This window comes from Microtus oregoni, unplaced genomic scaffold, assembly GCF_018167655.1.
Source record: "Microtus oregoni isolate MIOR12 unplaced genomic scaffold, Mior012 000001F_ref0000356, whole genome shotgun sequence".
Lineage (NCBI taxonomy): Eukaryota > Metazoa > Chordata > Mammalia > Rodentia > Cricetidae > Microtus > Microtus oregoni.
Window position 1 is genome coordinate 50,975,226 of NW_024543060.1, and position 112,407 is coordinate 51,087,632.

A 112,407-nucleotide genomic window follows, 5' to 3' on the forward strand; every position below is an offset into this window, starting at 1 on the left:
GCGGTCACACAACACGCATCAGCAGCTCAACCACAGTGGCTCGTGTTGAAGACAGGTGGAAGGCATTACAAGGTAAGCCCTCACCCAACACATAGCAAGCCCTGGCTCATGTCCCAGTGCTACAAAGGAAGAAGAAACTGGCTTCACTATCAATATTTATATTGCTACCCATTTGTAAGACTGCAGGGCTCCAGACAGTAGAAATGTCCGCTGCCCTCAGGATGCTCCTCCGCAGAAAAGACTGACCCTCTGAGTGAGTCCTGCAACAGCCTCATACAGGAAAGGAGTACTCTAGAAAACATCAAATAGTCTCAGACTTCATGGTTCAGGGTAACATTCTTGGTACAAAATAACAGTACTGGGGCCAAAGCAATGGCTCAGAGGTTAAGAGCACTGGCTGCTCTTGCAGAGGACATGGATTCTGTTCCCAGCACCCACATGGCAGCTCACAACTCTAGTCCCAAGGGATCCAACATCCTCGTCTGGCCTCCAAGGGCACTGCACACATGTGATGTACAGACATACATACAGGCAAAACACCCATAGACTCAAAAACAAAACAAAAAATCCGAAAACTAACAATTGTGGTTCTATTTCCCCTACCCAAAATGTATTGATTGAAATTATTAATCCAACCCAAATGTACTTTTAGACTATCACAATTTAATAGTCTAAAAACCTAGACCCTACCCCCACTTATTCTAAGCAATAGTCTCACAGCCAACACCTCTAGCACTGGCCTGCCCTTCCTGTAACGTTGAGGCCACCATACACCAGGCACAAGGCCACGCAGATGTCCCAAAGGTCCTGCTCCAAAACCTGACTATCTTCCTCGAGACCTAGTGCTCCAACAAGAGGACAAGAATTAGCATCAAAGCAAAAACACTACAGCGGTCTGAGTAAGACTAGCAAGAACTGCTCTGAGAACTCAAGAATTCCCACCTTGCCAAGCAATGCTTTGTAGCACATGAAGAAACAGGGAGCCTGGCAGACATCACCAGCAGACCCAGCTCCTTGAAGAGAACTGAAACCACCATTCACGTCCCCAGCAAGAGCTTCAGCAGTTCCACAAACCCACAGCACTGGCCACACCTCAGTGACCAACACACAATTGCATAGGGCACTAACCTGGACATTTGGCTTTTGGACATCTGGGCACTTTTCCCTGGGGTCTCTATACACACACAACCACAAACGTGCAGAGCAGGTGCCCCGTCTGCTCTGCGGTGCCATGTTTCAAGAATGGTATGCAAAATGAGTGAGTTATAAAATTTATTTGTGTGAGCATTCAGACACTTCCAGGTGGGGTGGATGATGTGCAGATTCTACGACAAGGCCCCACGGAAAGGAGCGGACAGGACGGTGCATCTGGCGCAGACACAGTGGCACAACCCAACAAAGATTAGACGAGAGCACTTCATCCGGGAGAAATCAGAATGATTTAAAGCTCTGAGAGACAAGATGTGTTCCAACTGCAACACTAAGAAACAGTACCATTGATGAGAAAGAAAAACTTCCAAGTGTACCAAAGGGGGCACAGGGAAACCCAGGGGGAAGTTTGCATCTGCTGAGGTACAATCAGGAGTGTTCCATGGGGGAGGGTAATTATTATTAATGACAGACCCTGCAAATACAAAATAAAGTCCAAATCACTGGTCACGAAATTCAAAATTTACATGTAATAAAGGCAAGGCAATAGACTCAAGTTCTGGCCTGTCAAATATTTACTCCACAGACATTATCTACAGAAGCACTTGGCCAATGTGTACACAGTGATTCCTTATGCACGCCAAAAGTTTTTCCGTAAAAATGATGCTATATACAAATCTGTACACTGATCCACCAGAGCAACTTGTCTCCCGGGGGAGGCGCAAGCAACATAAAGCAGGTACCTGAGGTTGCAAGTCTTCAACCGCCTTGTCACAACCCAAATATACATTTCAGGGTTTGTTAAAGATACTTTCTTTGAATATGTGCACTATGATTAAAATTAAAAACAATAAAAAAATAAAATAATTGCTTGAAGGAGTAGCCCCCCACCCCATCGGAAGGACTCCACCTGGTGTGGCACGGTGAGGGCTGTGTCCCTGGGCAGGTGCTAGCGGCCACAGGAGGGCGGGCCTCCATGACACCTCTTCGCAGAGTCAGCAAAGGCTCTTACTGACTTTTAAAAAGAAGGAAGATGAAGAAGAAAGGAAAGAGCAAACCCAGATGCAAAAGGCATTTCAGTGAGCTGACGTTCCTCCGCCACTCAAGGAGTATCTAAGGGAAAGCAAAGAGAGACATCAGTAAACATCAGTTTTGACACCAGGGCAAAATGTCCAAGAACCAAGCACAAGAATCAACAGGTTAACAGATCTATCATTCAAGAAAGTTCTGGTTCTAACACGAAAACTCGTAATACATAAAAAGAGGCTGTGTTCAGCCTCTGTGGAAAAGGGCAGTCACTAGGGCACCAAATGACACCAAGGGCCCACTCACAGGCTCTCCCTCTACCATCCTCCAGGCAGCCTGTCCGACTGGTTAGAGCTTGCCCTTCTGGTTGCGAGCTGGCCAGCAAGCTGCCAGAATCCACCTGTGTCTCTATGGCCAACTCCCCATCCCATGCTGGAGTTACAGCCACACAGCAGCATGAGAAGCCAGTGTATGGTGTTGGCCTACACTCCTGTTTGTAGAATGCACCTAACGTGCTATGCCGAGCCTGCTCCAGCCCAGGATCTATTTCTGAAAACTGGTGCTACCAAGGACAGAGAACTCAGGCTAGTTTGAGTCTAAACTCAGCAATTTACAAATGCAGGCCAGGTGAGCCACATCCTAGGCGCATTCGAAATCATGGCCCAGAAGGGTCTGTGTGTCTGCATGAACACCTTGCATATAACATCAGAAGAGATAGTAATAACTGGGTTATAACCATAGGATCCATGCCATTTGTTTAAAAAAATAAGAAAAAGTCTGTGTTGTCTTGCTTCTAAATGCTAAATGGTATAAGTGCCATGGTCAAGATAATGTCATTCCAAACTGACATCACATCACAGGAGACTCCCAGAGTCCCTTTATAATACACTGAACATACTCCAACGGGTCCACAGGATGCTCTTAGCAGCACACTTGAGCCATATCTAAGACTCAAACATCAAGAACTACAGATGCCCCGCTATGGTTGAGCCGCTCCTCCTGTGGTGGACGCAGTGCTCTCACTGAAGACACTTCATACAGAAGTCACTCTGGGGAGACTATCTGAAACAAGTCATGAGGGAACGATGATGGCACCGGTGAGCACCACCCTGTGGCTGGTTGGCCTTCAGGAACACCAAGGAGAAAAATGGAAAGCCATAGCCATGTTCACAGAGACAAGATCAGGACCCCACCACTCATCTGATGACTTAGGAGGGCCCACTTACTACAAAGGCCATGGGTGTCTACTTGAAATCTGAGTTTGGACTGAGAAAGATGTAGCCATATAGAATTCACATCAGATTTCAAAGGTTTGATTCCAAAGAAAACAATGCAAAATATCTCACTAGATAATTGTTTATAATGATTATAAGTTGGCAAAGGAAATTATCAAATATAGTTAAGAACTTACAACGACCTGTTGAATGAGGATACAGCTGGTTTTAAGCTGTATTTTCATTTATTTTTGTGATGAGCTGTTGTTACCTTCAGACGCAAACCAGGGGCAGTCTGAAAAAACACCTCTCTCTCCTTCAATGGCCTCAAGACTGGGAGCCACCAAGCAAGTTATTGTTATATTTTAGCCCTAACAGTAAGATCTATTCAACATGAAGGCTATGTGCCCAAAGCCACCGAACAGGGATGGGAACTCGCTGAGGCCAGAGCACAGACCTACAGGCAAGACTCCAGGCCTGGCTCGGAGTCCGCTGCACTGAATCCGCTGGTATCTGAACAAAGCAGTGTGGCTGGGCTTTACCTCTCTGCTCCCTAGACCACTGCAGAGGTGTGCCTTTCTCTGGTAAGAACTATAAAGGCAAGGCTCTGGGATCCTTTCCGGAGTAACCTCTTTCCTGTGTGCAGTTCAGAACAAGCCTTTCCCCAGAGGTTTTGCTGTAAGCCCTGGTCTGGGGTGACAACAGGAACAGACAAGGATGAAGCATCCAGGAGACACCCAGCTGCAGCCTGTGGCAGCTGTCTAGTCCCAGAAGCCATGCCAGCACCACCAGGCTCTCCTACAGCCCAGCTCTAGCCCAGAGCCCGTTACCTCTGCAGCCGCTGCACGAGCTGAGCCACCATGGTGTCAGAGATCCCAGGGCAGGCCTCTTCCGCCAAGTAGATGGCTCCCCGCAGCTCTTCTATCGACCCCAAGTTTCCTCCGCATGCCTGGCTCTTCTCTTTCAGCTGAAAACGCACACAAACAGTGAGACGCATGTGCACAGACCAGGCAGCAACCCTGACGCCAATCCCCCACCGCCGAGCCAGGCTGATAAGGAATCAGGCCTGAGCTCTGTGGCTGCTGAGTCACTTGGGGCCATCTTGGGTCTCTGTGAACATCGTGTCTACAGAGCAAAAGAAGGCCCTCGCCTGACTCCTCCAGGCGAGAATGCAGGCAAGCAACTCTACACAACTCTTCACACACGAGCCTGACCGTGCACAGCCCCCCATACACGATTCTGATGGAGCACACCTCCACACACGACTCAGACGGTGAACCCAGTTTCATCTCCTTGTGCAGCCCTCACCTTACCCCAGAAAGTGCTATCAATGCCGACCACACGCAACCCTGGTTCACTCCTTAAGGGTTACTGTGGGTCAGGGCAGAACTCAGACACACAGCCTTTGGGGTCAAGAGCGCTGTCAGGTGGTAACCCTGAGTCCTGGGACTCGGGCAACACTGTCCTGTGCTCCTTGAGAGTCACAACTGTGTGCTTAGACACACCTCCCAGCATGAAGACCAACTCCAAGTCCTTATCCTGGAGGTGCTCACAGCAAGGAACACAAGAGCCCCTCACATCAAGGCTGAGCTCAGCTCAGGATTACAGACCTCCCAGCACTGACATTAGCAGCTCAGTCCCCAGTCTCCCTCATCCACGTCTGTAAACACGCCTGAAAACACAGCTTTGACTCTGAGGATGCTGAGAACAACCAGACCACTGTCACACTAAGAGCATGGGATTCCTTACATTGTCTCTAAGGGGCCACACTGGGGAGGCCCACAGAAGCAGGGCCCATTGTGGCGTTGTGTTAGCTAACAGTCCCTGCCACTCACCTGCCTCTGATCTGTGTCTCAAAGCAGAAGCAAAGAAAGATAGGAGAACCAGAGCCCTGGCCCCTTCACCACAACAGTGCTGGATGCAATGGCTGCATCACTAATGTGTACGATCGTCCTGACATAGGCAGAGTAGCAGCGATGGGAACATTCCACTGTGGATTGTGCTCATGTGTTGAACAGGCTATGTTTACTGAGCTTCGATGACTATTACAAGCACTGAATCCTCACCTCTAGTTATGGCCGACTACCCCTAATGACACTGACTTCCTGAATATTACCTCATTCTGGTGGATTTGAGATTGTCCCTGAGGAATAATTCAGCAGCTTGAGTCCAGTAAAACCTGCACAGCCCCTGACAGATCAGAAAATCCACACAGCCTTCCCTGCTCATCAGCCTGGCTTACGGAAGGCAGGGCCCATTGCCAGTGGTCAGCATGGATGCCAAGGCAGAAGCTGAGCCTGCCTCTGCCCCCAATTCGTACTGGCAGCCACCTACAAAGGACAGCCCTGGTCCCCTGTTCTTCCCTCCTAACCTTAGCCCCACCCCCAAGAAAGGCAGCCAGGGATCTTACCTCAGCAAAGAGAGGGGAAATAATGGTGGATAAACACTGAGAGAAAGGCCTCTTTGGGATGTCCTTCACCTTGGGGAAGAAGAGGGCATCATTAGAAACAGGACCAGGTAAGGATTCTGCAGTCTCCTCCTGGAAACCCTTTGGGCTCACTATGTGAGTGAGATGGTCAAGGGGCCACCTGTGAAGCTGGGCACCCACGGGAAATCACTCCAGAAGGCTAGTGCCAGGAACTCCATGCAGTCCCTGTACAAGAGGCCCAGTTCCCACCACCCCATCAGGAGACCTGTGGGACCCCAGAGGTGGCTACTGGTCCACACGGCCTGACAAACTGAACCTCTGTGCTCCACAAGATCTTTAAGATACAGCTTCTTGTAGATTTAAGTGGGCTGAAAACCACCCCATCAAAATTAAATCTCTAAACACAACACTCATTTTTAGGGGTCCAAAATTAAAACGCCAGCATAAAATCAGAGTTCGCTGAAGTCCGGCAGGAGCTTTCTTTCATGTGTGAGCTTCACCCCACATCCTACTCCACCATGCGGCTGAGGGTCAGGAGGAGACGGGGCACAGCTCAGCACCTACACTCCCAGTCCCACACCTCACTCCCGCAGCAGGCTCGCTGTGCCGCTGGCTGGCAAGTGCGGACACAGGAGCAGGCATGAGCCACTATCATACCTTATTTCTTTCCAAGTCTGATGACTGAAGAGTTCCATTCTCTAGATTCTTGGGATCTTTCTCCCGGATTGTGAAGATCCAGTCCCCAGAGTCGCTGCCTCCAGATGCCTGGCCATCTGTTTCCCTTGACACAGAAATCCCACCAAGTTCACCAATGTGGGCTGGGCTTCGAACGAAACTGCCCAGCCCACTGACACAGCCCATTCACACCAAGTCACCTGCAGCCGCGCCACACAGCACAGCAGACAGGAAGGAACATGGCTTCTGGGATTGCCCTACTAGCAGACAGTGCCACTATTCTGGGGCCACCTCCTTCTCTACTTCTCTGTCAGTCTCTCTTGAACCTTGGTTTCTTTCCAAGAACCTCTTTCTGGCCATGGCTCAAAATGTCCCCTTTTGCCCTACTGCAGCCACACAGCTTTATGGTGGAGAAGTGGCCTCCTCTCGCTATCTCTGTCACTGTCCCCAAGTCCACAGCCCGGTTCTGCCCTGTGTGCCACCACCAAGGCTCTACTGCTCTACAGACTGCCAGACAAGGTGCCCACTCCCTGCTCAGTCAGGGCCTTCTCAGTCCTTATGGCGATGACCGGGCCTGCCTGCTGCCCCCATCCTTTCCCACCCACAGAGCCGGCCTGCTCAGTCTGGCTTCCATGTCCCAGCTTTACTCTGACCCAGGGGCTGGCCCCTTCCCTAAGGCCTACACCCCGAGTGACACCATTTGCTCTCATGGCTCCAAGTGTACACAGGTCTGTGTCTTCTGCCTGCTCTCCATGGTGCAACAGCGCTTTAAGCTATGCGTCTTCTACACACTCCATAAGCAGCTCAAACTGTTTCCAACCCCTTACCGCTGTGACACCACTCCCTGTGCTGCGGAAACCTGGACAACATCCCTGCCTCCTGCACCAAACCCTTCACTGGGGCTGAAACCCGGGGCCGCTAACATGCCAGCCAGGTACTGAGCAACAATCCCGCCACTCTGTGTATTTTATTTTCAGACGGTTTCATTAACTTGCTTGTAAGTCTGGAAGTCCCTGGCACCTGAGATGCGCTGGGATGACGCCTCCGCCCAGACCCCTGCCGCAGCCTGGCCCACCCTGCAGCTGACACTAGTCTCCCAGCAACAGCATCCCAATGACCTCCCCGTCAGTGGTCTCAACCGCTTCACACCCCAGTCAACAAATGTGGGTGCTGAGTGGGGAACCCACACTCAGTGATACAAAGCTTGGCAACACCGAGAGTCCCCAAAGCAATCTTTCTTTTCTCTTCAGAACTGTACACAAGGACATTGTCTGTCGGGACCTTAATGGCAGGGGGTAATGAAGAGCAGAAGCCTCGCCACGGTCCTGTGCAAGCTCCTACTAATACAGATGTCACTCAAACTCCATGGCAGTGCACTGGATCAAAGAACCCCAAACAAGGCCATGGGTACAACATGGAACTCAGCATCAGTCCAGAGGGCCGGGATACAGCTCCATGCACAGGGCCGGCCTCGCATGCATGAGGAACTAAACTACCCGCACACAGGCATGCATACCCCCGCAGAGAAGCATGGAGACCTCAAGGGGACAACTTACACATCCGAGTCCTCTGAGCTGGAGTCGTCATGGCTCTGTTCCGCCTTCCACCTCTTGTACCGGTCGATGAGTTCCGTCAAGTAGGACGTCTTCTTCGCATTGCGGATTATGAACTTGTGCTTCAACAGCTCCTTAGCAGTGGGTCTCTGGAAAACACACGTGCCCAAATATTCTACTCTGTTCCACCTGAACAGCCAGGCTTCTGGACTAAAATGTCGGACCGCTGCACCACACAGCACTGGGTTCTACTGAGTCTGCTTCCTCTGCAGGCTTATTCCAAAGGAGTTGCACCACTCCCGAGCCTGAGCCTACCCACACAAGGTAGACCTGACAGGGAGTTCCAACAAGGACAAAAACAGTCCACCAGAACCATTCAACCAAAGAAAGAACACGCCTACCTGTAACATCACAAAAGAACTCTGGTTTACGTGGTACTGCCCGAGAGAGCGCATCTCCTGGTTTGCGTGGTACTGCCCAGGAGCGTGCATCTCCTGGTTTACGTGGTACTGCCCGAGAGCGCGCATCTCCTGGTTTACGTGGTACTGCCCTGGAGCGCGCATCTCCTGGTTTACGTGGTACTGCCTGGGAGCACGCATCTCCTGGTTTACATGGTACTGCCTGGGAGTGCACATCTCCTGGTTTACGTGGTACTGCTCTGGAGCGCGCATCTTCTGGTTTACGTGGTACTGCCCTGGAGCGCGCATCTCCTGGTTTACGTGGTACTGCCCGAGAGCGCGCATCTCCTGGTTTATGTGGTACTGCCCTGGAGCGCGCATCTCCTGGTTTACGTGGTACTGCCCGAGAGCACGCATCTCCTGGTTTACGTGGTACTGCCCTGGAGCGCGCATCTCCTGGTTTACGTGGTACTGCCCTGGAGCGCGCATCTCCTGGTTTACGTGGTACTGCCCTGGAGCGCGCATCTCCTGGCTTACGTGGTACTGCCCGAGAGAGCGCATCTCCTGGTTTACGTGGTACTGTCCCAAGAGCGTGCATCTCCTGGTTTACAGTGTACCTCATGACAGATACTGAGTAAGGAAACACATACTCTTCATGACTTCCTATAGGGCTGGGCTAATACCACAAATTAAAATGAAGTCGATGACTCGACTCATCTACAACAGGTTAGGGCAGAGTCAGGAGAGACCCAGCCAGGTTCCCGTGGTCACCAGCACTTCCAGTTTAGAAAAGCAGACATGTGAACCTACGATCCCCACCCCGTGACTGGGGCCAACAGCTAGATAACCACCTGGACATGGCACGGCTCCAACCTAACAGCTCACCCAGCTTAGCCATGGCTTCCCCACCTGCCGGCACAAAGCTCCCTCAACATGCAGAGTGGCCCAAGCAGGGGCAGCAGACACAGAGGCCCGCCCGGTACACCACAGTCCCCCTGCTCCAGGAATCTATGTTTTTTCTTAACAAGAACAGCATGTACTCTACCATGATCCCTGAGAACCGGGTGGCCTCAGCAATCCCTCCCCCTCCACCCACTGCCCGTGACACTCCAAGGACAACCAAGTGCCATGTTTTCAGTTTCGAGGCTTCTCAAGCCGAAGCGGAGGGTGTACCCCAGGAATAAATGAGGACTGGACCAGCTTTAGAAGAATATACTACACACTTGGGTCTCTCCCCGAGTGCCACTGTACTACCCTGATATAAACAAACAACTGGACTGCACGAAGACCACACTCGCCATGCCCTGACCAACCCAGTAACCAAATGTTGATCTGCTGCCCTCAACCCGCAGCCCCCATGGTGCTTTAGAGCCTGATGAATTCCTTTGCCAGAACTGGTACCCTATGGGGGAATTACATGATGCTATTGTGAAACTTATTTTTCTCGTCACTTTTAGACAAGGGTTTACGGGCCCCCTCATGAATATTCTTGAGGTCCAGATAACTCTGCTCACAGAAACCCACATACGATGCTACCTGGGACACAGGTACACAGGCTACTTTAGGAAATGAGGCAGAGCTCCCAGCAGCTTATTCCCGGGCTTTGTCACTACAGTAAACTCGGAGGGAAAGAGAGAAGAAGCAGAGACGGTGGGTGACGAGCACCCTGTCTGTCTCCTAGCACAACCTTCAGGTCAGCCTCTGCTCTTGCTGAAGCAGATTCCCAGTTCCCATCCTGACTTTTGTCTGTAAACACTGAAAACCAGGATCCCACCCCCACACCAAGGAGAAAACCCCTCAGGGGCAACAGGATACGAGATGCTAGAAAATTTTTAACAAAATAATTACAACTTAAATCCCTAACAAGTAAAATGACAACAACAACAAAGTCTCCGTAATTTAAAGAAATCAAACTCATCTGCAAAGTTGTGTGAGATCAGGGAGACAGCCAGCGATGACTGAAACAATCCCCACAGAGCAAATTCACCCCGGCTTGAGACCACAGAAAGGGGTACACTCACAAAGCTTGGCTCCTTATTCAAACAGGCCTCCACAAACTCCTTGAGGGGTTTGCTGTAGTTTCCTTCCAGTGTGGGAGGGTTGTTCTTTGGGATGAGGAATAACACCTTCATGGGGTGCAGCTCGGAATGTGGGGGCTCTCCTTTGGCCAGTTCTATTGCTGTGATGCCGAGGGACCAGATGTCTGCCTGTAAGGACCAGAGAGAACAAGAGTATATTCAGACAAGTGTGGTGGGTGTATGTTTTAATCTCAGGTTCTGAAAAAGACAATCATTTTAAATGATAAGAAATATAAGCCCAGAAAACGAGTGGACAGATTTACCGACATACCCCTACCCTACAGAGCAATCCTGACTGTCATCTCTATGGTCGTCAACCCTTGAGCAGCACCTGGTGCACGGCTGTGCAGATCCAGTGGGCACCTTGGTCCCCACACCAGCTCTGCAATCAAGGTCTCGTGGGACTGGACAACTGCCTTTTCAGGAGGGAGGCAACTAGAGGAGGGTGTGTAAAGGGCTGACCCCTGTGCCCTGAACTTAACATAGACTGGACAGCTGCCTCTTCAGGAGGGAGGCAGTTACAGGAGGGTGTGTAAAGGGCTGACCACTGTGCCTGGAACTTAACATAGTTTGTTCTGTTTGCTTTTGCAGTGCTGGGAACCGAACCTAGGACCTCATGTACACTAGGTGATGGGGGAGAGTCTTCTGTTTTGTGTTAATTTCATTGGTTAAATAAAGAGACTGCCTTGGCCCTTTAATAGGACATAAAATTAGGTAGGCGGAGTAAACAGAACAGAATGCTGGGAGAAAGAAGCTGAGTCAAGGAGTCGCCATGATTCTCCTACCGGATACAGACGCAGGTTAAGATCTTCCCTGGTAAGACACCTCGTGGTGTTACAGGGATATTAGAAATGGGTTAGATCGATATGTAAGAGCTAGCCAATAAGAGGCTGGAACTAATGGGCCAGGCAGTGTTTAAAAGAATACAGATTCCGTGTAATTATTTCGGGGCATAAGCTAGCCATGTGGGCGGCCGGGTCTGGGGATGCAGCCCCGCTGCTCCTATTTCAACAGCTAGGCAAACGCTCTACCAACCCAACAGAATGTTTACTATTAAAAATGGTCAAACACACAGACATGGAAAACATTAATACGATGCCTTCCATACGGCTGCATATCTGCATCGTATAAGCCACTGTGCCTCGTGGCCTGTCATCCCAGCACTCAGAAGACGGAGGCAGGGACACTGTACAAGCTACACACACAAGTGACTGTGAAACCTAGCACTACACAGCAGGGTCTCGAGGAGGAGCAGACACGGAAAACTGTCTTGACACCCCCCCCACCCCCCCCCACCCCCGCTTCAATCTGCCAACCACACAAGGCTCGCTTACACACTGACACTAAAATTAGCAACACTGGTAGTTCTCAACTAGTGAGTCCACAACACCAACATGCAATCAGCAAATGCAGCTTACTGCACTGGAGCTCTCTCAGGCAGTGTGCAGGGCAATTCTCTTTTGTGGCCTGGGCAACAACAGCCACCAGACTGGACAAGAGGAAAACGGGGGGGGGGGGGGGGGGGGCACACACGACCAATGCGGCCTCAACTCAGTACTTCCAACTTGCAGTGAGTGAGTTTATCTAGAAGCGTCTATAAGTCGTCCTCACCCACACACACCCCATCCCACCCCCACGCTACAGACAGGATTTGTCTATGTAACAGTTGTAGACCAGGTTGGCCTCAAACTCGCTGAGATCCACCTGCCTCTGCCTCAAATGCAGGGATTAAAGATGTGTGCCAACACTGCCTGGCACGTCTAAGTCTATCAGGTAGTAACTAAGCTTTTCCAACTGCTTATTTAAAAAAAAAAAAAAAGGAACAGAAAACCTTCCACGGTTGCTTTATCTGAATTAGGATCCGGAGGGTGTCCACATGTCCCAGGGGACGGCTAGGCTACCCAAGGTTCTTTCCCCTCTAACAGTCTCCACTGCCAATTTCCCTGGTGCTGTTAACAAAAAGGTCAAGTCCTTCTCTGTTTGTAGTTTCTGTACTGGTTGGATTTCTATCAACTTGGCAAACCAGAGTCATCTGGGAAGGAGACCCTTAATTCAGAACATGCCCCCATCAGACTGGCCAATAGGCAAAGCCTATGAGGCTTTTTATTTCCCTGATTAATGACTGACGTGGAAGGGCCCAGACCACTGTGGGCAGTGCCATTACCCCTGGACTGGTGGCCCAGGGGTATATGAGAAAGAAAGTAAGCCGTCATGAGGAGCAAGCCAATCAACAGTGCCCGTGGCCTCTGCGTCAGCTCCTGCCTCTGTGACATCTATTCCCAGCCTAAGGTCTTGTGGACCCTGCAGTGAGACTCAGCAGCCCTGGGGTGGCCCTGCTGCCCAAGCCCACGTACAATCATGTCAGTGCGTACTGTAGTGAACGGAGCACAGCAGTCTCAGGGCACTCTATGGTGAGCAGGACATGGGGACTGTGCTAGAGGCCCCTCTGCTCATCACTGCCTCATAAAACATCACCAGTGCAGGCCCTAAAGGGACAGCTACCATGGCTCCTCCAGGGGGCAAGACAAGGCCAGTTCAGGTGGTCACAGGACTAGGACAATCCCTGACCCTTAGCCCCTTGGAGTGGACTCACCTGCCATTCTGCAACCAGAAACCCTCACCGCCGCGCCCCAGTCGAGCCTGAAGGTAGCAAGAAGCAGTGACAAAGCCTCACAAAGAGGAAAGGGAGCTACATCCCAGCAGGCCAGTCTCTCGCCTGTCCCGTGAAGTGTGTGTGACTGCTGTCACCGACTCCCATACTCTGAGGCACAACATGACACCACCGTGTATCCACCACCGTGTGTCCACAGGGCCTGTGGCAATGGGTCTCCACCCAGACCTCTGGGCACCACACAATCAGCTCAGCTGAACCCATTACAAGACCTGGCAGAGATGGGTCTCTGCTTCAGGTGAGCTGTGCCCTGGCGGCACCCAGAGGCCTGAGAACTTTGAAAGTGAGGGCAAGGCAGAAAGGTGCTGGCCCTGCTTCCTCAGGCTCCCACACATGGGGTGACCTAAACCTAACCAAGAACAACCCGGCATGACTCTGGACCTCCAGCACCAGCCAGACCTGCGCAGGGTCCTGTGCAGCCCCCCTGCCTGCATCGGGCACCCACTGACAAACACGGACTGAGCTGGCATGTCCATTTAGTATCAAGTCATCTGGCATATAACCAAAGACCACAATAAAGATCCATGTTTAAACCCAATCTACCCTGGAGGAGGAGGCCACTAGTTAGTTCCTGGCTGCTTAGCCCCGAAATAATCACACAGAAACTGCATTAATTAAATCATTGCTTGGCCCATTAGATCTAGCTTTTTATTGGCTGACTCTTACATATTAATTTAACCCGTCTCCATTCATCTGTATACTGTCCCGTGGCTGTGGCTTACTGGGTAAAGTTCCCTCCGGTGTCTGTCTCTGATGGGCTCCATGGCTTCTCCCTAAACTCTGCCTCCTTTCTCCCAGCATTCATTTTAGTCCTCCGCCATTCCCTGCGCAGGCCCAACGCAGTTTCTTTATTAACCAATGGTAATCGTAGCATACAGAGGGGCATCCCACATCACCACCCTAATAAATAGGAGCAGGAAGACAGAAGAGGCCTTCCCAAACACTCCGCCAGCAGCGCTACTTAGTCCAGCTCAGAACAACCAATTAACTTAATGAAGTTTTCAAAATAAAGAACCACAGCAAGTCCCAGCCAACATAACCGCATGTCTACCGCTGTATTTAGGACATGCGCACCTGGGGATTCAAGTGAAAATCAGGGGAGGGGAGGACAGCCTATCCAAAACAACCAGAGTGGACTGCACCAAGGAGCCACGGCAGAGACGCACCGAGGCGAGAAGACCAGGAAAGATCTGGGAAACAAGAAGGGAGTGGCCATGGCTACAACAGAAATGGGTGACTTGGGTCCCAAGTCATAAGGGCCAAGGTTGAAAAGCTAATTTACTACAACTGAAAAAGAATGACCACGGTAGTTATTCTAGTCTCTCTTCTACCAAAATTCAGACATGAACACTGACAGTGAACAGCGGACAATACACCTACCTTCCTACATGACAGAACTCGGGGAAAAGGACAAGACGGGACTTCAGAGAAGTAGTCATGAGGTCATCTACTTCCCAGAAGACTCGGGACCAGCAAGCAGCAAATGCAGAGACAGAACTGAGAAACCTGATCACGTCTGCTGCTTGCTGGGTCCGGGGCCTGAGCATCTACCTGAGCTACGGTATCACCACAGTTCACCAAGCCAGAGCAAGAGATACCTCTACGTTACGGCATGCTGTAATGTCATATACCTTACAAGAGTCCCAAAGGCAAGTTATCCTATGCTTCAAGCATCATTTAATGAGGCAGGAAATCTGCTACACACGGAGGAGGGTCCTATTAAAAAAAAAGGAAGAAAGAAAAACAAAGGCAGGGGTCTGGCATGCTAACACATACTTGCAATCCCAAAGCGGGTAGGTGACCAGTTTGTCAGGCTTAGCTCTCAGAGCAAAACTGTCTCCAAAGGGGAGGGGGAATGAATTAATCTTTTTTCTTTTTTTGAGGGGCTGGAAAGACAGCTCCGCATTTAAGAGCACATACTGTTCTCACAAGAATCCTAGCTGTGTCCCAGCATCCGTGCCGTCTCGGGGATCTCATGCCTTCCAGAGCGCCAGCACCGTACGTGCAAACCCACACAGACAAGATGTAAACACATGGAAGACAAAGAGCAATGTCCAACCTATGCTCGTCTCTGGGTTAAATTTGTTTTTGTGTAGAAGTCTGGGGCTTAGGAAGGCCAATTCTCTGCCATGACCATGTTTACTGCACACGGGCCGCTGACCGGAGGAAACGGAATGAGCTATCACAAGGTTTTAGAGAATTAAAGGACAAAAGCAAGAAAACACAGGAACAAGCAGGCAGCCTGACGAGCAACACCTCCAGTCTCCAGCGGTCCGAGAGCCTCTGGGAATAAAGGTCCCGAGACCCAAAACAGAACAAATGGTGGCAGTCACTAAAGAACCATGCTTGCTCCATCCTGCTGTGGGATTGTTTGTGGGCTCGCTGATTCCCTCCAGATGCCCTACGTAGAGCAGCTGAGCTCTGTCCAGGCCCTGGCCCCCATCTACTGTCTTCCTGTGCACAGCACTGCCTGCCCTAAGCTATCGATATCTACGGTCTGCAGTCTCAGAAGGCCACCTGCGCCCACTCTCATACCCACGCCTTCCTGGTCCCCACCACATCAAACAGTCACAGAGACCAGAAGGACAAGGTCGCCAATGGCACACCGGGAGGTGGAGAAGGAAGCTGATGTGAATCAAGGTCACAAAATTACCTCTGTGGCCTACCAGCTACCACAAAGGAACGCTACATATGCAAACCAAAGGGACAAATATCTGGGTGTGGTCCGGGCTCTCACCTTTGAGTCATAGGCTGACTGCTTAATGACCTCAGGCGCCATCCAGAAGGGAGTACCCACGAAGGTGTTCCTTTTTATCTGGGTATCGGTCAGCTGGCCAGCTACTCCAAAGTCAGCCAGCTTCACCTCTCCATGTTCAGAGAGCAGAACATTGGCCGCTGCAAGACAACCAAGCAGGAGGACATTATTATATACAATTATATTCAGGGTCACCTTGGGAGTCCACGCATGCTCTCCCCATTGGGCACGAGGGCCCATGACAGCAAGGTGCCCTGGGGTTTACAATAGCCTGCCTGACCCCGACAGACAGAGTGGTCAGGACAGACGTACAGAGAGTTTGACCACTTTGGTGTTTCAAAAAAATAAATAAATAAAAACAAGAGTAGGTCCCACCTTTAATATCTCTGTGGATTTTCTTCTCCGAGTGTAGATAATCAAGTCCTTTCAGAATTTCTCGTAATATGGTAGCGATCTGAATTTCATCTAAAGGGCCAGGTTCTAACTAACAAGAAAAAAGATAGTCATTTAGAAGCTATCGTACACACGGTTTAAGAAACAAAATCCATGCTAAATAGACAACATAATTAAAATGAAAGACATCTTCACATAAAGCAGATATTTTGCCTCAACAATTGAAATCTATTAAAGGGCCAGGCGTCATGGTGCACTTGGGATTCAGAAACAGATCTCTGCAAGTTCAAGGTCAGCTGGGTCTACATAATGAAACCCTGTTGCTAAAAACCAAAAAGTTAACAATTAATTCTACTTAAATTTGAGGCGGGGACGACTATAGAAAATGTTTGCTAGTCTGCGAATCAGTTAAGCGCAGAGCACTGGCCAAGACTCAGAGGAGGATGCTGGACGGGCACCTTGTGAGGCGAGTGTGAGCCACTCCTTCCTCAAGCTACCCCTCACCAGAACTTCAATCCCCAAGACTTTCAGAACATGCTATAGAATGCGCACATAAAACATTATTAGCTTTAATTGGGAGAGTCATTGCTTTAATTCTGAGAAACTCAAAGGAGCTGTTTCTCTTGACTCCTTGGTATCAATTCGTAAGAAGTTGTAAGGAAGCAATGTAATGTGTACAATCCCTGTTTAAAAACAGACAGAACCTTGACTTGAAAAACTAAAGAAAAAGGAAAATCAGAAAAAGCAGCAGACAGCAAGGGGGCTCCATTCGTAAGACAAAGTGCATCCATTCTCACTTGTGGGAAAGGTCACTGAACTCATGGCACTGAGACAGTCTACAGACACAGAAGCCCTAACAGCAGCTCTTACAGAGCAGGTCCCCTAAGCCAGGAGAAGACACAGACCTGTGTGGCCAGCTAGCCCTTTAAAAGGCGGTCCTAACAGCAGGACTGCCCCAAGTTCCAGGCCAGCCTGGGCTCTGATGTCCCAGGATTCTGGGAAGGAGGAAATCCATTCCTTCCCAGTCCTGTCCCAACCACAGAAAAAGGAAGATGTGATTGCCCCGCTGAAAAAGGTACCAAGCCATGTGGCTAACATACATAAGAATAATGGGTTAATATAAGTTATAAGAGTTAATAAGAAGCCTGAACTAATGGGCCAATCAGTTTATAATTAATATAGACCTCTGTGTGGTTTCTTTAGGACCTGGTGGGAGGAAAGAAACCAGGCAGAACAGAAAAGAGTCAACAGTAAGGCACTGTTTTCTCCAGAAGGAGAATACTAGGTTAGGCCTGCTCCATCCTGGTGCACTATGGGCAAGATCAAAGGTGGCCGTGTGTGCGACATCTTGCCTGATGCCAAACCTCAATAATCAGATTCTGCCCCGATTCTGGGAATGAAAATGTGATGAGCTTAGGCTGAGAGCTGTTCCCATCTGAAACATAAGAACCATGGCAGCAGGCTGGAGAGAAGGTCCAGCAATTAAGAGCTCTTACAGCTCTTCTAGAACACAGAGGTTCCCTCCCCAGCACCTCCACAGAGATTCACAAGTGCCTGTTACTTCAGTTCCCGGGGATCCAAAGCCCTCTCTGGACCCTTCATGCACTAGGCATGGAAGAGGCATACTGACATACATGCAGGCACAACACCCATACACAGAAAACTTTAAAAAACAGAACCAAAAACCCATGGTGGCTATTACAGTAGTAATAGCTACTCTACCAGAGGGTGATGATTTTGATAAGAAAAATACACTAGCCCTAATATAAAATAATTCAACCACAGACAAAAGTCTTCATTGCTCTGCAGATTAATTTACTGATTTATCACAAAGCAACCCTCTCCCCCAGTGTGATGGAGGAAGGTCACTGGTTAATAAAGAAACTTCCTTGGCCCATTTTATTGGTTAGAACATAGGTGGGTGGAGTAAACAGAACAGAATGCTGGGAGGAAGAGGAAGTGAGCTCAGACTCAACAGCTCTGCTCTCTGGACCAGAGACGCCATGCTCCCCTCTCCCGGCAGACGCGATAGCTCTGCTCTCTGAGGCAGACGCAATCAAGCTCCAGCCCAGGATGGACGTGGGCTACAATCTTCCCGGTAAGCGCACCTCGGTGCTACACACTTCATTAGAAATGGGCTAGTCCAGGTGCGAGAGTTAGCCGAGAAGAGGCTAGATATAATGGGCCAAGCAGTGTTTAAAAGAATACAGTGTCCGTGTAATTATTTCGGGGCATAAGCTAGCAGGCGGTCGGGACGCAGCCCCGCCGCTCCTACTACTACACCAGTGCTTTCAAAACAGCACTGTAATTTTAAATTCTGTGTAAGAAACAAAACAGGTTAGGAATAGTTTTATGTTTCCTTAAAAGAAGTGAAATGGATAAAGAATTCCTGATCAAACCAACAATGAGTAAGAACAGGCTGAGGTGTGATGTATGGCCACGGGGAACAGGCTGAGGTGTGTTGTATGGCCACGGGGAACAGGCTGAGGGTGTGTTGTATGGCCACGGGGAACAGGCTGAGGGTGTGTTGTATGGCCACGGGGAACAGGCTGAGGGTGTGATGTATGGCCACGGGGAACAGGCTGAGGTGTGTTGCATAGCCACAGGGGAACAGGCTGAGGTGTGTTGTATGGCCACGGGGAACAGGCTGAGGCGTGTTGTATGGCCACGGGGAACAGGCTGAGGTGTGTTGTATGGCCATGGGGAACAGGCTGAGGCGTGTTGCACAGCCACAGGGGAACAGGCTGAGGTGTGTTGCATAGCCACAGGGGAACAGGCTGAGGTGTGTTGCATAGCCACAGGGGAACAGGCTGAGGTATGTTGCATAGCCACAGGGGAACAGGCTGAGGTGTGTTGCATAGCCACAGGGGAACAGGCTGAGGTGTGTTGCATAGCCAGGGGGAACAGGCTGAGGTGTGTTGCATAGCCACAGGGGAACAGGCTGAGGTGTGTTGCATAGCCAGGGGGAACAGGGTGCTGCAGAGCTACAGTGATACTTACCAGATCCAGGGCAGAGCCTCCGCCAAGATATTCCATTATTATCCATAATTTAGTGTCCTACAGAAGCAGAACAAAGAGGGGGGAGTTAGTTTTAAAACAAAACTAGAAAAAGTATTTAAGCAATTGGAAAGAAGACATTGTTATTATGTTGGACTCACACATTTCTATAAACACCAAAGCAAGTGTGCAAATGACAATCGGACACAGACCCTCCTGCACTATGACCTTGAGCACAGCACTGGCCTGGATCCCTGCTGGAGAAGAGGACTGAGGGCACTTCTGTCTTGAAATGACCCCACTGGGCACCCTCACACAGCCCAGTTTGAGGAACTGGAACTAAGTCAGGGTTTGTATGCAGCAGTCAGGAACAGGACACTTCTGGTCCACCATCACCACAGCAGCTCAAGACACCCAACTTCTCAAGCCCCCGTGAGCAAAGGGAAGAGCATGCGCTCGGCCCATAAACCCTAAGGTGGCTTCGGATCCAACACACCCAGAATCACCATATGACCCACATGTCACCTCCCTGACACTCACATACGACCCACATGTCACCTGACACTCACATACGACCCACATGTCACCTCTCTGACACTCACATACGACCCACATGTCACCTCCCTGACACTCACATACGACCCACGTCACCTCCCTGACAGTCACATACGACCCACATGTCACCTCCCTGACAGTCACATACGACCCACATGTCACCTCCCTGACACTCACATACGACCCACGTCACCTCCCTGACACTCACATACGACCCACATGTCACCTCCCTGACTGTCACATACGACCCACGTCACCTCCCTGACACTCACATACAACCCACGTCACCTCCCTGACACTCACATACAACCCACATCACCTCCCTGACACTCACATACGACCCACATGTCACCTCCCTGACACTCACATACGACCCACATGTCACCTCCCTGACACTCACATACGACCCACATGTCACCTCCCTGACACTCACATACGACCCACATGTCACCTCTGCCATCTGAAGTCAGTGCATGAAGAGTATTTTCCTAAGCCTTTAAGGTGCTGGATTATTAATATACAAAGGCAAGGACAGGCTGGAGAGCAGCACCACGCCCTGGATGGCGTGCTGGGTTCCACACTGTGTCACACACACGGTGTTTATTTAAGTCTTCCTGTCGGGCTATATGAAGAAGGATCTTAAGAAACTTAAGTAGAAGGATGGGCAAGGACAAGCGAGATGCTGTGTGGAAATGCCAGTGTGTGCGCTGACTCGGGAGAGGAGGGGAGAGGAAAGGACAGCAGCATGGTGGCTCTGGGCACACAGCTTGGCAACCAGAGGCAGGGAGTTCAAGGATAGTCTTGGCTACTGAGTAAATTATAGGCCATCAAGGCAAAAGTGCGAAACTGTCCTCAAATGAACAAAAATAATCCCCCAACACATTCAAGAAAACCCGAACCTCCTCCCACAAACAAGATTGTGGGCAGGCGTCCCTCAGCTCACTCACTCTTCCTGGAGGGAAGCTGCTTTCTGAACGAGGGATGAGTGGAGCGGCCCTGGGTCTCTTCCTTCATGGCTTCATGACTGGACTGGTTTGACTGAGCTCCCATCTCTCTTGTTCCCACCCCCTCCTCCACCCTACCCAGTGTCCGCCCCCTCCTCCACTCCCTCCTCCACCCCCTCCTCCACCCTCTCCTCCACCCAGTGTCCGCCCCCTCCTCCACCCTCTCCTCCACCCAGTGTCCACCCCCTCCTCCACCCTCTCCTCCACCCAGTGTCCGCCCCCTCCTCCACCCTACCCAGTGTCCGTCCCCTCCTCCACCCCCTCCTCCACCCAGTGTCCGCCCCCTCCTCCACCCTAGTGTCCGTCCCCTCCTCCACCCCCTCCTCCACCCAGTGTCCGCCCCCTCCTCCACCCTACCCAGTGTCTGTCCCCTCCTCCACCCTACCCAGTGTCCGTCCCTTCCTCCACCCCCTCCTCCACCCAGTGTCCGCCCCCTCCTCCACCCTAGTGTCCGCCCCCTCCTCCACCCTAGTGTCCGTCCCCTCCTCCACCCCCTCCTCCACCCAGTGTCCACCCCCTCCTCCACCCAGTGTCCACCCCCTCCTCCACCCTACCCAGTGTCCGCCCCCTCCTCCACCCTACCCAGTGTCCATCCCCTCCTCCACCCCCTCCTCCACCCAGTGTCCGCCCCCTCCTCCACCCAGTGTCCACCCCCTCCTCCACCCAGTGTCCGCCCCCTCCTCCACCCTACCCAGTGTCCGCCCCCTCCTCCACCCTACCCAGTGTCCGTCCCCTCCTCCACCCCCTCCTCCACCCAGTGTCCACCCCCTCCTCCACCCAGTGTCCGCCCCCTCCTCCACCCTACCCAGTGTCCGCCCCCCTCCTCCACCCTACCCAGTGTCCGCCCCCCCCTCCTCCACCCTACCCAGTGTCTGCCCCCTCCTCCACCCCACCCAGGGTCCACCCCACTGTGCAATGGTGCCCAGGGAAGCAACCTTTCTGCTGCCACCCCAATTCTTCCTGAAAAACAAAACCCAGTGACGGTGTCCTTGCCCCTCAGACCTCTCAAAGGGCCACCTCCCACAGCTGCCCACAGCTGCCCACAGCTCCCGCTTTCCTCCTGAACCTGCCCACCAAGGAAACCAAATACTCTCCTGATACACAGGGGCACTGGGACAGTTTCTGTCATCCCAAGACTACCAGGGACTTAACAGCCGAGCGGTTAAAGGCCAAGAAGATACAGAAAGATGAGCACCCCATTTCTGTCCAGCTTCCTCCTGGACCAGGCAGGGCACTGCCCAGGCACAGGGCCTAGCAGAGCAGCTGCACCTGAGAACACCAAGGGTCCAAAGCACCAGCGTCTCCTCGCCCCAGTCTCGCCCCACACCAGGAAGAGGGCTAACCTGTCTCGGCAATCAGAAGGTGAGCAAGCAGAGTGGCCACTCGGTTGCCCTGAAAGCTGGCAGCGTCCTCTCCACAGCCGCACTCACTACCTCTCAATCCCCCAACGCCGCACAAGGGCCACCCTGCCAAACTGAGCTGGAAGGTAGCCTGGGCCTGGAACAGGGACTCACCCCATAGTGCCAGCACCTGGGGGACCGGGCACACAGACCACCATGAGTTCAACGCCAGCCTGTGCTGCAAGGGTTCCAGGCAGGAGATAGGAGATGTGTTCTCTCTCTGTCTCTCTCTCACACACACACACCCCTCCCTCAGTAACTCAAACCTCACAGTTCGTGTGACCCAGAGATAATGAAATGGAAGCATTCTGAAGTTCACTAAGCAAACACCAGTCACGCCAGCACCCACAAACGCCTGGAAATAACCTGGTGAAACCAAACTGGCCCAATTAACCAGATCAAACGGTTGAAAGCAAAACGAAACCTGAAAATGACTCATCATCACCAGAGGCCTCAGTAGGGGTGAGTAAGTCTGCAGAGCCTGTGTTGGACTACTCAGGAGGACTACTGACCTCAGACCTCATAAAAAATGTTCCTAGTGGGACGTGAACACCAGAAAACACACAAGCAGGTCAATAGTGACGACAACAAAGTTTACAGAATTTTTACGGTAACTTCCATGTAAACCATCAGTGACCCTCTTCTCATGGAAATAAGATCACTACTCAATAATCTGCTTACTAAGTCAACTTAGGAGTCAAAAATTATTCTTAAAGTACCAAAGTATATATACAGTGAGGAGCTTCCCTGCCACCCACAGCCCCCAAGCTGCCAACCACAGGACTGTCAAAATTACCGTGGTGTCTTGCATCCCTCAGAGAAATGGTCCACGCATGTACAGGTGTGTGCACACACACTGTAAAAATCCCCTGTTAACAAAATGCTAACACCCTACTCACAGGGGCATACTTTCTTTTCCACTGAAACTTTGCTAGAAAGGATCTCTAGAAACCATGAAGGGTTTGTGTCCCTTGCCATAACTAGTCCTAGCCCTACAGACACCATCAGAGGGTTTGTGTCCCTTGCCATAACTAGTCCTAGCCCTACAGACACCATCAGAGGGTTTGTGTCTTTTGTCATAACTAGTCCTAGCCCTACAGACAGCATAGATTAGTCTGAGACCAATCAGGAGTCACTGAAGAACTCACATAACCATCATTCTCCCATAAGAACTGATCAGAAAAATCCAGCTCAATTTTAACAGGTAGCTGACCAATGACTACACTTGTAGACACTGTAAACCACAGCCTCCAGCAATGTCCAAATGCTCACCCTGCCTACACCACACAGGGCATTCGCATTGCTGCTGTTTGGGTTCGGTTAGCTGGCAGGTTGATGTTTTAAGGTGAAGTCACAGCTCACTAATACTGTTCTGGAACTTAGAGCCCTCCTACCTTAGCTCCCCCAAAGTGTTAACTTCACGCCCCTGGGGTGGTTTGAAAGTGCTCAAAGGGAGGGGCACCATCAGGAGATGTGGCCTTGTTAGAGAGGATATGGCCTTGTTGGAAGTATGTCACTGTGGGGGCGGGCTTTGAGGTCTTGCCTATGCTCAAGCTACTCCCAGAGAGACAGACCACTTCCTGTTGCCCGTGCAAGATGCAGAACTCTCAGCTCCCTCTCCACCACCATGATGATAATGGACTAACTCCTGAAACTGTAAAACACCCCAGTTACATGTTTTTCCTTTATAAGAGTGCCTCCTCACAGCAACAGAAACCCTAATACATGCCCCCACCTCACCCTCTGAAATCCTAATATGACAGGCACTTAGAAGCTATTTATGTTTAAAAAAAATAAAAACAAAAAATTACCTCACTGTCTACAAGGTAATTAGAAGCAGATGACCTGGCATTTCTTCCTCCATTTTATGTGTGTCTGTGACAGTGTGGAACAGGAGAAGGTATCTTAGAATAGATACCCCTCCCCACACACACACACACACACTCCATGCTCACGAGGAGGAGCCTATCTGACAGGAAGAGATCCACAGACTATTCATCAGGCCGCCTTGCAGGACACCATGGAGTTAAGACAGTGGCAGAGCCTGTGACGGATGAGACCACACCTCTGACAAGACTGCTCAGTTGTGTGTGCCTCTCGCCTTCCCTTAAATCTAAACACATCAGTTCCCAGGTTCAAAGGCAGACATGAGGCAACGGGGCTGGGAGTCACTGCCCTTTCTCCACCTCTCACTACTCGGTCTTTAGTTGGTTCATGGGACCAGGGTATGAAACCCAGACATCTGGGGCTGACACAGCCCAGGCTTTGACCTGAAAACCCAGGAAACTCAGCCTATTTTGTCATATTTCTGCTTGATTCAATTCAAGGAAATCACTCATCTCAAAGCCAGTGACACCTGTCCTACCCCACCTCCCTGTCTGTCCAGAAGCAGAAAAGACTGCCTGCCCGCTGACCTGTGACAGGAGTCTGTACTCTAGAACGAAGTCCGTTCTTCCTTAGGACAAGGCTGCTCCCCTCAGAGACAACATGATAACTTCTGGACTATTTTGCAGAACTAGATCTGAGGTGAAGATCAACCAGACTTCTTAATCACACATCCTCCTTGCCCTTGGCCCCAGTTCTTCCTTCTTTTAAACCTAAAACCCAGGACAGAACCCCAAAGGTTAACTTTGGGTCACTGGACCTCTTTATCTGGCAGTCACTGTTACTTTCTTGTTCGGGTTCAGTGGGGGGGGGGGGGGGGAGCTGAGACTGGGCCCACTGAACAGAGCGAGCTGGGCCTTTCGCCCTAAAACTCCAGCTACACTAACCCCCTCGCCCCCGTACCCCAGAACATGGCTGTATTTGGAAACAGCATCTTTGAAAGGGGAGGATGAAGTAACAATGAGAGTATCAGGGTGGCAGTGATTCAGTCTGCACGGTGTCACTAGAAAAGTCCATGAGGACACAGCACAAAGTGCAGATCTCACGAGGACAGGAGGAGAAGCAAACAAACCTACCGAGCCATGGTCCCCCACATCCAGCCTCCAAAACTATGGTGGTGTGGGATTTCTTCTGTACATGTGCTGCTGTTGTTATGAATAAAACTGTTTTGGCCAGTTGCTCAGCAGAGTAAAGCTATACAGAAATCCAAACAGAGACACACAGAGAGAGTGGGCGGGGTTGAGGAGATGCCATGTAGCCACCGAAGGAGAAAGATGTCAAACATTACCAGTAGGCCACAGTGATACACAGATTAACAGAAATGGGCTAATTTACGATGTAAGAGCTATCTAGGAACATGTCTGAGCCATGGCCAAACAGTGTTGTAATTACTAGTTTCTGTGTGATTATTTGGATCTGGGCGGCTGGGAAACAAGACACGGTCTCCGTTTACACCATGGGGTGATGTTTGTGGAACACGCTGACCATCCATTACTGGAAAGGGCTTGAGGTCAGATGTGTGTGGGATTTGTGGAGTAGATCTTACAGAAGAGGCCCAGCCTGAACACACTTCATCTAATGTTGTGCACACATCGCACACACAATCTGACGGGGTTTTCATTGTACTTTGGATGCGCCTGTATTCTGACTGACACTCATCAGAATTGCAGGCAGCACTCTGTGGTGTCTACATTCCCAACTGTGAAGCACCTCCGATTTCCAATTTTGACAATTAGGACTGCTCACTGTGTACTCTGATGTGGCAGCCCACAAACTAAGATGAGGATTAATCACTGATCACTCTGTGGGGGGGGGGGGGTGGGGGCAGCTCAGAAATGTTTGTGCTCTCTTAATGTACAGTTGAACTTCTTACACAAAACAATTAAGTCTATACCGGCTCCAGGGATGAGCCTGATGGGGAAAACAAGAGAATGCAAAAAAGACAGATACACGGACTGAGAAAAGCTGAGGTCAAGTGGACTGAGCTCTCGGACAGAGAAACCTCAGCACCCTTGTTTGTTATATACAGTTGAACAGGAAGACAATTATCACACACAGTTAAACAAGGAGGTGGGGTTATAACACACAGTTAAATAAGGAAGTGGGGTTATCACACAAGTTAAACAAGGAGGTGGGGTTATCACACACAGTTAAACAAGGAGGTGGGGTTATCACACACAGTTAAACAAGGAGGCGGGGTTATCACACACAGTTAAACAAGGAGGCGGGGTTATCACACACAGTTAAACAAGGAGGCGGGGTTATCACACACAGTTAAACAAGGAGGCGGGGTTATCACACAGTTAAACAAGGAGGCGGGATTATCAAACACAGTTAAACAAGGAGGCGGGGTTACCACACACAGTTAAACAAGGAAGTGGGGTTATCACACACAGTTAAACAAGGAAGTGGGGTTATCACACACAGTTAAACAAGGAGGTGGGGTTATCACACACAGTTAAACAAGGAGGTGGGGTTATCACACACAGTTAAACAAGGAGGCGGGGTTATCACAGATTAAACAAGGAGGTGGGGTTATCACACACAGTTAAACAAGGAGGCGGGGTTATCACACACAGTTAAACAAGGAGGCGGGGTTATCACACACAGTTAAACAAGGAGGCGGGGTTATCACACAGTTAAACAAGGAGGCGGGGTCATCACACACAAACAGGGGATAAGGTTATTACATACTGATAAACAAACACTCTTAACCACTGAGCCACCTCCTACCTCTCAAGTTTGGCTTAGCTTGTTTTAGAATTGAGAGTTTTGTCTGTTTCTCCAGATGCTTTTGTGTTTTTGAAAGAAAGGCTCACCTTGCCTAGGAAGACCTCAAACTGTGTGGCTGGTGATGACCCTGAACTCCTGGGATTACAGTCTAGTACTGCCTGCTTAACACATTGCCCAGGGACCACTAGGGCATTGAAAACCTAGCAGGGAGCCTCTGGGGAGTCTTAGGCAAAGGGCCTTGTCCTGCCATCCACTCGGTATATTCCTAACAGATGTCGTCCAGCCTCCAGCCTGAGCACGGCGTGGGACCCCCTAGAACTAAGCCTTCTCTTCAGCAGGCAGCCACTGTATAATAGTTAATATTCGACTCCCTACCACACACCATGTCTCAGGAGCACAGCAGCTGTGGAACAGAGAGCGTGTGGCATCACTGCTCAGCACAGTGTTTAGATCCCACACTGAGGTTTACATATGCAAAACATGAATGTGTTGGAACAAAAAGAACTACAAAGTTCATTAATATTTAAGTTATAGGTAATATCACCCTGAAAACAGCTGCATTTCTGTAAAATATTTAGCCTAAGTGGGGTTTTATTTCGATTCAGTCTTTTAGATAAAAACTCCAAGCAGAACTGCCACATGTCTCCAGGGACCTTCTTCAATTACACTAGCACAGTGTGTTCAGGAGAGAAATAATTCTGGGCCCAGCCTCAGAGACAGCACAGTTTATAAACTCCTTGGCACTGAGCCTGCCCCATAGCTGACAGTGAAGTAAGCATTCCCTCGTGATCTCAAAGCAAGATCCCCATGCTGCTGTTAGTCCATCAGGAGCAAGTGAGGGTCTCTGCTTTGTGACATCACGGATTCCACAAGCCGTTCTGATTTTGTCCAGGACGAGGGTAACTGCTTTCGTCTGAAATTTACTACGCAGAAAACAACCATGTTTGCACAACCATGGCAGCTGTGCCAGACAAACTGGAATGCAGCTTATGGTGGAGAAGACTGACTGCCGCACAGGGAGGACGGGGTCCCCTGGTCGCCCACACAGAGGAGGGGCCCTGACTGCCGCACAGGGAGGGCGGGGTCCCCTGGTCGCCCACATAGAGGAGGGGCCCTGACTGCTGCACAGGGAGGACAGGGGTCCCCTGGTCGCCCAAACAGAGGAGGGGCCCTGACTGCTGCACAGGGAGGGCGGGGTCCCCTGGTCGCCCACACAGAGGAGGGGCCCTGACTGCTGCACAGGGAGGACGGGGTCCCCTGGTCGCCCACACAGAGGAGGGGCCCTGACTGCTGCACAGGGAGGGGGGGGTCCCCTGGTCAGTTTTAAGCAGCTGAGTGCACAGTAACACAGGGGGAGCCAGCTCATTTCCTCTCCAGGCCACACAGCCCATGTGCAAGAGAGAACCGCTCTGATGCTCACTGCAGGCACAGGATGTGTTCCTCTGGCGGCTGGCTCCCATCTCTTGACTCCGCCCTTTGCTCTCCCTGATCTCCATTTAGCTTTCCCGCCTAGCCTTATTCTGCCTGGCTATAGGTAAATTCAGTTTTATTATAACCACTAAGAGGAATATATATTCACAGTCTACAGAAGGACTATGTGCATACAAGTGTACTTGCTCAACAGCAGACAGGTCAGAGAACAACAGACAAGAACTGGGCCTACTTAGCAGAAAGTGCTGCCTGCTGCGCTATCTGGCTGGCCTTCTCCTTATCTCTGAGGCAGGGTGTCTCACTGAAGCTGGAGCTCAACTGGCCTAAGCTGACAGATGCTCAAGGATGCTCAAAGATCCACCTCGCCCAGCACACAGCACCGCCCAGCACACAGCCTCCACACAGCCAGCTTCTCAGAGGTTAGCCCTCTGGACTCGGGTATCAATTATTAGATACTCTCTTAAGCTACTTCCTAAGAGAGAAGGGGACAAATGACCATCAGTTTACTGCCACTGCTGTGGTTAAAGCCTGAACAAAAGAACAGAGGAGCAAATGATCAAAGCAAGCCCTGCCTATCAGAACCAGCCTGTACTGCTGTAAGGTGTGCCTGGGGGACAGTATGCCCTGCAGCCTCACGAATCAAGGCAAGAGCAGTCTTGTGACGTGCTGGACTGCAGCACAAGGCAAGCTCTCAACCTTGAAGACTGTGGGGCTACGTGAGGTCACCGACTAGGAGAGTGGCATCCTATGAGCTGGAATGGAGACACGAGAACATGCTGATGAAGGTCAGCATGCAAACCCTGCGCAGTTCCAGTGGGAGTGAGGAGGCCTACCAGAGGAGACCTGAGACGGGGAAGAGTATTCGGTCAGCGCACCCCTCCAGCTGTCTCCCCTCGGCAGGGGTATCCACTACCCGACACGTCCTATGAGCTCACTGAGAGGACAGGACTGGGAGAGAGGGAGAAGCCGCCAGGAATGCGGAGAGGTCCTGTGGCTGTGGCCAGTTTCCCTTCTATCTCCTTTGGGAGACGTTCCTAGCAGTTTCCCTGAAAGCAGCTACAAGTAAGGACCTCGCATCCTCGACCTGTTCATCCCCGCAAAGTCTTTATTACTTTCCTTGACGCGTCATAACTGCACGCATTCACGGAGCAGTGTGGCATCTCAAGGCACATGCAGGGCAAACTGGTGACACCGAGGTAACTGGTATTTCACCTCACTCTGCATCACTCCCTCAGGTTGGGAAAAGGTTCAAAATCTTCTCCGCGAGCAAGGCAGAAAACACCAACTAACTGTGGCCAACCACAGTTCCCCCCTACACTGAGACACCGGGAGTTTCTCCTCCACCCACCCCTCACCAAGCTCCGGCAGTCACTGCTCTTCAGCCTGCCCTTTAAGGTCTGCTCTGTGAAGCAGGTCCCTGTGGACTGATGTGTGGACCCAATGTTCGCAGCCTCCTGTTTGCAGGCTCCACGTGTGTTCTCAGTTAAAGTGATCACCCTGTTCTCACCAATCTTTGGACGTAAGACCAGCTGGTTCACTGAGGCCTAGCTCATTCACACCTGCAGTGCCAGCTCTGGAGAGACTGAGGCAGAAAACCCGAGGTCCAAAATGAAGATTTAAAAATAAAACGAAAGCACGGGTAAGGCAGACCAAATGTGAGGCTCCGCGAGCTGCTGCAGAAGCTGTCTCCCTCCCCAGGACCTGAGGCCAAGCGAGGTGCTGAACCTGTGAGCCTGCCAAGAGGTAGTAGAGCCAGGGAAGGCAATAAGTAGGACTAGGTGGGTGTGAGAGGTCACCCTGCCAGACCTAAGGGCAAAGGTCATGACCACTCTGAAAGGACTGTATCACATGACTCCCTAATTCCAAGCTAACGGCAGGGAAAGTAAGCCACCACACCCAAGGTCAGAGAAACCTCAGAAATGTCTGCACACAGATTCAACACAAGTCTGACAGAAAAGCTTCACAGTGACAGACACCCAGATGTCAGTCAGCGTTCACCTCCTGGGGTTTCTCAAGTGCTAGACTGCTCTACCTCCCCTGTGTAGAATATACACAAACCTCACAGCATCCCCACCCTGGAAACAACTAACTATATTTTACCCTAAGAAAATTTCAGTAGCTGTCTTAGTAATGTTTCATGGCTCTTTGTCCTGTCAGCAACATTTTAAACCATTTTCCAGAGGTGGGTGGCAATAGGCACCTGTCACCCCAACGTTTGAAAGCAAGCGGAACCTAGAGTTCAAGACCCTGTCTCCAATGGCAGACAAACCATACATTCAAGGAACCTCTTCAAACTACCACAAAGCTCCAAGAGCAAGCCATCCCGGAGAGTAGCGGGGAGAGCTCAAGCCCCTTAGATTATACGACACAATATGACATAATAGACAGTCTCTCATATGCGCTAAAACCATAGCTAGACAACCTGACAGGCATCAATGTAAACACTACACACGTGTATCGTTGAAGGGTCTGTAAAATGTGTACACTCCCACACTGTTAGCTACCACCCAAGATTGAAAAGATGGATCCGGGGGTTGGGAGCAGACAGACAGGAGAGAGACACCTGTTGGTGCTAAGTTGGCCTCACCAAACTGGGCTCCTACCCAGGCTTCCAGTCTCCCCGACGGCTCAAGTGCTCAGGCTAGAGACCACTTTAAGAGTGATCCAGAACCTGGACGTTGACATCTCCAGGGAGAAGGGAGTGACACATTACATCCTTCAGGAATGCAGCACACCGAGCCTTCCTTAGAGCCTGGCAAGCTCTCGAGAACATGCTATCAAGCCTGCTAGCCCAGACACGCCAAACTTACTTCATCGGGCAGCACCTACTGCTTCTCCTCTGAAGCACTGCAGCTCCAAAGGCAGCCCACAGCTTCCAGCCAGCGCCCACTCCAGGCCAGAGCCAGCTGCCTGGCCTAGCTCAGTACAGCGATGTACATAAGCCACACGCCACGTCACTCCAGGAACTCCACAGGACAACACACCCAGAGTGACTTTGTACAGGGTCTTTCTCAAGAGTCCAGTCTGGATTCACACACGTGATCTTCCTGCCCATCTCCAGTCTCCAGAGTCTTGGAATACCACCAGCACCGCCACATACAACGCACACACCGCGCACGCACCTAGACCTCTCAAGTTCATCCTGATGTCCTCCAGTGGCCACCCTTCCTCTCTGCACACAGTGACATCACATCAGATTCGCCCACAGTCTTCCTAAGACCAACCTGGTCAGTCACACTGTGCTCCAACTCTGAAAGGAAGGGGAGGACGCTGCCACTGTTAGATCCCGTCCCTCACACCCCATGCGATTTCAAACTCAAGTCTCTAACTTTCAGGACCTGGAGATGCGGCTAGCTGAGCTCACTGTGGCCCTGATGCACTGAGCAGCAGCAGCCAGAGAACCTTGACTTCGCGCCTACAACACAGCCCTGGGAAACTAGCATTACCTCCCCACCCCCACCCGGTAGAGTCAGTTCAGTTTCCTTCTTTTTTGTTTCTGTTTTTCGAGACAAGGTCTCTCTGGCGCAACAGTCCTGGCGTCCTGGAACTCTCTCTGCAGACCAGGAAACTAGCCCTGACCTTTCCCCTCCTGCCCCAGATGTGACCTTTTGCGGTGTTCACCAAGCACAACTGACCGCCCTTGCCCCCACAAGCATTCAGAGCCCAGACTGAGGTGGCCTGTCTTTGCTTCACTATATCTAAGAGGTTCTGGGAGCAAGGCCACTTCATGTTCTCTCTGCATGGTAGCCACATGTAACCCTGAGGCAGGGCCCGACAGCCATCCAAGGGCCAAGGGTCACAGAGGACCGCCTCAGGATCCAAACACACCGACACCGGACATCGTGCACAGCTCTAACTACCAGGAGGGAGCTTTCTTCACACAGGAAATTCTCCTGGCTGTTTTCAGAAAGCAAATGCCTAGAAGGACTGCCTGTGGGACAGGGCCACAAGCTACACCCACGGTTCACGCACACCCTCCACACGGGCGAGCTGTGACTTCCCCTGGCCCTTTAAACCTGGAGCAGTGACTCCAGTCCCAAAATGTCAAATCATTTCTCGTGTACCAATATTAAAACAGTATCTTATTTCTTCCACTCCAGTAAAACATGGTGGGATTCTGTCTTTAGAAATAAGAGTAAGAAAGCCTGTGCTTTGATGAGACTTACTAGGTGTAGATTTCTGTATCTGAACCAAGACGTACACATTAGTGAGCAGCCATCAGGATCCCTAAATGTGCTGGAATTGGGACAAAACCAGGGGTCAGACAGCTAGAAGAAGGTCCGAATGAAGGGAAATATCTGTCCGGTTCTAACAGGACCTAATGTTCCTCTGATTGTAACACAGTACAGGCAAGGCAAAGAGCCACAGTGTGTGCTATGGGTGTCTCCCTAGAGAGTGTCTTAGGGTTTGTTTGTATTGCTGTGATAAAACCATGACCAAAAGCAACTTTGTGTGTTGGGGGGGGGGGGGTCATCTCATCTTACAGCTGGCAGTCCAGCATTCAGGGAAGTCAGGGCAGGAGCCTGGAAGCAGGGACTGAAGCAGAAGCGTTGAAGGAGTGCCACTTACTGGCTTGCTCCTCATGGCTTCCTCAGCCTGCTTTCTTACAGCATTCAAGACCAAGGGCACAGAGGTGGCGCTGTCTGTAGTGAGCTGGACCCTCCCACACCAATCAAATGCCCAACTGCCATGGACCAATGTGACAGAGGCATTTCCTCAAACTGAAGCTACCTCTTCCAAAATGGCTCTACTATGTGCCAAGCTGACATAAGACTAGCCAGCACACAGGCTACACACAGAAGCTAAGTGTATTCTGTTGTGCTAATTCAGAATATCTAAGGTCAAGAAAGTGGCCATGTACTATGCTGGAGGAGATAGTCCAGACCTGGACAGACAGACACTAGCCACTCACACCAACGTCTTTCTGTCTCTTTCCTGGGCAGTAAGTATAAAGACTGGTTTCTCATTTCCTCTAGGGCAGGCAGTGAGGGAGGAAACCTGGGAGCTGGCACACCTCTTTTCCTCTCCTGCCGGGAAGATGATGGGCATTCAGATCGAGCATGCTTACCAAAAGCAATCCTCAATCTTTCAAACCAAGAAGTGTGTTCTGCTGGGAGAAGCTCCCTCAGTACTACAAAAACATTGGTCTCGGCTCTATAAGACACCCAAGGAGGCCATGGAGGACAGCTATATAGAGAAGAACTGTCCTTTAAATGGTAACGTCTCCATCCGAGGTCGAACCCCATCTGGTGCCGTAACCCAGACGAAGATACAGACGCCCACTGTCATCGGCTGGGACTATCTTACATCTACAAGTACAATGGCTTTGAGAAGTACCACAAGAACATGTCTGTGCACCTGTTCCCATTTCAGGGATGAAGATACAGATGCCCACTGTCATCGGCTGGGACTACCTTACATCCACAAGTACAATGGCTTTGAGAAGTACCACAAGAACATGTCTGTGCACCTGTTCCCATTTCAGGGATGAAGATACAGACGCCCACTGTCATGGGCTGGGACTATCTTACATCCACAAGTACAATGGCTTTGAGAAGTACCACAAGAACATGTCTGTGCACCTGTTCCCATTTCAGGGATGTGCAGATGGCAACACTGTCACCATGGGAGCGTGCAGGCCCCTGCGCTTTGATGTGATCAAGGCCACCAAGGAGCAGTTTCACAAGTTCTGAGAGGACTCTGGCCAACTTTCATAAATAAAGTTGTTTCTCAACTTTTTTTTTTAAAGAGAGAATATGGCAGAGAAATGCCACTCTAAAGCAAGGTGTGGAATGCACCCAGCACACTGACCCTTCACCAGAATAGGTCCTTCCCAGAAGTCCTCGGGGACCTTTTCAGTATTAACTTCAGTGAATCTTGTGGGTAAAACACCTTAACTTTTAGGAAATGATTTTCAAAAAAAAAAAAAATTAAAACCCTCACTGTAAACTCAGGATCTGAACCCAAAATGAGATAATGACCCCATGTGGGAAGTGTCCTTAATAGTGACACTCTGACAAGAAAACACAGCCAGTGAAAATGACCAGGGTCTCACATGTGACCTGCTTTAGAACTGGGATGATGGCAGAGACCAGGGAAATGTTTCTAAAAGAGCCAGACAACCCACTCTAACACACTAACAATGAGCTCTTAGACATGAATTCCGAGTCGTGTGGCTGAGGTAAGCCCAATCCTCTAGCAGTGGTCAGCGGAGAGGCCGCCTGTCGGTGGAGCACCTGCAGAGGATCGGAGCAGAGACCCTCAACACAGAGATCTGGTAGGCTAGCCAACACCACCAAATACAGCAGCAGGATCCTCTGTACCCCACCCACACCGACCATCCACAACTCCACAGCAGCCCGTGGCCCTGCCTCCGCCCACCCGTCCCATTAGTCCTCGTGCACTGTGGTACAAAGGTCAGTACAGTGGCCCGGGGAGGAGGAGGCAGAGGCACCTGGTTAATATCTGAGCTGATTTACTTTTCCCCAAATTAAATACCTGAACAGCAGTGAATTCTGTTGAAATGGTATGTCGTCACTTTTCAGACCTTCCCGTGCCTTACGTATTCACCTAAGGGGAGAGCTTGGATGCCGTGCTGTCTTTCCCCTTATGCTACTGTGCTGCTTTGCCTAACAAAGAGCTGAATGGCCAACAGCTCGGCAGAAAGGAAGGATGTATGGGGTTGCGGGCAGAGAGAATAAACAGGAGGAGAAATCTGGGAGGAGAGGGAGAGAGGACATCAAGGGTACAGAGCCCAGGGGAAGGTAGACGGGATAACTTAAGACAAGCTGGCTAGGAAGAAGCTAAAGCTGGACATTCGTAAGTTAAGAATAAACCTGTGTATTTATCTGGGAGCTTGGTGGCAGCTCTCCTCACCCCCACCCCCCAAAAGAGAGTAAAAGAAACCAACTCCACAGGTCTTCTGTCTAGGGAATGTATTGCTCACAGTGGGGTGCGTCTTTCCGCGTCAGTTATTCTAAGACCGTCCCACTGAGCCCATGTCTGCGGGCCAACCTGATGTAGAGGAGCCTCAGTGAGGATCTCTGGGGTGAACCGTGTCAAGCTGACAATTAAAACCAACAGTCCCAATGGTCATAATTTTAACCTTGGAAGGAAAAAAAATATTCTACAGTTCTATGACATAAGTATAGATTATCTGGTGTACGAGAAGCCCTAGATTCAATCCCCAGGAAAAAGAAGAGAAGGGAGATTGGTTCACTCTAAGCAAAAATTCCACTTTTTCCTGACCCTATCTCCAAAATTTCCTAACTTCAGATAAGTATTTGCTAAAATATAAGCTAACTGGATTAGCAGTAAAGAATGGAAAAAAAAAAACAAAACAAACCAAGGTTTTACAGCCACCCATAACCATCCAGCTGCAAATATCCAAATTCTGTAAGACTCTTCCACACCTCACAGCAACCTCCGTGAAATCAACCAGGGCCGTCTAAGGCTGCACAGGCCTGGGCATCCCCAGAGCTGAGCTGGGTCCCCCACAGCACGCCTCTTGCGGTGGCACCATTGTTTGCCCTCACTGGATACACACGCGCAGGAGTGAGGCAGGGTGATTCTGATGAGGAAGCGGAGGGATGGACAGCTTTCACTTACTAATCCCCATTTCGTCTTTGCAGCCTCCGCGTGCTTACCATGGTTTGGTTTTTTCCCATTTCACAAACGAGGAAGCAGGGATCAGAAAGAGAACAAGCTCCAGCAGCCCCACACCAAAACGAATGCTGACGAGGTTCAAACCCTGCGCCACCTAACCCTACAAGTCACCGTTTTCAGTTCAAAAGCTGATTGCCATTCTCTCTCACAGCAACAAGGGAATAGCATTACCTCCTCGTTCTCATTTCCTAATACTCAAAATTTTCAACCTCAGACTGATAACCGTCACATTTCCATAAGAACCAAACCCTCTTCTCTCCCTTCACACCAGAGTAGATGTGTCCAGCAGACAGCCAGGAGGGACAGACTCACCTCTGCCATCTTCCTTAGCAAACACTCGCTTCTACATAGGATAGGAGGTTCTGGCTTCCACAGAAATCAAGAGATGTTTTTGCACCAGTTCGTAAGTGTTCTAAATACATCTCCATTTTAAGGACTCCACTTCTGTGAGCCCGCCCTGGGCTCTCTCAGTGATGGATGGATGACCCCAGGAGATCCACCATCAGAGTTTCTATTCAGGGTCAAACCACATGAATGCAGCAGTTCCCAACCCTAAGGCTGCAGCCCTAAACACAGTTCCTCATGCTGCGGTGACCCCAACCATACGATTATTTCCAATGCTACTTCACAATTGTAATTTTGCTGTAGTGATCCTAATGTAAATATCTGTGTTTTCTGACGGTCACAGGCGACCAAAGGGGCTGAGACCCACATTGTATTACTACTAATACAACTTCACCACTCAAAGAATGGGGGAAGGCCAGGGACCCTCCGTAGTGTTCCACTACTGTCCCTTCTGCTTGACCTGATTATTGATTCACCTGGCTTCTTACAAGCTGAGGGTAGACACATTAGTTACTCCGCTACCTCATCAACACCATCAACTCTCTGCAGCATAAAAACAGCACCGCTGCCGTAGGGCACAGCCGACAACTTAACTATGAAGACACACGGGCTAGGGTGGCAGGAGGTTCTGTGGCCACTCGCAGCCACCCTATGAGTGATCAGTGGCTGCTGTTATAAATTAATCAACAGTTTCAACAAAGCCCCCTCAGCTTCTTCTCTGAAACAGAATGTCAACACCAGCTGCTTTCACCAAAAATAAAATCTGGTGAGTGGCATTTTCAATGATAATGGTGCCATCAAAGCCGCGTCTTGAACGCAAAGGTCAAAGACTCTCTCCTTGCTCTGGAAACCTGCTGTGTTATCAGAGTCCTCCACGTCCACCTCCACTCCCCCACTCAGCCCAGTGCGGCACAAGGGGAAGCAGCGTTATTTTTAAGCCTTACCTTCAGATAGGATCCATAGTATTTGGTTACATATGGGCTGTCGCACTGACTCAGCACTGTGATCTCTTGTTGAATGTCCTCTATCTCATCTTCAGCTTCTTCCAGATCAATGATCTTTATGGCAACCACTTTCTGAGTCCGATTGTCAATGCCTTTGAACACCTCACCGAAAGAGCCCTTTCCAATTTTCTCCAGCTTGGTAAAAAGCTCCTCTGGATCCGCTTTGAGGTTCTGCGGAAGAGAAGGAAGGAGATGTCAGAATTCCCAGAGTCACAGTGGGTCCCTACAATGGTGTGTGTTCCCAGGGCCACAGCTGAACCCCCACTCTACCCTGAACGGTGTGAACAGGGCCTGGAGGGACGAGGAGGACCAGGCTGCTGCAACTACGCTCTCCAGGGTCAGGATCTCTCCTGGGTCGTGTCTACCCGTGCGGGTTAAACAAACACTGCAAGTGTGGGACAAGAACAACGCAAACTTTGAATAAAGAAGGCAAAGCCGGAAATCTATACTGAAATGTACCAGGGCAAATATCTAGCTACTTTAAAAACATGATCCTGGGCTGGCACTGATCTGCAGTAGAAGGCTGCGTAGTATTGTGAATCCCTGGGTTCAGGAGGCAAGAGGTGAGAAGTTAGTCTTTTCCAAGCAAAAAAGATCCATTTTTTTTCTCAACCCATCTCCAGCATGTCCTAACACAGATGAACATTCGCTGAACTACAAGTGGATCAGCTCTCACCTAACGGGGGGGAGCGGGGGGGGGACACGGACCACAGTCTAATTCTAACAGACTCTTTCCACCCCAAATAGATACAGCCCTACTTGTCCCTTACAGCTATTCTCTTCACCAGAACTACAGCCAGAACCCACTGCCCACAGGACGTAACCACTAAAATACATTGAGAGCACTTGAGCATGAATCAGCCTGAAGGTGCCACTACATGCAGCACCCATGTCCTAACAATAATCTGGATGCTGGGTCCCAACACCCACACAGCCCTGTCCCAGGGCTCTCAGCAGGGGCAGTCGTTCTGTGTCAAACAGGGAACAAGACACAGTCCTGCCCAGAGCAAAATACCAGTGACACCCAAAACCTGTAACTCCCAAGGACATGAGAAGCCCCAAAGCCAGTCTGGTAAACACATTTTCCTACTGAAAGAAGAGGATGCCGGCTGATCCTTAAAAGTCTATTATTAATCCTTCAAAGAAATCGCATGGGTGGGGCAAGAAAGAGAGCAAGGAGGGGGGCTGAGAGGGAGGCACGAAAGAAGGGTTATCACTGAGCAGTGACAAGGTAGGTCAAAGGCACAGGACATGCCAACACCAGCAACACAATGACAATGACCTTGCTGTCACTGGGTGCCAGCCACTCACACGCTTTCAGAGCTGAAGTTCCAAACATCTGGCTTACAACAGTGTGTAACTTGGGAGCCTCGCTGAGCTACACCGTTTAACAAGAACCAGGCACTGATAATCACATGGAGGCAGAGGGTGTCTACATGCTGGACACGGCACACGCGAAGTGAAACGTGCTGTGGAGTTCCACACAACACATGGAAAAAGGCTGTCACTCAGCACAATGGAAGGGGCTGCCCTGTCACACACAGGCTCACAGGAAGCTAAATGCACTCAACCCCATTCACCTTCCTTTGCACTTGAAACTCAGCACTCTGTGGCTTAGCGGGGGTGACAGACAGAGCAGCCCTGACCTGAACAGCTGCCGTTTCCAGTCCTGCCACTCACGACTTTCTCCAAGATAGTCTGAGAAAGTGCTCGGACCTGAGGGTAGGCTCCCGAAGTGGGGGCTGTTTTGAAAGCTGGTAGGAAAACTTTAAATTTTCCTCCATTTTTAAACTTGCCAGGTTTACTAGGCAAGCACTCTTCAAAATCATTTCTGGAAATATCCCCAAAGGAGGCTGGAGAACATGGGTGGGGCAGCATGTTGCATCAACTCAGCTGGTACCCACATCACACAGGGAGCCAGGACCAAAGACCTGGGTGGGGGCATCCATGTCCCTCCTCCAACAGCCTGGCAGCCCCAAGCCTCTTACCTCCTTTCCTCCAGGGTGCAGTGGAGTGGCCTTCCTTTTCTTCAAGGCTGACACTAATCTCGGGACTTTGGAATCCATCTCTGTACAAAGGTTCACCAGCAGCCCTTCGGGCAGCTCTCCTTCCCACTATTCCTGTCTACTGGCTCCTTGCCCCGGGCAGCACGCTCAGGTTCCTCCCACTTCGGACAGACAAGAAGCACCCCATTTGGCCTCATCAGTTCCCCCACTTCACGTGCTTCTCTGCTGAAGGTTCCTGACCGCCCTCTGCGCCCGCCTGCCCTGGCCACGCAGTCTGGCAAGCTGGTCACCAATGATGCAGCAACCTTCTTGGAGCTTCATCAGCCACTCCCTCTGCCCCTTGTAACCTGGCCTCCATGGCCTGCCCTCAGTCCAGGAAACCACCGAGACCTAACCCCATCCTTCCATTCTTTCTCTATTCCTTCTCCCAGGGATGTCAGCCAGTTCTGGGGCCCAGCGTGTGGGTTGAAGATTCCCCCACCCAGATGAACAGAATCACCTGGGATACTAATCACTCAACCTAGTGAGTGTTGGGGGAGCTGCATCCAATCCACTTTTTTAAGCACTCCAGAAGGTTCTGAGAACTCCTTTCCACCGCCGTAGATGACAGGCCAACACCACACTGTCCGCTCCCACTCCTGCTACCAGTCTGAATGGGACGCTTCCTAGGTCTGAGCTCTTCCCAGACACTGTCACTCACCCTACTGAACTGTCTTCCCACGACCCTCCTCTTCCGCACTGTCTTATGTTCTAGAATAAGCTGAGGAAGTTTGAGGGCCAGGCCTCATTCACCTCTATATCCCAGTAGCCACACCAAGGGCGGCATGAAAATGAGAGTAAATGGTCCCTGAGCAGTAAGAAAACCTGGTTCCCGTAGACACCAACCAGACCCACATCAGAAATCACAGAATAACCTCTCTCTGAGACCGTCCCCTGACACACTTAGAGAAGGGCTCCTGAGAAGGGCAAGCCAGCCTGGGCACACCAACTGCTGGCCTGCTGACTGCTCAATCCTCATGTGTAAACGCTGGTACTTCCTTTGCAGAGTTTTTTTTTTAAAAAAAATAATAATAATTTACAGAAAACCCTTCCAACACCGAAGAGGCCAGTGGAAGCCACTGTTACTAGGTTCCCTGCCTGAGAAGCCAGCCTGCCCTACACACATGGCGGTGAATGCAGCGCCAGTGTCCTTGTAGTCGGTGGTGCGACCTGGAGCCCTGGCACGTGCATGAGCTCATTCCTGCCCAGCACCCACAGACGCAGAAACTGGAAGCTGCCTGGCTTGTCTGTTACTCCACAAAACAGTTAATACAGAGTGAGGATGGAAGCTGTAGAGGGACCATTTCTCACACCCGTGCAGACCTTCCTGTCTGGCCACCGAGGGCTGAGATGACGGCACCTCAGGTCACAGACCCCCGAAGAGACAGAAGTTGCAGCCTGATGCAGTTTGGTGCTGAACCACAAGGGCACACTGTGTGTGTGTGTGTGTGTGTGTGTGTGTGTGGAACACAGTCCTTAGCAGCAGGAGGTACGCTAGCAGAGTGCCCCAAGAAGTCACCGACCCCAGGCCTTCAACCTCATGCACCTGTGTCTGCTATTCTAGCAAACACTAAACCATCACCCCAGAACCTGTGTCTGCCTGGGATTTCTCCAAACCCTGAACAGCTGACAAGGCCAAGTCTTACAGGACCACACAGTTCTCAACTGAAGCCTCTTGAGCACCTGCATCAACACAAAGAAGCCTGTTCTGGCCCCTGGAGCAGCTGCACAGGCACTCCAGCTAACCACAGCCACTAGCCACAGGGTACACAGGCGCATGCATACACCCACACCCACCACTCACACACACCCACACTGAGAGACGGGGTGGGAGAATGGTGTGGCAGCTTGAGTAAGTATGGTCCCCATAGGTTTGCATATGGCTGAATACTAGATCTCCAGCTAGTGGAAGGGTTTGGGAAGGTTCAAGAGGTGTGGTCTAGTTGGAGGAGGTGTGTCAGATGCAGGCGGGCTTTAACTCCTGCCACTCCCTGTGAGCTGTCCCTGCCACCATAGACTTTAGTCTCCTGGAGCTGTAAACCCAAATAAGCATGTGTGTGAGCTGCTTTATCACAGCGACAGAGAAGAACTAGTGTACGAGGCACACAAAACCACACTGTGAACGTCACCCAGTCCGGGATGGCTTGTGGCTCAACAAAGCAGTGTTAAGAGATAAACTGTAGTGTAAAGAGAACACTGTAGGGGAAATGTACTGGGGAGGGAGTTTCCTAAACGGAGAGGGGTTTGGTTGTAATCTATCCCCCATTTTCCTTTCACCCGGTCTATGATGGTTTGGAAAGCAGATGTTTGTCCAATGTGACACCTCATATCTGCTCAAATGTGCCACTGAACACTGCCCTTGGCAAGGAGGGGGTCACCTACGGTGAACAGAGCAGAGCTCCACAGACCGCCTTTCCCACAAGGTCAAGGCCCCGTACCCGGGCAATTCTTGAATAAGCTCATCACATGGCTGGTGTCGTCCCCGGCCAGGAAAAAAGCAATGAGAAAGGTAACCCATCTGAAAAGGGAAGCTCAGGGTTTTACTGGCAGAATTTGTTCTCTGAGAAAAACACACCTCCTTGACAGGAGTGGGGGGGGGGACAAGAAATGCCCAACCACCCTGAGAGTTTCCTTCGTAGAAAAGACTGGGCTGAGCTGAGAAGTCACATCCTCCAACCAGAAAATCTGCAGCTTCTCTGTGTCCCTGAAGGGAAGCAGAACCTGGCTGCAGGAGGCCCACTGGTCCCCAGGGCAGGCGTCAGGGGCCAGGAGGCTCAGCCTTCTCTAACATAGAGGAAGGTCAAGAGATACATACCCGGACACACGCATGGCCCCTCGAGGGGAAAACGACTAGTCATGGTACCCAAGGTTCAGTCATCAGCACGGCTGCAGGCGGGAATCCCCAGTCCACGAGACATAAGGAACCAATGCTCTGAAAGGCAATGATGGTCCCACGGGCAAGTGCACCTAGTCCTGACTGAGACCCTCACAGGCCTCAATCGCCTCCTGTAAGAAGGAGCTGGGATGTTGAAACAGGAGCAGAATGTTCCTCTGCCCCACCTCTCTCTCATACAACTAAGAGTGTGGACTGTGTGTCCCCCAGTCAGGAAGCCTGGCATAACTGAGGGCAATGTCTGCAGACCAGAGGCATGTGCTATGGCTGGCGTGTGGCCCCCAAACCTCACACTGAAATGTGACTGACACTTAACAGTCGTAAGAGGTGGGAACCCCGAGAGACGGTGTGGATGCTGCGCTCTTGACGGGTTAGAGTCATGAAGAAAACATGAACCGGGCAGACTCTTCTGTCTCTCCAGCATGCTCCTTTGGCCTTTCTGTCACGGGACACACAGCAGGCGCCCTGCCACTCTGGAAATGACAGCACGTCTATATTTCACGAATCTGAGGTAATCAGTTAAAGTAACTAAAAATGGATGACGACACTAAAACACTGATTTCTCTAAATCACAAAACCTTTGCCAGCTAAGAAGTCTGGGCCTCGGGAGTCAGATGGAAGCGCAAAGGGCACGTGCCTTGCGGCTCTGGTGGCTGTGTCGTCCTAACTTCCCACCCTTCTCGTCCGAGACCAGGCCGTGTCTCTAGCTCTCAGTCTAACTTTCCAGCCTCCACACACGCAAACCTTATCTTGTTTCTTTCTAATCTGGACAGATTTAGAAAAGCTCCAGTCATTTATAATATTTAATCACATAAAGAGTTAATAACTAAACAAAATAATCAGTTTGAGCCTGGGCTCTGAGAATACGCCAAACTTTTCCCCACCATGCCCAGCTTCTCGAACCCTAAGAAGCCAGTGAAGGCACCCAGAAGAGCCTGGAGTCAACACCTTCACAGAAGCTCTTCAGTGGGTGCGGACAGCCTGGGCTCTCCCTAGAAAAGCTGGTATGGACAACGGTCACGTACACAGAATGACTATACCGGGCTGTCGAGCTGGATCGGTGCCCTCACTGCAGAGAAGGCACAACAGGCTCCCCAACAAAGGCCCGCATCACCATGGACGTCTAAGGGAAAGACCTGAGCCACCATGGAAGTCTAACGGAAAGACCTGCACCACCATGGAAGTCTAAGGGAAAGACCTGCACCACCATGGATGTCTAACGGAAAGGCCTGAGCCACCATGGACATCTAAGGCCTCTCTAAATCCAGATGCTCAGAAATGAGCCTTGAAGGAAAGATAAGTGGCCAACTCCCACATAAAATGTTTGCCACCTACGTCTCCTTTACTCTCAACTCTGCTTTTTGCACACACAAAGAACCTTTTACTTTTTCACTGTGAAAAGCTGTAAGTTCCATCCAGACGAGATGGTAATGAGCCTGTCTAGTTACTGTTCTATCTCTGTAGAGACACCATGACCAAGACACCCATTAAGGCAGGCACAGTTTCCTTGGGTCAGTCCACAACATCATGGGGGGGGGGGGAAGACAGGCACTGGAGCAACAGCTGAGAGTTCACATCTTACTGGAAAGTTCAAGGCACAGCAAGGGAGACTGGGCCTGGCACGGGCTTTTAGAACCTGAGAGCCCACTGGGGTCCCAATGACACCTCTCCTCCAATAAGGCCACATCTCCTAAGCCTTCATGAACAGCCCATCTCAGACCACACCAAAGCCTAGAGGGACGTTAGGACAACTCATAAAGACCAGGCTACGCTGGCTGTTATCCAGGCAAAAGGCCCCCTGAAGAGCAAGGTGGCGGCAGAGGGCCTCGAGCAGCCATTCCTAAAGGAAAGCTGGCTTCAGACTCACCTGGCTTGCCGAGCGTGTCATGGAAATGGCCTGCCGGGACACAGATGTGGTCCAGCACATACCTAGCGCACACAAGGCCCGGCAGCTAGTACATGTCCTAGTATCCGCTCTCGGAGCAGACAGTACAGCTGGCGATCAATCTCTGGTCAACAGCAAACAGCTGGTGCTCTCTGGAAGCCCTGCTGCCTGACTATGGTGCCCTGTAGGTTAGACAGCGTCTAGCTACAGTCTCAAAAGAACAATTTGTGCATCCAAGTCCAGGAGCAGCTGAACATCGACCCAGGATGGTGACCGGATTTCAAGTAAATGAGAAAGACCATCTGAGAGCATTTCTCTACTGTATATTCACCCTGTGCACAGTGGGTACTTCAGCGCGTGCGCGCTCGCACTCTCTCTCTCACCCCTAATAGGAAGCAGAGCCTGACCTCTCCGTGCAGGCTGGTGGACAAGCTCACCAGCCACATAGGGCTTCTAGGGCTTCTGGGGCCTCTGAGAAAACGCGGTGTGCAGTGCTCTACCACGCTGGGCCCAGGCTTCCGCTGCACTTACTATACTTCAGACCCCTGGAGAGAATTCATTACAATAGTTCTATGATGACTTAAGTACTTTGTGCTTTAAACCTGAATAGCTATTACCATTTTCTTTCAAGCCATCCTGGTAGTGAAAGATGAAGTCCTCACAAGCCCTGCGGTGCTCGGTGCTCGGTGCTCGGCTCTAAGAGCCCACTCTGCTCAGGGCAAGCACACACTCCCACCACAGCTGAAGCTAAGCATCCCCTAGTCTCTCCATGAAAGCAAAGCCCCTGCCTAGGTCTATGTCAATCACCATCCCTGACACTACAATTTGCTTCACGGGTCTGGACCAGGGAAGTAAGTTGGTAGCAGGCATGGCAACCTACTCCTCTGAACCTGGCAGACAACCCTCAGCCTAGAGCTCATTCTCCTGAAGGTGAACTGGGTCACAGAATCCCCGCCTTTCACTGCTGCTGTTTTTTACTCTTTTGGATCTTTCCTCTTGGGGCCACAACCCAGCTCCCAAGCAACTCACACATGGAGGCTATTCTTAGGTATGAATGCTCAGACTTGGCTTAGCTTGTTTCTTGCCAGCTTTTCTTAAATAATCCCCAACTACCTTTTGTCTCTGGGCTTTTATCTTTCTTAATTCTGTAAACCTTACTTTCCTTCTTTCCCTGTGGCTGGCTGGGTGACTGGGTGGCTGGCCCCTGATGCTCTCCTTGCTCTTGGTTCCCCTTCTATTTATTCTCTCTGCCCACCGGCCCCGCCCATCCTTGCTCCTGCCTCACTATTGGCCATTCAGCTCTTTATTAGGACCATCAGGTGTTTTAGACAAGAAAAGAATCCCAGCTTCACAGAGTTAAACAAATGCAGCATAAACAAAAGTCACACAACTGACAATAATATTCCAACACTTCTCCCTAACTAGATTCCATAGTTACTCAGAAATTTTGTCTCCCCCACCAAAAAAAATTTGGGGGGGGGGTATTTCTGTGTCCCTGGCTCTCCCACACAAGATTGCCAATGACATTCATGACTACCTACCAGAAACCCTGTTCCCAATTCCTTTCTTACCCTTACACCTAAAACTATGACCACCGTTCTTCTAAATGATTTCTCCAAACCCTCCATCTTTACAGCGGCCTCCTCCACCTACTTCAAAGGTCTGATGATCAACAAGAGGACACAGGCAACAAACAACACAATGAGCACACCATGCACACACATGTACACGTATGCACGCACACTGCACAGACTCAACACAACTGGGCTATTTCTTTAGGCTGAACTTTTTCCAGGTGAACTTCATACTATGTTTCTAATTTTTAATACAATGATTTTCCTCGTGGGTAAAAAACCTTCAAGATAACTGGCAAGCAAAAGACATTCCTGAGCCCCACTCTGCGGGCTAAGCTGCACATCAGTCTCCATCAGCTCTCGGTGGGGACGGTAGTCCTGGCAGCCTGCACGCGTGGGGTCTGCCAACCGGAAGCTCCCACACTCTGCCAGGGTTAAAGTTCAAACACAGTTCCCCCACAGCTGTTCTTTTTATGAACTCAGACATATACACACAGAAGTCAACATAAAGCTTATACATCAAAAGACCTAATAAAAGCCAAGTGTCCTCTTATAGGGAGTTATCCAGGGAAACCTGCAGCCAACAGAGGTCTCTGCAGCTCCCAACACACAGCTAACAAAGACAGTCACAGCCTCCTGGCTGCCCCAGAAAGCTTCACGAGAGCTGCCCCACTTTACAGGGACCCTCACCTGAGTGCCTGTGCCCAGACCCACGTCAGGTCATTCTGTCACGAACACAGGACTGGAAGCTCCTGGCTGCAGCCACCCTCTCTGACCCTGGCCACCGTGGGTTCCTGGTGTGGTTCCTCCGACCTGGACCTCGTCCTCAAACGTGCTAATGCGTGAGTGGGCTTGGGTGGACATCACCACCAGCACCCCACAGGGCCTGCCACTCCTCCACAGTTCTCAGTCTTGGTGAGAGGTACTGAGACCAACAGCCACAGGCCCTCACAGGGCTGTGGGGCTCCCTGCTCTGAACAGAGATGCCCTGACAAGCAGGCCTCCCACCTAGGGAGAGGTTCTCCACCTGGGCCGCCTTCGTGTCTCGGCCTGGTCAGCTGAATCTGAACCTTTGGGGAGATGAACACAGCATCGCCGTGAGGTTATGCTCTTGCAAGATTGCAGGGTATGGCCAAAGAGCACCCAGTGGCCTAGCTCAGCAGGCTGACTTGACCTCAGCAGGCAGCCTACACCAGTAAGACACATACAGCTTCCAGCCCAGCTCCAGGGGCATCTGGAAAAGGCCCACGTGAGTGACAGCAGGAAGGGAAGGTGCCTGGCAGCTCAGTTCTCATCTTGCAGTCTCTAGACTCACCTGCGGTTTCAGCTCATCCCATAGCCAGGGTTGTGATTTGAATGAGAATCCCCCAAGGGTAACATCACCCACGCTGGCTGGGCCCTCCCACCTCAATCACTAATCATGATTGCCCTCTGACTTCCCTAGAGCTCAGCCTAATGGAGGCACCTTCTCAGTGGACAGCCTCTCTTCCCAGGTGACTCTAGTTTATGTCTGGTTGACAAAAAATGGGCCAACACAATCTCATCTTTAGCAAACGGCTCAAAGAGGCTCACAGTCAGCTGCGGTCCTCAACATTCTCTCAAAGTCATCGGCGCTGTTACTAGCTGGCCAAGGACCACTATGAGGTGAGCTCTATTCTAGTCAGCAGCGGCTCTCCACCTAAACCGCCTTGGGCTGTCTCACATTATTCTGCTTAATAAACTCAGTCCCACACCCCAGCATCGACCACAACCACGTAGGCTAGAAAGAAACCTGAATAATCATTCCACTGAATCGGCAGATAATAAAGTGAGACAGAGAGACTTTAAATGCCAGCCTGCATGTCCAGACAACTAGGAGACTGTTGGAGATGTTACAATGTTTACACTGTGGAACATTTGTTGTTACTCTGCTTGTCTTTAACACCTGATTGGACTAATAAAGAGTAGAACGGCCAATAGCTAGGCAGGAGAGAGACGGGAGGGGCTGGCATTCAGAGATGATAAACACAAGGAAAAGGAGAGGAGGACTTGAGGGCCAGTCACCCAGCTACACGGCAAGAAAGGTCTATACGGAGGTAAGAGACCAGAGGCAGGAGATAGATGGGATAACTTAAGAAATGCTGACTGGGAACAAGACAAACTCAGGCCCAGTAAACTAAGGGGGACTGGGTATGGTGATGCTTGTCTTAAATCCCAGCATCTGACAGCAGAAGGTACCAGACCTGTCTTCATTGGAGAGTTCCAACTTCGAGGCCAGCCTGAGCTTCATTAGGGTCCCAAACTAGCCAGGGAATCCAAATGAGACCCAAAGCTCTGGCCTTCAACTAGCCTGTGGTCACAATTCTCCAACAAAATCCCCACCCAGAGGACACTGCCACCCAAGTCCCAACGATGAACCTTCTGCAGCTTCCTAGCTCCCCTAGTGGTCATCAGTGGGAGCTCTGGAGAACCCCTAGCTCAAGTCACCAGGGAGTAAGACAGAGGGTGACAGCACAGGCTACAACATTCTCCTCTAGCCTCTGTACATACTGCACACATGGGCGTGTGTGCGCACACACAACAGTCAGAGACAGAGAAAGAGAGAATAGAGGTCAGGGTTTTTGCCTAGGCACTGAGCAGGCCCAGAGATGAAGTCAGGGCTAGTACGTTGGGCAAACGTTTGAAAAACCATACGGACTTCCAAATAAATTAGATAGTTCACTGGGAACTGAATATTGGAATTTTTAATAAAGACCCACGTTCATGCATATGCAGTCCGGGCACATAATTCCTACGAACATCAGCTCTGCTGCCTCATGAAGGCAACGTGTCAGACGGTGGTGGTGGCGCACGCCTTTAATCCCAGCACTCGGGAGGCAGAGGCAGGCGGATCTCTGTGAGTTCCAGACCAGCCTGGTCTACAGAGCAAGTTTCAGGACAGGCTCCGAAGCTACAGAGAAACCCTGTCAGGGGGTGGGGGGGCAACATGCTACACAACTTTGGGACCCTACTTCTCATATTGGGTCGCTTTGTCCAGCCTTAATACACAGGAGATCTTATGGTAACTTGGTATGCCATGCTTTGTTGATATCATTGGGGAACCTCCTCTTTCCTGAACAAAAGCAGAGAAGTGGATGGGGAGCGGACAGAAGAGGCAGGGGGAGACTGGAAGGAGAGGAGGGAGGTGAAACAGCAGCCAGATGTAAAATAAGTTTTTTAATTTTTTTAAAAAATGCAACATGCTGGGCTGACTTAAAAGCACTCCTATCTAGACTCCATTAACAATCCCGTGAGAAAGGGAACACGGACTTCACAGCAGGCCCCAGAAAAGTCGAGGTCAAATCTTGCACAACCTCAGGCTCAAGGAAGCAGGATAGAAGCCGCGTCTCCTGTACCTGGGAGCAGAATTCAGCAAAGCGCAGTAAGCCACACAGCACACTTCACGGGGTGCCTGCCTGGCAAAGCACACGCATGTCACACTAGAACACCACCAGGAGTAAACCCGATGCGGCCTCCACACCCTCACAGGCCAGCTCACCTGCCCACATGAATATTTTACAAAAGCACAGACAGTCAGTGAGTGTCAAGAAACCAAGCAGTCTAGGAATCAGACCAAACAGTTGGGGATATGCAGACTTCAATCAATGAGGAATTTCCTTTACCTAAGGGGGCGTGGCTTTTAAAGGCAGCTAAGAAGCTCACCTGACTCAAAAGCCCGACCAGGACTGCACAATTCCTGCTGAGGGGCCTCCCAGCTCCGGGAGAGGGGAAGAGACAGACAACAGGGACTGCGAGGGCGGCACTGATCATGAGGCATTCAGGTTAACCAAGCCCTGCTTCCCACTGAAACCCTGAGGCTCTCTGTGGAGCTCTTGGGCAACTGGCACCAAGCCAGCTGTCCGGTGCAACCCTGGGAGGAATGAGACCTCTGTGGTGACACGCCAGGCTGACTGGGTCAGGACACTTCTGTAAGAGGTTCAGTGTGCATTTCAGAGAATTCAGGACGTCTGGTGCAGCACTGGTCCATCTCCTGACCAGGATCGTGCCGGCTTATACTTCAGATCAGAGACAGGACAACCAGGAACTGCCACGATCTCCAGAGCATTTTGTGCATTTTTGTGCACTGAGAAACACATCTGTCATAAGACTACCAGTGTTCCAGCTGCCCAATGAAAGGAGAGAAACACAGTGGGGAGCACACTGTAACTCCACCTAGGAGTCCCTAAGTCCCCAGAGACTCAGCTCTAGTGAGTTCTTCCTGTCCCACGTCACCATGGCTCCCCAGGACACGCACACACAGACAGCTGTCCGTGCTCAGCTGGTCCTCTCAGACTGCTCATCCTCACGTCTCTAACAGCACATATAACCCATCTGAGGCAGGAACCCCACCTGGAATAAATGGACTCTCACCTCTGGGCCACTGCACCATTTACTTTGAATTGTCTCTTACATTGAGCTCAAAAAAGAGGAGAGAGTCTGACAGACAGAAGACAGTCCACAAGGCCGGCTGATGTGACAGAAGGATGACCCGGGAGCTCCCTGCAGAACAGGGACCCTGGAAGGGCCAGTAGGCAGGGGAACGGCAGTGCTCGGTAGAGGCAAGGAGCAGGGAAGGCATTAAGTCTTTCTTACCTGGAACATCCTACAGCCTCTTAGATACACACTAAGGAACCAACCGCGGGCTCCCTACGATGAGGGGACCCTGGCCAGGCCATGCACTTTCTGTGCCTCCATCCCTCTTCTGTGAGGACAATCACCAACAACAGCTGGGGCTGCTGAGCAAGGGCCATTGCTGCTAATCTACTCAGCTCCAGCTGGGCCCAGACCTGCAGGCCCTCCTGGGAAGCCTCAAGTTCTGTGTCCAGCTGAGCCTGGCTCTGCTCTTCTGGCAAACAGGGAAGCCATTCCTGCAAAAGCCCACTGTTTAAGACGCTGCCCACCAGGTGGTCAGGGCAGAGAAACAGGACCACCCAAACTGCTGCTGTTCAAAGACAAAGCAAGGTCAGAAAGCAGTTTGGCCATTTCTCAAAACCTAAACATTGGTCATGGTAGTGTGAGGCAGGGGTAGGCTTATCTTTGTTGAGTTTGCAACCCCAGCTCTACAGGAGGCTAAAGCAGATGAATCAAGGCCTGCCTTGGCTGTAGACTACTGAGAACCTCTCTCAAAATAAGAAGAGGCTGGGGCACAGGCTACGTGCTAAGTGGAGAACCTATGTAGTTAAGCACACGGCTCAGTTCCCAGAAGACCATCACCACACGGTATAAAAAGAGCCAATGGCGTGTGTCTCAACTCATATATGGAGACAGGAAAGGCAAAGTTACAGGTCCACAGTAGACAAAGTAGACTTGCTGTCACCTTGGCTGGGATGTGAAGAGAGTGTGAAGGGACTGTCAGAGAGTTAAGACAAGGACGCCATTTGGTGAAGTTCTGGGGACACACGCTGAACTGCACACCTGAAAAGAGCATGCAGATACACACACATCTCAGCAAAGCTGCGACTACACTTGACCCATCTTTACACAGACCGCAGCATCCCTAAGATCAAACGCCTCTGGGAAAACACAGGGTAACAGCGGACAACTCCAGTGAACGGAGGAACTTTTGAAACAAAACAAAAAACTGCTGTGCTGGTTCGTAGCTTGCTGACTTAAACACACTTCACATCTGGTCTTCCCTAGGCAGCCAACAGGCAGCAGAGGTGCTAAAGCTGGAACTGACCAAAACCGGGAGGCCCGGTATTCATGGAGTACTCTGAGACTGGCAATGGCGCACAACTGGAGCTGCCCCCCACCATGACGCCACGAGGATCTCAAGTTCAAGGCTGGCCTACACACAAGATCCCGCCTCCAAATGAATGAAACGCCCTGAAGCACGGTGGGGAAGTTCGGTGGTTGCCCCCCCCCCCACGTTAACACCCTTCCCTAAAGTTTTCCCTTGAGTGGTCTGAGGAAGTTTTGATAAGGAGAAACAAAGCTCATGATGTAGAAGGGTCAGGCCAGGATGCAGAGGCTTAAGGGAAAATTTAAAATTACTTCCTTTCAGATATTTGTTACTTCTTACTTATTAATAGCGAATTTATTATTTACCTCTCTAGAGATATGCCCTATGCCAAAAGGTAAATTGCCTAATCCTCACCACTTCAAAGACTTGCCAAGGTCATGAAGTAAGCTCTGGCTGAGACAAGATTTGAGGCCACACCTCGGGGACGTAAGTCTTCCTGAAAGCCGCTGACTCTCAGTGTGTGCAGTGTATCCCATGTTCACGCCCACTGTAGGTGCCTTGGTGCTGTTGCAGCAGAGAAATAAAGTCTTGCATTTGAAAACGAGAATGACTCAGTTCCCTCTAAGCACGGCCTTTGAAACACACTCACTCTCCAGAGACTGCCCAGAAACAGCAGCAGGAGTCACGGCTTCTGTTTCTCTCCACTGTTCCCCAGCATCCCCATGGTGAGCAGCCACAGCCTGTTTATAACTTTATATTTCTACCCACTCGAAGATGGAAGGCCACGCTTGACTGCACTGCACTCTGGACACGGGAATGCTTTAGGGAGGCACAATCCTAAATAAACACTGCGGAACAAGCACTGTCCCCAGGCTACTTCCTCTTTAGGAAAAGGACAAAGGACCAACTAAACCCATGCGGTCCTTCAAACAACCGCACCAGAAAAAACCCTCTGCTAGTTCCAGCTCCAGTCCCAGTTTATCCATGTTATCCATGTTAACCGCAACACAGGTGAACTCCATCAACTATGTAAGCCCGTCTTCTGTGCCTACAACAAAATGCCTGAGGTTGGATCAGAAAGTAAAGATGTTTATTTAGTTCACAGTTTTGAAGGTCAAAGGCATAGTGCTGGCTCCTGAACTGTGTCACACGGGCGTGTGGGCCACACAGAAAGCACACGCGGAAAGAGGTGAAGCCGGAACACTTTAGGGATGGGCTCTTCGTTCTTCTCTAACTGCCTTCTCTTCCCAGGGCAATCAATTCCCACCTCGTTTTAACACAGTCACACTGGGGACCAACCTTCCAACACAAGCCCTGGGGCACACACTCGAACTTCATCCAAACACAGCACAGATTTGGGGTTCAAGTCCACTGATGCTTGTCAGCGGACGGTCATTTAAGTAGCTTTGCAAGACCCAAGAAACTGTTTTCAGGGTGATTCACTAATACCAGATTAAGAAATCAAACATTAAACCACATGGCAAAGAAGTGGATTTCCTGGGTCCTCCGCCCCACACAGCTCTCTGCTAAGCCCCTCTCCCTGGAGGTCAAGAGTGAGGCCTGAAAGCAGAGCCTCCTCCCCACTTCTTCATTACACTTCCTGTCTACGCACCAACCGTGAAGACTTAACCATGTATGGCCACCACAACTCAACTCAACCTCTCAGCCCAACTCCAAATATGCAGCCCAGTAACAGCAGGTGGATTTGTGGGCAAAATCTAAGAACCTCCAGCCAGCACGCACAGGAGCCTGCCCTGCCTTCAGCTCCTCTGGGCCTAAAAATGCCAGCGAGGGGGAGGGCAGGCGTGACCCTGCTCTCCAGCTAAGAAAAAATAGCTACGTACACCACCCTCCAACAAAACCCCTCTACCCATCCCTGCGAAAGAAGACCTAAGTCCCTGAAGGCCAAACCCAATGAATAAAACAAATTTGTTCCCTAGGCCGGCCCATAGGCACAGGTGTATTGAACTGTAGCTCTCGGTCAGGTATAGTAACTCGACTCTGACAAACCTCAGCCCTTCAGAAGGACACCGTTCTAAAAATGGCCTCCCGACACAAAACCACCGCCTGAAACCCAATTGAGGTCTCACGTTCAGCACTGCACAGGGGACCTTGGCCCCTTCTCGTGTTCTGGTCCTTAAGGAACACAGGAGAAACTGCCAGATGAGAAGCAGCAGACCAGGGTGCCAACCCCAAGCAATGGCTTCAGGCCACAGAGAAGAAAAAAGAACGGGGGGGGGGGGGGGGGGGGACCGCAGCCATTCCGGCAGGGAAGCCCGAAAGCACTGTACTAAATGCTTAACGCGGACGTATGCTCACAGGTGAACCCTCAGCCCACCCTGCACCAGCACCCACCTAGCTAAGTCCGTCCGCTCTCTGTCTTGAACAATCTGACAGAGGTCCTATCAGGCCTGCAGTGAAGACACAGGACAGCCACTGTCAGGGAGACTTTGCTTTTGACATATGACAATGAGGTGTCTACAGCCTTCTAGAAGAGCGACCCGGGCAGTAGACTGACTTCTAGACTATATGATGTTATCTTTAGTAGATCCGTGCATTCTTTATAGACGCCTCAGAAAGTTAACTTCTGGGTCAAGTGTCCCTGGAAACACTGGCCAGGAATTCAGGAAATGGATTTAATTTTCCATGAAGACAGGGCTCACAACATTCTTGCAAAAATGGCAACCAACATTCAACACGGATGAAGCACAGACAGGAAAAAGCAGAGACTGGCAGGAGGGAGCCCATGAGAAAGAGATGAACCAGCTACACAGAACATCAACATTCCAGGGAGCCTAAAGGACAGACAGGTGACAAGTCTGTTCTCTACATCAAATAAGTCAGAAAAGTCAGTCCACCTTACAGGGCTGGGGGCTCCATCTGAGTTTACCACGGAGTTTTCACCAAAGTACCAGAGGGGTGTGTTAGCTTCAGTGTTTGGAGCTAAGCTAAACGCTGTACAGAGGTTGTTTTTAAAAAAAAAAAAACAATCCCATGCTCCTTTCCTTGATATATGGATTTTGTTCCTTTGAGGGGTTTGCTGTGGTTTCTCCCGCCTCTCTGGCCTGTCTCCGAAGGCCCAGCCAGGGCCGACCTTCCTTGTGAGCTGCCTGCTGTTCCTTCAGTTACTACAGCCCTTCAGTCAGGCTTGGGATGGACCGAAAATGCTGCCTTCTCCAACTTCTCTATTTGCCACGTCAATCAAAGTGCCAGGTGCAACTTGTCTGATCCCATTATGGCCTTTTTCTCTTTGTTTAAATAAACTCCAGGGCACGGAGGCTCTGAAGCACCTGTCTGCAGTACAGCCCTGGCTCAGCCTTCCCAACAGACCTCATCACCAGGGACAAAACACAGCTCCCCAAAAGTCTCCTCAGTGTCTTCAGTTCTGCAAACACATCAAGGAAGTCGCCTGTGCTGCAGAATGGGACAAGCCGGGCCAGTCAGACCAGAACAGCCATTCCCTGCCACCAATGAGAAACCAGGGAACACGACTCTAACCTGGATGCCCATCTTCAAAAGTCCCGGCATCAAAATAACATTTACTACCTGGGATCTGGTCGAGTCATCGCCCACACAGACTGGTCCACACTGGTGGTCCACCCTCACTGCCAGCCAGACTCCACTGGAACCACCAGGGCATACACCTCTGTCAGTGTTTCCAGAGAGGTTTAGCCAAACAGACAAGACTCAAGAATGCAGGCAGCTCCATCCTGCAGACTGGAGTAGCAGAGCAAAGAACAGGCTGAGTGTCAGTACAGTTCATCTCTCTCCACATCCTGACTGCAGACACACGTGACCCCCACTCCTGCCATTTGTTCCCTACCGCGATGGACCATAACCTCCAAATGAACAAAACCAAGCCTTCCTCCCTTCTGTGGAAGGAAAGCAACTAATGTGTAGAGTAAACCATGTACCATACACAAGCCATAAGAGAATAACGTCCCTAACGTGGACTCGGTGACACTGAAGAACCTGAGTCTAAAGAGACTTCCAGCAGAAAGCATTGGCTTCATGCAACTTTCCTCTGAAACCAGACAATGAAGAGGAGGTGTGGGGGGAGGGGAGGCACCCAAGACCTGCCCCACGCAGGGAGGAAGTGAGACCAGGTGGGCAGGTCTCCAGACCCCTACAAGGCAGCGGTTTGCACGTCCTTTTATAGGGATGCAGGACCAAAGTCACCAACAGGATTCCTGGTGGAGGGGACAGTCGTGCCATGACCCAGAGTCACCCAGGAGGGCATCTCACGCTGCCAAGAGAAGTAGAGAAGCGTTTCCAGGCGAGTAAAGAAGAAAAGGGATCACAAGAGGCACAGACACACAAACACGCACACGCACACACACGTGCCTTTATCACACTTGTAAATGAATGGAAGTGAAGGCAAAAATCCCCACTCCCAGAGAGTAAGAATTAGACAAGTGGGAGGAAAATGGGTGTTGGCAGGAGGACCACTAAAACAAGGTCAGCCTTGACTGAGACGAGAGCTAGAACATCAGCCTCAGAGGACAAGACTGAGGGGAAGAGGAGGAAGGAAGGGAGAGAAGGAACTAGACACAAGGGGTCACTCAAATGTTTCATCTTTTTTTTTGTAACCTTTAAACTATTTGCATCAGTTACTCTCATGTAGAACCCATCTAAGAACATAAAGGGAAAGTTTGCTCTGGCTCAGATTTTACCCCCACTTCTCAGATCCATGAACTTCAGCAAAATATCACTGAGTGGGAACATGTGGAGGAGAACGGACAGAACACAGACAGGTCGGACCAGACATCTGCATCAAAGGCACACCCCTGGGGCCTACTTCTTCCGGGTAGGTTTGTCAACCTCTGATTTCCACAATTTCCATCAGCCATAATCCAGAGATAGGTATTCAACACACAGGCCTGACAATAGCCAGAGATAGGCTTTCAACACACAGGCCTGCCACCAGAGATAGGTATTCACCACACAAGCCTGAGAGGGACAGATAGCATTAATTACAGGGATTGATTCTGTCTCATATTATACACACTTACGGAAGTCTAGAAAGACGGACACTAAAATGCTAACAGTGGTTATCGACTCTCCTTGTCCCAATAGTTAACACTAAACTTACTGTTTCTTATTCATTTATTGTGAGGAAAGCAGGGCTTCAACACGTCTGCTCTGGAGGAGAGGAGCTTATGAGAGATCGAAAGGCCAGGCCAGGGCTGGAGACGGCTCCAGTCAAGGCCACACGCTGGCTCCCAGCTGCCTGGGACTCCTGTTCCCGAGATTCAACATCTGGCCTCGGCCAGCCTCACACGTGTGTGTGCACATCCACACACCTCCACCAGCACTGCCCTCACACGTGTGTGTGCACACATCCACACACCTCCGCCAGCACTGCCTCACACGTGTGTGTGCACATCCACACACCTCCACCAGCACTGCCCTCACACGTGTGTGTGCACACATCCACACACCTCCGCCAGCACTGCCCTTACACGTGTGTGCACACATCCACACACCTCCGCCAGCATTGCCCTCACACGTGTGTGCACATCCACACACCTCCGCCAGCACTGCCTCACACGTGTGTGTGCACACATCCACACACCTCCGCCAGCACTGCCTCACACGTGTGTGTGCACACATCCACACACCTCCGCCAGCACTGTCTCACACGTGTGTGCACACATCCACACACCTCCGCCAGCACTGTCTCACACGTGTGTGCACACATCCACACACCTCCGCCAGCACTGCCTCACACGTGTGTGCACACATCCACACACCTCCGCCAGCACTGCCTCACACGTGTGTGCGCACATCCACACACCTCCACCAGCATTGCCCTCACACGTGTGTGCGCACATCCACACACCTCCGCCAGCATTGCCCTCACACGTGTGTGCACACATCCACACACCTCCGCCAGCACTGCCTCACACGTGTGTGCACACATCCACACACCTCCGCCAGCACTGCCCTCACATGTGTGCACACATCCACACACCTCCGCCAGCACTGCCCTCACACGTGTGTGTGCACACATCCACACAGAGAAAATGGAAGATATAACAGGCCAGAGTTGAGTTCAGAAACACTGTTTATTCCTGGATCAAATCCTGCTGCTGCGGAGGTCAGCGAGCAGACAGATTCACCACCCTAAACCAGGCTGGCTGAGTGATCTTATACAGAACATTAGATGTTTTGAATTGTGTGACATCAAGTACTGTGCTTGTATTGTTCTCAAACAATTCTTTCCATGAGGAAAATAAACAAATAAGATAAAAATGCTCAAAAAATAAACAAACCCACTAAATATCTGTTTAGGTTTCACTGCTGACTTTCTGAAGTTGAGATGGGAGTCTAGAGAGATGTGGCAATGGGACCAAGAGTGTTGTGAGGCCAGACCAGGCCAGCCGTGAACTCACCTCCTAAGTGCCGGGATTAAAGGCCTGTGCACCACATCCAGCAATTTAATTCGATGTTTATAAGCGTTCGCCTGCATGTAAATGTATGTGCCACATGTGTGCAGTGCCCGTGGAGACCAGACAGAGTATCAGATCCAGGAACTGTGGGCACAGATGGTGGACTGCCAAACAGGCACCAGACGCAGGTCTTCTGCAAGAGCAACAAGTGCTCTTAACCACTGAGCATCTCTGGCCCTTTGACGTCACTCACCGCCCCTCCTGAAGCCTTCTGTCTCTCCACAAAAGGCCTAAGACTGCAGAAGTTGTGTCTTGGAATGTCACCGACATTCACTATGGTGAAGGCAGAGGAGGCAGGCATGCACACAGGTCCCCTGCAGCCATGCACAGACGGAGGGGTTGCATCACATTCACGCAGCATGGGAGCTGCAGCAGAGCTCAAATGAGGAAAGCTTTCTCATTTTCAAAGGTCTGCTCTTCCGGGGCCACCAAGAGCTGCAAAGGCAAACTGACATTCCCAGAGTCATTTTTTTTTTTTTTTGATTTTTCGAGACAGGGTTTCTCCGTAGCTTTTGGTTCCTGTCCTGGAACTAGCTCTTGTAGACCAGGCTGGCCTCGAACTCACAGAGATCCGCCTGCCTCTGCCTCCCGAGTGCTGGGATTAAAGGCGTGCGCCACCACCGCCCGGCTCCCAGAGTCATTTTAAAGGGCTGCTAGTAACTTTGCTTTTCTTTCTTAAATGATGAAATCAGACCAGGGGAACAGCTTACCAGAAGGGAAGAGCTATGATGAGTTGGGGCTTTCTTCAGTCTCCAGACCAGCCCTAGGACCCAGCACTTATCACCCTCACAGACCAGACCTACTTGGTCTGTGGTTCAACAACCCAAAGATAAACAAGTCAGCGTATCTGTCTACAGTCTCCCACAATGGGCCTTATCCCACAAGCGCAGGCGGGGCAACCTCCATCAGAGAAATGTCCGCTTCTCTCCTGCTCTGGTGTGCCAAAAGCAAGCAGCACCAAACGCGGGTGTTCTCAACTACAGACAGACAGAACACACTGACCCTTCCTGCTGCCCCTGCTGAGGCATTCACACCCTATCTCCAAGATCTCCAACGTCTGGATTCCCCCTTTCTCCCTAAAGGTTTGTAAAGGCAACTTTTATGATGGAGATGGGGAACTCAATGACTTAGCAGAGGAGGGGTAAGGCTGGTTTTCCAGTCCATGATTCGTGTTCTGGCATGCCATGGGTAAAGAGGCTCAGCCTATGAACCCCTATGAACTACTTGATGGGTGCATCAAGTAGTATGGCCTTGCTGCCAACTCTCTCTAATCAACCAACCAGGTGAACAGTGCGGCTCACGTCTTCCTACACCCCAGGACCACAGCCTCCACCGCACACACACCGCACACTCCAGTAAACCCAGCCCAAGCTGTAGTTCTCAGCTATACGCCACCATGCCGAGGCTCACAACTCTCTCCTCTCCAGTGGGCAAACCCCTCTGGAGAACTTGACATGTGTGAGACAGAACGCGTGCGTCAAGTGCATGGCCCCCTCCTCCTGGCCATCTGCCTCTCCACCTTCCTCTTCCCGTGTGTTAACCAGACACAAACTACACACACAGTAATAAAATAGGAAGAACTTTCGTTTTTTGTTTGTTCGAGATAGGGTTTTCTCTGTGTAGCCCTGGCTGGCCTGCCTCTGCCTCCCTCCCGAGTGCTGGCATTAAAGGCGTGCACCACCACCCCTCAAGAGATTTCATTCTGTTGTGATAGTGGTGGTTTACCCCCTCCCCAAGAGACAGGGTCTCATTATTTAGCCCTGGCTGGCCTGGAACTCACTATATAGACCAGGCTGGCCTCAAACAGAGAGATCCTCTTGTCTCTGACCCTTTAGTGCTGGAATTAAAGGTGTGAGTCACCACACCCAGCACAAAGGCTTTGAATTCATATCTTATGAGTGTGTAAGTATTATATAAATATGCAATTGGACGTTCAAGGGCACGGATGGAGAGGTCAGACGGAAGGCAACCTTTCTGAGACTTTCCCTCCTTCTACCATGTGGGTCCTGAGGACTGAACTCAGTTGTCGGAGTCAATAGAAGCACTATCCTGAGCCATCTCACTGGACCCAACATGCTTTGTGGGTTTTTTTTCTTTACTGGTAATAACAAATGTTCCCATTGTACTTTATTTCAAAGCTTTAAATGCATTTTTTTTTCCTGAGCTACATCTGCAATAGCAGAGAATCACAGACAACTCTGGACATTTTCACTGGTGGCTGCATATGGGACAATAACTCATGCAAGGGACAAAAGGATGACCATCTCCAGAGTTTACCCCAGATCACACACGTGACCGTGCACGCGCTTCATTAGCCCCTCATGCCACCAAGCAGACATAAGCTCTCCCAGGCACTCTCTCCAGTAACCAGCAGCTCTGAATAGCTAGCACACACAGCTGATGGACACAGTTGGATTCACAGTGTCCGCCATGGCCCCGATGCCATCTTAGTCTAATCCATCTGCTAGAACCAAGTGCCATAGACTAGGCAACTTACAAACAACACAAACACACTGCTTACAGCTCTGGAAGATGGAAACCTTCAACACAAGGTCCCAGCAGATCTGAGAGGCAAGGGTCTGTTTGTTCCTCAGAGTTGGCACATGGCAGAAGGGACTAGCAAGCCCCTCTTTTATACACAGATACTAACCACATCTGTGAGGTCTCTATCCTCACCAATACATCCCAAATGTTCTCTTCCCCACTCAATGTATAGCTCAAGCTGACCTAAAACTAGCATGGATCTGCTCAGATAACAAACAGCCCCACCTTCACTATCACCTGGGGATTCGGTTCCAGTCGTGGAGACTGATATGTAATCTGGGGACAAACAGACCACAGTGCTGCCTACCTATTCCTTTCCTGACTCCACCGTCACCGCACCTCCACGTCCTTCCTCAGGCATGTTGCTAACGCGTTAATGGCTTATTTATAGCACCTAAAGGTGAGACACTGTTGGACTACGCACTACACTATAGACCACCTACGTCCTGCAGACGCTAGGACTACGCACTACACTATAGACCACCTACGTCCTGCAGACGCCAGGACAACACACTACACTATAGACCACCTACGTCCTGCAGACGCTAGGACTACACACTACACTATAGACCACCTACGTCCTGCAGACGCTAGGACTACGCACTACACTATAGACCACCTACGTCCTGCAGACGCTAGGACTACGCACTACACTATAGACCACCTACATCCTGTAGACGCTCCAAAGGTCTACATTCTAGGTTTGGACATCAATCCGACTGCTAGTCACCCAAAACTGAAAGAATTCTTGACATGAGGTCAAAGTCTGTGGCTCCACTTCCTGTTTTAAGCAGAAACAGCTCTGTCCCTCTGCAGGTTCATCTTCCTGCACACAACACAGCAACAAGACCACACCAACCTTGAGCCAACACTGGTATCCCATGAACCACCAGTCTTTCTCAGGGGCATTGTGACTGGCTCAGAGTTGAAATTATATTTTTAATATTATTTTTGCATTAAATGCTCATTTCAGAGGCTACACTCTGGCCAAGTACAACTGAGCCATTTAAGCAGTCTTCTGTCAGTCACATTCAACTGACATCTCACCAATAAGTGACATCATCAGTCACTCAATTTCCTACTTACAATAAGGACTAAGTTCAATTTAGAATAGATCAGCAGGGCTGGAGACGGCCCCACAGTGAAGAGCAGCACTGACTGCTCTCCCAGGGACCTGGGTTTGATTTCCAGCCCCCATATGGCAGCTCACAACCACCCTGGAACTCCAATGCCCAAGAACCCAAGGCCCTCTTCTAGCTTCCCTGGATACTAGGCATGCACAGACACACATGCAGGCATAACACCCACACCCACACATATAAATGGAGACCTACCAAGGCTTCCTCTCTGCCCCTTAAGCAAATCAGAAATAAGCAAAGTAGCCACCATAGCCACATCAGGGATGATCTGAACCAAATCACCATATCGACCAAGGAGGTGACACCCCATCCCATATTTACTTTGTACAACTTCTACCCCTTTCTGACACCTGTTCTTTCCCAGGTCACGGGGGGAGGGGGGTCCTTCTCTTTTGTGCCTGCCACCCAAGTCCATACTCCACCCACACATTCTATGCTCCCCAGCAAGGGCGGCTTGCCAAGTGTCAGTCACAGCACTGGGTGTGGCCTGTGAGCATTCTCCAGCTCCAGCACTTGTGTCAGTCACAGCACTGGGTGTGGCCTGTGAGCATTCTCCGGCTCCAGCACATGTGTTATACAAAGCAGACAAGCAATAAATCTTAGTGGTCCAAGAACCATATCTCAAGATGGAGAAAGCACTTTAAGTACTGACAGAGGTTTAAGTACGGGTCAGAGGTCGGTGAATCTCAAATGGAAACTGTCAGGAAAGGAAAATAAAGTCACATGACCTTCCCCGTAGCTCTTGGACTTTCTTCCTTAGAGCAAAGACAGACAGCTCAACGGTTTCACTTTACTACTGACCATACATTACACACGCACACACACAAAGAAAGAGCTGAAGAGTAGATGGAAGGCCTAGCCACCCTAAGCAAGAGCTGTACACCATCATCCTTGTTCTGAAACATTGTTTGTAGCCCAGGCTGACCACCAACTCATCCTCCAGCTCCAGCCTCTGGAGCTAAAGGTTCACTAAAAAAGAGCCCATACTCTTTGGGGAGAAGACATCATGTAGACCAACAGCCACCCACAGGAACCAGGACAGGACAGGGACCTGAACACCAAATTTAGTGCCTTGGGAAATTTGTTTAGATATCAAACTGAGAGGTGAAGGCAGGCCATGTACAGAAGCCCTGGGGAACCAGTCCCCTGCCTTACTCACTCTGGAGAGGGCTCACCCTAAGACTTAACTGGGAAGGTCCTATGAGGAAAACCAAAGCAAAGAGGCCTGGCTGAGAGGAGCCCCGATCTCCATGAGCAAACCTAGATAAGGAGACAGTCCCATCTCCACGGGAACACATGGACAGAAAGGAGACAGAAGGTATTGCAGAAGCACCCCACTGACTCTCCTGGTCTGGCTCAGCTGTCTGGGGAGGGCACATGGCACCTCGCTTCCTGGAGAGAGGTGACCAGTGTTGGCCCTCATCTTCTAAGGCTCCTACAACAAACCCAACTTCACCCTGGGGAACAACGTGTTCACTGACTTCACATTCTTGGGCGACCCCTCAGCAGCTGCAGCAAGTCTCCACCCAGCATGAAGCATGGTTTCCCCAGAGCCACACAGACGGAGACCCCCTCCTGTTAACCTTCTCAGCCTCCAGACCCCATGTGTGAGTGGCTTTGAGCAGTGTCTGGAATCGCCCCCTCCCCCCCCGCCCTGCCTCTGAGAGCATAGTAACAGTCCGCAGGCTGGCCTCTCACAAGATGGCCTTCTCTGCGGCACACTGAGCGAAGGGGCCAGGATCACCCCATACCAAGATGAGTTTCTGGCCCTGGTATAAAACAAGGCCAGGGCAGTAAACGCTGCCACGATCCAAACCCCGGAGAGCTCAGCTTCCCACGCGCTCGCTGCCCTTTGCCTGAGACAGTAGCACGGCCGTGTCTGAAGAGCAGCAGGTTCTGTCCACTGTCATCTCATCATCGTCAGCACAGTGCCTCTTGCAGGACAAAGAAAACAAGAAATCAACTTCAGAGATGCCCCAAATCTCTTTCCCACTAAAACCGGCATATGCAGGGAGTTGTTATTTGGAGAAAACGGCACAGGGGTTTGCTGCTGGAGGCAGTTTCCAGCCCAGCATCCCGTGCTAGAGTTGTGTGTGTATCCTGAGCACAGGTGCCAGCTGTGACTGAGGAGGACCCTGGGTCCACCATGTGGCTGTTGAAGATGGCAGCCAGGGCCACAGTCGTGGGCGTAGTCCCAGGAGAGGAAGGATGAATGGTAAGAGCAGTGTTAGAATGAGTGTATTCTGGATGTTTTTCATATTAAATTATTTTTTGTCACTTCTGTTTAAAGGAACTCCCTGCATATGCCGGCCTTGCTCTGCTACAGACGGAGCTCTTCAGTGAGGCTCTTTCCAGCATACCCTGGCAATGTATGAGGAAGGAAGCCACCCCGAGAAGATGCAACCTGAGGGAGAGAGAACTCTCCGTTGGGACTTCTCTGCCCTACCTTGGGGGACAGTTGGTAACCTGGCTTCAAGGGTGTAAGGAAGAAACTGGCCAGGGTCCCAACCTTGTCAGAGGGTTTGCTCTGGGTTAGGGACACTGTGTGGCCAACAAGCACTTTCCTAAGACCCTGTCCCAGCAGTACTGGCAGAGTGTTCCTTGTCCCCAGGATCCCCTCAGAAAAGGTACAAGAACCATCTGACACATGGGAGAGCCACAGGGTCCCTGTGAGCAGGAATAGGACACAGGAAATCAAATCTGGCCTTTCAGGGGTGTGTTCAAGTTAGTCTCCTCTTTGCACAAACTGGGTAAGAAAAACTACCACAGCAAACCACAATCACCAGTAATGAGTATCCACCACCAGAAAACCCCATGTGCTCTGGGCAACACCAAACCCAGCTACAAGCAGCAGCTCTGGGACCACAGACTCACACACTCCACTCACAATGGAAGCCTATGTGACAGTCTGTAAGAGACGCCAGCAGAGTTCTGATGACGAACCCAAGACCCAGACTTTAAACAGCCTCCCTGCTAAGGGTTGCCGCCAACTCGCCGTGACCTCCTCCATGAGTGACACTCACTAAACTATCTGCCGAGGAGATTCAGAGCCAAACGAAACAGACATAATTGGTATGAGGGGCTCTGACATAGGATTTTCTTCAGTACACCTCTCAAAGGGGGCTGGAGCGATGGCTCTCCAGTTAAGAGCACTGGCTGGATTCCCACCTCCAACATGGCAGTTCATTACAGTCTGTAACTCCAATTCTGAGGGATCCCATGCCCTCTTCTGGCCTCCAAGGGCACTGCATGCAAATAAAACACTCCCAACATAAAAACCAATTTTTAAGCTTTCAAAATTTCTGATGTGGGAATTCCTTCTATATATGTGTTGCTTTTATTAGTTAATGAATAAAACTGTTTTGGCCAATAGCTCCAAAGTAAAAATCCGAACAGAGACAGAGAGGAGACGGAGTCAAGGAGTCACCACGTAGCCACCAAAGGAGAAAGAAGCCTGAACATCGTCGGTAAGCCACAGCCTCAACGCGATACACAGATCAATAGAAATGGGTTAATTTAGGATGTAAGAGCTAGGATTATGCCTAAGCCACTGATCAAATATTAGCACAGTTTGTGTGATTATTCGGGTCTGGGAGGCCAGGAAATGAAAGTGCAGCCTCCGTTTACAGGATCCACCTGGGCACCTGTGGTCAGCAGGGGCAGCAGGGCTCGGCCTAGAGGTCTTAGTGCAGAACTCCAGGATGGGGAGGTAAAGCCTGGTGACCAACCCCAAGGGCTCCTCCCTCTTAGTCACTCAGGGGGTCACACCCATTCCTCCGTTGCTTGTAGCCACTGACCTACTTAGCAAGTCACTCCCTGGCCTGGACTCTTCCCCACGTCCACACCCTCTGCTTCAGTCCACCACAGGTTCTTCACCTTCCACGCTCTGTGCCAGTGAGTGGGGCCCGTATCTGCTAACCCACAAATGCACACTCCATCACCATGCCTGCCCTTCCTGCACATGCCTCCTCCCACCAGCCTCCCTACTTCAAGACAGGAACAGCACAGCTCACTCTTCCTGCCCAGTCCACCACACGGTACCAATCCACAGCTGCTCATCAATTCAAACACCTCAAAATTCAAGGAGTAAAAAAAAAAAAAAAACCCAAGAATTTCCCACCATCGCAGGCTACAGACCAAGAATTTCCCACCATCGCAGGCTACAGACCAAGCCACACAACAGGACAACCTGTGACTTCACATCGTTCCCTCCTTCCTTCCAGTCCAAGTTCTGGAAAATCCAGCTCCTTGTTTGTATCCGGGCACTTAATTCCACTTCAAGTCTCTATGCTTTTGTACAACCTGCTTGGACTCGCTCTTAAAGTAGGAAGAAAGTCTTTCTTTATGGAGGGGGAGGGGGACCCCAGCATGCATGGTAGGCTCAGAGAACAACTCAAGGGAAATGATTCTCTTTCTTCTATATGGATCCCAGAGACAGAACTCAGGTCACCAGGCTTGGTGGCAAATGCCTTCAATAAACTCTGAGAAACTCTCTGCAGCCAGGTACGGTGGCTCACACATGTCATCTCAGCCACCAGGACACTAAGACAGACAAACCGCTGTGAGCAGAAGGCTCTCCTGTACCAGGACAAATTCTGAGCCATCCTGGACTACAGATCCAACTCAAAGAAAACAACATGCTCCGTGCAGACCTCTGGCTTCCTACTCCCAAAGACCCAGGACTGGGACACTAGCAGCCGCCCTCCACCTCCCTCAGGAGACTGCAAAGTTTTCATTTGTGATACTTAGACCAACACATGCCCTTTCCTCTAATAACCAAGGACTGCAGCTTACTTGAACTACCAATCTCAAAAGGAGAACTCAAGCTAGGGAAAGAGATAGTGCAGCCCAGAGCTATGGACACAGGAGGCCAAAGAAGAGGAGAGGAGAAGAGACAGGTCCCGCAAGTCAAGCTCACACTTCTCCTGACCAATCGGAACTAACATCCACACACCACAGTGCCATCCTGAACCAAAGTGTTCTTTAAAAAACAAACAAAAAAAATAAAATAATAAAATAAAATAACTTGGTCCTCCTAACTCTTATTGGGACTGCCTTCCTGGCTTCAGGTTCAGCTGGACTAGCCCATTCTCAGAAAACCAGAGGGAAAAGATGCTTCTTTCTGAAAACTCAAGAAGCAATCACAAAAGCTGGGCAGCGGTAGTGCACACCTTTAACCCCAGCACTGTGGAGGTGGAGGCAGTTCAAGACCAAACCATCCTGCACTACACAGTAAGATCATGTCGGAAAGGAAGAGAAAGAAACAAACCGGAGCAAAATTTGGAAAACAAAAACCAGGGACTGGAAAGAGAACTCAGTGGGGGTGGGGGGGTCCAGGATCGATTCTCAGCACCCACATGCAGCTTACAACCGTCTGTTAACTCCAGCTCCAGGGACCCCAATGCCTTCTTTTGATCTCCACAGGCACTGGACATGCATGGATATGGTCCACAGACACACACAAGCAAAAGAACCATACACACAAAAGAGAAGTCTGTTTTTTTTAAAGGCTATTTAAAAACAAGAATGTTAATCACCAAATGGTCGTATGACAGACAATTCAAACACAATTCTAACACTGGGTGTGCACACACTTGGCACACACTGCTCTAAGTCCAGCATCTGGGAGATGAAAGCAGACACTTGAGCTCTTTGTCTCCAGCTACAGAGAGTTCAAGGCCTGCCTGGACTAGTATAAATAAAGCCCTGTCCAAAGAGGGAGGGAGGGGGCTGGGGAGACGGTCCAGTCAGGAAAAGCGTTTGCCATGCAAACAGAAAGATACCCAGCACCATGCTCCCAGTACCAGAGAGGTCAGAGAGGTCACGGTGAAAGGCAGCTCCCTCCCCTGTGCTGGCTAGTTCATTTTAAAGAAATCCACCTCTCCAAGAGAAGTGAGATTGTCTCAAAGAACAAGATGGAATGTGACTGAGGAAGACATTCACAGCCCCAAATGCTCACGTGCACCGAACCACACTGTACCGAACCATAACCTCTGCAAGTCTGTTGTGGATAAACCACCCCATACAACCACACAGACATATAGACATACACACACGTATACATACATACATACACATACACACACACACACACACACACACACACACACACACGAGTAAGCAAGCGAGAGAGAAAGATTCTTTAAAAAAAAAAATCTGGCCGGGCAGTGGTGGCGCACGCCTTTAATCCCAGCACTTGGGAGGCAGAGGCAGGCGGATCTTTGTGAGTTCGAGACCAGCCTGGTCTACAAGAGCGAGTTCCAGGACAGGCTCCAAAACCACAGAGAAACCCTGTCTCGAAAAACCAAAAAAAAAAAAAAAAAAAAAAAAAAAAAAATCTGCCCTGAAGACGAGGTAGGTCTTGCATTACAGGTGGACGGAAGCCTGTTAAGACCTGAACTACTCCACCCTGAGTCTATAGAAATTCAGGACAGTGTTTATGGTCTCATGGATGGGTGTTGATGTTATGAGTGCCACTACATAAAGTTTCACGTACACGGGGAAATGGGCAAAGGGAAACCTGCTATATTCAGAGCAGGAACACACAGGCTGAAGGTTGCGTGTTTCCTGGGGGAAGGGAGTGCCCAGGCCTCTCCCAGGCCCCACACCCAGTTCACATTGCTCAAACAGACTATGCCCAGACTGCAAGGCCTGTGCAGGAAAGGGGCCGGCAGACCGGGTAGATAAGGAACAGCAGAGCAGGCCCTTCCACCAGGTCTCAAAGGCCTCGACATCACAGTGGCCCAGCAGAGACGGGCTGACCCATGCTCCGCTGTACACAGATGGAGGACCAGACCTGCTCCCAGACAGCTACCACTGAAAAACTATCTGTGCAACAGGCCACACATAATAAAAGAGAGGGAAGTGAGCTGGGTGTGTGCCACCCACATTTGGTCTGTCTACACACAAGCTCCAGGACACCAAGAGTTACACACCTGAGAGACCCAGTCTCAACCAAAAGCTTGCCATTCCTACATCATCTTGACTTCTCACACCAGTCGCTCTGAGATGCCGAGGGTGAACTGGAGACACATTTTCTGAGCAGGACGGCTACCACAGCAAAGACCTCCCACGGGACAGTAGAACCGGCACATCCCACACTGTGTAAGAACACAACAGACCGAACTTACACAAGTGGGAGGGCCATCTCAATCCTGTACACAAACAGGATTGTGTGCTCTGTCTAAACAGTCGCACGCCCAACAGGCGGGGATCAAATACAGGGAAGGGAAAACTGTTTCCAGCCGGTGAGCACAAAGAGGCCTCGGCTCCACGCCTCAGGGAATGAACTGGCACCAGGCACACCTGCTGCAGCCCAGGCCAATCTGGAGGACGCTGACTGCGTCCACTCTGTCCACACACCCACGCCTCCACCTCTGCCAGCTCACTGCTGAGAAACGTGCAGCTTCATGTCATGTGAGCTCTTCATCTTTGCCCAGATACGCGACGGAAGACAGCATTCCCGACTCTGTGTAACGAGGGTGCTCGTCCAGCTTCCGGGTAGCAGGCATTCACTGACTAGACCCTGTGCTGTCTGCCCTGGAGCTCAAACACACACACATAATGAACAACTCGAACAAATTTCACAACTGTCACACTGCAATTAAAATTAAAAAAATATCAAGTTCCAAATCCTCCAAGTTTGGAAGTATAATCTAACGAGCTCAGAAGAGTTAATACAAGCATAGCTGTCACTTCTGGACTAAACAGCCATTCAATCAGTTACTTCAGTCACTTGTACATGAACTACTCTTAACAGTGCAAACAGTTAAAAAAATAAGAGTTCCAGGACAGCCAAGACTCTTACACAGAGAAACCCAATTTCAAAAAAAACAAAGTTAAAAATAAAAGTTAAAAAAATTAAAAAAAAAAACACTGGACTGTTTTGTTTTTTCTTTCTCAGTTCAGAAATATATTTAATGCTGGGAAAAACAGCAGATCCCAGCTTAGGCAAAAGGGTATTAAGTTCAAGGTCAGACTGGGGCACAGAGCAGACACTGACTAAAATACAGATGGAGCCAAGGAAAGTGCTCAGACCTGACCTCGCTCCCCAGAACCCAGGTGCTGCTGCTGCTGGCAGGCAAGGAAGCGGTGCGTGGATCCTGGCACCAGGTGGTGTAGACAGGGACCTGGGGCTCAGCTGGCCAGTCAGCGAGCCTGCTCAGTGTGAGTTCAGGCCAGGAGAAACTCCAGCTCAATAAACAAACTAGAGGGTACTGAGGAACAACACACACACACACACACACGCACGCACGCACGCACGCAGGGAAGGGGGTCCTGCAGGCACAACACGTGCTCTGTTCAGTGTTAAACATGAACTTCAAGAGAAGTGTCAAAGCTGATGGCAGAGAACCCTCGATCCCAGACAGAGAAAAGTGCCTGCGAGCCACTGTCCTGGGCATCACCACAAGGCAGAACACAGGTGGTTACAAGGCCAGGGATCTGGCGTGTGCAGCTGTGTGATCTGGAGCTACCAGCTAAGAGGCACAGCCATGGACTCAAAGGGACAGATCCAAACTCAGGAAACCAAAGGCTTCCTTTTGGTATGGGGAGACCGAGATGGCCCAACACAGAGGCAAAACAGCCCATGAGAAGCGGGTTATCACAGATCTAGAAGAACCAGAAAGTGGCTTCAGTGGAAATCACACGAAAGTCTACACAAGGGATAAGCTATCCAGGCAATTTCCAAACAACGTGCTCCTTAAACAAGAAGTTTCCAGGGTCAAAAAGAAATGAACACATTGCAGCAGCCCACAGTTTGGAAGTGCACGCTACGAGAGGAAAAGGCCAAGCTCTGCAGCTTAAAGGTATCTTTGCCCCAAATCTACAACAGAGGTTCCAAAGTCAGTTTTCCCAGATAAAATGCAAGCCTCCGCTCGCAGGCACTGATCTTAACTCAGCGACCAGGTGACCTGGTTGTCCTGTGACACACGGGCCGGCCTGGAACCACACAGATCACACACAGGAGCCACAACAGCGGGGGCAGCGACACACCTGGGACCTGCAACCCCACCTCAGAATCAAAGCGGTAGGGAGAGAGCAGCCCAGCAACCTCCGCCAGGGCTTCTTCCCTGTCCGCAACAACTCATTCTGGACAATACCTGACAGGCAGTGTAGGGAGCCAGCTTTGGCAGTGCTCTCCACCTTCCTAATGCTGTGACCCTTTAATACAGCTCCTCATGCTGTGGAACCCCACCCCCAACAACCATAAAATTATATTCGTTGCTACTTCATAAGTGTTCATTTATTGCTACTGTTATGAATCATAATGTAAATATCAGTTTCCTGATGGTCTTAGGTGACCCCCTGTGAAAGTTACTCAACGCCCCCAAAAAGAGTTGAGACCTACAGGGCTCAGCAGAAAGGAGATGAGCGGCCTAGGGAACCACACCCTCAATCCATAATTCCAAGAAACTAACTGGAGCTCAACTCCTAACCAGGAGGAACAAGGCCACTGTCTGAGGGCCTGAAGATCCTCAGTCAGCCTGGGCACTCACTCACTCACAGGCTGGAGGGTGGCAGCAGAGAGCAAGCTCCCCGCTATCCCTGCACTGTTCCAGGAAGGCTGGACACCCTTGGCAGGCTCCCGTCATTAACAATCAGGCAAACAGTCACAAGAACAACTACTACCACCAAGTTTGCAGCAGCCCAGACAGAAGACCACCACGCGAGGGACGGCCCTATCACTACTGGGGAGGACTTTTTCTCAAAAGTAATGAAAACAGTGATGACCACGTGTGAAACTCCTCCTCTTCTTTAAAAGTATTCGCATACTGACGCTAGGGTGTGGCTCTGATGCAGAACGCTCCCAAAAGGCCCTGGGTCCCCATCACTAAAAACTCTAAAAATGAAAGTATATACATATTGAAAAAAGAGCCCAGCTCTGCACTGGGCACCCTGGGAAGCACAGCAAGAGGAATCAAACGCCTGGAAGAGGAAAACACAACACTGGACCCAAAGCCAGGGCTCTCCTCACAGCAGAGCCAAGGAGTCCTCCATGCTAGAACCTACTGAATGGTGCCACCAGCCCTTCCCGCTGCGGCCCTGCTGACCACCCCAGGTCTCACCAGCACAGCACTCAAGGAGATCAGACCCCTCAGGCTGGGCCTCCCTTCCCTTCCTCTCTCCATCCCCACCCCCATGGCCAGGTTCAGTGTGGACCCTTCAACCAGGTCCTCATTATCATCCAGCCAAAGGCAAGACCTGGCTGTTCCACCTGCCCGGGCCAGGAGACTGCTCCTGCTAGGGAGCGCAGAGAGAGCGCTGAAGCCTGTCCTGATACCGGAAGGGAACACTGCAGACTAGTCATTTACAGGACAAGCTAACTCTCATAGCCCAGGATGGCAAGTCCAAGGGCCAGGGGCCACAAAGCAATAATGGGGACATGCCAGCCCAGGAGTCTCCTCCCCACAGATCCACCCCATTCTAACGGCTGTACTATGATCTCGTCAACCCCTGCTTCCCAGAAGCTACACATCCTAACCATGAAAACGCGCATCTGAGATTTCCCAGCTTGTGAAAGTGCTAACCCAGAGCAGAAGAGCAGCAGGAGCTCCAGTGGAAAAAGCACTGACCCCAACAACCAGAAACTGGCGGAGGGGGTTTCTCGGAGGTACCCCATTCGGTGGGCAGACATGATCGCCTAAGAGCACATCCTGGTGTATCTGAGGGAGTTTGCATAGACGTTTAACTGAAGGCCGGCCCACACAGAACCTTCTGGCACCATCGGGGCCCAGAACTGATTAGAAACCGGAAGGAAAAAGCCAGCTGAACACCAACATCCCTTTGCTTCTTGTCTGGAGACACAGGTGGCCAGCTGGTTCTCACCTCCCACCAGTTTCCAGTCCAGGACGGGCGCTCTCCTCAAGTATAACCCCTTCCTTCCTTACACTGCTGCTTCTGTCAAGGACTGTGTCCTAGTCTCTCCGCAGAGACTCCCCAGAAATATCTCCAGAGACTCCCCACAGAGATATCTCGGCAGAGACATCCCCACAGAGGTGCCTGGAGTCAGTGACCCAGCAAGGGAAGTCTGATGTAGAAGGCCTCAAACAGCTCAATGGCCCCTCTTCCCAGACCTCCAGGAACAACTGCAGACACTGTGTCTATCCCTGTACCCCAAGCAGCTCCACTAAAGTGAAGACGGTGGGGCTCCCAGCAGAGGGAGAGAGAGGTGAGTGGGGGAAAAGAACAGGCCGGAGGTTCAGAAGGCTGCCTCGAAAAGGTCAAGACACCGGTCTTGTCCAGCAGGAGTGACTGACAGAAAATACTACGGTCAACTCCCCACAGCCAGTGTGGTGAAGCACTCAGATGAAGGTAAGAAGATGTGAGTTCAAGCACAGCCTGGGCAACATTTCCTACTTTAAGGATACAAAATGAGACCCTAAAGGGGAAAGGGGAGGGAGGAAGAGAAAAATAAAGGAAAAAAGTAGACATTTGGAAAGAATTATGCCCAGGACAGAAAACATACTTCAAACAAAAAGGAAAATCAACTATGATGAGGAACACTGAGAATCACAAAAGTTGTCAGAGTCTAGGAAAACAGGTAAACACAGCCCAGTTTACAGAATGGGGGAAGAGCTTCACCAACCCCACATGTGACAGAGGACTGCTCTCCAAATATATAAAGAACTCAAGAAACTAGACATCAAAATACCAACAATCCAATTTAAAAATGGGGTATAGACCTAAACAGAGAACTCTCAACAGAATAATCTCAAATGGCCAAAAGACATTTAAGAAATTGCTCAACATCCTTCATCATCAGGGAAATGCAAATCAAAACAACTCTGAGATTCCATCTTATACCTGTCAGAGCGGCTAAGATCAAATACACTGATGACGGTTTATGCTGGAGAGTACGTGGGGTAAGGGGAACACTCCTTCATTGCTGGTGGGAGTACAAATTTGTACAGTCACTTGAAATCAGTACGGCGATTTCTCAGAAAATTGGAACTCAATCTACCTCAGGACCCAGCATTAGTATGGATGCTCAACCATACTACAAGGACACTTGCTCAACTATGTTCATAGCAGCATTATTCATAATAGCCAGAACCTGGTAACAACCTAGATGCCCTCAACCAAAGAATAGATAAAGAAAATGTGATACATTTACACAATGGAGCAATGGAGTATTACTCGGGTGTAAAAAATAATGACATCATAACATTTGCAGGCAAATGGAACTAGAAAAAAAAAATCATCTTGAGTGAAGTATCCCAGAACCAGAAAGACAAATACGGGATGTACTCACTCATGAGTGGGTATTAGATGTAAAGCAAAGGATAACCAGGCTACCATCCACAGCCCCAGAGAAGCTAGGTAACAAGGAGGATCACCCTGGGAAGGTGAAACAGATGAGATCCTGGGTAAACTAGGAGCATGGGAGGTGGTGCACGGGTGGAGGAGATGGGGGATGAAAACATGAGGGAAAAGAATGGTGGAGTTGGGGAAGAGAAAAAGGAGAGCAATGAAAAAGATATCTTGATAGAGGGAACCATTACTGGGTTAGGGGAAAACCTGGTGCTAGGGAAATTCCCAGGGATCCACAAGGATGACCTCAGCTGAGACTCAGCAATGGTGGAGAGGGTGCCTGAACCGACCTTCTGTAATCAGATTGATGACACCCTAATTGTCAACATAGAACCTTCATCCAGTCACTGATGGAAGCAGATGCAGAGATCCACAGCTAAGCACTGGGCGGAGCTCCAGGAGACCAGTCAAAGTGAGGAAGGGGGACTATATGAGCAAGTGGGAGAGGTCAAGATCATGGCTGGGTGAGGAAACACAGAGACAGCTGACCCAAGCTCGTGGGAACTCACAACTCTAGACTGACAGCTGTGGAGCTGCCATGGGACCACACTAGGCCCCTGCAGATAGGAGACAGTTGTGTAGCTTGGTCTATTTGAGGGGCCCCTGGCAGTGGGACCAGAATCTATCCCTGGTGCTTGAGCTGGCTTTTTGGAAGCCCATTCCCTATGGTGGGATGGATGCCTTGCTCAGCCTTGATGCAGGGGGAAAGGACTTGGTCCTGTCTTAACTTGATGTGCCAGGCTTTGTTGACTCCCCATGGGAGGAAGGGAGGGGAGGAGTGGAAGAAGGGGATGGAGGGGGAACTGTGGTTGGTATGTAAAACAATAAAAGGAAGAAAGAAAGGAAGGGAAGGAAAGGGAAGGGAAGGGAAGGGAAGGGAAGGAAAGGAAAGGAAAGGAAAGAAAGCAGTTGAGACAATGGCCCAGAAAGCCAGTGACAAAGACAAGGGACAGAAAATAGCTCTAACAGGGTAAGATCACAGGGTAAGGACCAGATGAGAAGGTACAGCATCCAAATGGTGGTTTCAAAAAGGGAGGAAAAAAAAACTCATCACAAGACACCAGCTGCCTGACTAAAGGCCTCCTGAGTGCCTGCAAAAAAAATAAATAAATAAAAATAAAAAAAGACAACACTCACACCAAGACAAGGCCGTGGACCTTCACAGCACAAAGGAGCTGTTCCTGACTCAAGGGCAGGAGGGCTTGTGTGGGTGGAACCAGTCCTGGTGCACACTGCACTCCAACAGAACACAGCTAGAACACAGCAATCTTCAAATTCCCTAGAGGAGGCCGCAGGACACTGGCATACACGCTTGTATCACCAGGTTCAGAAGAGTGGGCTGGAGGTCAGTCTGGGCTACAGATCATCACCCTGTCTCAAAACAAACAAAAAAATAACTACAAGGAGATATAGCTCAGTAGCTAAGTGTTTGCCTAGAACATGAGACGCTGTCTTATCCCTTGGGACTGAAAACACAATTCTGCAAGAAAACCTACAACTTCACACTACGCCACACCACCGACCGACAGGTAAACACAAAGAGCTCACGCCCTAATTCACTAGGGGAGCGCATGCTGCACTACCCCACCACCCCACCCAAGGGTGCCAGCTAAGACAGGGTACACATAGATGTCCACCAGGAAACAGCAGCGAAGGAACCTAGGGAACACGGCCAAGAGACCAGAGGGGAGCAGTGGACCACGCTGGAGGGCCCCAGCCCAGCAGAGCTCAGGATACTTGGTGAGGTAGACGCTGCTGGCAGAGCTGACCAAGGTCACAAAAGGAGCTCTGCCAGGACCGAGGTGCTGTGAGGAGAAGGTGACAGACCCAGACCTAAATCCTCATCTGCAGAATCCTGGGTCCAGGGAGCACTCTGAGAACTAGAAACAAGCAGCAACTTGAGTCCACACCAGCCGAGGAATGATGGCACAGGTCACACAGGGCTCAGAGGGAGGCCTTTGGGGAGTAAGAACTGGCAGCAGGGACAGGCAAGCGCCATGTTTCCCAGCAAAACCATGTGCATCCAATCTATGTTTTCAATAAAGACTAAGCAAAGAAAAAACCTGAGTAAAAACAAAAAGGGCAGGGAACCCCACCAGACCTTCAAACCTCAGAGTCTAAAATTCCTCTGTACAAACAGGAAGAGATGTAAACTACCAGGATAAGACCTAGCTACACTTTGGTAGGCGTTTGCATAAAACTTACCATGTCAGGCCACTCACTAAGACACCCGGGTAGCTTTCAACACTAGTTTCTTTTGCTGACCATAAGCCTTGAGAAAACATGAGAGAAAGTCTCTGAATCCATCACACATCTTTAGGCCTCTGCAGAGGCTCCAGTATTCTCTGCAGCAAGCTAGGTCACATCTTGATTTGCCCAGAGTAAAGTCTTAACACTCCAGTCCAGGCTGGCCTGGAAATGACCATCAAGTCCGGACTTGAACTCACAGCACACCTCTCGCCTAGCTTTCCAAACGCTACAACAGTAGGCATGAGCCAATGCCCAGTTCCAAGAGCAATTTAGGATTGGGCACAGTCCCCTACCGGTAGGATGTTCCAATGGCCTCATTTTCTTATCCGAAGCCATTTGACACCAAGACACGTTGGTAGATTGCACTGTAAAAATCAGTTATGAGAGTGACTATGACCACCGGACACCAGGCCGGCGCAGGCTCTCCACAGCAGGAGTAACGCATGCAGGTCTACTTCCCGCACACACTCCAGCCACAGGATTCCATTAGTGGTAATCACCCCAGCTAGGGCAGCACAGAGAGCATTAGCAGGGAGACCGGGCGGGGCCCACTTCCTGCAGGTACCCGTTTCCAAGCAGGCAAGTCTGAATCACGAGGAAAAATCACCCAAACACAGTTGTGTGGCAAGAGACCAGACTCCTGGACCAGGGCCTGGAGGGTGTGCCCCATAAAACCACAGGAAGACGGAACAGGCTCACCCCTTACTAGCTGCTCATACCGCATCTTGCCATGGACCAACAGAAGAACTCCACCAACTTGCACCAGACCAGAGAGGCAGCTCAGCTCCACAGTGGGCACAGCAGCGCCAAGAGGACAAAACGCGCCCAAATCAGGACACCAGGAGACCGCCACGCCCAGAAACACTACTTTCAGAGACATTAGCTCTTCAATCTTGAAGGTAACTAGGTGCCTTCCCTGAGTCAGCACCTGGGAGACTGGGTGAGGTAGGCTGCTCCGAGCTGGAGGCTCCCCTGTTCCAGGACAGCAGGGATACACAGAGAAACCCTGTCTCAAAAGAAAAAATAAAGTACATTCCCTGGTCTGGGACTAGAACCAAAAGCTATTAATGTTTAAAAAACATGAAGATGGGTCCACCATGCCTGACACCCTGAGTTCATCCTGGATCTCGCACACGGTAGGAAAGAACCAACTCCAGAAACTGGGTCTCTGACCTCCACACAGGCCACGGCACGAGGACATGCACATCTGCACACACACACAGAACTGTTTTAGTCTCGGAGCTGGAGGGATGGGTCAGCAGTAAAGAGCACTTGCTGCTCTTGCAGAGGACCAGGGTTCGGTCCCCAACACACATAGGGAACTACTCACAACTGCCTGTTAACTCCAGCTCCAGGGATCTGAGGATATAACCGCAGAGCAAACACACGGTGCACATGCAGACAGACACATGCACATAAAATAAATATTAAAAAATAATTTACAGCCTTGCCCATTCCCTACAGGGGGGTAGGGAGGACATTTCAGGGATGGGAACAGTATGTGGCTCAGCGGAATAACATAGACAAAGGGGTCAAGCAAAACAATTCCTTAGCGATGAGGGAGCGTTAAAAATGGACATAGGTACAGAAAGACTGAGAGGTGCAAGGGCTGGGGTCAAGCATCGGCCAAGCACTGTATAAACTGTAAGTCATCCAACCAACGGGGAGGGAAGCAGGAGGCTGAGTTCAAGGCAAACCTGGACAACATGAAGAACTCGTCTTGGGGAGAAAAAGACGTAAGTAACAGGAAGATTATGTACCTGACTTTCCTCAGTTATTCTGCGATCACACAAGACCGCAGAGTAAGGCAAAGTGTGTGACAGAAGTCACCAAATTCAAGTCACCAAGGTCTGTGAGAATCCTACAGGGCATCAGTTAGCTGTTCAGGAACACCAAAGTTCCCACCGTCCCTGGGCATCCTCACACCGGGCACACACCCAGAACCCACTCTCCTCATCACCTACGCCCGAGAACACGGACAACACAAAGAACCCCGGGCCTCAGCTCCAGGCCCCTAGACACCCTGTCTCTGCATTTGGGGAAGCCTGACGCTTTCCAAGCCTGTGCCTGGTCTCCTGGGCCCCAGTCACCGGAACCTTCTTAGGGCTCATCCTGCAAGGGTTGCTGACCATCTGAGGCCAGGGACCTGCATATCTGGAGCCCTTGTATGGTTGGTTCCCTGTGACTCATCGACAGGAGGGCCAGAAAGTGCTAAACCTCCTTCTGTGTGCAGCCTCACCCATGAAGCTCTTGGAACCTAGGCCTCGCCACTTCACTGAAAGTCCCTAAGGCACCCAACCACCCCCAGGGTGCAGTTCCGAGCAGGGCAACAAGAGCAGGTATCTCCAGGAGGGCAGTTAGGGGAGAAGGCGAGAGCACAGCCCTGTAAAATACACCACACGAGGGGATGGGGAGGCCAGAGGCAGAATTAACTGCAATGGTCTTGATGTCTTATTTTCCAGACTTCCAACGTACTAGTGAACACCCTTCCTGGCTAGCCAGTGCACAGGTCTCCTCACAGCAAGGGCTTGCTGCCCAGGAGCTCCAGAAGGGACACAGGATAACATCAGCAAGTAGATAGTTAAGATTCCTTAACTATCCCTTTAAATCACCTATACTTGCAAACACAAGGTCTCTTAACTCAAAACCTCAAAGCATGCTGACTTCACGCCAGCCCTCTTATTCACATCACTTCCCTAATTCAGTACATTTTAAACTTGGGGTCATGAACCTGTAGTCTGTGCAATCAATTCACCGTTAAAACCAGCTTTTTCTTAACGTGCCAGACTGCATGTTAACACAAGGAGTAAGGAAACAGAGCTAGGATCTGAAGCTTTAGCTTCCAGCCTCTCTTACAAGGGTCACAGCCCAGGAAAGCCTTAAAAGTGCTACAGAATCCCATACACAAATACACAGTACCGCAGAAACGGACCCCTGCCAAGTCTGGTTCTCAGCACCCTTCACACGCCTAGTGCACGTTACATACACATAAATTTCATTTCTTGAGACAGGGTTTCTCTGTGTAGCCCTGGCTGTTCTGGAACTCACTCTGTAGACCAGCCTAGCCTCAAACTCACAGGGATCCGCCTGAGTGCTGGGATTAAAGGTGTGTGCCACCATCCCCACCCCCACCCCACCCCACCCCCGGCACAAATATCTTTTACCAAAGAATTTTATAAGCAAAAAGCTAATTTTTTGCACCATAACTTAATGCAAACTCTAGCATGAAATGGGTGCTCCCACCTCCAGCTTAGGTCTTTATGTTCACTGGAACTCAAACGCATAAAGCAAGGGCTGCTGGCTACAATGACGGCAGGGGTACTTACAGCCACCCTCAGCTTGTAATCTAATTATCCTCCATCACAAAACCAAAAAAATCCCCTAAAGTTTCATCAAAACAGTCAGGTTGGGGCTGGAGAGATGGCTCAGTGCTTATGAGCACTGGCTGCTCTTTCAGAGGACCCAGGTTCAATTCCCACACCCCACATAGCAGTTTATAACTGGCTGTAACTCCAATTCCAGGGGATCTGCCGCCCTCCCATGGACACACATGCAGGCAACAAAAGCCAATGCATGTAAATAAACAAAAAACCAGCCAGGTGTGCCACCACCCACCCCCTCACCAAGGACCACGGAAAAGCTGTCAATCAACCACTCAACCTAAAATAAAATGATGTGTAACAGTCGCCAAAGGAACAATAGGCAGAGCATGGGGAAGGAGTGCTGTCTGGAGGGCAATGAAGAGCCACCCACCTACACCAGTTTACCTTGGTCCATACAACTCCTACCTCATGATTCACAGAGCTATAAAAAGGTAGAGATAATATCTTTCTTCATCTGTAATAATCAACAGATGCCATAAAAATAGTCCTTATACTAAAGCATTCCTGAATTCAGGTGAATTTTCTTAACATCTTCCTTGGGCTGTCTGAAGCTGCTCCCTGGTCTTGCCAAACTTTGTCTTGTTTGTTTGATCAAGGGTCTCAAATTCGAAGCCTTAGCTGGCCTGGAACTCAGTAACGTAAACAAGGCCAGCCTTCAACTGACAAGAGTCACCTGCCTCTGCCTTCTGAGGGCTGGGATTATAGACAGCCAATACTGAACCCAGCTTGACAAAGAATTTAACCCATCTCCTAAGTCCTAGCCCAGAGGTGAGATCGCGGTTCCTCATAAGAATCATGGCAAAGGGGGTGCCTATTTCTCCCCAGTCTTATTCTGGCTAGAGTCAAGGCCAGGTGTGCCTTTAATATAATCCTCCAAAGAGCTCCTAGGGAGGCCTCAGCTGCTGACTCCAGGATGCAAACAAACGTTCTCATTTGACTTTCCTGGGGGGGGGGGGTGCTCTTTCTCCAATAGGAGGCCAAAAAATTATCATGTGGTTTGAAGATGTATACAAGGGCAGGAATGACTGTGGGAAGCCACTTTCCCTCCTCTATGGAACCAAAACCGACAAAAAAAAAAAATTAATCTACTGAAAAGTTACTATCTTTATACTGAAAAACAAAAAAACAAGACCACTGAGAAAATACACGGAGGGGGGGCGGGGGGAGTTAGTTACTTTTTTCTTTTCCTAGGATGAAGAATTTTGGCCCATTCTTTAAAAACAAAAGGGAGGGAGCCGGCTTCGCAGCACTGTGCCAGGATTAAGCATCTTCGCAAACACTTTCTTTTACAAAGGCTGAGGTTAGTGGGTGCCAATGGTGGGTCCCCATTAAGACACTGTGGTAGCCAGGAAAAGGAAGCACTGAAGAAACGGTTAATGTCCCAAGAGGTCCTTGCTCTACTGGTTAAGAAAGTGTTTCTCATTCAGTCCACCCTCATCTCTTGCCTCTAAATTCAAACCAAAGCAAAGCTGTAGGAGGCCGCAGCTGACTTGTAACTAATGGCCGGCAACATCAGGATTTTACAAGCACAAGGTGAGGCTCCACGACCATCTTTTTCCAGTCGCTCTTAACTCCAACTTTATTATCCCTAAAAAAATTAAAATGACTAGGGTTCTAGTGGTCACTAAAGTGCTGACTTTAAGTTTCTATTTTTCTAGAGTTCAAACCTGGTCAATGAAATCCAGTTTTCTTCTCGAGGTATGAATAAAAAAAATTTTAAAAAGGAAGGAGGATAAGAAATAACCTCAGAAGAGGCGGGCAGAAGCGGTAAGGGCCAAGGCCTGGGACACTGCAACTCAATCCTGAACCAGAGAAAACGCGCCTGTTGCATCTATAAAACGATAGTCGTCAATATTCGGGGTTTTAGCAAAAGTCTTCCGTTGACTCGCTTGGGAAAGCAAAACTCTGACTGGTCCTGCGGTCTCCGTCGCAATCATTCTGTCAGCATGTGTGCGCTTACAAACTTCACAAGTTAAGAACAGACTAGTGATTGTTTTTCAAAGAACCGAAAACAGTCCTCAATGACGAAAAAAAAAATGTCCGTGCATTCATGTAAATTTGAAATTCAACTCCCTCACGCTCCCCCCCCCCCCCATCCCCTCCACAGAAAAGTCACGGGGCAGGCAAAGAAGACACAAAGTATGGGCTGGGACAAGCCGGGGAGCAAACGGGTCTCAGAGTGAAAACTCCAGCCGCGGGGCGAACCTGGGCTCTGCACACCAGGGCGCACGCGGAGGTGTGGATTCCGCCTCCCTGCTTCGCAGCCTCGCACTTTTCCGCACCAGGCTCCCCAGCGAGGTTACACCTTCCTGCACCCCGCCCTGCGGCCCGCCCGGCCTGGGAGCAGCCGGGGCGCGCTCCCCGCCCTGCGCTCGGGTCTCCAGTCGGGGGGGGGGGGGGGGGGTGAGTCCGGGGAGGGAGACTCTTGGGGACCTCGGAGTCGCGCTGCCTCCGTCCCAGGCCCACACAGGGCCCGGGCACCCAAGCGGGGCCTCCAAGGGCACTAGTTCACACTCCTGCCCCGGATGGGCCGTCTGCCTGAGCGTCGGAGTTGGGGAGCGCAAAGCTCCCTCCCGCACTCCGCCTCGGCCCCAGGCCGCGGACCCCACGGCCCCTCCACGTGCACACACACCGGAGAGCCCCACCGCCCGAGCCTCTGGCGAAGATCCCGGGGGAAACGGGCCCGCCGCGTGGGGGGGGGGGGGAGTAGGCGGCCGTGTTGACACCGCCAAGTTGCCAGCTTCCGCCCCGGCCGCAGCTCGCCCGCCCCGGCCGCCCCAGCCTACCTGCATGCCCGGAAGGCCCGACTGCACCGGGGAGTGGGCCATGGCGCTCAGCGCCGCCACTTCCTGGCCCGGGACGCGCGGAGCCGCGCAGCGAGCAGGCCCGGGGCCGCGCGCAGCCCTCGGGTGGCGGGGCGGGCTCTGGAGCCCGAGGCCACCGTACCCGGGGGACGGTCTCAACGGAGGCTGGCGAGCCGCGTCCCCATACACGGAGCCCGGGGCGGGCGGCGAGGGGCGCGCGCGGGGGTGGAGGAGGAGCCTCGCGCGACTGCGGCTGCTTCTCCCGGGGCTCCCGCCGCTGCTCCGCCGCGGTGCTCGGGTAGAGGCCGGCGGCCTGGGCCCGCGAACGCTGGCCGCCCGGAGCCGAGTGGGCGCGCACAGCCCGCCGCGCCCCGCCCCGGCCCGGCCCCCGCGCCCGCCCCCGCGGCCCGGCCGGGGACCCCGCCCCGCGCTTCCGGGAGGGGGAGGGGGAGAGGAGGAGCCGCCGGGCGCCCTAGGCCGCAGTCGCACCTCCCTGCGGGCGGGTGAGCGAGCGGCCGGGAGGGCGGAGATCCACGGGGGCTCCGCGGGTCGCGCGCGGGGCAGTGCGCGCAGGGGGTGGTCTTCGGGACCCAGAAGCGGGCGGGCCTCGCTAGCGGAGTGGGGGAGCGGAGAGCACTGCCCCCTCCTGCTCTTCCCTCTGCACCCTCCCAGGCCCTCCAGAGGCCGGAGTCTGCACTCGGGGTGTCCCCGGAGTGGCCTAGCCACGGGCCTGTTCCCAAAGACCCGGGCGGATGCGTCTTCTCTATCTGGGCGAAGTTTCCATCCTGACCAAGAAGGAAACCCCAAGGGTAGATAGAGAGGGTTGGTGTTCGGTGTCTTGGCTACTGAACTCAGCCTCGCCTGGGCCGCCGGGTGTGGAAACTTAACCAGACGGAGGAAGGGCTGCTCCCCGCACTCCCCTCCACCCCTGCCATCTCTAACAGCGCACAAGAAGGGGAAAGTGGGGTGCGGAGGGGTGACGGAGGAAGGGTAGACAATAGAAGGAAACCGCGTCTAGACTCTAACCCAGCCCTCCCCTCGCTTCGCTGCTCCTGAAGCCGCCAGGCCCACTCTGGGCACCAGTTCTGCCCGCCTTCTAGCCTGCCTCTTCTGCAGCCAACAAGGAAGGATGGACTGGGTCCGTGCGCCTCCAGGAAGTACTTTATTTACAAGTGGCAAATAGGAAGTGGTCGAAGAGTCTTCCAGAGTCGCTGCGTCTCACACTCTAGGAGCCCTGAGGCCTCCTTCATGAATGGCCATTCTGCACCACGGCTGTGCAAGGTTAGGCATGCAAAATGAGTTCCCAAGGGTCAGAAATAGGAGGCCAGGCGTAAATCCACGACTGAGGTGGGGAAGAGCTTATTCGCTGAGGTGTCCTTGTATTCCAAGGTGTTCCAAGAGCAGGGGCTCCCTCCGGGCCCTGCATCAGGAGAGAATGTCAACCCGATTCTGTTTGGAAACCCGGGCAACTGCCTACGCATCCTCCAGTATCCTTCCAAAAGTCTTCATGATTGATGATGCTGGGTCACCTGAGAAGCTTTGCTACCTTTCAAGAGTAAACTAAAAAGCATTGAAAGTATGAACCCCGATACCCAAGAGTTTATGTGTTACACAAACAGTCCGAACCTAAAAACAAAACAAAAAAGCACATAAAGAATATGGGGGGGGGCAGGGTGTGGGTCCTGCCCAGAGAAACTCGAAGGAAAATACAGGAGAGTCTCTGCTAAGAGACTTCAGCCTTGGGGAAAGTACCTTGTGATGTGTTTCAAGGGTGTAGTGAGTAGTTCGCGCCTTCAAACCTAGCAATTGGGCGGCAGAGGCAGGCAGATCTCCACAAGTACAAGGCCAGCATGGTCTACAAAGAGAGTTCCAGGTGTGGTGGCGCACACCTTTAATCCCAACTTGGGAGGCAGAGGCAGGCAGAGCTCTGTGAGTTCAGGGACAACCTGGTCTAGTGTCAAGACAGCCAGGGCTAGTCAGATTTCATTAGGTTCCATGTTTGGTAATTGTGGTGGCTGAATGATAATGTCCCTTACAGGCTCGTCTGTTTGTACACTTGATCCCCAGGTGGTGGGTACTGGTTAGGGGAGGTATAGGTGGCTCAGCCTTGCTGAAGGAAGTAGTCACTGGCAGTGGGATTTCATGTGTCAGAGTCTGGTGCCCTTCCCAAATGTGAGCTCTCAACTTCCTGCCCTCAGCTGCCATGACAGACTCGAGTCCCTCTGGAACAACAAGCCCCAACAGACACTTTCTTATAAAAGTTGCCTAAGTCATGGTGTCTTGTCACAGCAACGAAACTGTAACTAATACAATAATATAGATATTTTCCTTACATATTGTCAGGAAAGATACAGGACACAGAAAAACATGTATGTAACTCGAGCACTGGGAGGTAGAAACAGGAAATCGGGAGTCCAAGGCCAGTCTCTCCAACATACTGAGCTACAGACCAGCCTGGGCTATGTGAGACCAGAATAATAAATAGGTAAATAAAAAAATAAAAAGGTAATATTTACACACACACATACACAGAGAGAGAGAAAGAGAGAGAAGCCCAATTATACACCCAATTTTCCTTGTACTTGGAAATGATTTCTTCAGTCACTGCTAACCCCAGCCTATGAAGACGTCGTACTAAAATAAATATTTGCCAAGGGTCAGCACACTCAGGCAGGCCTATAGCATGGCGGTGATGGGAAGAAGGGAGACAGTTGGAACGCTACAGAGCTCTGACCGATGACTGTAGAGAACTTAGAAACGCCTTTGCTGGGCTAAGTTTCAGCAGAGAGGCCACAAGAGACTGGAGGTGCAATGCGACATAATTTACAGAACATGATCAGCATCTCCTTTTGTACCCCATCACGGGTGAACTTGTCACTCACAATGGGATCTGACTGACCTGGGCACAGTGACCGGCGTTCAGTGGCTGTGACTCCCTTACTGGCTGATCTTGGGCCTCATTGCACTACTGAGTACCACGTTCCTGGAAAGAGAAGCAGTCAGTCATGTGGGAGTTGCCGGTTCGCATACAACCTTTGCAGGTGTTACTCAGTGTCCACAGGACAGTGGATGGCTCCTTCCCTTCTTTGCCCAGAGCAGAGAAGGTTGACAGGACCCCCGTATAGAATCAGATCCTGCCCAACGGCGAATTGCTTGCATATATTCATTCATTCATTCACCCCACCTGTTGTGAATGAGAACTACCTGTCAAGCCTACAGTCCAGGGCTGGGCATGCAAACCCTGGAACCTGGGCACTTCCCTGATGCCATCCTAGAAACCGAGTCTCCCCAGTTCCTAACTTTGGAAGTATACAATACCATAACTCGGTTATAATAGCTGCTTTTGCGGCTAAGTGGGGGAGCGATCATCCTCTCTGCCTCCTATCATTTTCTCTGCACCTCCAATACATAATTATGACAGATTGTACACTTCCCTAATTCCAAAAAGAGACTGTGAGGGGCTCCATAAAGATTATGCATGGCTCTGGTCTCCATGGAGATACTAATACATCAAATTATTTTAATCCCTTTCTTTGCCTTTCATGTTCACTTAAAGACATGAACTGAGCATGAATTGTGCTCTTGACATGTATTCTGGGCCACACAGAACACTTCCACATGCCTACATGGAACCTTTTCCACATAAGGGGCTCCCCGTTTATCAGTCTCCCCTAAACCAATTCTAGTCTCTACCAAACTTGAAGAGCAAGGCAAAAAACAAGAGTTCAACAATAAGTCTCACTCTTGACTTTCTGAGTCGGAAAGATAAACACCCCCAAATGTCCCTTTAAAAAGAACAGCTAGGCAACCCAGTCATTAGCAATTTAAATGCACAGATTAAAGAAAGGGGCTTACACAGTGAACTTTAAGAGAGAAATGTGAGCTGGGCAGTGGTGGCACTTGCCTTTAATCTCAGCACTTGGGAAGCAGAGGCAGGCGGATCTCTGTGAGTTCGAGGCCAGCCAGATCTACAGAGCGAGTTCCAGGACAGGCTCCAAAAATCTATACAGAGAAACCCCCAAAAGAGAGAGGGAGAGAGAGAGAAGATGTGGGATTCCCCACTGTATGCTGTGAATACCATTGGTTAATAATGAAGCTGGTTTGGCCTCATAAGGTAGAATACAAATATGAGTAGATGAGCAGATTGATAAACACTTGTCTAGGACCTGGAGACAGATGATTAGCATCTATGTGAAGAACACAAGCCATTGTTGTCCCATGACATATAGCAAGGACACCAGCTACACGGGAGCAGGCACGAGTAAAGCATCATACAGCGGCCAAGGAGGCTCCCACAGGAAACAACTCCCAGATCACCTTTTCATTGCAGCCTGCATTAATCTGCTGGGATCTGAGGTCGGGGTGCTGGCAGAGGTGGTTTCTTCTGAGGCTCCAGGCTGGCTCCCCTCCCCCGTCTTCTGAGTGTGTTTTGTCCTGATCTCTTTTTAAGGACAGCAATCAGAACAGATTAGATAAGGGGTACCCTAATCTACCCTGTCTCCAAGAACAGACACATTTCTGCTCGCTTTTGGTTGGTGAGGGTTAGGACTTCTGAATTGCAAGGAAGGACAAACGTAACCCCGTTTGCACAAGCTGTCACTTGGAGTTTGTTCCAGGGTTTTCCCAGTCTCAGCTGGTGGAATGAGCTAGCCTCCACTCTCCTTTCCCATGCCTGTGGGCAGGTATTGCTTCATCTTTCCTAGGGTGTAGTCCAGTGGTTTTATCACGCAGGGAAGCTGGGACACCACCCCTCTGTCCTGGAACTTAGAAAGTTTCTCTGATGAGTGCCCCCAAGGCAAAGAAATCACTTGGAATGCGCAACAGGAACTCCCAGGGAAGAGTTTAATGGATCCAGGGGACACATAAGCACTGATTTCAGGCCACCTTGTCCAAATAAGAGCTTTCCCCTCAGCTCCAGCTCTGTCCCTGTGTGTGACTACAGTTTGGAAATGTCCCAGAAGAGCAGAATCTCAAAACCTTATCCAGGCAGGGAAGCTCTTGGTTGTATCGGGGGTCAGCCCCTACGGAACTGTAGGCAGTTTAGACGCGCCTACTAGAACAGGCTCACTAGAAAAATTCTCGTGTGAGATTTTTCTCAGCAAAGAGCCAATTAACAAGGCTTGTCACACTCTGAACAGTGGCCACTTGACCCTGCCAATCAACTTCTAAAGGCTTCAGTACACAAAGCCTCATGGAGTGCTGTGTGTGAGGGTTTCCCTCCCTCTCGAGGCTGGGTGTGGGTTTCCCTCCAATAGGCTGGGTTTGCTCTCCAGTAGACTCAGAAAAGACACAAACAAAATCATCCCCCAAAGCGTGATGTCATTCATTCTACAAGAACAGGCTGCCACTCCGCTGCTCAAAACCTCCTGTCCCTGGCTCCTGACAAGGGAAATACATTGTGGAAGATGATTTTAATTAATGACATCTTGAATTTTGCAGGCAAATGGATGGAGCTAGAAAACATCATTTTGAGTGAGGTAACCCAGACCCAGAAAGACAAATATCACATGTACTCACTTATAAGTGGTTTTTAAACATAAAACAAAGAAAACCAGCCTACAAATCACAATCCCAGAGAACCTAGACAACAATGAGGACCCTAAGAGAGACACACATGGATCTAACCTACGTGGATAGTAGAAAAGGACAAGATCTCCTGAGTAAATTAGGGACATGGGGACCTTGGGAAGAGGGTTGAAGGAGAGGGGCGAGTCAAGGAGGGGAGCAGAGAGAAATGTATATAGCTCAATAAAAATCAATTTTAAAAAAGATGATTTTAATTTTCACTTTAATCAGGTCTGCAGAATTATGAGCCCAAAGAACGCTGTATAGTTGCACAAAGTAAAATGTGCCAAGGAGTCAAAGTTTCAGAGTCAGAATACAAATGATTTCAGTAAGCCTGATGTCATTGCAGAAATGACCCTGCCTTCAAGGATTCTCCTGCGAAAAAGACATATATAGCATATATAGACTTTCCAGCCCTTTTTTTTTTTTTTTTTTTTTTTGGTTTCCTAGTTAGGTTAATGATGCTATTGAGGCCCTTTGCATAACAAGTACCAAGAACTTCCCACCAACCTCAGCAAGTACAAGGGAGAATTTTTCACTTGAGTAAAACAAAGCCAAACTTGAAGTGATGTTATGGTTTCAATCTGAAATGTTTCCATCAGGCGCATTTGTCATTGTTTTATGGTTAGTTGGTTTGGGGGCCTATTTTGTTTTGGGTTGTTTTTGGTATTTTGGGGTTGTTTTTGGTGTGTGTGTGTGTGTGTGTGTGTTATGCCTGTGCAAAGTTGACATTAGGTTTCTTTTTTTATTTTTAAAGATTTATTTATTTATTACGTATACAATATTCTGCCTGCATGTATCCCTGTGGGCCAGAAGAGGGCACCATATGTCATTACAGATGGTTGTGAGACGCCATGTGGGTTCTGGGAACTGAACTCAGGTCCTCTGAAAGGGCAGCCAGGGCTCTTAACCACTGAGCCATCTCTCCAGCCCCATTAGGTTTCTTTTTTAGATCAAAGTTGACAACGGGGGAGGAGGCAGAAATCTTTTTTTTTTTTTTTTTTTTTTTTTTTTTTGGTTTTTTCGAGACAGGGTTTCTCTGTAGTTTTTGGAGCCTGTCCTGGAACTAGCTCTTGTAGACCAGGCTGGTCTCGAACTCACAGAGATCCACCTGCCTCTGCCTCCCGAGTGCTGGGATTAAAGGCGTGCGCCACCACCGCCCGGCCAGAAATCTTAAATAAATAAATAAATAACCAAAGTTGACAACAGGCATCTTTTGCAATTGCTCTCACCTTACTGAAGAAGGGTCTCTCACTAAACCTGGAGCTCACTGATTCCAGTAAGTTTAGCTAGTCAGTTTGCTCCAGGAATCCCCTTTTCTCAGCCTCTGGAATTCTGGAATTACATATGTCCACTATGCTTGCCTGGCTTTTCCGTAGGTTCTGGGGATCTGCATGCCAGTCCTTTTACTTATTTATTTAGGAGCGGTTTTTGTTTTCTTTTGAAACAGGGTCTTACTATATAGACCAGACTGGCCTTGAACTCACAGAGATCTGCCCTTTTGAGTGTTGGAATTAAAGGTGTGTACTACCACGGCCAATCAACCAGTCCTTATTCTTGCACTGAAAACACTTTACCCAAAGACTCATCTTCCTGGTGCCCCCCCCCCAATCTTTTCAACTATTTTTTTTTTTTTTTTTTTTTTGGTTTTTCGAGACAGGGTTTCTCTGTGGCTTTGGAGCCTGTCCTGGAACTAGCTCTGTAGACCAGGCTGGTCTCGAACTCACAGAGATCCGCCTACCTCTGCCTCCCGAGTGCTGGGATTAAAGGCGTGCGCCACCATCGCCCGGCTTCAACTATTTTTATACTGAATTAAAAGCAACACAAAATAGAGAGGAATCATCAACAAATCTTCTTAAAGGTCATCCAGTCTCAGAGTCACAGCCAGAGAAGCAACACACCTCACCACTCAGAGTGCAGTTAGCGTGGGGTCTCTAGAGGGGATGCTAGCTCTTAAAATCAAATTGCTGGGCCAGATCCAAGATCCTGAATTTAACGGAACTTTAGAAACACACTTTTACCGCCCATCTACCAAAATACCTCCCATTCAGATCAACGACTTGCTGATTCGACTCTTTCAAATTCTAAAAATACCCATCCTGACTCAACGGACGGAACACCAGGAACCTCAGAGATAACACAGTTCCCAACCCTACTGTATTGTTCACATTCTCCCTCGGCTTCATCCTCCAAGTCTTCCCCAGCTTCCCTGCACCTTACCGAGGTCCTCAGCTGGGCCGCACTAGTAGGTCACTTAAGTATTTCAGCTCGTGATTGCAACATGACTTCTTGGATGTACCCTGACACCCCTCCTTCTCTGTCCTGTCACCCACAAGAATCTTGCCTTCCTCTTGCTGGTCTTCTCCACTGACAATGCAATTTTCAAACCCTGCTCCTGTTTCCCCAGCCTCTGACCTTGCAAGAAGCCACACTTCTGACTTCTGCAGGAGCGTACGTACTACTGTGCCGCCCGTGTTAGCAAAGAAGGAGTTGCCTGGACCCACCTTTTTTGGTTTTGTTTTTATGAGTGTAATATCTCTCTAAAATAAGATCTCACATAGCTCAGGCTGGCCTAGAACTCATGTAACTGAACTACTTATCCTCCTGCTTCTATCCCCAAGTGTTAGCTTTATAGACAAGGACCACAGAGAAAGCAGGCTCATGTTTTCAGTACCTCTCCCCAATCTGGTGACTATTGTGAGGTTTGAAGCACCTTTAGGAAGCTGCAAGGTCACTGGGGTCACTTATAGGTCATCCCCACCGGATTCCAGTAGCTCTGTGCCTCCTGTGTGTGGACGTGGACAGCCATTAGCACACACTCCTACTGCCACATGCTGAGCCTCCCTGCCTTCATGCCTTTTGTCTGTAAAGGACTGAAATCCACTGAGAAAGAAAGAAATCTTTCTCCAGTTGTTGCTACTGGGTGTTTTGGTTTCAGTAGCACAGACATAACTAGTACGGGTGGACTCGGGGGCAAGGGCAGAGCCCTTTCTCTTCTCTCCTTTCATGTTCTCATCAGGTACAACCCTCATCTGCTCTCTGCGTATGACGTCAAGAGCTACTCTGTGGGGTCCTCATAGTTCCAGAGAGAAGAGTATCTTTGCGGGGGAGGGGGGAGCGTATATGAAATCTCACTGGATAAAGCTAAGTTTGTGGGGACATACTCTTAGCACCAGTGACAGAAGAACCCCATCCAGATGGCCTGCCATGCTGCAAGGTGGGGGGCCATTCTGCAGAGGGAAAAGATTCTAGGCATGATATGACCTGCCCTGAGGCTGCCCAGCACATGTATGGACACAGGACACACATACACGTCTGCTCATACAATGTGCCTTTACACACGTACAGCTCGTATGATTTTCCTGGGGAAGTGTAAGACATGTCTATTCACTTCGAGTAGAGACCACACTGAGAGCCCACCGTGAAAGAATCCAGCCTGGTGACACCACACGTTTATTGGGTTCGCTAACAAGAACACGGAGATTCAAACGCTGTTGCGCCACCCCTGGGCTACACTGTTGGAGAGGTCCCAGTCCAGTGTTCGCCCCTTCCGCAGCTCAGGAGGGGCGGGCCTCCTGAGGAACTCCAGGATGGTGGGCCGTGGGCCTGGGACCCCAGTAAGCCTCTCTGATGCCCACACAGGGGAATGCTAATGACTGGAGAGTCACCTGCCGGCCATGACAGCTGCTCTGAATCAGAGATGGCCATGGTCTGCAGCTGGTGAGGTGGGTAAAGGAGGTGCCCCCGAGCCTGGCAACTTGAGTTCGATCCCGGAGGGTAAGGAGAGGACAGACTCCAACAGGCTGTCCTCTGATCTCCATACACTGGAACAGACATGCACAATGAGTGATTGAATGAATGAATGAATGAATGAATAAATGTAAAAACATTAAGATAGCAATGGCCATATCCAACCCGGAAGAAACTTCCACATACACTATAGTAACTCCATGTGTGTGCCTCCATCCCATAATAGTGCAGCCGACTCTTGCCAACCCTTTGAGTAGTCAAGTTCAATGCCAGTGCTTCTACAGAATTTCCCATCTCCTGGGTCTCTGAACAGCAGGCATCTCTGTTACTCAGGTGTCAGTGGGCCCTTCCCAGGGCAGCAGTTGATCGCCCAAGGGAAGCAGAATCCCCTCCTTTGGGGGAGAACGCTGTGATAACCACTTTAAAGGCTGTCATTTGGAAGGGAAAAGGGAGATGAGCAGGTGTCGCTGCCAGCCCAGTCTCCTTGAGGGACACCCTCTGTTCTGTAGCCCCACAGCCTCCTGGGAGGGGATCAAAGCACAAGAGCCTTTCTGGCTCTGGTTAGGGAGGATGTGGGGTCATTATTCTAGGACAGAGGTCGCATAGTTTTCTCTTATATATCCTCCTTATAATGCCTTGATTTTTTTTTCATAACACCTCTTAGCCCAAAGAAATACCTAACAGACAAATTAAGAAACCATGTATAGCCAGGCAGATTTCTGAGTTCAAGGCCAACCTGGTCTACAGAGATTTCCAGAACAGCCAGATAGCCAGATAGAGAATCCCTGTCTCAAGAAACCAAATGGGAAGGGAGGGAGGGACGGAGGGAAGAAAAAACATGTATAAATAACTTAACAATACTTCTACCTTAATAATGTAGGGGGAGACGGCTTAGTTCACTTTTGCTGCAAAATCATGGAGCCCTGAGTTCAATCCTCAGGGTTTATATAAAAATCAGGGCATGGTAGAATGCGCCTGTAATCCCAGGAATGTGGAGACAGACAGAGTTGTAAATTTCAAGGAAGGCTCTGACTAGGCAGCCTGGTCTAACTGATGAGCTCAGGTCCCAGTAAGACACCCTGCCTACAAACAAACAGACAAGGTGAGGGCCAGTGTGACGGCTCAGCCAGCAAAGGCACTTGCTGTGCACACTCAGCAACTTGAGTTTGATCTTCAGTGGAAGGAAAGAACCAACTCGACAAAATCGTTCTCTGACCTCCACATACATGTCATGTGCACATTCCCCAACAATAAACAAAGACTAAGCATAAATAAATAAATAAAATTGCTTTTTTAAAAAAGCAATAAGGTGTATGGTTTCTGACAAACAGCACCCAAGAGTGACCCCTAATCTCTACATCCATCCATCCATACATGTACCTGGACACATGAATGCATACATGCATACATAAACACACACATGCACCTGAACACGTGAATACTTACATGCATACACATATGCATACATACACACATGTGCCTATACACATGAATGTGTACATGCATGCATAAATATACTCACACGTATACATGTCTCTACACACAAGAATGCACATATACATGCATATGTACATATAAATGTATATATGTAATTATACGCACATATATGCTCCTGTATACACGGATGCACATATATATGTGTGTATACATCCACACACATGCATGCACCTATGTACATGAATGCATACATACTTACATAAACACATATACACAGAATACATGTGCCTGTACATATGAATGTGTACATACATGCATATATACACAGAGAGCAGGAGAAGGTACTATAAATATCTAAATAACATATTTTTTAATTTTACTATTTTTATTTTATATGTATGTGTGTTTTGCCTATGTGTGAATCTGGGCACCATATATGCACAGTGCTTGTGGAGACCAGAAGAGGGCATCAGATCTCCCAGAACTCCACACTGGTGATTCTGAGCTGCCCTTGGGTGCAGGGAACCAAGCCCAGGTCCTCTGGAAGAACACAACACATCCGACTACTGAACCATTTCTCCAGTCCCTTAAAGTAAGATTTTAATTCTGCTCCTGAACCATCTCACTGACTGAAAGGAATGTATTCCTGTTGAACACTGTATAATGTCCGAACCTTAGAGCCATAATAGACACCACGACCTTCGTCTTGTCCACATTGAATTTTTTTTGTGTTTTTTTAATCTCATCAACTGCCAAAAATATAGCATTGACTTTTCAAATGACATGACTTCATTGCAAAAAACATTGTATGATCTAATGTTGAAACAGTATTAGCCCCTGTCAGTGTGGTGTCTGACAGATGTCTAGTCTTGCTGTATTTTCCATAAGATATCACATGGTACTTCTGAATCTTCAGCTGTACCCAAGAGCCTCTTGGATCAGAGTTTAGGAACTATTGAGTTTTAAGGATTAGACAAACCAAGTAGAGATCAAGGCCAAGCCTGTTGAGTCAAGATATTACAGTGTAAATTTCACACATAGGCTGATGAGACCCTTGGCCATGGGGAAAATTATGGCCCCATTCAGCAGGAAGGAGGAGGAGCCTGGGAATGTTTTGAAGAAGCTGGAGGAGCAGGCTCACTTGCTTCTCTGGCTTCTCCAGAGTACTAAGGGGGGGATACCACATGAAAATGTGTCAACCATTCAAAAGCTTTGTGCATTGTCTCACCTGCAATCCCAGCACTTGGGAGGTAGAAGCAGGAGGGTCAAGACAATGCCAGATATGAGTTTGAGGCCAGCCAGGCTACCTGAAGCCCTATCTCAACATAATAATAATAATAATAGTAATAATAATAATAATAATAATAATAATAATGCAAACAACAACGAGAACAAAGAAACACCAAGTCGTTGAGGAGATCCTCAGTCAGAAAGGTGCTTGTTCAAGCAGGAAGGCCCGTAGTCAGAGACTCGGCGCCCATCTGAAGCACCGAGTATCTGCAAACCCTCAGCCGGGAGACAAGAGTCAGGCAGATCTCTACAGCCCTCTGGCCAGCCAGCATAGCGGAATGGTGAGCTCCACGTTCACCGAGAGGCCCTGTCTCAAACAACGGATTAATAAAGGTGCAGAGTGGCGGCTGAGAAAGACATTCAATGTTGACTTCTGTCCTGCATGTATGTGTAGACCACATGACCACACACATACGTGACACAGGTGTGGTGGCTCGCACCTGTACTCCCGGCACTTAGAGCAGAGCTGCCTTTAGCTGGAAGCCAGCCCGGGCTGCAGAGTAGCAGCGTGACCCACAACAGGGATGTCAAGACCGTGAGAGCAGAGCAGGGAGCCAAACGCTGTCTTAAGAGCAGGACCACGTGAGACGACACGTGTGACGTGCCCATCTGGACCCATGTTTACTTCCGGGTGTTCGCCTGCTTTTCTGGCTCACTCTCACTCACGATAACGTAATTGTGCCTTTGGCAAGAAGCACACCTCGGATGTGGGATTGTTGGAACGGACCTGCAGGTCCTCTAAAGCGGTACTGCGTGGCTGTGTTCCAAGACAGCAGAGCTTCCTGATGACCAACTTGGCTGAGGGCTGTTTGTTTCTTTTTGCAATTTACTCAAGGACACTGAAGAAAGCAGCACACTTTACTATTTTGAGACTAAGAGCACCCTGAGTGTCAGGCTGTGATACAAGGGGAAGTAGTGTCCATGCCCGTGGTCCCAGGCAACAGGACAACACCTGAGGTTCCAGAGCTCCTGGCCAATTGTCTTTGGCTGGGAGCACCCTTTTCGGCAGGGAGGACCTTCATATGGTAGGGAGCATCTTCATCTGCCAGGGAACACCTTCTTCTGATTGGGAGTATCTTATCTGGTAGGGAGCACCTTCAACTGGTAGGGAGCACCGTCATCTGGCAGGGAGCATCCTTGTCTGTTAGATCAGCAGGCCTTCCAAATGCTATGCTACTCTTTGTGGGTATGTAGACACTATGAGGAAATCCCACCTTTTGAACCTACAGAGTCCAAACTCTACAAACAATTCATCACCTAATGCAAGTCAACCTGCTTCAGACTGAGTCTCATGGCTATCAGGGAACACCAGCTTCCCAGCCAGGCCTTCCAGCTGCTTTCCACATTGCCCAGGCCAGTTTCTCAGTCCAGTCTTTCTCTGACGCCTTCTATTCCTGATCCAAGTCTTCTCTTTCTCTAAACTGTTGATTACAGATGATGAGAAATTTGCCAAAACCAGCTTTAATAGGAAGACTATTGTCTTACATAACTGAAAAGATACAGGTTCTCCTTGTCTGTCTTGTTTGTGATGCTGGGATCCAAATCCAGGGTCCTGTGCGTGCTGGGTGTGTCACTTCTGACCTACATCCCTGCCCTTGTAATTCTGAGGTTGTCCCTATGTAGCAGACTGCCCATGGAGTTACAATCCCCCTGCTTCTGCCTCCCAAGAGCTGGGGTTACTGAAGCATACCCCTGGCTGAGATATGATGTTTTTTTTTTAATTTATTTATTATGTATATAGTGTTCTGGGCACCAGATCTCATTATAGATGGTTGTGAGTCACCATGTGGTTGCTGGGAATTGAACTCAGGACCTCCGGAACAGCAGTCAGTTCTCTTAACCTTCGAGCCATCTTCCCAGCCCGAGATATGATGTTTTAAAGTTAGACACAGTCAAGTATTAGGAGTAGAATTGCGAGGGACTGGGTTGGTAATGTAGCTTAATTGGGAGAATGATTGCCTAGCATGCAAGAGGCCCTGGGTTCAATCTACAGCGTGACATAAATCAAGTGTGGGGCACAGACCTGTAATCTCAGAATTTGAGAAATAGATACAGGAGGTATTCCACACCAATCAAGACCACACACACCACCCAAGACTGCATACACACACACATGTACACGCACACGCATGCATACATGCATGCACATACACACATGAAAAAATGCAGCCTATAAGGTAGAAATCTGGGTTTACTTTGTTTCCTTGTGATCCAAGAATATTCTGGCATGAGGCAGCAGACGAATCATTTAATTAATATGTGTTTATTTATAGTTGGACATGTGTAAGTTTAAAAATTTACAATTATGTTATTTAGAAAACGCTTAAATTGAAAAACTTGCAGTCATAGCTCACTGATAAGAACTAGTGGCTGTCTGGTCTGTTTTTCTTATCTTTCTTCTTTCACCCCTAATACCTAACTTTATTATTAAGACCAATTAGAGGCCGGGCGGTGGTGGTGCACGCCTTTAATCCCAGCACTTGGGAGGCAGAGGCAGGCGGATCTCTGTGAGTTCGAGACCAGCCTGGTCTACAAGAGCTAGTTCCAAGACAGGCTCCAAAACCACATAGAAACCCTGCCTCAAAAAACCAAAAAAAAAAAAAAAAAAAAAAAAAAAAACAATTAGAAACTGAGCTACAGGGGGAGAAGGAAATGATCTCAGGGCTGTGGATTTGCCTCCTTGTTGTGGCAACAAAACAAAGAACAAAATAAAAACAGACCCACAAAGGATCAAAGGGGCCTTCAGGTACCTGGCATTTCACAGCTGAGAACTGATCTGCTTCAGGCCACACTTACAGCCCCACTTATGTTTGCTGTGGGACGCCCTTCAGTGTGCTACAAATATGGGTTGCTTTCATTGGTTAATAATAAAGCTGCTTTGTCCTATGACGGGGCAGAATATAGCTGGACGCGAAAGCCAAACTGAAGACAGGGAGAAAAAAAGAGGGGTTGAGAGAGACGCCAGCAGCCACCTGAGAAGATGTGAGGTAGCAAGCCACGAGCCTCAGAGTAAAATATAAACTAATAGAAATGGGTTAAAGGCAAGAGCAACATAGTAACAAGCCTGAGCCTCAGAGTAAAATATAAACTAATAGAAATGGGTTAAGGCAAGAGCAATATAGTAACAAGCCTGAGCCTCAGAGTAAAATATAAACTAATAGAAATGGGTTAAAGGCAAGAGCAACATAGTAACAAGCCACGAGCCTCAGAGTAAAATATAAACTAATAGAAATGGGTTAAAGGCAAGAGCAACATAGTAACAAGCCCGAGCCATCCGCCAAACTTTCATTATTAATATTGAAATGAATCAGCCACACAACATGGCTTATACTTCCGGGTTCCAGGGCCACACATGTATGGACAAGCCCTCAGGCAGAAGTGCCTAATGGCCCTGGGAATGTTAAAGGACCCCCTCCCCCACCTGGTTGCATCATCTATGTATGATGCAGCTGCATGAGCCCTTGCATGCATGCATGTGCTCCGTCATCTGCATATGACATAACCACGCCATCTCCCTGTGCACATGCGCTAGGCAGCCCTTAAAAGCTGGAGGCGCCATCTTCAGCCCTCTCTCCCTCTGCACAATGACTTCCCCAGGCCTGTGCATGCCCCCTCTAATAAACCCCTAAGTGGGTTTGTTGCGTGTTCTGTGTTTCCTTCTCACTCACACCAGGTAATTTCAAATAAAAGCCTCTAAGTGTTTATTTGGGAACTAGTGGTTGGGAGAGAAACTTCCAGTTATACAGGTTTGCTGCAGGAAGGCTTACAGCTTGTGGTTACCCACCTACTGGGGAGTGGCCTCTTGTACTAAATATGGGGATGCAGAGCCTGTGTCTGGCCCCTTTTCTCTCCTTTTCGCCGCCGGCTGCTGGCTGATCATTCTGATTGTTGGATGGCTGGATTCGATCCAGGTCCATAGTTCAAGCAGAGAATTCTGATTTGTGAGCTTACCCCTAAATAAATATTTCTCATTTCTGAGCTAGTGTGGGATTTCTTTTAAGCATCTGTTCATTACTTGGTCCGTTCATGACAGGTTTTTTTGGTCCATACTGTCAGACCCATCCAGTCCGGTGCACAGCGGACCACCCCACAGAAACTGTGTTCCATTCACTGATGACCTACACAGACATAGCTCATGGGCAACTGACTGTCTTTCTCTTCATTTAAGACCCTAACGTGGGTGACTCTGTTGCTTTCTTTTTTTTTTTTTTTTTTTTTTTTTTGGTTTTTTGAGACAGGGTTTCTCTGTGGTTTTTGGAGCCTGTCCTGGAACTAGCTCTGTAGACCAGGCTGGTCTCGAACTCACAGAGATCCGCCTGCCTCTGCCTCCCGAGTGCTGGGATTAAAGGCGTGCGCCACCACCGCCCGGCTCTGTTGCTTTCTTGAAGCATGACCCACTGTTGACATCTTTTGAAGTCCATTTGGGGCTACTATAACATGACCTTGCTTCTCTTGTATCCTTGGCCTGGTCTAACTAGCGCGTACCTGCTCAGATTCCTGAGACGCACCCTTGGCCCTCACTGCCCTTTCTCCTGTTGAGTCAGTTCCATCAGCCTATTTTCTAGCCCATCTGCTGCCCCTGCTCTAAAGCCTTGCTGTTTTTGTTCCCCACCTTGAGGAGCATCCATTCCCCTGGGGGCTGGTTACCCACACAGTATTTTCCAGCCAGACTCCAAACCCACTGACCAGAGCCCAGGGCTAAGAAGACGCAGGTGACTGACTGGGTACACACCAGGATTGTGTGTCACTTCCAAACCCCGAAATCTTTCTCCCTGGCCTTCAGCTCTGGCTCTTCCAGCAGCTCTTCAAGCAGTCCACCGTGCCTCATTGTGGTGCACCATGCCCGTCCGTGCTCTATATACCGCCATACAGTTTGTGAACCCGGCAAGGGGCTGGACAGTGAAACACACAATGACTCACAGAGACAGACAGACAGAGACACAGGTCATCCTTGAAGCCAGAATGCCCCTTTATTGTGTCCAGGGGCAGCTTATATAGGGATCCTTCGCTGATAGCCATGCCCCAGCCAAACGCACCAGAAACCACTCTCCTGCCATCAGGAACCCCTTGAGGATCTCGTGCTCAGAGCAGCTGTAGGCACTCAGATCAGGGGAAAACAGTTGTCTACAAGAAATTCAGGATCTGGGGGCTCACTGCTCCCAACACCTCATTGTTCTCACACAGAAGTCTTGGCAGTTCCCCATTCTTCTTAGAATAAAGAACATTTTCTGAGAGTGGCTCAGGACATTATGGTCCTTTTGTCTTCCATCTTTCCTGTATATCTTTTAGGACCAAAAAATATTTAATAGCTGTGTGTGTGAGAGAGAGAGAGAGAGAGAGAGAGAGAGAGAGAGAGAGAGAATATACGTCATAAGAGTGTGGTACCCAGGGGCTGGAGAGATGGCTCAGAGGTTAAGAGCATTGCTTGTTCTTCCAAAGATCCTGAGTTCAATTCCTAGCAACCACATGGTGGCTCACAACCATCTGTATTAAGGTCTGGTGCCCTCTTCTGGCCTGCAGGCATACACACAGACAGAATAGTATATACACAATAAATAAATAAATAAATATTTAAAAAAAAAGAGTGTGGTACCCAGAGAAGCCAGAAAAGGGTGTCAGAGTTACAAGTGATTGTATGCTGTGTAATTACCTGTGAGCAAAGGCCTGACAGGCACGACTTAAGGAAAGAGGTTTTCTTTTGGCTCATGGTTTCAGAGGGAATTCGATCCATTGTTGTGGGGAAGACACAGAGACCCCATGGGGAACGGATGAGAAACAGAACAGAACAGAGAGTAGAGCTAGGCTCTGTCTTTCAAAGGCCCATTCTCCCTACACCAGTCAAGCCCCACTTCCCAAACAGCCACCACCAGCTGGGGAACAGCTACTCAACATGTCCCCTGGAGCAGGAGGAGCTTTCTGATTCAAGCTGTAACAAGGTTTTAACTCAAGAGACGTGTAGTTAACTGTGTTTGGTGGGGAGGGTAAATGTTCTATTTGCTTTGGAAAAGAATTTTCAGTTCACAAAATTTCTTCATGTAGCAAACACATGTGAAATGCCTTTGGCAAACTCGATAAATCGTCCTTTGGGATGGATAACGTGGAGACCTGAAAGCTGCAAGCAAAGAAGACTCATTCTAATGGGGTTTTCGTTTGTTTGTTTGTTTTTGTTTTTTATGAGGGAGACTCCATCCCAAACATGAAGCCACTTCTGTAAAAGGCCATCATCTGACTTACCAAATATGTCCCGCATATTGCCACGTCAAGTGCCAGCACGGAAGAATAAGCTGTTGTCACGGGAACTTCTGGACTCACAAAACAAAAACAGCACCGCTGAATCTGAATCTGGGGGGTTTAATTGTTGTTGTTGCTGCTTTGGTTTTGAAGCACATAGCCCAGGCTGGCTGCAGATTCTCTGTGTAGCCACAGATGACCTTGAATTACTAATCCTTCTACCTCCACATTCTAGGTACTGGTGAAAGACCCTGCAGACCCCCTCCTCAAAACCCGCAGCTAGCATGCTCCCGGGGGAACGTCCTGTTTGCTTTAAAAAAATTCTCCGGATCAGCAGCCAGCCTGCTCTCGTAAGAACATCCCATGTGCTTGAGAGAGCAGGATGTCTATGAGATAGGAAGACTGCAGGGCAGGATGTCAATAAGATAGGACATCAACAAAGCAGGTTGACTGCAAAACAGGATATCTATGAGATAGGAACAGTCATGGCCCCCACCTCATTCCAATAACCATGCTTTTGCTTCTGTAAACTTGCTTTTTGCTGACACCCCGCCTCATTCTGATCAACCTATAACCACGCTTTTGCTTCTGTAAACTTGCTTTTTGCTCTTCCCTATAAAAAGCCCGCTCTCCAGTTGGCAGGCGCGCAAGTCCTCCGAAAGACTTTGCTGCCCGCAGGTACCTCTGTTTACTCAATAAACCTCTTGCTAATTGCATCCTGTGGTCTGGACTCGGAGTGTCCTGGTTCTGGGGACTTCATTGGAGGAAAAGGTCCTCTCTGAGGGTCTTTCACTGGGATTACTGGTGTGCCACTACTGCTGGTTTCTTCAGTTCTGGGGATCAAAAGCAGGGTTTTTTTTTTTCCTCCAGTATTTTTGAAACAAAGTCTCCATCTGAAGCCAAGCTGGCCTGAGCTTTAAGGAGTCTTCCTGTCTCACACCCAACAAACTTTAATACATGATACAACAGAAGTGCAGAAGGTCTGCACCTTACACAGTACACTGGGCTCACAGGGAAAAATAATAAACTTCCTTTTACTACTTTATTTTATTGAGACAGAATCTCACTGTAGCCAGGCCTGGCTTGGAACTCACAGAGATCCGCCTGCCTCTGTCTCCCAGGTGCTGGGATTAAAGACGTGCGCCACCACACGTCACCCTATAGATTCTATTTTAGAGACAAGGTCTTGTGTTGCCCAGGCTGGCAACTCTGCATGTAGCCAATTAGAACCGTGAATTAAATGAGTGTGAGTGTGTGCACTTGAGTTCAGATACACGCGGAGGCCAGAAAAGGGTGTCAGATCCCCACCTAACACGGACTCTTGGACCTGACTTGGAGCCTCTGCAAGAGCAGTTTTGTGCTCTTGACCAATGAGCCATCCCTCTCCCCGTAACCTTAAATGTTTTATCCTTCTGTTTTCACCCTCTAAATGCTGGAACTGCAGGCGTGTGCCACCACAGAGTGGTGATGTGTTTGAGGAGCAAATCCAGGACCTCGTGTATGTTAAGCAGATGCTATTCCAATGGTGCCATGTCTCCGCTGAATGCTGATAAACACTAACAAAGTTCATGCTGGTTTAAATCACAAAATAACCCAGCTCCCAGCAAGCAGAGAGCAGAGAAAGACTGAAGGAGACTCTTCCAAAAAGTTCTGTCCTAGGAAGAGTACTGGGTAGCTAGCAGAAAGATAAAAAATTCTTACAACTGCTCAGGGAGAGGAGCCAGTTTGCAAGCACCACCTGCTGCATGATTTTGTTTATATGGAGATATCCAGGATGCAGACGCATAGGATAGGATGCAGACCCATAGGATGGGATGTGGACCCATAGGATAGGATGCGGACCCATAAGATAGGATGTAGACCCATAGGATGGGATGTAGACCCATAGGATAGGATATAGACCCATAGGATAGGATGCAGAATATTACTTTCCCATTAAGTAATACTTCATGGTCAAAGGGTTAGAGATTTAGGGGCTGTCAGCTAATGGTCAGTACTCTTCTCTAAAACAGTGAAAATGTTCTCAGTTTTGTTATAATGATATTGGTTGCACTAATCTATGAATACATGAAAGGCACCAAATTGTCCTTTTTGGTTTTAAAAAATTAACTTCATTATCATCATCATTATTATTACTATTACTACTACTATACTAGCGCAGGTCACAGTGTCTATATAGAAGCCAGAGAACACATTTGTGGAGTGAGTTCTTTCCTTCCACCTTTGTGGGGATTGAACTCAGGCCACCAGACTTTAGTTGTAGAACCATCTTGCTGGCCCCTGAATTGTACACTTTAAATAGATGAATTGTCTGGTGTGTGAATTATGTCCCAATGATCCTGTGAAAAATTATGTCCCAGAGAGGCAAAAATGGTCTTAATGATACCAAGCAAGTTATTTCTATTAGTATATATTCAGTAATTGCTTGCTTTTTTTTTTAAGTTGCCTATCAACCATTGGCTTTCTGTTGACTAATAAGCTCTTGCTTCTTTACACACATATACCCCCCACACACATACGCTTCCTCTACCCATCCTCCTCCTCCCATAGCCATACTGTAATCTTAGGTAAGATCCAGTATGCAATAGTGATGACTCTCGGGTTCATGGCTAAAGCAGAGTTCCCTCTGAACTAGGGGCTGTATCCAGTGCCTGATGCTTATGACACACCTCTGAGCAGACCTTAAGCCACATCCTCAATTCTCCCTCTCGTAGCTCTTCATCTACTTTCCCTGTTTCAGTAATGGAGAGGTCATTTCCCCCAGAGGCGTTGCTGATCTCACTCTTTCTCTCCTAGATACTTGCCAGCAAACCTTTAGACTGCCTTCAGAATATAGCCAGAATCCGGGGTTGGTGGGTGACCTGATTTCCTTCTCCAGGACCCACAGACTCTCAAATGTTGTCTGTTGACTTCCACCCATGTGCTATGCTATGCACACACACACACACGCACGTACACACACACACATGCACGTACACAGCTTTTTAAACCCAGAACTGACTCTTGGCCTCTGTAGTTCCTCTGATGGAGGACAGCTGCTGCACAGGGGCGTGTGCACCAGGCAATCTCACTGTCATCAGATAATCCTACGATGTTTCAGTAACAAGCTTGGGGATCTGTGGGGTTAGGAGACACACCCACTCATTAGCACCCATACGTATTTATTTTTCTACCTGAGAATGTCTTCTGACATTGTTACTATGGTGATAAAGATGAGTGAGGGGATTAGACCCAGGTAAACACAATCTATCAAGCAATCATCGGTCAACACCAGTATCTCCAATTCCAAATCAATGTAGCTCCTTTATCAAATATTCTTTGATATTTCCTCCATGCCTTTTTTTTTTTTTGATTTTTCAAGACAAGGTTTCTCTGTAGCTGTTTGGTTTCTGTCCTGGAACTAGCTCTTGTAGACCAGGCTGGCCTCGAACTCACAGAGATCCGCCTGCCTCTGCCTCCCGAGTGCTGGGATTAAAGGCGTGCGCCACCACCGCCCGGCTCCTCCATGCCTTTGCTTATTTTATAAATTTTCTTGTATGCAGCTGTTAGTTCATGCTTATTTAACTTAATTAGCTTCCCTTATTCTGGTTTTAAAAATATTTGTCTTCCAGGTAACTACTTTCATATGGTCATACCTTATTTTTAATTATGTATTTTATTTATTTATTATGTATTATTATTTAGTTAATAGGTGTATTCTGTGTGTCCAGTATCCATGGAGGCCAAAAGAGGGTGTTATATCTCCTTGACTTGGAGTTACAGAGGTGTGAGCAGCCCAATGTGGGTGCTAGGAAGAAAACTTGAGTCTTCTGGGACAGTCCATGCTCTTAATCACAAAGCAACCTCTCTAGCTTCATCCACTGGCTTACATTTTTAAATTACATTTTATTTATTTACTTTGTGTGTGTGTGCATGTGTGCGTGCACGCATATCACAGTGCATGTGTGGCGTTCAGAGGAGAGCTTCTGGGAGTCTGATCTCTCCTTCCACCCTGTTGGTTCTGGGAATCAAACTCAGGCTGTTAGGCTTCAAGTGGCAAGCACATTTGTCTGCTGAGCCATCTCCAGCCCCTCTTTTCTTTCTTTCTTTGTAAGAAGTACAATTATGAATCACACACATAAAATACAAATTTGACAGGCTTAGACATATGTAAATACCAGCGAAACCACCACCACTGAGATAATGAATGTGTCTCCCACCCTCCACCGTCTCCTTACATCCTTCCTCATTCTGTTCCTGGCAGCCGTTGGTCTGCTGCTGTCCCTCTGGATTTATGCAGTAGATTTATAACTACTTCAGAGGCCAGCCCTTGGGAGAGGGCACTGTCAAACCAAGTCAGAGAAGCCGGCGCTGACTGAATGGGCAGGCAGCAACTGAAAACACCACGAACGTGGGAAACCCTGTGCTTCTCTTTCTGTTTGCTTTGTTTTCTTCTTAGCATATGGCGATTAGATGAAATAAAGGGTTTCACTGTGATATTTCCATTCACATCATTTGTCATCTTAAGCCCATCATTCTCTCCACACTCATGCACATATAGACAGAATAAACTGGACTTGGTTGGGTTATCAAGAAAAAGACATGAAGTGGAGGAGGAGTTGAGAGTATATGGGGAGAGTAGGAAGGGGGAAATTGGGGTCACATATTTCAATATACACGCGTGTGATAAAATTTTCAAAAGTAAAGAAAACATTTTTTGAAAGAGGAAAAACTATCGTCTCTTCAGTTTAAGAAAACAAAACCAAAGAGGAAGGCAACTTTCAGAGATTCTGTTTCAGATGAAGCAGCCTGAGCTTCTGCTGAGGACCTAGGGTAGGAGATGGGGTGGGGGAAGAGGAGGAGGAGGAAGGAGGTGTGGGTCGGAAGGGGGTGTGGCAAAGACCTCACCTCCTTGGTGGATCAGAGGAGAGAAAGTCGCTAGGAACAAGCCCATTGGATCAAGACAGGATCTCGCGGACTCTGTGCCGTTTGTAAAATGACCACCTGACTTGGATGTGAGCAACTGAGGTAAGAATGAGACAGGTTTGAAGAGTTTTTGTGGCTGCGAGGCTCACAATGGACCCCCGGGGCTTCAGACAGGCAAGGCAAGTGTTGAACTGCAAAGCCACACCCCTAGTCCGAGGACCTGTGTTTACAGCAGTTTTAGGTCCCTTAGGGGAACTTGACCTTTTTCTCTGAGAATTCTGCTGGGGCTCTGCTCAGTCGTTACCACATCCCTACCTGTGTATCCCATCTCCAGCAAAAGGCTGGAGGCCAAGGACTGGTTCTGCAAACAGCCTCCTTTCTTTTTTCTTCTCTTTTTAAAAAAGTTTTGAGACAGGTTCTCATTACATAGTCCTAGCTGTTGGGTATTTGCTCTGTTGACCAGGCTGGCCTTGAACTCACAGTAATCTACCTGCTTCTACCTCCCAAGTACTGGGATTAAAGCTGGTGCCGCCAGCACCTCTGATTTCTGACTCTAATGTTTACTCACTGATCCAGCTTCTGTCTTTCGAAGCTTCTCTGGATTTCTCTGCCCTTGGCAGTGGCTCCAGGGACGTGCATCTAAGTCTGTGGGACCTGGAGTCCCCTGCACCTCCCCCCGCTTCACTCTAGGGGTGGTTTTCTGCTAAGAACCAGAAAGCCTGCTAGACACTTTCTGGAAGAGCTGTAACCTTTGGCCTAGAGCCCTAGAGCTGTAGGCCCTCCCCTTTCAGCGGCTCAGCGGCTGCTCTGCAGAGGCCTCTGCTTGCTCTTTCAGTGCCTGGAGGACTCTGTTGGAACATTCCTCACTGTTTAAAAAATACTACATTACTACACTGCTGTTATTCAGTTCCGCTTTTTCCTTCATTGCTTGACTCTTTAAAAAGGAAATTGGGAAGAAGTTCATTGCAGAGCCAAAGAACATACTCCGGGCGGTGGTGGCGCACGCCTTTAATCCCAGCACTCGGGAGGCAGAGGCAGGCGGATCTCTGTGAGTTCGAGGCCAGACTGGTCTACAAGAGCTAGTTCCAGGACAGGAACCAAAGCTACAGAGAAACCCTGTCTCGAAAACAAAAACAAAAACAAAAACAAAAAAAACAAAAAAAAGAACATACTCAAGAGAGTGTTAGGGCTTCTCCAGGGAGTTGCCTCATTGCCTGACTTTATTCCTATTAGGGAGAGAGAGAGAAAGAGAGACAGAGACAGAGAGACGGAGAGAGAGAGAGAGAGAGAGAGAGAGAGAGAGAGAGAGAGAGCGCCAAGAACCAAAAAGAAAAAAAAAAGAATTTAACATGGAGATTTCTTCTTTTAAGTGGATAAATATCAGCACAATCACACAGTTACCACGCATCACGCAGGCACCGCCAGCACCTCCCAGCCGTCTGAAGAACCTGCCCTCCTACACTCTCGAATGATACACTGTAGCAAGCACTGACTTGCCTCTGATTTCTTTGGACCTGTTTTTCTGAGCTTGGGTATTCAAGTCTTTGGGTTTTTGCTCTGTTTCCTCAGTGCTAGATTTCGTATTCACTTGGTTCTGCGGTACATCGTCTGTCTCCTGCGTGCACGACTTTTTATAATGTGCCTTTCCTGGTATTGCTCATGCAGGGCCGCAGATGGGAAACAGGAGGTCCTGGGAAACCGAGTGGCCTGGCCTGTGACATTGTTCCCTCTGGTTCCTGTCCCTTGTGGAAACCAAGGCTCTTCTGGCCTGTGGGTTCTATGACCTTCTGAGTGTCAACCTACTTCCCATTTGGGCTAAATTTGAGCAAGCCAGTTTCCTTTGCTCGCTACCCCCAACACATTGACCCAGGGACCCACACTCACTCCGGACGTCACTGTCTCTGACCCTTGCCCAGTTCCAGTGCCTTCCCTGTGGGCTGTGCTTTCCAGAGGCTCCAAGTGAGAGGCAGATTGCCAGCAGACAAGTTCAGGATATACGGGCTTGCCTGTCACTCATTCCTGCTGGTTTCGCCTACATGTATACTTTTGTGTTTATTTCCAAACATTCGAAGGCTAAATATACATTATATTTATTTATACAAAGTGCATGGCTTATATACATATTTATGTGTGTCGCTCTTGTTTTAGGAAAAACTTTAACTGTAACCAAGAGCTTTAAAAAAACTTAATGAAAATTACATATCTTTCCCATTTACTCAAAAGCCTAAGAAAGAGATGGCAGTGGTGGCACAGGACTTTAATCCCAGCACTCAGGAGGCAAAGGCAGGTGGATCTCTGTGAGTTCGGGGCCAGCCTGGTCTACAGAGAAAATTCCAGGATAGCCAGGGCTGTTACACAGAGAAAACCTGTCTTGAAAAGGAAGAAAGGAAGGAAGGAAGGAAGGAAGGAAGGAAGGAAGGAAAGAAAGAAGGAAAGGAACTAGAAAGACAACTCAGCTGGCTAAGGTACTTGCCACCAAACCTGAAGTCCTGAGTTTGGTCCTCAGGACCTACATGGTGAAGGAGGGTACTGATTCCTCCAAGCTGCCCTCTGCCCTCCACTGTGGAGCATGTACCTGCCACCCCCAATAAATAATAAATAAATAAATAATAAAAGCAAGCCTAGGTCTCTCCTTGCCGCCGTGTTTCTTTCACTGTAGCCTGCCTGGAATGATGGCTCCCTGACTCGAGACTGAGAGTTCTCTGTTGCTCTTTTCTAAAAGCCCTGAAATAATATTGTTAGGTTTCTCCCTAGCTGTGATTTTTAAAAAATGTTATATTACTCAGTAAAGAGACTTTTCCATGAACAGACGCAGTATTCCCGTTGTAAAGAGAACACATTATACAATGATCGGGCAGCATTTTAAAAATTAGAAATATCAAGGAGAACCACCCTAGAACCTTCTGGAAGCTGCTTCTCCATCTCTCAGGCTTCAGCTTCCTCCTTCATACAATCCTGAAGTTGGCCCAAAGACTCCAATTATTCCTTCCTGGGAGGAGATGTGGATCACACGCCGGCCTGGACATGAGTTCTTGTTCCTCATCTGATCCCTCTCTCCGCCCACCATCCTTAGGGCTTCCTCCTTTTAGTCTCTCTCTCCGTTCTGTCGTTTTCAATCTCCATGGACCAGACCACACGAAGCATCTCACTTAAGTCGAATCCTGTCATGTGTGTCCTTCCGTGGCTGCCTCATTTCACTTAGTGTAATTTCCCCAAGGTTCATCCATGTTATTATAGCACAGACCAAGACTCCTTCCTTAAATTTTTAAATTATTTTTTTTGTATTTATTTATTTATTTATTATGTATACAATATTCTGTCTGTGTGTATGCCTGCAGGACAGAAGAGGGCACTAGACCCCATTACAGATGGTTGTGAGCCACCATGTGGTTGCCGGGAATTGAACTCAGGACCTTTGGAAGAGCAGGCAATGCTCTTAACCTCTGAGCCATCTCTCCAGCCCCAATTATGTTTGTTTATTTACAGGGGAGTAAGTGTGAGCCCCCGGCGAGTATATGGAAGTCAGAAGGCAACTATGGAAGTCGGTCCTCTTCTCCTACCGTGTGTTTCAGGGAGCAAACTCAGGTTGCCAGGCTTGGTTGGCAGGTACCTTTTCCCTCGGAGCCCTCTCACCAGCTTCTTCCTTTCCCTTTATGACGAGGTCTCGATGTATATGTATAGCGCTCAGGCACCATGACACTTGGTGGAGGTCAGAGAACAACTTGAGGGATGGTTCTCTCCTTCCATCACGTGGGTCCCTGAGTCCGTCCTCAGGTTATCACTGAGCCACCCCATCAAACCTGCATATTTCCATGTGAGAGATGAGAACACGGATGTAACATTGTTCTAGATCCTCCCAGAACCCACATTTCCTTCCCAGTCTTCTCCTTTCCCACCTTGCTTTCCTCTGCTCTCTCGTGCTCAGGAGGCCTGCTACTTCGGCACAGCCCTTGCTCACTGTGGAAGCTTCTGCTCGTCCTACTATGTGGCTGCCCGTTAGTCTAGAGTTTCTCTGTATGGTCCAAGCGCCACCACTATATCTTTTACACAAAAATTTTACGCAACGTATTCCGTTTTCTTTGGCTCGTTTTAAAATATATCACTGAAAGGGGCAGCCTATCCTAAGAATTACGTCGTTGTGAAATGTCATGGTTGTGGAAAGTCAGCCCAGAAATATCTTTACTTGCACTGAGATGGTGACAAGGACATTGGGTAATATAATCTTGTGGGAGCGTTATAATATATGTGCTCCATGGGCCCAAACGTCCTGTGTGACTGTGTATTGAAATATGTCCGTAGCAGGGTATCGCTCTTGTTGATGGCTCTGGAGCAGTTCATTGGATGGCTTCCTTCCATTATTTACTTAGGCTCTTGCCGATAGGGTTTGGCTAGTTTCCATTCTTTGGCTATTAGAAAAAGGCTGTAAGGAATAACCTTGACTAGATTTTATTCACGGTGCACATGTAGAATAAATATGCCAGGGTCAAAGGACATATTTGATGATAGATCTTGCCAAACCATCTAACGTACATTCCCTCCAGCCTCCACTAAAGCCAGGCGTCTTCTCTGATAAAAAACACACAAGGACTTTTAAAGGCCCAGGCAAATAATACAGAGTTTGACTCACTGGATCCTGAAGTGTTAGGGGCACCAACACACAGGTAAACAAGAGCCCTTAGTGGGAACTGCAGTGTAAGACGGACTGAAGCCAGTTGAGGTGGTACATACCAGATGAGGTGGTATATACCAGATGAGGTGGTACATACCAGATGAGGTGGTACATACCAGATGAGGTGGTACATACCAGATGAGGTGGTACATACCAGATGAGGTGGTACATACCAGATGAGGTGGTACATACCAGATGAGGTGGTACACAACTGTTGTCACCTCAATATATAGGAGATGAGGTGGGGCAGGAAGGTTGAGAATTCTGGGCTAACCTGGGCTATACGGTGAATTCAAGACTACATGGTGAGACCCTGTCTCAAAAAAAAAAAATGCTAGGCTGTTGCTCAGTGAGAGGGCTTTCCGAGCATCCCTGAGACGGGGATTCAGTCTTCAGCATGGGAAACGTGTTAGACTGAGGATATATTGTTGGGTTCCACTATCAGCACTCCCTTCCTCGTCCTCAGAGACTGTACCAGGACCATGGTTCTCTCCTGGCTTGCTTTCCCACAGTCTTCTATGGGGAGTGTCCCTCTGATGTGGGATTCCCCTCTGTATGCTGTGATTACCATTAATGAATAAAGAAACTGCTTTGGATGTATAGTAGGGCAGAACTTAGCTAGGCTGGGAAAACTAAACTGAATGCTGGGAGAAGACGGAGTGAGGAGAAGCCATGGAGCCACTGCCAGAGACAGACATGCCGAATCTTTGTTGTTAAGCCACAGCCATGTGGTGATACACAGATTGATAGAGATGGGTTAAATTAATATGTAAGAGCTAGCTAATAAGAAGCTAGAACTAATAGGCCAAGCAGTGTTTTGAAGAATATGGTTTCTGGGGCTAGAGAGATGGCTCAGAGGTTAAGAGCATTGCTTGTTCTTCCAAAGGTCCTGAGTTCAATTCCCAACAACCACATGGTGGCTCACAACCATCTGTAATGAGGTCTGGTGCCCTCTTCTGGCCTGCAGGCATACACACAGACAGAATATTGTATACATAATAAATAAATAAATGTTTTTTAAAAAAGAATACCGTTTCTGTGTGATTATTTCAGGGCTGAGTTGTGAGGCAGCCAGGAATAAACAAGCAGCCTTACTACAACATCCCTCAACATCCGTTCTTCCCCTATTTGCTAGAATTGGGATTAACTATTGAGTGTGTGGTGACTCCAATAAGGACTACATTTCCCAGAATCCTCTGTAACCAAATTTTAGGCAACATGATATGCCTAGAACTGCTAATTGTAACTTCCGCGTAGTGGCCCTAAAAGTAGAGGTGTTCCCTTATTCCTCCCCCATCTGCCTGGCTGGAATGTATGTGGTAGAGCAATCAGTTGGACAGAAGCCGAGGATACCAAAGCCACAGACAGAAGGTGATAGGGGCTCTGACAACCATAGGATGTCCTGCAAGAAATCTAATTTCCAGCTGTGTCATGGTATACACCTCAGAAAGCTGAGGCAGGAGGATAGTGAGTTTTAAGTCAGCTTGGGCTACGTAGTAAGACCCTATCTTAAAGCAAAAAAAAAAACAAAAACAAAAACAAAAAAACAAAAAAACCCAAAAACAAACCAGAAATTAATGAGCAAGAAGCAAATAGTTTCAAACAAAATTGCACTTCCACTTATTAAGTAGAAGATTCTACTTTAGAGTAACTGAATCAAACCCTCACGAATAGACCAGAACTTACAAACTTTAGCTCTTTGATCCACAGAACGTGGCTGCTGCCCACCCCCGTCCCAAGCCCAGCAATGCTATTGATAGGCTGTCGCATTCAGTGCTATCTGTGTACAGGTCCTGGGCGTGGAGATACTCTCCTTTTACCCTGGTACCTCCCAGCTGAACTAGCTGAGAAATCCACACTAAAAACCTTCAAGATAATGGTACTTAAGCCACAGGAGGAGGCTTAAATATCGTTTAAGACTGGGGAGGTTGAGGCAAGAGTTGTAGGCCAGCCTGAGCTGCAAAGTAAATCTTAACTGAAAGGAAAGGAACGGGAAAATAAAACAAAACCAGAATCAATACTTTAATGAATAAAAACTACACATTGCCAGTTGTGGGGTGGGACAAGGCCTCTCAATGAGCCAAGAGCTTGCTGATTGGTTAGTCTAGTTAGCAACAGGTCTTGGAAATCCCGTCTCTGCTGGGGTTGCAGGTTGGCAGTGATAGCTGTCTGGTTTTTATGTGGGTGCTGGGGTTCAAACTCCAGTCCTCATAGGCCAAG

At 49.6% G+C, this 112,407-nt stretch overlaps 2 protein-coding genes and 1 non-coding gene across 3 annotated transcripts; 1 reads left to right on the forward strand and 2 right to left on the reverse strand.

Annotated features, from left to right (window-relative positions):
* Positions 1 to 1,259: 1,259 nt before the first annotated feature.
* Positions 1,260 to 83,247, reverse strand: Stk24 (serine/threonine kinase 24). The gene is made up of 11 exons (XM_041666856.1): positions 82,323 to 83,247; positions 37,299 to 37,529; positions 19,341 to 19,397; positions 16,323 to 16,431; positions 15,930 to 16,087; positions 10,465 to 10,650; positions 8,049 to 8,194; positions 6,475 to 6,598; positions 5,800 to 5,868; positions 4,220 to 4,356; positions 1,260 to 2,262 (listed from the first exon to the last, which is right to left on the reverse strand). The coding sequence occupies exons 1-11, from the start codon at positions 82,362 to 82,364 to the stop codon at positions 2,226 to 2,228; spliced, it is 1,296 nt and encodes a 431-aa protein (XP_041522790.1). The 5' UTR covers positions 82,365 to 83,247; the 3' UTR covers positions 1,260 to 2,225.
* LOC121463454 (translation initiation factor IF-2-like) lies at positions 82,363 to 83,876 on the forward strand. Its single transcript, XM_041675692.1, has 4 exons — positions 82,363 to 82,638; positions 82,701 to 82,843; positions 83,399 to 83,621; positions 83,730 to 83,876. The coding sequence occupies exons 1-4, from the start codon at positions 82,363 to 82,365 to the stop codon at positions 83,853 to 83,855; spliced, it is 768 nt and encodes a 255-aa protein (XP_041531626.1). The 3' UTR covers positions 83,856 to 83,876.
* Positions 83,877 to 106,209: 22,333 nt separating this feature from the next.
* Positions 106,210 to 106,272, reverse strand: LOC121465048. The gene has a single exon (XR_005976608.1). It is a non-coding gene; the product is annotated as a U7 small nuclear RNA (small nuclear RNA).
* Between the last annotated feature and the right edge of the window lie 6,135 nt (positions 106,273 to 112,407).

What these genes read in the sequence shown, in the direction of transcription:
- Stk24 (XM_041666856.1), bottom strand. Translation starts at nt 82,364, where the DNA reads ATGGCCCACTCCCCGGTGCAGTCGGGCCTTCCGGGCATGCAG. An exon ending in TGAATAAGGAGCCAAGCTTT is followed by an intron (nt 8,195 to 10,464) that starts GTGAGTGTACCC and finishes TGTGTTTTCCAG; the next exon opens with AGACCCACTGCTAAGGAGCT. An exon ending in CAGACTTGGAAAGAAATAAG is followed by an intron (nt 5,869 to 6,474) that starts GTATGATAGTGG and finishes TTCTTCCCCAAG; the next exon opens with GTGAAGGACATCCCAAAGAG.
- LOC121463454 (XM_041675692.1), top strand. Translation starts at nt 82,363, where the DNA reads ATGGCGCTCAGCGCCGCCACTTCCTGGCCCGGGACGCGCGGAGCCGCG. An exon ending in TGCTCCGCCGCGGTGCTCGG is followed by an intron (nt 82,639 to 82,700) that starts GTAGAGGCCGGC and finishes GGGCGCGCACAG; the next exon opens with CCCGCCGCGCCCCGCCCCGG. An exon ending in TCGCACCTCCCTGCGGGCGG is followed by an intron (nt 82,844 to 83,398) that starts GTGAGCGAGCGG and finishes CTGCTCCTGAAG; the next exon opens with CCGCCAGGCCCACTCTGGGC.